General features: G+C 41.8%; 4 protein-coding genes and 1 pseudogene across 11 annotated transcripts; 1 reads left to right on the plus strand and 4 right to left on the minus strand.

Moving 5' to 3' along the window:
* Positions 1 to 3282: 3282 nt before the first annotated feature.
* Positions 3283 to 13540, minus strand: LOC100691845 (mortality factor 4-like protein 1). Its single transcript, XM_003456750.5, has 12 exons — positions 13343 to 13540; positions 12944 to 12990; positions 12780 to 12847; positions 12576 to 12662; positions 11097 to 11177; positions 10876 to 10901; positions 10570 to 10658; positions 10158 to 10259; positions 9535 to 9623; positions 8599 to 8771; positions 5938 to 6022; positions 3283 to 4015 (listed from the first exon to the last, which is right to left on the minus strand). Exons 1-12 carry the CDS (start codon positions 13380 to 13382, stop codon positions 3931 to 3933), a joined length of 972 nt encoding a protein of 323 aa, XP_003456798.1. The 5' UTR covers positions 13383 to 13540; the 3' UTR covers positions 3283 to 3930.
* Positions 13541 to 20173: 6633 nt separating this feature from the next.
* Positions 20174 to 22690, minus strand: rxfp3.3a1 (relaxin family peptide receptor 3.3a1). The gene has a single exon (XM_005461558.4). It carries the CDS (start codon positions 22533 to 22535, stop codon positions 21549 to 21551), a length of 987 nt encoding a protein of 328 aa, XP_005461615.1. The 5' UTR covers positions 22536 to 22690; the 3' UTR covers positions 20174 to 21548.
* Positions 22691 to 24881: 2191 nt separating this feature from the next.
* LOC100692112 (E3 SUMO-protein ligase PIAS1) lies at positions 24882 to 83487 on the minus strand. Of its 2 annotated transcripts, none has more exons than XM_005461559.4 (13): positions 83392 to 83487; positions 56840 to 57335; positions 39066 to 39150; positions 38814 to 38952; positions 38591 to 38725; positions 37206 to 37311; positions 36812 to 36885; positions 36375 to 36535; positions 35321 to 35457; positions 34902 to 35133; positions 34178 to 34317; positions 32676 to 32716; positions 24882 to 30170 (listed from the first exon to the last, which is right to left on the minus strand). In XM_005461559.4, exons 1-13 carry the CDS (start codon positions 83413 to 83415, stop codon positions 29811 to 29813), a joined length of 2130 nt encoding a protein of 709 aa, XP_005461616.1. In that variant the 5' UTR covers positions 83416 to 83487; the 3' UTR covers positions 24882 to 29810. The 2 variants fall into 2 exon arrangements, with proteins under 2 accessions (XP_005461616.1, XP_025759522.1); XM_025903737.1 differs by lacking the exon at positions 83392 to 83487 and adding an exon at positions 59989 to 60012.
* LOC102081080 (uncharacterized) lies at positions 83455 to 86976 on the plus strand (annotated as a pseudogene).
* A 15682-nt stretch (positions 86977 to 102658) lies between these two features.
* Positions 102659 to 110667, minus strand: LOC100696486 (SKI family transcriptional corepressor 1 homolog-B). 7 transcript variants are annotated; one of them, XM_013265061.3, is made up of 9 exons: positions 110384 to 110667; positions 107641 to 109516; positions 107012 to 107102; positions 106855 to 106926; positions 106630 to 106692; positions 105755 to 105829; positions 105445 to 105519; positions 104697 to 104762; positions 102659 to 103551 (listed from the first exon to the last, which is right to left on the minus strand). In XM_013265061.3, the coding sequence occupies exons 2-9, from the start codon at positions 109402 to 109404 to the stop codon at positions 103454 to 103456; spliced, it is 2304 nt and encodes a 767-aa protein (XP_013120515.1). In that variant the 5' UTR covers positions 109405 to 109516; positions 110384 to 110667; the 3' UTR covers positions 102659 to 103453. The 7 variants fall into 7 exon arrangements, with proteins under 7 accessions (XP_013120515.1, XP_025759363.1, XP_019211820.1 ...); XM_025903578.1 differs by having other exon boundaries at positions 102659 to 103548; positions 107641 to 109414; positions 110384 to 110666; XM_019356275.2 differs by having other exon boundaries at positions 107641 to 109414; positions 110384 to 110666.
* Positions 110668 to 113765: the final 3098 nt, after the last annotated feature.

Raw genomic sequence — 113765 nt, forward strand, 5'->3', positions numbered from 1 at the left:
GCTTCTTGAAGAACATTCAAAGGATGTTGGCTGCCTTTTGTTCTGTTCTCTGTCAGGATGATCCCACACTGCTTTAATAATGTTGAGGTCCGGGCTCTGAGGAGGCCACCGTGTGTTTTTTCTATCTAGGTATGGTTTTACAGCACTGGCAGTGTGTTTGGAATCATTGTCATGATGAAAAGTTTAAGCTGATGGCAATCACCTCAAACTTTTCTTATATTTTTAATCTTAGCCTCTGGAGCAGTGACATTTCTAATACGGAAATCTGAAAATCTGCCTATGTTGTCCCTTTCAAGATTCAAGATTCAAGATTCTTTATTTGCCACGTGTCTAGTTATCCAAGTACAACAAACAATGAAATGTGACCTGATACGCTCCTTGACTGTGCATAAAAGAGAAAGAGAACTTTATATACAGTGAATGAGTATATACAAAGAGGACATTATGTGCAAGTGGGTGAGTTATATATATATTGTATAAATAAAGATAAAATAGAACAATGTGGAAATTTACAGCTAGTGGACATTGCGTGGGTAGTGTATTGTGCCGTAGTGAAGCCAGAAGGATCAGGATGATATGAGAATGTGGTAATGAGTCCTGTCTCAGACACTTATGGATGATTGGTGGGGGGGGGCATGTCCTGATTCAGCACACTGATGGCCTGAGGATAAAAGCTCCTCTTGAGCCTCTCTGTTTTTGCCTGGATGGTGCGGAAACTTCTGCCTGATTACAGAAGCTGGAACAGTTTATTGCTGGGATACTGGGATTTCCCCCAGTATCCCAAGGAGTTCCTCAGGGCTCCATACTAGGACCATTGTGTTTTTTTTCTCACTTCATAAAAACCTTTGTGATAATTTACCAAATGCTGCATTCATTCTTTATGCAGATGATGCAATTATATTGTTCATCTCCTTCAGCAGCATAAACCCTTAAATTTCTCCCGTCTACCTTTGATGTTGTTCCGTCCCATTTAACTCAACTTAAGTTTGTGTTAAATCTAGAGAAATCCAAGTTCATGTTATTCTCAAATGGGAAAGAGTTGTTTTCTACATTTCTTAAACCTAAAACCATTCAAGGAACTGAAATTGAAATGGTCACATAATACAAGTATCATAATAGATCAAAATTTGTCATTTAAAACTCACATTCAAAGAATTGTGTCCAAGTTGAAACTAAAACTAAGTTACTTTTTTAGAAATCAACATCATTTCTCTCTCAAAGTGAGAATACATTTGATTTATGCACCTTTTTTTATCTTTATTGGATTACGGTGATCTGGTTTTTATAAATGCACCTGCCTAGTACCTAAAGAGGCTAGATACTGTCTGCCATCGTGCTTTGTCTTTTATTCTTTTATTGTTGGCTGTGGAAATCATGTACATCAGTGTTCTCTGTATGCTGCTGCTAAATGTCCATCTCTGTACAGTACATCCAGAGACTTTCCCATTGGTTGGTTTTTCTCTATAAATCTCTCCTTGGCTGGTTCTCTCTTATTTGTGTGTTTATATGTGTTTAAACCACAACCTATATTGCCTTCACTGTCACAACATCATGCAATTGATTGTCTCGAAATCTTGTCACGGAATATTGTATTTGTTTTTAATTGTTGTGTTGTCATGTGTCTTGACTTTTGCTGCCATGATGCCAGGTCTCTCTTGGAAATGAGTTTTGGATCTCAATGAGACTTTTACCTGGATAAATAAAGGATTAATAAAACAATAAATAAATCAGATGGCCCAGAATCTGATGTTACTTATTGCACTTTTCTGCATTCATTGTTTCATCAGTTTTCACCACTGACTAAAATGCAGCTGGAAACCATGACAGAGCCTCCATGTTTTACAGATGGCTGTAGACATTCACTGTTGTTTCTCTCGACCTCCTCTGTGCATATTTATGACAACCAAAAATCTCAAATTTGGATTCATAACTACACAAGACCTGTTGTCACTGGTATTTAGTACTGTTCATGTGTAATTTGGCATACCTCAGCCTTTTCCCTTACTTAAGAATGACTTCTTGACAGCCACCCTTCCACTGAGACCATTTCTGATGAGGTTTCAGCAAATATTTTAAAGACACACTGCAGAGACTGCCAAGTGTTGGGCTGATAGCTCTTTGGGAATCACCTTGCTGATGCAAAAATCCAATTTTGTGTCTGCCAAACTGTGCATTCTTTGGACTTCATAAAATCAACAAAATAAATGAGACAAAATCATGTGTTTTTGCGACAGACTATTGGCAAATGTGGGACTCATTGAATGGTGGGACACAGAAGAATGTCTTTAATAGATACTGGGCATCATTTCATTTTATTGGGTTACTTAATGTTAGCATTTATTTACATCTTCATTATTTTATTTTGGACATATGTTTTAGTAGGTGAAGTACGATTCCTTTGAGCAAAGCTTGCATAGGCAAGGGTTGGGGCAGCTTGGGGGTCCTTAGAGTTGGTCACAGATGCCCTGTCTCGTTTAGTGTAGTTACTGCACTGACAGCCTGCAGAGCGCAGCCCCGCTGACCTGAAGTGCTTGTGTTTCTGTGTTTGCAGTCAAGCAAAAGCAACTTATAAACTCTTACTTGGAAGTTCACCCAAGTGTGCAACATAAAGTATCTAACGATACTTTAAAACAGGTTCTTTGTCTGTAGAACAACACTGGTTCACCCCTGACACTGAGTGACTCTATGCTTAAAGAAACAAACATAACTCTTAGAATGGCCCCTCTCTTAGAAGCAGCCACTGCCTGAAAAAAAGACCTCCAAGAACCCTGAAGAGCTATTGATCAAAATCACTTCAAAAAATAATTTAAAAAAAAGAATCAAAATATAAAGAAACGAGGGGTGGCTCAAGACATTTGCACAGCACTGGTTATGATATGTATATTTCTCTAAGTCTCATACAACATTTTTCAGGGCACATTCTTTAGTCCACAGAACTCCATTTACTGACCTGTTAAAATGATTTCAAATTCCAAACACACGCCAACATATATAGCCTTCTGTTAACTAGGAATCAGACTCATGCAGTGCAGCTGACTGCAGCATGTTTAATAATTTCTTAGTAATTTTCCCATACTGATGTGGGGATATGTATTTCGTAGTCTGTCACATAGTGTCAAAACCTGGTTGGAGGCATTTTGGATGTTTTACAGCTGCAGGATTAACACTGAAAACTGATTTGTACTTAAACAGTCAACACATGTGAATGAAAGATTGATAACTTGACCCCGTGTCTCGTCAGATGAATACTAAACCAAAACTCAGCAGGATGATGGCTCTCTATTTTCAATTTCATTTCCTGCTCCCGATTTTAATTATTAGTGACATTTACAGCAAGATATGTCTTGACAGGAGAGCGATAAAACCAAATAATTTACTTGATGTGAAGAAGAACGCACAGTAAACAAGGTGGACACTGTGTATAAACATATATATATTTTTTTCTTTTTACAAACTGATACAAATACACAAGATACAGATACAAAAACATTAACAGCTGAACGCCGACTGTGGACCAGCAATAAACTGCACCTCATTTGACCGAAGAAACACCAATAAATACCCACATGCAACAAATATCTATCAGCTGGAATGCACAAAAACACAGAAGAGCTGCTCTGTGGTAATGGACGATGAAGAACCACACTTGTATATGACCTTTCCAAAAAAAAAAAAAAAAAAAAGGGGGACATGAAAAGGAAAAGGGGAAAGAATATAAAGAAAAGAAAGTGACTCAGTTAAAAAGGTTTCACAATTTTTTTTTCTTCTTAACCGTGACGAGCTCCTGAGACCCTGGCGGGGGAAGCAAATCAGTTCAAGTGAAAAATATCGCCAAAGACTGCGATCCAAAGGGTAGTCACGGATATTTCAGTCGTGGTCTGGGAGAGTGGGATGAGGTGTCTCAATAGGAGAGAGGTTTGCTGAGAGCTCTCACACAGCTTTGCGGTGGTACTCTGGGGGTGCGACCTCATAGTCGCTGGCACTGAAAAGGGTGGATGAATTCTTTACCAGGTACCTGAAGGAAATAAACAACTGATTGTCAGCAAGGAGGGAAGCAGGAACGCCTGGTGCAGAGTGTGTCGTTCAGCAGTCGTCACACTCATGCATTTACAAAATGACTGTTACAGTAAGATTAGATTATGGCGGCTGCTTGGCTTTCAAATTACCGCTCTGAATAAAAGTCGTGTTTAGTAGGATTTTAAATAAAATGTATGTATGTCTGTAAACAAACTGACAGGAAAAAAAACCTTTATGGGAAAGTCATACTGAGAAATCAGTGAGAACTGAGTGTTTATGTTTTCTTATTCTCATAAAAGAAAAACAAAACCTTTCCAAGCATCAAGGAAATGACTACGCTTTGGATCAGTGATGAGGGCTCAAAGCTAAATCACTAGTGTTTTACAATAAATCCACAAGTTACACAGGAAATGACAACAGTGTCTGGATTTTTGTCTTCCCTTCTTCTTCTCTATGCAAAACGGTCAGGATAAGAAACTGCAGTAAGATGGTGTATTCATGAAATGAAAACCTCTTTATGTACTTGTGAAGGGGTGAGATTTGTGGCTCAGCAGCAGGGGAGGGGTGGAGTAGTGGGTTCAGGGTGTGGTGTAAGGGTGGGGTTTCGGTTGGTTCACCAATGCTCCCACTGGCCCCAGCGGTGTCCCTCCATATCACTGGGGGAGGGAAATGACCCCCAGGCCTTACTGGAGATCTTTCAGGCCAAAACAAAGGCATTTCGCTGGCCCGAGGAAGAGTGGGCACCTGTAATAACCTGTTGAGGCAGCGTGTGGGGATGCATACACGACCTTTAGGAGTGTGTAGTGTCTGTGGGTTGCCCGATGCTGCCGTCTGGCAGAGCCCTCATGAGAAGGCCCTGTAATTCACTCTATAAGAGATTTCCCATTAGATCAGTGTCTTGATGACACCCTATTCTATGCCATTGACCAAGTGATAAGAATTGATGGTAACATGGTGCGCAGCGCCGACCTACAGGCGTTTTGTATTGATTTCGTATTGACTAAGTATAAGCATTATCGAGTGAGTCACACAGAGGAGGAACACACCCAGTTGCTGGCGCCCAAAAACAACCAGGAAATGATTTTCATGGCAGGGCAATTGGGATATGACAAAACTCTGGAGCAAATAATGGCGCGATTTTATTGGCTGGGCATTCGGTTGGATGTGCACCCAATTTTCAGATGAGTTGGGGCCGGAGGTGCCAAATTCCACCATTCCTGCTTCCCTCCATTGTCCTAACCATCCCACACACGCCCAGAGAGTGCATGTTGCTGCACTACAACAGCGGTTTGCATGTTGCTGCCGGGCCGTACTTCACTGTTAGAGCACCATTCTGAAACACGCCCTGGTATGAAGTCATGGCCCTACAGGTTAGGTGTGCTTGGGTGCTTTATCCTGTCACAGTTCTGGTTCTTCAGCTGAAAAGACTTCTATATATAAAAGAGGAGCGTCTCAGCACTGCAGGTCTTTTTTTGTTCATGAGGGGTTTTGATCAGAGTTACTTTCTCTCAATCATGTCTCTCACACTGCCCTAGGCCAACCATATAGACCGTACCATACCTGCACGTCATGTTATGTCACCACTGAATCAGTCAGTGTAGATGTGTCCGCAGTGCTGTTCACACATCAAAACAACTAAACATCACGCACGAGTGACCTAAGAGACCATTTTAAATTTGCATTCAGTCCCAAAGAATAGCACGGTACCTCAGTCTGTCATAACGTGCTGCAACGTGTACGGTTAGTCTCAAGAAAAATATTTTCCAGAGCAGAAAATCGATTTCATGGCTTATGTTTTGAGGAACTGCAACAAGCCTGGCTGCACTAATGTGAATGTGAATGTGAATGCAACATGACATTTGAGAATCGGCCAAACATGACATGGAGTGACTGGTGGTGTGCTGGGAGTTAAAAGCTTACTTGAGGAAATCTTGGAGGTAACTGAGCAACAGAGCCAAACTCTTCTCATCCAGGGGCGTGTAGGCCAGCATGGCTCCAATACGAACTGTTGGTGGAGGACAACATACAGCGTATGAGCAGCAATGCCGACGGTAAAGTTGGAGATTGAGTTAAGATTTCTTTAACACCACCACAATCGAAAAATGTGACATAAAGAGGGGAGAAGCCTACTTTTCAAATAGACTGACTGGTGCTACAGACATCTAAATAAATAAATAATACTTTAAATAAACTGCTTTTGATCTGGTTAGCTCAGTAGCAGAGGGGGTTGTTTGGTGCTGGTGTGAATAAAATTATCAACATGTGAACTAGAGGGACAACAATGAGACAACCCCCAAAATAGGAATGGTTTTACAGGTGGAGGCCTCTGACATTTTTCCAGACTGTTAGGAAAAAGTACCACTCGGAGTTGCTGCAATGACATTTCAGCTAATTTCCATCATGTCTAACAATCCAGATGAGTCATCTTAGTTGAAGCAGCCATAAAGCTATTTTGTGTACAATAACTAACACTTCAATCCTTTTACACTGGGACTTCTCTTAGAGAGTAAGCCTATTCAGCATTTTCATCCATGAATTTACAAAACTGCTTAAAGGGTGAGCTTGAAATATTGAATTAACTGAACTGAAAGGATCAGATATAAGTTCTACTTTGACTTGTAAAAAGAAGCAAGATGATTAGAAACAGTAATTCTTTTACTGGGCCTATTTTGCATGCTTCTAGTAGTATTTGATATTTATACGAGGCGAAATTAAACCTTCTATGCCTCTGCCCGTGAAAAGCAAAAAAATCATTCCAGCTTCTGATTTTGCTACTAACCGTGTTAAGGTCAGCCTTGTACTGCACTCCTACTATTTTTCTATCTGACTTTGGAAGTTCCCTTCTGACTTGCAACTGCAATTTAAACTTGTACTGAGAGCAAAATCAACTTCTTTGAAGCAACAGGAGCATCACTGCTAATGAGATCTGAGTCTCCAGCTAAGACATGGAGACCAAACATAGGTCTTCAGTAGACTGAGACCACTTTTTTCTCTCTCTTTAGCTCAGCATTTATAGAGTTGAGCACCGCCTCCCCAGGTTTTTGTCATCCAAGATTAAAATTCAATGAGGAGTATAACTGCATCATCCTCTGGCTTTCAGTGTAATTGAAATTAATAGTGGGACGTGCCTTGTTACAACAACACAATCTTGCTCTCACTTACTCTACCTAGCACATTTTTTAGGCTCTCTGTGACTTTGTCTTTCTAAAATGAAACTGAAGAGTTATCACTTCATCACTGAGTAGGACTTTCAAACACAAACAGCCTGAGATGCAAACAGCCATCTGTGAAGGGAACAATTACCAAATTTATTTACGTTTTTTTTCTCCTTTCTGTTTACTGTGCAAAGTGAGAACTTGATTACGCCTCATATAGTTTACAGTGCATCCGGAAAGTATTCACAGTGCTTCACTTGTTCCACATGTTGTCATGTTACATCCTTATTCCAAAATGGATTACATTTTTGTTCACTTCAAAATTCTACACACAATACCGAATAATGAAAAAGTAAAAAAAAAAAAAGTCTGCAAACTTGCATGGCACTCAAAACTGAGCTCAGGCACATCCTGTTTGCACTGATCATCTCTCAAATGTTTCTACAACTTGATTTGAGTCCATCTGTGGTAAATTCAGTTCAGTGGACATGATTTGGAAAGAAACACAGCTGTCTATATAAGGTCTCATACAAACAGGTCACGGCAGAGCACAAGCTAAGTCATGAAGTCCAAGTAAGTGTCTGTAGACCTTGTAGACAGGATTGTATTGAGGCACATATCTGGAGAAAGATACCGAAAAACTTCTGCAGCATTGAAGCTTCCACTGAGCAAAGTGGCCTCCCTCATCTCTAGAACTGGCCCCATGACTAATCTGAGCAATCAGGAAAGAAGAGCCTTAGTCATGGAGGTGACTGAGAACAGCTCCAGCATTGCTCTGTGGTGGACCACTTGGTTCAAGCCTGTAATCAAGCCTGTATGGGCAGCAGGAAGTTGGGGACTAGTCAGAGTTGAAGGAAAGATGAATGCTTGATGACAACCTGCTACAGAGAGCTTCTGATCTCAGACTGGGGCTAAAATTCATCTTTCAACAGGACAATGACTATAAGCACCAAGCCAAGATATCAAAAGAGTGGCTTTATTCTGGGATTTCCTTGAATGGCCCAGCCAGAGCCTAGACTTTCACACTGTTGAACACCCCTAGAGATCTGAAAATGGCTGTGGAGTGATGCTCCCCATCCAACCTGATGGAGCTTGAGAGGTTCAGCAAAGAAAAATGGGAGAAGGTGCTCAAGTTTATAGCAATATACTCAAAAGGTTTGAGGCTACAATTGCTGCCAAAGGTGCTTCAAAAAAGTATTGAGCAAATATGTAAAAACACATGTAAATGTTATATTTTCAATAAATATGCAAGAATTTTAAAGCAAACTCTTTTCACTTTGTCAATATGGGATACTGTGTGTAGAATTGTGAGGTGAAAATAAATGTAATCTATTTAGGAAAAAGGCTGTAACATCACAACATGTGCAACAATTGATGTGCTGTGAAAACTTCACGAATACACTGTATATGTTTCACGTGTTCCTACCAAACAGACGCAGCAGGTGCGGTGCTCCATACACCTGAGACATCGGCACATCCGCGTGTTCAGCCAGGATCTCGGCGTACTGCGGCCTCTCAAACTTGTAAAGCAGCTGAGTGCCCAGCATGACGTTGAAGTACTCCCGGATCCCTGCCACCACTTCACTCACAGCGTATTCCCTAAGCAGACAGAGAAGAGAAAAGTCACGTATTTGGAGAGATTACTGGAGACAGCGGAGGTCACCCGTCCATAGAACAGTCAATAGTACAGATCTGAACAGTTGCATGAGAGAAATCACTGGGCTTACTTTTTCTCAAAGTTGTTTTTGTTGTGCTGTGATGCAGCAAATGTGAGAAAGCACACAAGTACTATTATAAGAAGACTGGTAACAGCAACTGTCACTCCAGTAACTGGCTACAGACTATTAAAAAAAGAAAAAAAAAGACTACAAACTCACTTATTCTGGTGTATTTTTATTTTGAAGCAAAAAAGGCAGCATGCTGTGATATTTAAATAAGTACTCAGATAAAGGATGCCTAAAAGAAGGTTTTTAAAAAAGACCTTAAAAATTGAGTTAGCTCCCAGTTTCTGCAATTCTGAGAGAGGGAAAAAAATTGAGTCGTTATTTTGGAGTGTATCCAAAAAATTTTAAAAAATCCTGTGGTTTAAAGGCGCTGTTTGACTTGCTGTGAAGGCTAAAATGCACGACTTACAGTTTTAGTGAGATCAGTTGTGTTGTGCCCTTAAAAATATAGTTCAGCTAATGGTTTATGTGTTAGTAAGTGTTTGCAAGTATCTTCATTTAAGGCAAATTTGTAAAGTGGAAGGAATTTAAGCATTATGTGGTTGACAGATGCTGTGCCGCTGAACGTTTTCATCACAGGATATCAGTGCTTCCTCACGCCTCCATTATTCTGAGAACATCAGGATGTTTACTCTTACTTATTGTCCGAGTTTCCTTTTGATTTCTTGTAGTTTGCATAGTCCTCCAAGATGGTCTCTACATTCTTCTTAGCGGGCAGATGAAATAACTGTAAGCAACAGAAATGTTACACAAACATTTCCATCAATAAAAACATCCAGACATCAACTCAATTTCAAACTCAACTGTAACATTTACTCTCAGTCCTACATTGCAGAGCATCCTGTGCATGTTCTGACTTTGAAATGAGAAGAAGAAATGAGCATGCTCCTGATAGTGATTCTGGCTGAAGAGTTCTCTTCAGACTTGTCCATTAGAAACTGCCGTTTAGTATGTGAGTGGTAGCCAGAGGTCCAGCTGTCATTAGCAGTGTTGCTCCACTATATGACGTATTGGGTGGGTCAGTTTGACCAAAGATTTGGAATCCATTGTGAAATCAGAGACAAACGAGCACAAGTGGTCAGAAAAGGAATTCCAGGGATCCTAGTGTAGTTGAAGTTATGGTTTGCTCACAGCAGAGAAGAACTTGAGTAAAATAATTCTTTTGGATATCATCGAGCTGCAGAACCTGACATCACATTTCCATAAATATATGGATAAATATGAAAAAAACAAGCGAAGTCTGCTGTGATTTTATTTTCACCTGTTTCTGTCGGGTAATGAGGTCCCAGTCATCCACCAGCCAGGGTTTCAACTCCTCGGGGATCTTCACCTTCACTTCCACACGGTTGGTGAACATCTCCTCCTGGATACACACACACACACTATATGACCTTGCTGCTTTTAAAAGTTTTTGTGAATTTGTGATAGCAGGTGTGGGTTTTACGCCCACGAGGTAGACTGGTTCACTCATGCAGGAATAACTGACTCTTTGAACAATTTCACAAGCTTATTGAAGAAATGAGACAGAACCAGGATGTTTTGTACTGCCTTGGAGTGTGGACCTTTTTCCCCCCCAACATCTCAGTATTTTCCTCATTCTGCTCACACCTCAAGAAAGAAGCTCAGTTGTTATTCTTATTAAAAGTCCAGTTCCAATAAGTGATGATACATACACTCTCCACTGTGGGATCAACCCGAGCCCTCTTCTTTCGTGGCCCCTGGGGCATCTCGCCGCTGCTGGTACCTTCACCCGGCCCTGGGGCTAAAAAACGACAACCATCACAGCTTAAATAATACATAGAAATAAAAGGTGAATATGTTCATTAAGAAGTCTCAGATCGTATCAGACTCCGTAAATACGACAGTACTTGAACCTCACAAGGCCACAACATTAAAGATCTTTACTACAAGAACAAAAAATATTCTGGAAGAAAGTTACAAAATTCAATAAACATATTTTGTACAAATATTTGACTTACTCTTCTGTTTTGCCTTTTTCACTTTCCTACGATACAAAAAAAGGACATCAAGATTGTTTTTATGATGTGACACATATACCTCAAGTTGTCTTAATGCAATTCATTGCTTTCACTATATGCATGCATACTTCACTTTAATAAATAATATCACCAAGGTTGCATCACAAGAACTGAGTTATTAAATGAATTATTAGAGGAGGGAAAAGAAGCTGGACACTCACAGATCAACATTTTTCTGCTGCACAGCAGCAATCTTCTTACTTGGCGCTAAACCCCTCATCTTTCCCTCAACATAATGATCCCTGCAGAAAAAAAAATCAAGAGAGAGAGCACAATTATAGAAATGTATCTAAATTACTTTTACTGACCATAGTTGAGTTGTACTGATGTATCACACCGTGGATGCGCAGACACAGTATGGCTGTACCGGTGGACAGACTTGCTGTCTGATGTGATTTTTTGGGGGGGTATTTTAGAAATACACTGTCTGCAGCAGCTTAACTGTTTACAAAGTGGCCCCACAGTGTAGCGGTTTACATACAAGCTAAAGATCCCTGGGTCGATTCTGGGAGGAGACACAAATCACCAAGGGCATCTGGCATAAAAAAAAAAAAAAAAAACTACTAACATGCGTAGCTACCTGCTGTGTAGTCTGTTTACAAAACACTCTGTTCTATTTGCAGACAGTGGTGTGTGGTGTGGAGTCAGACAGTGTTCTCGTGGCACGTTGCTTAATAAGATGTAAAATCTCTTTTGGAAAAGTAAAAATCCCTCCACCGTTTTCCCCTTTCAGCATAACTTTATGTGTTAGATATGTCTAATATTATGTATCATGTATATCATATGGCAGAACTGACAATAAAGTTCATGTTAATCACAAAAACACATATCTAATGATATCTGAGATTTCTGAAAATATCTGAATGATATCTGGAAAACAAAATAAAGAACATTCAGCCCTTACTTAAAGGACTTTTCTGCTGCTCTGACTGGTGCTACCCACACATTCAGTCTCACACTGACGTTTCCTCATTTGCACCGTAACATATACAGACTAGAATAATCCATATAAGCTTCATAAGAATCCATGTACACATTATATTTATATACACTGACAGCAACAACTGAACAACTGTATGTAGGCTTTTATATGGCTTGTGTAATTCATATTTATACTTTGATACTTCATACTTATCTTCACGTATGCATCTCACATTCCTATAGCTCTCCATTTTATCTTATTTTTGATTAATTCTTCTTCACAGAAAACAAAAATTCACTGTACATACCCACGTGTGGGACTAATAAAGGTTATCTTATCTTATCTTAAAGCTGATTTTGACATTGAGATATCACAAAAACAGTGTAGTGAAAATTTGATTATATATGTATGTATCTAAACAAAAATACTGATCAATATATTAATATAGTAGTTATTTATTTATTTATTTATTTTTTTTACTTCCCAAGAGTCTGTATTTGGATGTGATTGGCAGAAGACCGCATTGTGTAATGTCAACTCTAAAAGCTGCAAATTCTAAATTTATCCAGCCATGCCCAAAACCAAGCACAAACTGCACCCTACTGTTCTTATTGCTACTTTCCTTTGAGAGAAAGTCTAAAAGGCTGACTGGACATTAGGAAGAACAAGACTCACAAAAACTTCTTGGTCATGCTTGTGTGCAAAGAGGTTAACTCACTGATTGGCCTTTTGAAGCTCTTTTTGTTTGGCAAGGTTGCTGTCCACATATTTGAGAACTCTGCTTTCAGGAACCCATTCATCCCAGCTGCAAAGAAAGAAAAAAACAATCACAGATTCTGCAACGTCATCACAGTGTTATAATTCCTATTCAAATAGACGCACAGAGAGAAATGTCAGCCTATATTCAACTCAAGCTGCTCACTTTTTGTTCCATCCGCTGTAATGAATGAAGTATTTAATCTGCTTATCCTTTACGTTGATCTTGACACACTGTGAAAGCGAGAAAACACACAGGCCTTGGATCAGTTTATTTTTTTAACTGGGAATAAATGAATAATAAGACCCTCATAAAGTATCGGGACAAACCTTTGCTTCATAGAGCAATGGCCCGTGAAAGCACAGGACTCTTTCACCTACGAGGAGGGAAAACTAATGTCAAAAGCACGTTATGATGTTCAATACACCCACAACTAATGCAATCAAACGAGCCGCTAATGCATAGTACGAATAGCAAAGCTAGCTAACAGTTAGCCTTCCGTTAGCGTCTGTAAAGACTCCAGTTTGAGCTAGCTTTACTGGATGCGCTTCATTGTGATGTTACGTCAACATAAGCTATGTTTTTATTGATATATGGGCTTTATAAAGCCTCTTTCTCCTTCCCTAGGGATCACTATCGTCGAGCTACAGCTGCAAGAACAACAACAACAAACCCGCCCCCTTCCAGCCGCTAACTGGGCACCATCGGTGTTTTTCCCCCCTACCGACCTTCTTGAAATTTAGGCTTAGGGTCCTGTTTTGGCGCCATTCACGGAGTCAACTGTTCGGACCTCTGAATGATTAAATTCTTGCATTGCCAGAGTCCATTTCTTCCAGGCACAAACACCTCCGACATTGGAGCCAAAGCCAGGGGAAGCCGAGAATGGCCTGCCTGCTGCGGGTCACCTGACCACCGTGAAGCCCCCGGGGGCGTGCTGCGTTCAAATGCTCCTCGTCAAACTCGTACAGACAATGATTTTTCTTTCTTTTTTTTTTCTTTCAGGCAGACTCAAGATTTTACATAAATATGCAAATATCGACTACACACACACACACACACACACATAAATATATATAAAGTTTTAAACACCACTAAGACCCAGGAGGTGATTTTGGCTGCAGGAAAAACCCAGCCCCTTCAGTATTAGTAGTATTTAAATTTCTCAAGGTGTCATTAGGGGAGACTGCTCCTTTCTTTCTATGGTGCTGGAGTTGAATCATTTCTAATGCTTACCAGTGTGGTATGCAGGCTGTATGCCATGTAAGGAGTGGTAAAAATAGAGGAAATGATTATTGGCTGCCAGTTGCTATCCCTGGAGGACATTGGCACCTCAGGCTACCTCAAACGAGCACAAAACATCATCAGGGGCAGCGCTCACCCAGTCACATGCTGGCTTCAACCAGCTGTAGGTATTCACGTTTTAGTTTTTTTGGTCTTATATAGCCACAAACCAACAGATTCTAAACATAGTAAATGTAGTTATATTCCTGTCAAGCAACAGACAGAAGAAGGATGAGATTTTTGTGGCGTCAGCGCACCAGGAGTTTTTAGCCTTTTCTGGCTGGCAAACAATTTTTGGGCCACATATTTCTCATGAACTCTGAGTTGTCACACTGTAATCACAACATCATTTGAGATATATGTATTTTTAATTGCAAGGATAAAATGTGCCAAATTCAAAGTGTTTTCATTTGCAGGTCAGGGAAGTTCATGCAATACAATAGTGTGCCAAAGTCTTGAGCCACTCTCATTTCAGTGTACTAGTAAAATAGCAAATAGGTGCTATTATTTGTTGAAACATGGACATGTAAATATAGTATATAAGGCAAAGTCAATAGTTGGTAAGACCACCTGTATTCTTTATCAAAGCCTGAACTTTCTTAGTCAAGCTTTATTGTAGTTTCTTTAAATAGTTTTCAGGAATAGTTCTCCAGGCTTCTTGAAGCACATTCAAAGCTCTTCTATCAGTGCTGGCTGCCTTTTGTTCTGTTCTCTGATGATTTAAGATCAGCCCACACTGCTTCAATAATGTTGAGGTCCGAGCTCTGGGGAGGCCAATCCATGACTGAACTGGATTGGCATACCTATCCAGGTATGCTTTGACTGCACTGGCAGTGTTTTGGGGATCATTGCCATGCTGAACAATGAAGCTGTTGCCAATCACACCATCTCCAAGTAGTAGATGGAAATCTCATGGTACTTTTCTGTGTTCATTATTCCATAATTTTGGCAAGCTTCCTCAACACTGCTGGTTGAAATGCAGGCCTAAACCACGACACAGCCTCCACCGTGCTTTGCAGATGGCTGTAGACACTCACTGTTGTACCTCTCTCCAGAACTCCTGCGTACATATTGATGATGAAAAAAGTTCCAAATCTGGATTCATCACTCCATAATACCTGTTGCTACTGACTTTCCAGTCCCAAGTAGCTTAACAAACAAAACTTTCCTCTGAAAATAGTCCAGTACAAGGACTGGACTGAAAATGAGTGAAAAACAGTCCAAAGAAAAACTTTGAAAGACCTTCAGAAATCCTGAGAGACTGTTGTGCAAGAACACTTTAAAAATGACAACCACTCTGGATCTTTGGAAGCAAAATATCTTCCTGAGAACCAGCCTATTCATTTATGTCCTATATTTTTTGACTTATTTGAGGAACCCTAATAAGTCCTGTTGTGCTCAGTAGAGGACATTCTGGCCTTTCCAATGATATCTTGTGTGTTTGGGCAGCCTCTTTTAGTTTCAAAGAGGCAGGACATCACAAAACAAGTTAAAGTGAAGGATACTTGTTTCCTCAGTTCTCAGGAGGATATAAAGAAAAGAGGAGTGGCTCGAGACTTTTGCACAGCACTGTAAACTACAGACCCCGCCAGCTGCAACTGTTCACCAATATCCTGCAAAGGAACAGAAGAAACATTACCTTCTAAACTTACCCTTCCAAGACCAATAAATATCTTTGGAAACTTTTAATGGTGTTTATCCATTGGTGTGGTGGTAAAGTGAGTTCATATGTAAATATTTATACTTGAGAGAAACAACAGAAAATTATAACACAGTGTTAAAAAAAAAAAGACTCAAAGAAGACAGAAGATTTTTTTTAAAATGTTTAAACCTATAAGCCTTTTCTGATCACTTATATATATTTTTTAGTGCAAAATCTTGGAGTCTTATTGTCTTTTCAAGTAATTACTCATTCTCTGTCTTTAAAAAGCAACCTAACAAACAAATAAAGAATAAAAAAATCCTAAATTTCAGTCCATTGCATCAAATTCACCAAGAGCAGCCATAAATGCAGCAAAGCCCACATAAATTACCAAAGGACTGGCCTTCACCTTTATGTTAAAGAGCTTCCAGTGTGAAATGCTATTATAAAGGTCTAATTTGACAGTAATGGCATTTCTGAGTCTAAGCTGCAGATAAGTGAAATCTGTTAATAGCAGCATTAAAAATCTAACAAAAGCAAAAAAAGCCTTAACTGGACTGCATTCAAACGGTTCTTTCTACCCCTCAGTTTGCTGTTTGGGTGTATATGTTGGTGAACTGGTTAGCACTGATGAACAGCAACAATCACTTCTCGTGGGGTCTTGTATTTGCAGTTTGCACCAAGTCAAACATGGCGGTGTTGTGTGATGGTCTGGGGCTGCTTGCTTTTGTTGATGAAGCCATGAATTCTGCTGTCTGCACGACAATGACCCACAAACAGCAAGTCCACCTCCGAATGGCTAAAAAACACTGCCAAACAGGCCATTCATGATCAAAAACCCTCCAGTGTGGATGAGTTAAAATAATTCTGCAAAGATGAGTGGGTCAAAATTCCTCCAAAAGACTAATTGGCAGTTATCTCAAATACTTAATTGCAGTTCTCGCGACCAAGGGTAGCACGCCCAGTTATTAGGTTTAGTGGGCAGTTACTTTTTCAGACAGGGCCAGGTAGGATTGTGTAACTATTTTTACCTGAATAAATGAATTCATCATTTAATAAAAGCTGCGTTTTGTATTTACTCAGGTTATCTTTGTCTAATATCTCAATTTGCTTGATGATCTGAAACGTGTGGGACAAAAATGCAAAAACAAAAAATTAAAAAAACAAATCAGGACGAGGGCAAATACTTTTTCAGTGCACCATATTATATTACAATACTGTGCATATGCCTTTTGCTACATCTCATGCCGTTATATTTTGTTTCCAAGGAGCCAGAATTACTTGTAATGTTTTAAAGAGCTCTTAAGAAAAAGCTCTCCGGGTTTTCTGAAGGTCTTTCCAAGTGTTTCTTTGGACATCGGCTGCTTTATCACTCATTTTCAGTCCAGTCCTGTTACCTGGCCATTTATGGATGAATGTTTTTGTTTGTTAAGCCACTGAACAGTGACCTATGACTCACCAATTTTAAATTATATTTTTAGGCAATTTATTACTAGCAACTTGTTGCAACAGTCATGGTCCTGAGTCTGACGACTCAGTGTTTTGTTTCTTTATAATATTTTATGTTCTTGTTTATTATGGTTATGATTTTCGTTAAGATTTGCCATTTGTTAGGCTTCTGTTCTGTGCCTGCCCTGGTCCCACTTCTCTGTGTTCCCTCTGTCTGTCCCCGATGTTATAATGTCTGCTCATGTGTATCTGTAAAGTTCAGTGTCTAGTCTGGATCTCTGTGTCTGTCGTGCACTTCCTGTTTCACTTTGAAGGTCTGTGTCTTATGTCAGTGCGTTCAATTTGTGTCAGGCGTGTTGCCCAGCTGTTTCCCCTCAGTCCTATTCACCTCCTGTATTTAGTGTCTGCGTCTTCCCCTGCTCGTCGTCGTGCCGTCCCTCATTCCCCACTGTGTGTTCGTCTACCTGTTTAGTTTAGTTACTTTCCCAGTTTTGCCAGTTTTCTGTTTTGCCCGCTGTCCAGCAATAAAGCTGAGTTGTTTAAGTTCACTTTTGCCTCCGCGAGTCCTGCTCTTGGGTCCACCATTCCTGCCTGCCTGTACACAGTCATGACAGAAACAATATGTAATTCGTTCCAATTTCTTTAAATGAATCTATGAAAAATGTTAAAGATGACACAGTTTGACAAGCATAAAGTAGAATTATTTTACCAACACCATTATTCCAAAAGAGCAGTTAGCTGAATACTTGGCATATCTCAGCATGGTGTGAAATTTGAAAAAACTGGACAAGTGGAAGATAGAAGAGAGGAGGTCAGGAGGGGACATCAGTGAGTACAGCCATCTGTAAAACACGGTGGATGCTCTGTCATGGACTGAGTCAGCCAATGGTGTTGGAGATCACACTGAAAATGGAGTAAAAGCATAAATGGATAGAAAATCACATAATGTAACACTGCCAGTCGTGGATTGGTCTCCCCAGAGCCCAGACCTCAACATTACTGAAACAATCTGGTATCATCTTGACATAAAACAGAACGAAAGGCAGCCAAGACCCAAAGAAGAGCTTTGAATGTCCTTCAAGAAGGCTGGAGAACTTTTCCTGAAGACTACTTAAAGAAATTAGAAGAAAGCTGAACAAGAGAGTTCAGGCTGTGTTGAAGAATAAAGGTGGTCAAACCAAATATTGACCTTCAAGTTCATTACAATCATACATTCCCTGTTTTATGTTCACATATTTATATATCCATATACTTATATACTGTATTTTCATGTACGCTTGCACATGTTTCAATAAGACTTTCACACAGTACTGCATATTTCAGCTCTAATTGTTATCAACCGACTAACAGCACTTTGAACGGAAGGAATTATTATCTGTGTCCTTACAGCATGTCAAATAAAAGAGAGGAGAACAAGACGAGAGCAAAACTAAGGTGACATATTCACTGTCTAAAATTCACAAAGAAACCGGTGGAAGGAATTTTAATACCGTTGTTATGGCTACCTTTTTTCACTCTACCTTGGTCCTCATCTGTTTCCCTGGTTAAGGCCCATTATGGCAGGGACATTATTATTCAGCAAGAGGACATAATGGCAAGAAACATTTACACATCTCTTTATATGTGTGAAACTTTGAGAAATGGTTGGGATTTATTAGCAGCCCTGGAGATTTTTCTCACTTTCATTCTCTCAGGTACACAGAAGACAGCTTCTGCGACCTGGGCACTGATTAGTGCTATAAATAACTGTGTTTTCCTCCCAAATGTCAGTGCTGTGAAAACTCCTCTAAGTGGTAGGAGATGACCTTTGCAAGACCTGCGGAACCTCTTCATGATTAAAGTACCAACAAAGACCGATGGCACTTTTGTGACTTATGTAAAAGTGAAAAGATTTCTCGTTCCAAGGCTTGATGGATGAATGAAAGAAAGAGAGAAAGAAATGAAAGAAAGAGCTTTCTTTTCAGTCTCTGCATAATTACCTTGAGGTGTTCAGACTTTTAGAGTACCCCCCCCCGCAACCCTGATAAGGACAAGCTAAAGAGAATGGATGGATGTTCAGACTTCATAAAGAAACACTGTTCATTATTCAGTTGGGTTATGCACTTTACCCTCTTCACTCATTTGACACAATCTTCTAGTGGAGGAGTCATCAAGTAGTGGCAAATCAAACTGTTTGGGTGATTCTGTGTAGAGAGAATGCTTATTTTAATATAATAGTGATATTTGGTGACAGCGTATTGATCATCATCAGTCATCTTATCATAAGATATCACTCATTTGAACGTCCAGTAAAACTTCTTTTTTACAGTAATCTCAGGTTGTTCACGGCTCTGCTTGCCTCATGTTTCCATCCCTGCCTCTGACTTCCTGATATAATTCAGAGTACAAGAAAGACATTTTTTAATCGCCCAGCAGTCATTCATTCGACTAACAATGCCGCTGCTCTCCATGCTGCCACACTTTGTAACAGGTGGTGGGAAACTCGGTTATTTATGACCATTAAATTCCCACTGAGCCTATGTTGTGGTGACTCAGAGTTCACCTGCAGTGCACCTGTATGCCAGCTCAGGTGGCAGCTCGTAAAGGATATAGAGCTTTGTGTTTCTGTCGCTTCAGAATGCATTAAGCCAACAATTTACATTCATTTTCTGCTGACTTTAATCTAAATAATACTATTTATTAACTAAAACTTAAATTATGGTGACATATTTATGATATGTCCTCACAACATGAGTAATGCCAACTAAGAAACAACTGTTACCTGTTTTAATGATATTAGTGTAACTGTAATGGTGGTGGAGGGGTGGTAAGGAAAACATGTAGAACTTCCTGTTTAAACTTTAGGAAAAAGATGCTTTGAATGATACATTTAAACCTTTTGCCATTTACATCATGTGATAAATCTAAACGAGTTATTTTGTCTTTTAAAAATACTTTGTTGAAGTTTATTGAATTTATTGGTAGTCAAAGATCTTTGCCCATAAAAGCAAACGTCACCAGATGCAGAAAATGGGCTCTTTCACAATTTTATCTTTGTACCTGTAGCTTATATAAGCAGTAATGTAGATAACTGTTTCAAATACTGGAATTAAGGGCAAGGGCAAAGGTACAGCCCCCCCCCCCCCACACACACACACAAAGGAAAAAAAAAACTCCAAAAAAGAAACATGCACTGTGCTGTTGGGATCTGGGTTGTTTATGAAAACAATTATTTATTTGATCCCCTCCTGATTTTGTTGAAGTTTGCTCACTTACAAAGAAATGAACAGTTTCTAATTTTTAAGGTAGTTTCATTTGTATGTATGCATATATTACTTTAAAAAACATTTCTGCACTTTAAAGGATGAATAATGCATACAGTAACGAGCTCGCTTTCTTAAAAGCACAGTGAGTGACAAATATTTCTATTTAGAGGATCACGTGTTGCATTTCTGGCTTTTTAATAGAACAGAAATATCTAGGAAAGCTTAGCTACTGTTTAAAAAAAAAAAAAAAAAAAGTATATACGCAAACTTGTCTCCCTCTTTTTAATTCGACATTTTACATTTAGTTCAATTCAGTCAACAGCTGACCAGTGTTCATCCAAAAACAGACCCTAATCTCTGATACGAATGTGTTACTTGTATTTACCTGACACCTACTCAATGAGTGGCCCTTCTTTTCATCTGATGAGTAAGTGAGGACGGAAAGCCATTACAGAGTCGCTTAATTTGAGATCACCAGCTTCCGTCTGCATCTCATTAAGCAGTGAGGAGACGGGCGGCAGTTCTGTTTTCATGTTCTGTTCACCGTCACATCAGCTGCTCATGAGTCAAACCGGTAAACACCTGCTAATCAGATCACCCGTTTCATTAGTTGTGAGGACAACCGACTCACGTGACAACTGGAGAACAGTTTTATTATCACACACACACACAGAGTAGATACATTTTTGTCGGTATTTACAACAATCATATTTCAGTTTGTCTTTTGTCTCTTTGCACCTGTAAATGATTGATGTCTAAAAAAAGAAAAGAAAACACGTGACCTGCAACTTTCATCTCTTTGCTTCAAGCCGGTGAAGCCTTTAAGTGCGGTTGTGTGTACGCTGTTAACAGTATTTGCCAAGACATTCACCGAAGGATGTAAAAGGCGTTCAGCCACTCACTGTGCAGTAACAGCACCAGCACACCTAAGCGTATTGTCATGCGCAATTACGCGCGGACTTTGAACTACAGACACTCACAAACATCATAGATGATTTTGGTGAACAGCTGTTGTGCCACAATGTTCATATTTGGACTAGTTTTTACACAAAATAGGTGATTCTACAAAGCCCAGCCCTACAAGCTAAATGATTCAGCCACATTACGCAAACTTTAAAATCAAGAAGCACTCATCAAAATTAAAAGTTTCTTTTTTTTTCTTCATGTGCTGAACTGTGTCTTGACACGATGTTGCTCGGCCTGATTGCTCATTCTGGGTGTTTTGGCTCGTTTTCTGCCTGCGCATTACGCGCGTCATTGTCTGCCAACACCTTTCGCGCTGCGTAAATTCATCGGCAGGACTCGACAAAACACCCACTATCCTCTGTGTATCAGACCTCTCAGTTTGGTCCTAAACTCCTTTCTCATTAGGCAGTAAATAATTGGGTTGAGGCAGCTGTTGGTGTGCGCCAGACACACGGTCAGTGGGAACACATAAGTATGAACCGTGTAGTACGCATTGTCCCAGTTTGCAGCGTTCAGTTTGACCAGTACGCTCCACAAGGTCATGGCATGATTTGGCATCCAACAAAGAAAGAAGCACAGCACGACGATGGTGATAGATTTTGTAACTTGGGATCTGCGTTTGGGGTTGCTGGTTTTCATACTCCGTTTGCGGATGAAGCGCAGCAGCATGATGTAGCTGATGGACACGATTGACATGGGCAAAACAAAGCCTACGACGATTTTTTGTATGTGGTAGAGTGCCAACCAGTACTGTCCACCTGGAAACCTCAGCAGACACAGTTTTTCTCCAGTTACGCTGGTGACAGTTGAGAAAATCGACGTGGGCGCAGTCGCCAGAGTCGCCAGTGTCCAAATAATTGCGCAGACCCATTTGGCGGAGCACGACCTCTGCGCGGTTCTGTTCTTCAGGGCAGAAGCGACCGACCAGTAGCGGGTCACGCTCATGGCGGTGAGGAAAAACACGCTGGCGTACATGTTCATCACGGTGACGGACAGGATGATTTTGCACATGGCGTATCCAAAAGGCCAGCTGAAGTCCAGCGCGGTGTCCACAGCCCAGAAGGGCAGGGTGAGAACAAACTGCAGGTCCGTAACGGCCAAATTGAACACGAAAAAGTTTACTCTGGACTTCTTCCTGTCTTGTTTGACCCTGATGAAGAAGAGGACCAGCAGGTTGCCGACCAGACCCGCAGCGCAAACGACCGAATACACCAGACAAATAAAGAATCTCAGAAGCGGGGTCCGGTCTGCAGTCACGTCTATGTCCACCAGGTTCTGGAAGAGCTCCATATCGGTCAGTGACTTGTTCAAATAAACGCTCTCATTTTCTTCAGTCATAATGTCAGCCAGCAGCTCAGAGACACTTCTGGATGAACTAAATGCAGGTGTGCACTTTCAAGTCTTTTTTCTTAAGCTAGATCCAAACACGGCTGCATCTCAAGAGTGCCACAAACTCATCTGTCTCTATCACCTCCCCTCCCTCCGTCCCTCCCTCCCTCCTCCAAGGTGCATCATCATCCTGCATCTCCGCTCTCAGCTCTCCACAGCTCGACAGGACCACTCACCCCACCCCTCTCCGCCTCTCATATTCAGGTCGGAAGGTGGAGTTGAAGTGTTTATTGGCGAGCTCAAGGTTCGACCATCAGAGCGCGCTCCTTCATCAAACCCCGGAAGGTGCGTCCAGTTAATAATTTCATAATTATGTTAATTATTCAAATGTTCCTGTCTGGTTGAGCTTTTGGCGGAACCGAGTCTGTCCAAGCCGTGACTGTCATTTGCAAGCAAGCGAAAAGTTGATCAAGACAACTCTCTACCGCCACCCAGTGTTCAGATAAAATGTTGCACCATGATCCAGCAGAGAAAACAAGATCTCCCTCCGTACGGAGGAGTTTTAGGGCCACATTAAGAAAAACATATATATTATTGATCATTTTTGAATAAAGTCGAAATGTGCAGATTACAGTTGCTGTTTTTTTTTTGTTTTTTTTTTCCTTTCCCTCTTTCTTTCTCCCCTTTCTTTCCACCAGTCAAGTCTGTCCCGTATTCAGCAAGTGAAAATAAAATAAACAATAAAAGGTGAATCAAATGGACCATTACGGCAAGGCTGGGATGGTCCATTTGGTAAAGTAAATCCGTTGGGCATCTTTCTTCGCCTTTAGACAATAATTCTGATGGCAAAAGAACCAAACGGGACAGGTAAAAAAAAAAGAGAAAAAAAAAAAAAAAAAAAAAGATTACAGTTGCTGTCACGGCTGCTGTACTTTACATACAGTATATACTCTACAAAATGCTTTGTGTAAACGGGTTTGTGAAACAAGTTGATCAACATACATGCTCTTTATTACGCGAGGGTGGAACCATCGATAAACTCGCATCTGTCCATGACAGGACATTTTATTTTGTACAAAGTTTTGACCAACTCTTCCAAGTTTGTGTTTTTTTCCCCTTCTTTTCCATCTTTTTAGCGTCCTTATACTCATCACACACTGTGTTTATGAGCTAAAAGAGAAATCATTTCCTTCCTTGTTACGAAAACCGATTCTGAAGTACGATTTCACGAACTTTCACGATACAGCAACCGTGGAAGCTTGTCTTGAAACAACTGTAATCTCCATATTTCGACTTTTTTTTCTTGAAATGGTCAGTACATCATTTCAAGTAGTACTTATATATATGTATATAAAAAATAAAATATATATAATAATATAAAACTCATCTGTCTCTATCACCTCCCCTCCCTTCCTATACATACATATATATATGTATATATAAATATATCTATATATATATATATAGATATATATATGTGTGTGTGTGTGTATGGGAGAAAGGGAGGGGAGGTGATAGAGACAGATGAGTTTTATATTATTATATATATTTTATTTTTTATATATATACATTTTAATGTGGCAACTAATACTCCACCCCATTGATATGTCAAAAGCTATACTACATCTTTGGTGTTTTATGCTGACGTCAGCAGTCATATAATGCTGTATTTTTTTTTAAAAAAATGAGCCAAAGACAGTGTTTGTCTCCCAGTGACTACTATATTGCTTTAAAGTTTCAGATCATCCAATGGATCTTAACCTTTTTCATAATTGTGTGACCCTGACCTTTGACCTTAAATTGTTTTATTATCTTTGCCCATATGACTGGAGCAGAACTGACTGAAATCTTTGTAAATCTTTGAAATATTTGTAAGCTGTAAAAACATAAGACTTTCAGATATATTCATTCAGTGTGTGACTCTGTAAAACTTTATGGCATTGTGACGTATTGAAAAAAAAAAGTGTTGCACAGCTCTCTCCGTGCCCTTTCATATGATATATTACTCAATATGATTTGTTGAAATTTTTTTTAAGATGAACTTTGACCTCAGGTGCTAACAGTGAAGGTCAAGGTCAAACACTTAGCCAACTTAGGTATTCATTTACCCCAGGCCTAGTAAATTATTGTAAACTTTGAAGATGATTAAACTGTGAGTAATCTAAAGTTTTTAACTTATTCTTTGGTATCGATATTGAGCTGTTACTGGTATCTACCGTCACACAGAATCTGAAAATGAAATGAAAACTGTGGAGGCTAGACTGCTTCCAAACAGACAAGCGATTACATACGCCCTCCCTTCGGGGGGAGAACTAAAAGAATTAAAAGAAGAAAGACGAAACACACCAAGAGAAATAGCAGAATGCATTTTATTACATCTAAACTTTTCTACATAAACAAGTAACATTCAATAAGTAAACAATTTCTTCCAATGCAGGTAATAAATATTTTTTTTCCCCCACTTGGTATATTTGTACAAACTGACACGGGTCTAACTGTACACCGTCTTCTCCTTTCCCTCCTTTATTGTTTGTTTTCCAGATTGGAGCCACGAAACAGAACCTGTGAATGTTTTAAGGCAGTGAGTGCAGATGTCGTCTCGAGTCTGACTTTGATATCGTTTTCATAGCGTGGAACTCGTTATTGGCCACGGTCGTATTTTTTTTTTTTTCTTTTCCTTGTTTTTTTGTTGGTTTTTGTTTTTTAAATAATAGTACAGCTTCCATTTTCTAAAAAATATATAAATTATTTTATTCTCTCGCTCTGAATCGACGCACAAAAGCATACAAACGGACATCAAACACCCACGTCTGGATCTGAATCTTTCAGTTTTCAGGGTTCCACACGAACATAATATACACGTCGCTGATTTTTCCCTTTTGTTTAAGGTCATGACAACCAAAGAGTTGAGCTGCTTGTCGAGGCTGACTGTGGAGTTCTTTTGAAAACATACTTAAGAGTAACTACTGCTTTAAAAAAAAAAGGTGGCCTTATTCCATATGTTCTCTGTTCACACGTGTGTGTGTGATGCTGAGGAGGGACTCAGAAAGCCGCGACCTTGTGCTTATCCATCCTGTTTGTTAGAGTGAAATAAACCCAGCTCAATAAAGACTGCTTCGCCCTAAACATTTCCCGCTAATGAAACCACAGGAGGAGGGAGCAGCGGACACATGACGGAGGGGGAGGAGGATCGGACCTTTCCCCACCTTCAACACAAACACATTCAACCCGGTCTGTTTTCCCACTTCATGTTGCCATCGTGACCTGCTGCCAACGAGTGCCACGAAGGACGTTTCAATAAATTAAGACGGTGATGGGGATTCATTCAGTTACTGTGACCACCTCATCAAGTATCCAAACACTGCTGCTTAGTTATAAAACAGACGTGAGAGAAAGTGAAAGACCGAAGGTTTTACCAGCAAAGCAAGCCAGGGGAGCTGAGATAAAGGCACAAACGCACAGGCTCACGTAGTTCCTGCTGCTCAGAAACGATCAACTCACTGAGACTGAGCCGCAAGCGAACGGCAACAGTTCACTTTGGGAGTGAAATCCACACGATTTCCACAACGAATGCTTTCGCATGCAGCGTCCTGCCTACGTGACATGGTTCTCATGGGTGACAACCATCAAAAGAACAAAACAAAAAAACCCAACAAAGTTAAATATTGACATAATGGTAACAATATCATAAATAATGTGGTTCCTCTTTGCCTACAGTTATGGTTGGAGACTCTCTGCTATCTGAAGATCCTGGCACAAAACACACAAACAGATCTACAGATTAATCTGATCGGCAGCAGCTTTTCACCTGATTTTCTGCGAATATAACAATAAAATCGCCATCAATCGTGAAGTGGAAATCTGGTATAATGACAAGCCTGTATGCACATGACCAGGTGTTTTTAGGCTGGTTCCAGGTATCAGAGACGTGCATCGATTGGAACATTTAGAAAATCTGTCTTCTCTGACAAACTGCCTGAGGAAGATCCCACGCATCGAAGAATTAAATTAGCACTTGGAGCCAAACACTGTGCAGACTCCCCACCCAACAGTTTAAAGATGGAGGAGGTGTTTTTGTTTTTTAATTTATACTCATTAAAAACACAAGGAGAATTTGAAATAAGATTAGCAACTCTGACAGAATACAAAGTGGTTCAACTTAAACAGCTATTCAAGTGAGGATCACTAAATCCAAAATACTAATTTTTATTCCTGCAATCATTTATCTTTGCTGCTGTGGCTCTGTGCTGAGACCTTCCTCGCTTACACATGGATGGAGAGCTGGAGATGTGGGATTACGTCACGCGCTGGTTTAAAGATGGAGCTGGGATTAAGGTGGGTTGCAAAGCGGCTTGCAGGTGCTTCAGGTGACTGGGCCTGGCTTTGAGATCAGCTGATCTGCTGGGGTTGGGGTGATCTTAACTCTGTGGTCTATCTGAACCTTTTTCTTTTTTTTCATTATAGCTTCTTGTTGTTATTGAAGGGGGATTAATGTTTCACTGAGATGAGCTAAAGCTTGACGGCAGCTGTGGGAACACAGCGAAAGGCTTTAAATCTTTTGACACTAAAGGCTCTGAAAGGTTTTGCTTCCGCCTGGCCAAAGCAGCAAACATTCCTAAACCTGCACGTGACCGCCACTTGAATAGAAACACTTTTAAATTCCCGACAGAACAAAGCAGCGTTTCAACGAATGTCTACAGTAACTCTTCATTAAACTGTTCACTGATGACCCATCGGGTGTTCACTCACACCGACTCGGTCATTCTTAGCGGTAAGCAGCAGGAACCCGAAGCACATTAAATCAAGTGCGTAATAATAACGCATGTGTTTTGTGCCAAGTCAGCTCCAGAGAAAACACACACACGCACGCACACACACGCGTCATTTCTATTTATGAGCGACTACACAACACCTTTCTGAGAAGTTGTGCTGCTGGCAGGAAAAAAAAAAAAGAAGTGAAACGCACATGAAATAAAGTCATATAACATCAGTTCCCGGAGACTCACACGCTCTCAGTCATGGAATTCAAACATTATGTAAAAATATAATGTACAGAAATACGAATACAAAATAAATAAAATACTGCACGACATACACGACACAGACGAGACTTGTTCCGGCAAACGACTGAGTCAGTCTGAGAGGTGGGGGGCGGGTTCCCATGAGAAGACCGGGGAAAAGATTTACAAATGCCAAGAGAGAGCCGCAGAGGCCGAGACAGGGAAGGCGGGGTGTGGGATGTATCTGGTCTGTCGAGAGTGGAGGGACGGGGCAGAGGATCTGATGTGATGGGTTTTGCTGTCAGAAGCGATTATCTCACGGTGGCGGGGATAATTAGCCTCTGACGGGAGGTGCCCGTGTCCGACCTCTGGAAGAAGAGCGTCTAAGAGAGACAGATAACCGGGGACTCTGGGAAAGTTTCAAGGACACAGAGAAGGGGGGAGGTGGGGTGTGCTGCACGGGCACCGGGATTAACGGTGTCACCAGTAATGTGACCAGATTACAGAGGATCTCTGCAACATGGATCTGTTAATAACCTGAGGGGAGCAGAGAGCGCAAGCGTGTCCAGTCTTAAAACTGCAAACCTTTCACTTTTTTAAGCTGAACGTTAACGACGTCCTAAAACCGCTGCGCTGCTCTGACACTTCCACATCACGCTCTGAACATCGCAGAGGTTTTTTTCTTTTAAGAAGCAGACAGGCAATGTATTTTTAAACCATCTGGCTCGGTGCCCGGTCTAAAAAGGGACAAGCTGAGATTGCCTTCTTCAACCGTGTCCCACTATTATCTGCTTTTCCCAAAGAAATCTCCTGAGATGATATCAGTCACAGGTCCGATCTTCAGAAGATGCTTTAAAAGGAAAGTGGGGCAGGGGTTGTGGGTAAACTTTTAAGACGTTAATCTGAGCAAAAAACAACAACAACCCCCCCCCCAAAACAAAAAAAAAACAGGCACTACTTTAAGCTTGGTCACGTGCTATGGACGCCTGTATCTTTAAAAAGGCCTGACGCTGCTACAACATCAATTTGACCTTCACCATCAACAGAGAAGACGAGTAACGAGGGGGCAGAGGATTAAGTGGCTGAAAGTGAAGACAGCAGACTGAAAAGACTGTGACGCACAGATCAAACTACCCTCTTGATTATTTTGATCATATTCAGGTACCATGTGTGTGTGTGGGGTTTTTTTTTTTGGCATTGTGCAAATGAGATAAACAACTGAAACTGTTCCATCGAAAAACTCTAAACTGGCAGGTATAAATAGTTTCACTTCTAAATGCTGTCTGCAGGTAGTCTCTCTAAAAGGAGGCGGGAATTGAGGAGAGGAAATGAAAAAAATTAAAATAAAATGGAAATGGCTAATTCCACACTCCCCACAGCATCAACCTGAAGGTCAAAGGGAATGCATATATATTCATATATATATCTATATATTTATATTTCTAAAGGCTTAAATATCATACATAACTTAAAAGCATAATAAAATTATTAGCACATGAATAAACTGTATATTCAGCGTCTGAAAAGCTCCCGTCGTTGGAGAGAGACACAAAATGCCGTGAGTTTGAACGAGAGAAAAAGAGAACAGCACGCAGAGAGAAGTGAAGTTTAGATCGGAGAAATGCAAATCCGACATCTGGAAACGGCGTATAGCTAAAAGAGAGGAAACCACATGGCAACAGGCATATGAATGAGCTCGTGTTTGTGTGAGAACACACACAAAAAAATAAAATCCGACTCAGTCCTCCACTTACAAACAGCGACTGAAGTAGCTCACTAGACTGAAATTGTCCCGATTTAACATACAAAAGTAAAAGAGGAAAATAGATTCTGTTCTCTGTACACGGTGCCGCTCCTTTGTTTTTATTAAAAAAAAAGAAAAAAAGAGAAAAGAGCTTTTTGTTCCCCCCTCCTTTGTGTTTTTGCTCAGGTAGCATCTTTGCTCGTTGTGCCGGGTTGGTACCAGTATAGCAGTAACGTGGGTTCACATGCTGGACAGGTTTCTGATCTGAAGTCAGCACACCAACACAATGTCCACACCTTTAAGCGATGACTCGGGAGTGGACTCGGGTCAGTTGTCCGCTCATATTATTAGTGCTCTTCTTGAGACCGACTCGTCGTCACGGCTCCTCGAACGTTCAGAGTTTGATGACTCAGGGGAGGGTGGGGTTGGGGTGGGGCAGAGTCTAGTTTCTTAAAAGTCACCCCTCGCGGTTGAGTTTGTGATCGGGTTTTGTTACTGGATTCCAGCTGTGCCCGCGCCGTCGTCTCCACTCATCCAGGGTCAGTCCAACGATATAACATCGGGTATCCCGCCGTAAATAGCCGCCACCGCTGCTTCAGTGCTGCTCCTGGCCACCACCCCGGGATGCGTGTGTGAGGAGTGTGAGCTCGAATGTGAGGACGAGTGTGTCGAGTGAGTGTCACGGAGGCTGCTGGACGAGACCAGGCTGCTGGTGCTGCCCGAATTGCTCGCCCCGTTGGTCGGCGCTGTCAGCGAAGGCGCAGAGGAGGCTGCCGATTGGTCGAGGAACAGGTGGGAGGCGGAGGAGGAGGTGGTGTAGGGCATGAAGCGGTTGAGAAGCAGCTCGTGGTCTTCTGAGGCCGAGGCAGCCGCCGCCGCTGCCATAACCATGTTGTAATGCTGAAAGGAGGCAGAAACAGAAGCAGGAGGGGGTGTTAGTGAAGCACAAAGTCCTGAAAGACCCAGATGTGGGTCAGTTTAAGTCTGAGAGTAGTTCAGCTATCATTCACCCATCTGCATATCCTGCTTTCATGTTTCTCATTCACTAACAACACATTCAAACAGCAAGAACATAAGAGATTACTAAACTATCCCAGACAAACAGACAGGACTCTAACAGACAATCATTGTGCACTTCAGGCAGGTGAGCCGTTCTGCTAAGATACAGTTTAAGAACAGACACTGTAGCGCTCTGTCATGGCGAAAAGAGAGGTGAGTGTAAAAGGAAAGCTGTCCCTACGCTCAAATATGGTCACAAGCTCTGGGTAGCGACCGAAAGAATGAGATCATGGATACAAGCGGTGGAAAAGAGATTTCTCAGAAGACCTCGCTTAGAGACAGGGTGAGTAGTTTAGCCATTTGGGCGGGGCTCACAGTAGAGCCACTGTTCCTCCACATCAAAAGCAGCCAGCTGAGGTGGCTCAGGCATCTGACAAGGATGCCTCCTGGGCGTGGTGTTCCAGGCATGTCCCAGTGGGACGAGGCCTCAGGGTTGCCCCAAGACACGTCAGAGAGATTCCATCTCTTGGCAGGCCTGCGCTGGCCTTGCTGTTTCCTCAGATAAGCTGGAGGAGGTTTAGAGGGAGGATGCTGGCTCCGTGACCAAGCCCCGGATCAGCAGAAGACAATAGACGGATGGCGTTCCACTTTACTAAAGTGTGTATAGGTGTGATCCTGTTAGTTTCACTTCACAACAACAGTCATCTATCTCAAGGTTCTTTGCAAGGTAAGATAATACCTAGGTATGGTAAGGTAAGACTTAGGTATACCTAAGTCTTTGTTTATATGGGACAGAGATATCCCATATAAACGATGGCTTAGCGAGAGCGGGGAAATAGAACTCCCATTAAACAGGAAGCGACTTTTGCCTGAACCACAGAGAGTGTGAAAGGTGGAAATAGTCATCCACCGTTTCTAAAGTCATGACTTGTTCCATTATAGAACACATTATGACCAGGAATCAAAAAATAGCCAAGCCAACTTTATTTATAAAGCACTTTAAAACAGCAACCTTCAGTCTATTTATCTGCTGATAGGCAGATAAATAGACTGAATATGACCCAAAATGAGTGACTGAGCCCATAAACTCAGCAGGAGAGAGTCAAGACAAAGACGTTTCCCTTCAGACGTCTACATGACCCAAAGTCTGGAAAAACAGATATCGCCATCTGGTGGTCTTCGCAGAGAATGCAGGTTTAAGGAACTCATTCTTCATACCCATAAGCTATGTTAGTGTTTTCTACAATGACCCAGAACAGCAGGGGGGCCGGGTCAGCCATCTGCTGCCACATACGGCGTGCTCTCCAAAAAACTTTAACCTCACGTATTATACTGCATGTACGGTCGCTGTCACAGGTATGAACGTGAAGTTGTGAGGAATGTGTAAAACTGACCTACGCCTGTATGATAGAATCCAGTCACTGTAAGTCATTACAGGTGACCACTCGAGCACAGAAGCCTAGCCTAACCCTGCGTTTATGGGGACAAGGAAAATGTTGCCCCCAGGCGGCGGACTTCAAATAAGTAACAACACAAATGCCTACTCATCCGTGGTGCTGCCAGCTGTCTGTGTCCATGTCTGCAAAAGGGTATAATCAAGGCACGAGACCTCAGAGCGTTAACAGTGTGATGAAGCCGGAAAAAAAATCCAGATAAACTAAATGAATCAACTATCGCTTCCTGGTTTCAAAGTGTTCTAATTAAATGATAGCATCAAACAACAGAATAAGAAGAGTTCAGTACTTTATTTAAAAGGTTCGTTTCCCTAAATCACAAAAATATGTGAACACTGAACAACCTGCAGTGGTGTCCAGGTTTAGTTTCTGGTGCACAGAAAATGATCTCCAACAAAAACTCCTTACAGTGAAGTCTGTGGATTCATGCAAAGCAATACTGACTCTTGATGTGCAGTTGCTGTTGAATTTTAATACTATTTTAGACGCATATGGCATCCCATTCATCCTCACTGGCAGAACAAATCCCAGATGCAGATAACAGCTGGATATCGCACTACTGAAGCTATGCAAGACACTCTCATTTGGCAAACCTTCATCTCTCCTTAAATAACCAGTACAGACTACAGCCCAGAGGCAGAAGAAATAAGAACACTCGGTAACAGCCACATTTTATGGGAAATAACACAAAATCTCAGGTTTCAGATACATTTCTTTAAATCTTTCTACGTGGTTAACTCTGCATGAAGATTGTTTACTTTTCTGCTTATGGAAAAGAGGGCAGCTTGTTTCTGAGGAGGGCTAAAAACAAAGCTTGTGCTTTCTTTTTTTCCATAAGCACGTTTTGAACATTTTGTTCTCACAGGCTTCCAGGATTTTACTGAAAACAACAAAGTGTTTCAGCTGTTAAATTCAGCCACGTTTACACAATATCAAACACTGCTGTACGTACCGGATGATTGTCCCCTTGAAGAAAAGAGAAAAAATTCAACTCTGGAAATAAAGTAGAGGAAGAGTCAGTGATGAATATCACAAATGCAAATACATATTGTATGTTTTTTTTTTTTAAAGTTAAGAGAAGTCAGAAGCACGGAGGGGCACAAATCTGTGAAATAGGCAAGGTTGATTCATTAAAAGTTAAAGAGTAAAGTTCAGTTGCAATTTTAAGTTTTTTGCCTTTTCCAATGTCTTTTCTTTCAGAATTTACTGTGCAAAAGTTTTGAGCCACCTCCTTGTCAGAAAAATGGGAAATAGGCACAACAATATATTGAAACACCTGCAATCATACATGGAAATACAGTGCTGTGGGTGTGAGAGGTTACGACCACAGCACCCTGCGCATGCCCAGTCTCGGCTGAAGTCAGGAGCTAAGCAGGGTAGGGGATGGTTAGCACTTGGATGGAAGACCGTCTGGGAATACCAGCTGCTGTAAGCTTTGGGGAGGCTGTAGCTCAGGAAGTAGAGCAGGTTATCTACTATTCTGTTGGTGGTTTGAGCCCTGGCTGCTCCAGTCTGCATGCTAAATAACACTGGGCAAGACAGGCTGACCCAAGTTGCTCTCCGAACATCCATCGCAGTATGAAAGTGTGCCCTTTTAATGCATTTGTAGTGTTTGGGATCATTTTCAGCATGAAGTTGTTATAAATGAGACGCTTTCCACATGTTATTGCATAATAAATCAACGTCTGATGGAGCTTTTCTGCATTAATCAAAGTGAGGCTACAGTTTGTTTGTTTTTTTAAGCCTGCCATTTTTTTTGTCTTATCACTTCTTCGTTTGTCCTCCGCTTATCCAGTTTCTTCAGTGTTTTTAAGGACACACTGCACACTACCACTGAGATCAGTTGACTAATAGCTTTTAGGAATCACCGTGTTAGTGCAAAAATACTATTTTATATCTGTCAAACTGTGTCAAACTGTGTTAGCTCTGGCATTTTTTCAGCTGATTCAACTAAAGAAAGTACGAAAAACGTAAACTTTTGTGTCAGGCTGCTACTAACAAAATGCCTAAAGATAGAATTTAAAATGCGTTACTAAATTGTCTGTTATGTGTGAACACAACGCTGCTTCATCTCTTGAGTTAGGAGCATTTATTATTAATTATTACTTCTATTGAATGATCCATGATGAGCCAAAGACCTTCAGAAAGCCTGGAGAACTGTTGCTCAAGAGCACTTTGAAAAATGACAAGAAAGTGTGGCTCACTGGAAGATAAACAGGAAGAAATGAGAGGTGACTCAAGACTTTTGCACAATACTTTTGTTATATTAAAACAGTGTGGCTCTTTGGCAGAATTTTAAATAAAGTTAGGACAATTTGAACAAAATTTGGCTACACACTGTGAATGATATAGGATATAGTTAGGTTTACATAAATGCACTGTACACAACAGTATCTTTACTAATGCACATGACTTCATGAATACTTGCAAAGCATCCTGTATGTGTGTCATTACCTGAAAGGTCATTGGGGGTGTGGTAGTAGGGCCTGTAGTCCTGGATGAGCGGGGGGACAGGAGGGATGTAGCTGGTGTCTATCCCGGGCATGCTGGGGGTACGGCTCACAGGAGAGGCCTGATGGTGCAGGTTCAACACGCTAAAGGGAAATACAGAGGAAGAAGATGAAGAGATGAAGAACTAAAGAAGCCACATAACTTCTAATAAGGCTTTTATGATGTGTCACGTGTACTGGGATAAACCACAGGGCCGTCCTGTCTCCTTCAATTAGAAAAGTAACACTCACAGGATTCATTAAAGAGAAATGGGAGCAGCAGATGCACCTAATGAATTTTGGATTGGTAGAAAAGGCAGCTGTTTAAATTTCATAGCCATACTAAAGCTGGATTCAAGACTTCAGTCGGGTCTGTTTGTCGGTTGTTTTGAAATTTTGCGACAAACTATGATTGGCTGAACTTTGATTCCCGTTTGCAAAAAAGGTGAGCGAGGCGAGTTCTGGAAAGTCACTCGGGTCATCAGACGCAAATGTTTCGTCGACACGCTCGGGCATCGACTGCGAGCGCCGACGTGAAATGTCAAGAAGATGCTGTGCTCATGAATCATTTAAACAGAGAGACACAACTGCCCACGCGAGCGGCTAAAACGAGCATCAATTTCACATTTAATCAAATTCAACCTGCCTGCGGAGATTAAATCAGCATCTAGGGTGTGTGCTCGCCTCACCCTTTGTTGATGACAGGTGGCGAGGTCGGGGACATCGAAGGGCACGCTCTTTTGATAGGAGGAGGCAGCGTTGGGGGCGGCGGCGGAGGCGAATCCGGTCCTTCGTCGTCTGAGGAGCTGTCCAGTGTCAAGTCGATCACTTCCACTTTCTTGCCGTTGCTGCTGTCGCTGCCTCCGTGGCTGGACGCCGAGGAGCTCCGCTGATCTGAGCCTGCGGAGGTCCGGCATGAGCCTGTAGAGCGGTGGTGATGTATCAGTTTGTGTTTGTGAAAATCTTTTAGATTTTCAGAGTCTGAACAGTTAAAAAAAACACAACTTCTCCCAACAGATGCCTCGCCTAATTAAAGCTGGGATCACTAAAGGCAGGCTTTCAGGCTAGCACTCCCCTTCCCTCCCTCCTTGTTTATCCCTCATCTCACCATCCAGACCGTTGTTATAGGAAGCAGAGGACACCTCCTGCACTTCCTTCTTAGACCTCATGGGGGCCCAGCTGCCATCCTCCTTAAACTGGATCTCATCACAGTCCGTGCAGCTATTGAGGATCTCCACAAAAAGCCTGAGAACAAACATACATGTGATACACCAACCAAGAGAAAAAGACTTTACATCCACTTTACATTACATAAAAAAGCAAAGACGACAACAAAACAATTTCTCTCTAAAAATCGTTCCACAAAAGGCTCTTTTATATTGAGCAAGTGTTTGGAAGATAAATCCCCCCACTACATTTATTAGAGTAAATCCCTTATGCTCTATCATTTTATTTGTATCCCATCATATATATATGAAGAACAACCACATAGCAAGCGATGACTAACAGAGTAAATAAAGAAAACAATACAACGCTCCACAGAGCAACAACAAACAAACAATAACAAGAAAAGGAGAGAAGAGGTAAATTGTTACAGTGTTCTGGGACTTTAAACATAAAGGCTGTTTTTTGCTGTAAAAAATATAGTATGGCACGTACACTGACCAGCCACTTTATTAGGTACACCTGTTCAACTGATTGTTAACACACATATCTAATCGGCCAATCACATGGGACCAACTCACTGGATTTTAGGAATGTAGACAGGGGCAAGACGACCTGCTGAATTTCAAAGTGACGCATCAGAATGAGGAAGAAAAGTGATTTAAGTGACTTTGAACGTAGCATTGCTGTTAGTGTGAGACAGGCTGGTCTGAGCGTTTCACAAACTGCTGGTCTGCTGGGATTTTCCTCTATAATCATCTCTAAAGTTTACAGAAAATTGCCTGAAAAAAACAAAGAGAGAAAAAATCCAATATCCAGTTCTCTCTGCAAAAACACCCCATTGATGTCAGCGGTCAGAGGAGAAAGGCCGGGCTGCTTTGAGCTGATAGAAAGGCAACAGTAACTGAAATAAGCACTTGTTACAACCACGGTATTTAGAAGAGGACCACTCTTGGCACCATTTGATCGAAGGTCACAGGCAGGCCACAGCGACCTACCCGTCAATGATGAGATGCTCGTACGGCGCCTTCTTGTCGCAGACGGGACACACCCAGGTGGGCTTCTTCTCATTCATCTGGATGTAAAGTGTGGCGTCGAAGCACTGCAGGTGGGAACATGTCAGCGCACGGCACGGGATCATCAGCCGCATCTTCCCCAGCTGCGCACATACGTAGTCAGGCCACGAGGTAAGTATAAGTGACACACAAATGTCACAAACACAACAAACCCACATAGCAAAACAGGATAGGGGCCGAGAAGACAATCGGGCAGGTGGTTCATGTTCACATATATAAGTTATGCACGAGGGCATGTCGAGTCACATACAAAGAAAAATGAGGGGAAAAAGAAAAGTAAAGAATGGAGCAACGTGTTTGGGCATGACTGAACCTCGAAAAAGGGCCTTAAATTCATGAAGAGCAGGGAGCATATTTACCGGGCAGAGGAGTGACACTCGAAGGCTGGTTGTGGCTATTTCGCTGTCTGGGTCGGCTGTTAGCTTCTCTTTTACTGCAGGGTAGAGGAGAAGGACAAACACGTGTGAGTGTCAGAACCAAAGTGCTGACTTCTCCTAACAGATGTGCCTCCTGAATCACTGCCTGACTGCACCTAAATCTTTTTATGCTACTTGCAAAACGGCATGCAAGAAATATATAGACAGCTCCCATCTGAATGGATGAAAACATGTCAAAATAAGAGTTCAGTCTTAAAGCTTTTTGCACTGTACCACACAAAAATTCAGCCTTTGATACATTAAATTACAGTGGAAACAGAAGAACAGCATTAGCTGATACGCTGGATGGGTGCTTCTCTTAAAAAGAGGTCCTTACTGAGTGCTCTGGAGTGGTCTGGGTTTCTGATGCCTTTAGCTCGCAGTCTCTGTAACAGCACTGTGGACGACTGCTGCTTCACCAAGTACACCGCCATCGAGTAACTCTGTGGACACACGGGAAGACACGACAATGTCTAAAAGCATTTATTATATCCTGCAAAGAGTGACAGCACGTCCTTGAACATGTTACTCAGTATAACTTTCAATGTTTGCCTCCACAGTCTCAGTGAAATCGATCCTTCTGCTGTGACACTAATGTAAGTTATGCAACAGTCAGCAAGCTCTTCTGTTCTCAGACCTTTCCTTTACTGCCCTCTACTGTCCGTCTGCGGAATGTCGAGCTCCACCCACCTCGATAAAAGCCAGCAAATATAAAGACAGAATTTTCTTAATCACATTTATGACGCATTTATCCTGAAATCCTTCATCAAACGCCTCTGAATCGATGTATTTTAAAGGGAAATCTTCCCCTGAAGTTGTAGTTTTTATCCAATTTTGGTTTTCTTTTACAACGTTTGGCTGTAAAAAGGGAACACTGTGCCCCTTCCTGGGCTTCGCACCAATTTGAAAGCCTCTTCATATAATCATTCTTTAAGTCTTTTTTTAAATAGGCTGTTCTCGGCTTCTTTTTTTTTGGTCTGTCATCTATGTGAACACAGTAAGTTAAGAACACCGTGTGATGTGATCATACACTGAGGCATGCGTTAGCACCTCGCTGCATAAATGGGGACATACATTAATCAAGATTAATGCAGATTTTCAGGACCTCTATTTAAGACAGACAATAAACATTAATAACACCCGCAGATCAGCTCAAACACCAGATTAATTAACCGTGTTGTATCTGGACAGAGAACACAATAGAATTTAATTTTTTTAATGATCATGATGCCATTAAAAAAAAAAGTCAAATGTTAACTTGTCTCTAGTCCCTTATGTTGTGTTACTAAGAATAAAAAAAACTCTATATTGTGATTCAAGTGCTTGGAAGTACCGCCTCATGGCTCCTACCCAAGTGACTCCTTATACAGGCGAGCAGTATAAGGAGTGAAAAAGTCTGCAGAGGAAGTAAAGGAGCAAGAGTGCAATGCAAGACATTCACACATAATATTTCTATGTCATTTCTTTGTAAAGCCAGAATTAGCTTCGTCTTATTTGTATTAAGCTTGTTTGTCTGATGGAAGAGGCTTAGACGAGGATGGGGGGAGCTGCAGGAAGTCAGATATCTGCTTTCAACTTCAGAACGACACCAAAGCTGAGAAAAGCACAAAGTAAGCCTTCGTATTCGAGCAGCTGTAACCAGCAAATGTTTAAATTCATTCATTAAGCATCTAAAGTGTCCTTCAGTTATTCACACACACTGCAAAAGGCTTTGGCTCCTACCCTTCCGATCTCAGCGGTCCACGACACCACGATGGTATTGGGGACTGTGGTGGACAATCTGACCAGTGAGGTAATGTTGATTGGGCGGCTGGGCCGCTTGGGCTCGACACCGTTTTTGGTTGGAGGAAGATAACCCTAGAAATGAGAAGCGAATATCATTAATGTCGTTTTTCAGGTGGCATTATAACATTCTTTATTAAACGGCTGACTCAGCGCTTCTCACCGGCAGGTTGCACGGCTTCCCGTTTACTTTCACACACAGATTGGGGGGGAAATGGTCTTCCTGAGGACAGCTGGTCTCCGACAGGCAAAACCGCAACTGAACCTGAACTGAGAAGTCACATTTGGTCCCCGAGATGTCCCTTTGAGAGCAGAAACACATTTATCAATGCGCAGCCGCGCAAACCCTGTACATTTCTGAATTATTCATGAACAATTCAGCATCCTGCGTCGACGGAGCGGCGTTAAATTTTACATTGAGCTGCTGATCTGCTGAACTTGCTGCGGCGTTAAAGCGAAGGCGAAACATGTCTCCTGAAACCGCTGGCTGTTGTCTGACGCTGCAGAGAGACAGAGAGAGAGAAAGCGGGAGAGGACATGTTTAATAGCTGAGGACATTACATATAAAGCTCAATTAATCATGCCTGCTTTCTCACATTACATGTATCTACTTTTTAATTGTGGAAAATGTTGGCCAGTTATCATACGTAACCCTCAGACATTAATATAATAAAAAACAATGTCTGCACAAATAACACGCCTCATACATGAAGCAGGTGAGGAAGTATGTGCACAGCCGTGTAGCAGAGGGGCTTCTCTGCATTATCAGTCAGGGCTCGCACGCATGAAATGACTAACTGAGAAACACCTGGACGCCAAAACCAGACCTCACACTAAGGTGAAAACGAAGGAGAAAATGTGTGCGTGCTATTTATAGGCCCACCCACAGGTGCTGGAAATAACTGGTGCTACTAACCCAGCCTCCACCAAGGAGGCAGCGAGCTTGAGAAAAGTTTGAGTTGGATTCGTGTAGGAGGTCAACATGAAACTACGAGTCACGATGGTTCAAACCGAGCCCTGTTTTGCATTTGGACTTTAAGAATGTTTCAGCTTCTCAGGAAACTTGCTTAAATATCTTCTGTCATAAAGTGAAAGACCGACACCGTCACAGTTAGTTTTTCTTGGCACAGATGGGTATCCCATCGAACCAGAGGCAGTTCAGGGGTTGAAAAAAAAAGTTTATATATTATATCAAACCCCTTGAAAAATTCATTAATATGTTTGAACATGTTCGTTTGATGATTTCAGATGGAAATGTAAAAATGGCAAATTATCATTTTAGGGTTATTACGTTTTAAACTGCAACTACACAAAAAATAGCAGCCACAGAGGTCGTAGTGAAACTCCAAACGTGACAGTTTCTCAGGTCAATATTTATACTCTCACATCTTTGTGAGTTCACCTTTGACACTACTTTCAAGTCTTTCGTTTGGCAAGATAAAAGCCCTGTGGGTCATGAAAAATGCGGTATGGGAGTTACAGACATGTAAGTATTATATTCAGTACTGTGCAAAAGTCTCATTTCTTTATGTTGTGCTTCCGAGGTTGGCATCTCTCAGTATGGTGTGCAGTGCGTTCTTATAAGTTTGAGAAAACACATCTGAAAGTCATGTTGTTGTTGTTAAGAAATACAAACATTCAGCAAAGACCTGACACAGGACCTGTGGGATACATCTGCACTTGGTTTAAAGAATGATCATGGATTGGCCTCCCCAGAGTGCGGACCTTGACTTTATTGAAGGTCATCTTAACAGAGAACAGGAAAAAAAAGGCAGCCAACATCCAAAGAAGAGCTTTGAATGTCCTTCAAGAAGCCTGGAGAACTATTCTAGAAGACTACAAGACAGCTTCCGACAGATCAGGCTGTGTTGAACAATAAAGTTATAATAATAATAATAATAGATTGCATTTCATATAGCGCTTTTTGACACCCTCAAAGCGCTTTACAATTCCACTATTCATTCACACACTGGTGGAGGGAAGCTACAGTTGTAGCCACAGCTGCCCTGGGGCAGACTGACAGAAGCGAGGCTGCCATATCGCGCCATCGGCCCCTCTGGCCATCACCAGTAGGCGGTAGGTGAAGTGTCTTGCCCACGGACACAATGACCAAGACAGACAGAGCTGGGGATTGAACCAGCAACCTTCTGCTTACAAGATGAGCTTCCCAACCCCCTGAACCACGGTCGCCCCCTGACTGACAGTGCAAAGTCAGTTTTTATCTATATGCTGCATTCCCGTGTCGCGTCTGCATGTTTCAATAAATCACTTTACCTACTACACCTGTATTCATGTGTTCTGTACACACATGAAATCAAACTACACTTTAAATTGGGTTGAGTTGAACAAAAAGGTAAAAAAACAACAAGAAAAAAAACATATTTAAAAAAAAAATTCCAGCTGAGAGGTAGAACAGGTGATGAACTTCTTAGTCTGAATGAAACTGAAAACTGAAAGCAACTAAAATCTCCACTGAAAAAGATTTTCTTAAAAAAAAAAAATCTTCATTACAAGTTTTCCTTACGCAGACCACTATAATCAGTGTTAAAACACTGTGATGTTTTACTCCCTTTGCGTGGATGTTGTGAAACAGATAAATCTCAGTGGGAATGTTTTGGTCTGCAGGTTGTGTAAGTGAGGAGCGAAGAGGAGTTGTTGCTTTAGCTACATAAAATAATGCTGAACTGTGAGTGTGTGAGTTAAAATGAGTCTCTGCACACACACCAGCTTTAAGAACACAAAAATGCTTTCCATATATGGCGCGTGTGTGTGTGCGATGGGGGGGGGGTGGCAGTACAGTTCCTATGGATGATTACTGGACCAATCATGTACCTCCTCTCAGCATACCAAACAGCCATTAAATTTCCCAGTAATGACCCGTCTCATCACCAGCGTGGTATATAATTTGTTTGACATGTGCAGTGTTTGCTGTATGTTCCTGTGTGTTTTAAGCAGCAGCCTATGCACTGCAGAACAAAATCATACGCGAGTGTGCTTTCGAACAACCATCTCCCTCCTCTCCGGGCACACAGGTTATAAATAGAAAAAGCTCTCTCACTCCCTCACTCTTGCTCTGCCTATCTCCTATCACTCTATAACTCCCTCTCTCTCCCTGGTGCTGGATTTGTTTCTGTTTCAAAGTGAGTGGTTGGGAGAGATATGAAAGAGGTTGAAATGGCCTTTGATTGATGTCTTCCTCACTCTCACTAACACAAGGCTGTATTTTTACCCAAGCACAGTGTTTGACATCAACTTTAACATATTTTTCTTTGTCTTTCTCACAAACTGGTCTAAAGTAGCAAAAAAAAAAAAAAAAAAAATTATATATATATATACATGTATATGTTTATCTGAAACCAGATGCAAGCGCCTCATTAGCCCTTTATCATTAGTCTTCCTTGGGACTTCTGTCCTGCTTATACACAAAATTAAAAGTAGCAGTTTGAAACTAAACTTAGTCTTCTTGCCACAGATCATATTTGTCATTTAAATCTACAACAGTCAACTTTTGGTATTATAGCAGGCACTGCTGCCAAGACACGTGTTGTGCCATATCTCATCACTCTCCTGTTTCCTTGGTAACCTAGCAACTACCATTAACACAGCACAAGGAGCCCAGAGCCGATGAATGGAAGAGTCGAGTCATCTCCGTTCACTCCAATGATCCTGATAATGCGTATCTTTAGCAACATATGCTAGCTGCACCATGGAGATATAGCACAGCACGGAAGTTTGACATGCATTTTTACAAGGTAATAAGTTAAAAAAAACCAAGTCTGTAATGTTATCAGCACACAATCCAACTGCCTACTAAGCACTTGTCAGAACTATTCCAAACTCCCACTGATAGGACTCTGATTTACTCAAGGGCTCTGATGAGCCTAGCATAGCGCTAGCCACAACAGAGTTTCTTTACTTTGTTTTTACTGAAAATCAAAGGCAACAAATCTATGGATGTTACACAGAACAAATACAATTGATTTATTAACAAAAGTTAAAGGAAAAAAATCCAATATTTCTTTAAATATGAAGCTACAGTCATCATCCAGCCAAGTTTAGCTTAGCTTGGCGCAAACACTGGAAACGGGGAAAACGGTTAGCCTGAGTTTCACCAAAAGTACAAAACGCTACCTCCAGGTGGCGCTAAAGCTCGCTAAACTATGCAGACTTCGCTTCATTGTTTACAGAAGAACAAGAATAAGAAGCAAAACAGCAGCTTAAAACAAACTCAGAGATTTGTCACTGTGATGATGCAGCAGTTTGGTCCACTGATATCTGCTGTTGTGATCACTCATGTAAGCAAGGCAAAAGATATAAATAAATAAATCTTTTTTTAAATCATATTTTTACTTCTGATTGCAGCCCAGTTATTGGTAGATATTCTAATAATATACATTTAAGTGGGAAAAAATCTGTTTAGTACTTGGGACAAACTAAATATAACCAATGATTCAATAGCTTGCAAAACCAGCTTTAGCAGCAATATTTCAAAATAATTATTTTCTGTGTGACTTTATCAGTCTCTAACATCACTGTGGAGGAATTTTGGCTTACTATTCAGTTCAGTGAGGTATGTAAACATTTGTTTATGTACAGCTTTCGGTCCCACCACGACATTTCAGCACTAGGTTGAGGATCTGGACTTGGACACCTTGATTCTTTTCTTTTTCAGCCATTCTGTTCTCTGCTGTACTTGAGATCACTGGCCTGTTGCATGACCCAATTTCAGCCAAGCTTTAGCTGTCAAACAGATGGCTTCAGATTTGACTAGAATACTAGAGTGGCACAGTGTTCTGTGGTTAGCGCTTTTGCAAGCAAGAAGGTCCTGAGTTTGCATTCTGCTGTGTTTCTGTGGGTTATGGCTTCCTCCCACAGTCCAAAGACAAGCAATGGGCAATGTTAACTGGTGATTCTAAATGGGCCGTAGGTGTGAATGCGAGTGTGAATGATTGACTTAATGTGTTAGCCATGCGACGGATTGCCCTATGACAGCTGGGACAGTGGACAAACAGTCCCAGCTGTCCCGGCATACAGAGGACTTGACTCAATGACTGTAAAGTGCCCAGGTGGTCCTGTAGCTGAACCCAAATCCTCACCCCTCCACTACCATGCTTTGCAGTTGTTTTTGACGTACTGCTCAGTGCCAAACATCTCCACGCTGTCATGAACTTTAACACTGAAAATGCTAACTGGAGCCTGTAGAGTCTGAAATTCAACTCTTGGGATTTACTGTCAGACCTTGAGATGAAGTTCCTGGGATGTACACTCCAAAGAAACTGTAAAATGCAAAAATAGCTGCTTTTATAGTGGTGCTCACACTTGCTGATGATCAGCTACTGACCCTCTTAATTCCGATGGAGTCAGTAAGGGTGGACTTGGGTTTTCAAAGGACTGCAGTGAAAACTCTCCTTTTCACATGACTGCAAGTCGCTGGCATGGTGGGTCTGTCAATATGTAACCTGGCTGTTAATCAAAACCCTCAACCTTTATTTGTAACTCAGCAGGTCAAAGTTACATGCAATAATGCTAGACTGAGTGAGATTTTCCACTTCAGCAGAGCGAAGACTCTTACTTTATTGCCAGTCAGCCAGCTCCTGTTGGTTCAGATGCTTTTGGTCTTGATAGCAAGATTAGGTGTATGCTGGCTTGACATGGGTGGACAGTGCAACTGCTGGTTTATATTTAAAAGGAGATTTTATATTTGTTTGCAGAGCGGACTCACAGCCTAACAGAATTTAATGCAACAGCATCCTCATTACCCCTTAAAGCGACAGAGGCTGCTGTTCAGCAAAAGTTATAAGCTCATAAAACTGACAACATCATATGCAGTAGAATTTCTATAAACTGAGTTTCTACTTATTTTCACTGAAAGAAGTAACAAAGAGCAATGATCAAGAGCTGGAATTACTGTTCCCGGCATTGCATGAAATCTTATTTCTGACTAATGGTGCTTAATAAACATAAATAAATCACCGGGACATTAATTTTGAGGCGCAAGCATAATCACAATGAATAAATAAAAGCTTCTATTAATACAAATCTCCAACCATGTGTCTCAGAGTACCGGGAGATTGTTCTGACTAAATGCAGAAGAAGAGAAGAGGACAGCTGAGGTGAAATTTCTAAAGGTCTAACAAGGGTATTACAGATAGCACAGGCTAAAGGATTTTTTGCAGTTTGTGATGGACTGTGTGCTTAATGTCAAGCTTTTGAAGGCAAACTTGGTAGAAAAACCTGCAGACTCTCTGTCCTTCATGGTACGCAGTTTGAGACCCTCGCTGTACCTGGCACTGCACTGCATTTTAAACTGTTTCTAAACCGTAAACTGTATGTAAGGCAGATGGTGGGAGGAGTGACAGATGGGAGAATGACCTCCAATAGGTTGATGTTTACAGTACAGAGGAAATAAACCGAGCGGGAACCAAAATATACAGTCAGCTGCAGTTTCTCTGAGTATATAGAATCACTCAGAGATGTATTTCTATTTTTTCCCCATGCATGCCTAATAACAGAAGAGGCTGAAATGACACTAACCTAGCAGTAGACCTAGTTTCTACTGAGCCTGAACTGCAGCGGCTATATTAAGAATTCGCTCTAATATTTTGTTGTCCACTTATTAATATAAATGTGGTGGACAAAAACAGTAAAGGTTAAAGGAAATCCAAAATAACAACTACTTAGCCACTGTGGGAGTGTGCACAATGCCCACAACAATGAATATGCACATACACACTGGTCTCTAAAAATACATAGGTTATCTGATTAATGTGCTCTAAAAGGCGGTTAAAAAGGGATGTGACTGGGTTGGGATTCCCACACGCCAACGAGCCAGCCTTCCCAAAAAGGAAACGACTGTAAACCTTTCGACAAGCACACAACTGTGAAGAAAGAAAAAAAGTTTTGCGGCTGACATATTTATGTTTGAACTAAATTTATGTTCCAGTGTGACCACATGTGTTTTAAACCATGCGATTTAGCTGTTATCAGCCCATTTAATGGCTGTTATCAGTTGTTATCAGTACAACACATATTGCCAGTAGGCGCACTCCCCTCTACCTTCGAGCTGGCTCGGTAAGCCTCTACCATCCATTGTAATGAGAGATAAACAGAGAGAAGCACAGGCGTCTACTGTCCGTGCATAATCTCTGCTCGTAAGTGCTGTGCTAAGCTAGCAAATGTACACTCTTTACATGGTAAAAAGTCGGTTAAACAAAGGAAGCGCCGACGTCTAACCTTTTGTTCCAAAACAAAGCTAAAGACTGAGTAAAACCAAGGTTTTTGGTGGCAAATTTATCTGTTGTGGTTGAGAGCTGACTCGATTATGCGTCAGCCACTTTTGATGCTGTTTTAACCTGTGAAAACACTGTCTATTACTTCCATTCAGAAGGGCAGAATGACTAGCGCTGAATGAGGTGATAACTACCCAGTAGTTGAAAACGGAGGCCACCTACTTGGGATTGATACCAAGAGATAACTGCCATTCAGCAGGCTCATAACAACTGAAATCAACGTCTAAAAAGGTGTTAAAACTGGCAGCTGATAAAATAGAGTGAATTAAAAAAAAATTATATTTCACATTGAAAATAGAGGTGTAACTATTACCAGGCTCTTTACAGCAAGAAAACCTAGAAAACTTAAAATCTGGGTTCGGCTCTGCTTTGAAAAGAAGAAATGTGAGCTAAACATCAGAGAATGTGCTCGAGCTTCATAGCCGCTCTTCAGCACAACAAAGCCCAGCTGGAGTTTATTAACTTGTTAGTGGCCTTGCTACTTTTTCTCTGGTGCACCGCATGCACGCGCGCACACACAGAATCAAAGGCAGTGCCACATGTACGTGCACAAACACAACATACAACAGCGTTCACAGACAGAACAAAGACAAAAATCCTTCCAGCGTCACTCAAACTACAACACCAGAATGATCGGCGACAAAAAGGTCGGCTCGAAATGTCACACCCACATTCACGCACAATGACAACTTTCCAGAAGTGTTTCTTGCCTCCCCTCCACCCGCAGTTATTACCTTTTATTATCCACATGTTGTAAAGTTACATACTGACAGGGCTCATTTAAGCATTCCAGTGTGCACACAGCACTGCTCAGGCTGACATTAAAGTTTCTTTCTGGCCCTGCGATCCTTGTCAGCGTGCACGCTGGAGCACGCGTGTTGCTGTGTTTTCAGAGCTTGGCCTCTTGCCATCACGCACCACGCCCATGTTAGTATAGAATCAAAGACACCCAATGACACGACACTGTTCCTCCTCTCTGAGACCAGCTTAAAAAAAAAAACAGAAGAAGAAGAGGAGAAGAGCAAAACTACAGATGTTTAGGTTTCTTATGAGTCGGGTCTGTCTAATCAGGCAGTTTGTCGAGATGATGATGCACCAACTCAGACAGAAGAGGAAAATAATGCTGCTTTAATAGGCTCTGAGAGATGGAAGCCATTTTCTGCTGCGTGTTTATAGCCGAGCGCAGCCAAGGCTCCTTTTGTTGATGTTCGTTCGCTGTGAGAAGTCTGAGTTGTTTACAGAGAGATAAAGATTTCGCGCGGGATCACACGGAGGTCAGAGTACGAGCTGGCAAATCTCAGGTTGTGTTTTGATGCTGGGCGACGAGGTCGGTCCCCGCTCGTTGGATGTTTTGGAACACTGCCACCATATTCTTCCACGTATAGCTGATAGTGTGTGTGATACAGTATCTTTACTGATTCTTAGAGTTCTTGATTTGCTTAGCAGAAACATTTGATCTGTGGCGATTAAATGTGCTCGAGGACACTCCAGTAAGGTGGATAACTGTGACAAGAACCTGAACGCAGGTCCATTTTTTGATGTGATGACCCGATGTGTAATTTCTGACATCCTGCTGCTGAGAGTCTTTGAAACACAACTTGTATGATTTGCAGACATCAAGTGTTTAATTCAGATTTTATTGAATTCAAGTTTTATAGCTATTTGTGCTTTCAAGTGTTCTTTCGTAGGAACTAAACTCAGCACTTTCTACAGATGTTTCAAAATTAAATCTTTTAACAGACATGAACGCATCTGATTTGAAGGAAGTTTTTCACTTTAAAACAGTACCATCAGTTAATTAAGACATTAAAAAGGAGCCAATCATGGAACATACAAGTCCTGTGTGAAACACAGTAACATGAAGCCATCAAGCTAACAAGAGCCTTCTATTGGATAATCACTGCAGAGAATATTATGTTTGACCTGGCTACAGGTTATTTCCCCCGAACTGATGCAGTGAGCAGCTTTTTCATTTCTTGAACTGTGTTGGAAGAAACATCCTATGGTTTTGGAAAAGATGTTTTTCCCTTTCAGAAGGGACAAATTATTGACCAGCATCAAGCAAAGAAATCAACTAAAGAGACTGCTGATAGTACTAAAACCGGATTAAGGTTAACGGATTATTAAAATCCATAAGGATAGTGGTGAACCATTATCTTCAAGAAGAAATGTGTGAGAAAATGATCGTAATCAGCGATCACTTAAACATTTGGTGAAGTCACATCATATCAGAAAATCCCCTGTGAGCAAGGACTAGGCGACAGTGGGAAAAAGAAACCCTCCCTTTTAACAGGAAGAAACCTCCCCCAGAACAAGGCTCATGGAGAGGCGCTCATTTGCAACAACTGGTTGGTCTTGGGGGGAGGAAGACAGGACAAAAAAACCACACTGTGAAAGAGATGCCGAGATTAATTTTCACAATAATAGTAATAAACAGTAGAACTCACAGCTATGGTTAATATTGAAAGTAAGAGTATTTTCTCATGCACAATGCAAAGAGAACCAAAGGGACTGGGCGTAAACAGTGGTGCTGTCTTAGGAAATCCACTTATCAGTGAAGCTAAACAGAAAAAAAGATTCAGTTTGCAAGGGAGCAAAAAGCTTGGACTCTAGTGCAAGGAAAAAGGTCATGTGGTCTGACGAGCAGAGTGATGGACGTATCAGGGTAAGAAGAGACATGCGGATGAAGTGATGCACCCATCATGCCTAGTGCCTACTATAAAAGTCTGTGAGGGCAAAGTTAAGGTCTGGGGTTGCTTCCAATGGTCACGTCTAGCTTCAGCAAACTTATGTGTCCAAAAATGAGGTCAGCTGACCACCTGAATATACTGAATGACCAGGTTCTTTCCATCAGTAAATGTTAATGGCACAGACTTATTTGAATATGACAATGCCAGGATTCATTCATCAAATTGCGAAAGAGTGGTTCAGGAAGCATGAGACATCATTTTCACACATGGATAGAGTCCAAACCTTAACATCATTCAGAACCTTTGGGACGTGCGGGAGAAGGCTTCACGCAGCACTACAACAACACAAGATCTGGGTGAAAAATTCATGCAGCTGTGGATGAAAATAAATGTTGTGACATTTGAGTCTCTAATGACGTACGCTACCCGGCTGTTTTCTTTTTACTTTTTTGGTTAGTGACTAAATTATAAAATACCACATATCAAACAGCCGCTGTGATAGAGTACTTGTCTTCCCTTGGGGCTTCCCACCAGCTCTTATCAAAATTAAAACTGGGATTTCATAAAACTGCTTTATTCGCAAGGGGTCGCCAAAGCAGATGGATCCATATACTTGGAACACATATGGCACTGGAAAAAAAGGAAAGGACTAAAAGGACTTCAGCACTGGAAAAATTGAAGTGCCTCAAGGCTACAGTCACAATGTAGTGCTATATACTCCTTAACAGCACACTAAACATACTTGCATTAAGAAAAACAAGGAAAAAACACTTAATGTGTCAGGCTAAAACTGAAATATTTTTGGGAGAATCTTATCACAAAAAAGCAGAAATTCAACATTTGAGTAGACGTTTCTAAAGAAACAAGCACTGTGTGAACAATGTGCTGTGCATTACTGGGTGATTGTTGCAGGGATTGCTCAAATACTGTTGCTACTACCTAAGGTAAAAGGTATGACTGCAGCCCCAGAGGTTTGGAGGAATGCGGCATTGCGAGTAAGTCTAGAAATACCAGCAATCCTGCTATGACATACCTATCCATATGCTCAAAAACCTCCACTATATAAAATGCCTCTCTCTTATTTTATGGGAATGCATTCTTATATACATCACAGTCCATTTACTGACAAACTGAGACTCAATATAAAGGGAAAAAAAGCAATAAAACAATGAGCAGCCCTTACTTGCGCACTGAAACCTGAATGCAGGAACAAATCAACTTTTCTGTGGCTGTATTTATGCCACACTACTTTGCGTTATATGTGAAGATTATGATAATCTAAATACAGAAGAAGGAACAAAAATGAATGTAGGTACTGGAATGTAGGAAATGTTTAAAAACTCTGTAAACATGCACAGTGACTTCATTCAATCATTTTGTGGCTTTTAAAAAGCCTCCAAAGCTGCATAATATCAACTATCACCATAAACATGACATACTGAGCAAAGCTAGTTATCTAAATGCCATTACCGTTACTAAAGAACTGATACTGATAAACAACTTTAAAGCAAAGAAACTGTTTTTTCCATTTCCACTACACATACTGTAGGTGGATCTTTACATCTAAAAGCTCTTCTCTAACAGAAAGTTAGAGGATAAGGCATTTTACAGGATGAGTCAGATAAAACCAAGTCATGTGGAAGAAAAATGATTAACTGAATAAGAAAACTACAGTACTGTGCAAAAGCAGTTGCCAATCTAACACTTTCCAGATGGTACTGCATGGTGGATCCAAATCTGATAGACAGCCTTAAACCAGGACAGAGCCTCCACCATATTTTACAGATGGCTATAGACCAGGGGTGTCCAACTCCAGGCCTCGAGGGCCGGTGTCCTGCAGGTTTTAGATATCACCCTGAGTCAACACACCTGAATCAAATGATTAGTTCATTACCAGGCCTCTGCAGAACCTAAAGACATGCTGGGGAGGTAATTTATCCATTTAAATCAGCTGTGTTGGATCAAGGACACATCTAAAACCTGGAGGGTGCTAGCCCTTGAGGCCTGGAGTTCAACACCCCTGCTATAGACACTCACTGTTGTACCTCTCTCCAGACCTCTCCAAAAGTTGATTCTGTTCATCTGGACGCAGCGTTTTCAGTGGGAAACGCTACGTCCAGATGAACAGAATCAGCTTTTGGAGATTTACTTACCTGGATGATTGAGAATGCATCAAGACGTCTCTCCAGACCTCTTCCTTGCATAGAAGAGGTCAGGTAGACTGATTGATTCATCACTTCATAAGACCGGCTGCCACCGATTTTCAGTTCACTTCTTGTGTAATTTGACAATTTGGCATACTTACATACTGTACACCATGCTGACATATACCATGTGAAAATTAGTGAAAAAGCAGCCAATGTCCAAAGAAAAACCTCTAGAAAGCATGAAGCGCTATTACTCAACAACACTTTAAAAAATTACAAGAAAGTCTGGTTGCTTAGAAGCAAAAGGGGTGACTCAAGACTTTTGCACAGCATTGTACAGGCAGATGAATAAACTGTGTAAACATGTATTAGACCCTTCCATCCTTCAAAATGTGCTGAATCGTTTTTGGTAAAGAAGTAACTGTTTAAGTATAGAGTTCATCATCCATCATTATCCACGGTTTAAATTGGTCTCATCAGTATGATGATAGGCGTGATGGGTTGAAGGAAATGTTGAATGCACAATGCAGTGGCTGTAGAATAATGATCAGTTTCACTTTACTGTGCAACCCTGACTGCCGCTGGGCACAAAAACCTTGCCGGAAAATGGGGGCTCAATTGCACAATCAAACCAGGAAGAGAACAGTGATTTTATTTTCCTTAGAATTTGCAGCTTTCCGTAGGTAGCTGAAATGGTGGATTCTGGAAACACTATCCGGCAGTAGAGTTATAAGAAAAACGAAAAAAAAGAAAAAGTCCTGTTGCTGGAGGAAGCAAAGAAGGTGATGAGGAGGAGAAAAAGAGGGAATGTTGGACGGGCATTCACTCGAAGGAGAGAGCTCTGGGGAGTTGTCTATTGCCACTTTAATTGACAGGCAGATGGCACCATGCAGACGTGATTCATGTCCTGGCACCTGGAGTCCTGCTGAACTGTGTGCAATGCTGAAGGTTGAATTTTTTCCCCCTTCCCCTTGTGACCTTAGAAAATGTACTGAAGTGACAGTGACCTCCTAACAGATAATAAAAAATAATCTTAACAATAAAACAAGTTTTCCAAAGGGGGTTTCAGGATTCAGCATGCAAAGATATAATCATGGGCTGACTCATTTCTAAAGGAAGCCATCCAAAAGAAAAAAAAAAACAACAAAAAAACCTTATTAGATATTTTTTTCCACATGCTTTTCCTCTACAGCAATCTTCTCATGTAACAAACCATTATGCACAAAGTCCTCAACAAACGCGGAATAGACTTGCATCCCTTTTTTCCCGAAGATATGGTAATTAAATCATGCATAATGCATGTGCAACACTATGATATCCATAATGAGCGGTGATGTATAGTTCTGCGCGCAGCACGGACAATGATGGAGCACAACCAGTGGGGTAAGATGGGAGATGCTGGTGCAAGCCTCAGTGTTGACCAGTAGGCTGTCAGGCCTACACTGTGGGCCAACCAACCTTTATTCTCCACGCTGATAAGAGTCAGCAGAGAGCTGAAGGCTGCACAGAAGGGAGGGTGGGGGCTCCGGGTGAAACGATAAGGAGAGAGGCCGAAGGAGGGGAGAGGATGGCGAGAGCGTGATAATAACTACATTTACATGCGCACAAGAAACCCAGTTACTGAAAGAAATCAGGTTAAGGCCGGAAATCGGAGAAGACGTCGACACGCACCACAGTTCCTCGGATACTGTAGAGCCGAACGTAGTTATGCAGCTGATCGGCTGCCATATTCCTCACCAGTCTCTCTCCCGTGAACCACGGCTGTCATATTTTAATCTTATTAGGGATAGTTTTTAGCTTTTGGACTGATTTTGCAAAGAGAGATTTAGTTATGGAACATAAGGCAGCACCGTCTCCATCTCGCTACGCATATAAACTGTTTCTGAAATCAAGCTTCATCAGAAACATGACGTTTATGGTGTTATATACTTCCATATAGGATGTGATGAGTGCTGCAAATGTGTAATTCCTTAAATCCAGTTTTAAACTTCAAAAGAAAGCCAGAAGAATTCGAAACGAACCCCACTGCCTGCTAAAACTTACAGACTTAAATCTGAAAATAGCACACATCCCATGGAAAGTCAAAAATAAATTGCTGCCTTAAAGCGTCCAAAAGTTGTTAAAAATGAAGGGAAGCCAACAAGTTTAATTAATTCTAGTGGAAGAGGTGACTTTATTGGAGCAGTCGCAGATGGAGACAGAGAAAGAGCAGCATCAATTTTTTTAAATTAATTTTTTTTTTTTAAAGAAATGCTTTTAAAGAATTGAGATCTGCGAGTTATTTAATCAGTCTGCTGCATATTAACACCAAAAAACAGCTGCCACATGGTCTGGAGGCAGTTTGAAGAAAAACATAATCGGGGAAATTTATCGAGGCACTTTGATAAATAGTGACAAGATTTTTATCGGTTATTTGTGTACATGGACATGATTTGTGGTGCTTCCAGCACATCAGCTAGGACACAGGAGGTTGTGGTGGTACTCAATTGGTCATATCTCTGGTATTATTTTTAGACATTTGTTGTGCTTTTCCTTCCCCATTTACTCTTCTATTTGACTATTTGGTTTCCCCATAAGAACTAGCTCATCATTTTCTGTCATTTTTAGTGCATTATTGCAATTTTGTGCAATTTAATCTTGGTTTCTTTCATGGTTATTATGTACAGGTAAAAAAAATATATATAAACTGTGTCTGAACTTCCTAAAAACCTCAACCCTGGCTATGAAAATAGACTCATTCGAACTTTAGATACAAGTACATAGCAAATTAGTAAAAATCCTGCCTTTCACTCCACTGTCTTAAGTCTGTCTGCACATGTGGTCTTGTAAAAAACAAAAACAAAAAACAAAAAACTGTCAGAATCCTGGTTGAGCACGTACATGGCCAAAAAAAACCAAATCTGGCAAAGCAGAAGAAGCAAGCAAACAAGTGGGGGAAGGGAGGAAAAAAATGAGAGGGGAACGGGAGGCGAGGCAAGAGGAGACGCAGCAACAATAGGAAGGAGAGAGGGAGCGAGGGAGCGAGCAGTAATCAGCAGATCAGAGAGGAGTACACAAGCGGAGAGGAGAGAGATTATGTGGAAGAGTGTGATCAGTGAGTGAGGAGGGAAAGGCCGTCTCAAGGCACGAGGGGGGAAAAAAAATTAAAGAAATTCTCCCAGCAAGAATCAGAGATCCTCCAGTGAGAGGGCAATTAAAATGAATCAATCGGTTTCCTTTCTGCCTCCAATTATTACAAAGAGGGTCGTCACCTCAAAGCTGCAGCTTAGTTTCACTTTCGGAGGCAAATTCAAATCTTCAGCTTCACCTAACGATGCCGGACACCTTCCTCCGGGTTTCTCCTCCTATCACTCAGGCTTTTGACTCTCTCCGTTTCCCCCAGAACAATGAGCGACTGAGCATTTATTATTTATTGGAAAAGATGTTTGTGTTCTTTCGAAAGCAGTCGGTGCGCGAGAGCGATGCGAACGTACAATTCGGAATCGAATGGAGGGAGGGTGTGTGGCACAGGTGTAGGCCTGTGCGATTTCATCACTCCGCATGCAAATTTTGACCGAGGACGGCAGCGGCGACAGAAGACGGAGAGGGACACAGAGCGGGAGGAGAGGGATGAGGCGTGTGCAGGAAATGGATCGAGTGAGGAAGCGAGAGGGAAGAAGAGCGCGAGTGAGATGATAGAGCTGCAGGCTCTCTGTTTGTGCATGCATCTGCAGGCAAATTAATCACGAGATGGTCTTCTACTCCATTAAAATGCTAATGTAGGAAAATCTAGACATTTCCATATATTTGCAATATATCCCAGAGCCCAAAGAGTCTTATTATGCTAAGTGCAGACTGGGTGCTGGATGTAGATGTAATGCAACGACAAATCTAAGCGAGATAAAGGCGAGATTAAAAGTTGTAGAGAATTAAAGGGACGACTGGGCACATAACACTGGGCATTATGAATGTTGGGCCTTCAAGAGAACATCCTGGACATTTGAACCTGAAGGGCTTAAAAAAGCTGTTTTATTTTCTGTCACAGTTGAAATAAATATTATTTTACATAAGTGACTAATGAACTTGTACTTTACTTACTAATCTAAGAGATGCATCTTATAATGTCACACAGACACACAAACACACATCACAATTTAGCCAAATCTGATTCAAATTCTGACAGTTGGCGGGTTTGTTATCGCAGCCAGTGTCAACAAAGAAGTGATCAAGTGACACCAGCACAGCCCCGATGAAGCCGAATAGGGATGTTGCTGTCCGCTACATCTGTAAATAATCCTTCACAATGATTCATTTCCAAGCTTGCATACTTATTCCACTACTGTGATCTCCTCTGTGCACAGAATTAGCTGCTATGCAAACTAAGAACAAAAAGATTTGATTCGAAGCTTTTTTACACGTTAAGGATCCTCAGCGCTCAGGAGAGCTGCGTGCCGCCACATGGCAAACAAGCTGAGTTTTGTTAGGAAGCCCGAGATGTGACGGTGTGAAGCGCGCCGAGTGCAGGACGGTTTTCACAGCAGTGCAACAGAGCGACGGCTCGGCTGAGCAAACACAGCGCGGCCGACATACAGCGCTGCGGTGTTGGTATTGATTGTTTTTCGCGCTGTGATTCATTTATATCCACATTAGTGCTACAGTTAGAAATATAAATGTACAAAATGAATAAAAGCGCATTTCATAATGTGGCAGCGTCGCTCGAGCCACCTGATGCAAATTCCAACAGAGTGGCCTATATGACAATATATATAATAATAAAGAGAAATGGACTGACATTTATACAGCTGCACACATTCAACACATATTTTATCATTAGGTATACCCGTTTAAATGCTTGTAAACTCAAATATCCCACCAGCCGATCACATGGCAGTAATTCTATGCATTGAGGCAGTTCTGAAGGCAAAAGGAGCTCCAACCCTGTACTGGTCAGGTGGCCAGTGGATGTGTGTGCATCTGTTTTTCTTTTTTCTCGTGTTAGTCACCAGTCACAGTGTTTTCAACAATATATATATATATATACACACACATATATAGTATCATCAACATTTAAGACTCCATGGAAAACCTCTCAGCAAATAGGTGCTTTACTTGTGGTCTCTATTATGGATTGTATATCAAAGATGGGCGTGGCCTCCAGGTCTAAAACGGTAAAGTGTGAGGAAGTGCATTAAACCTGTGTTCTTTGTTTGCTCCACGTGGTTTACAAAGTGTCTTATTTTCCTTGACATCAAGTGTGATTGGATCATTTCTAAACTGGTCCCGCCTTTCCAAACAACTTGCCCCCAGAGGAGAAGTTGTTTTTCTTTGTTGACAAAGGCATCAATACATTTTAGCGTATTTTTTATCCTCGTGCTTAGTTTTATCTAGTTATCTTGTTTTTGTCACAAAAAAGAAAGTTGTCGATGAAAACTGATGAAAATTACTGATCAATGAAATTAACACTGCTTAATCTTGCTGTACGCCATCTATGAACTCTGGAGCCTGATGAGTTCATCGTCAGTCGCTGGTTTTTAAGTCTTAATTCAGCAGGAAGCTCACTTTGTAAATCTGATAAAGCAGGGTATGATTTTCACTATTGTATGGTCGTGCTTTAACCGCGATTTGTCAGCTGGATCCACCCACAAATGATGATTTCAGCCAAAATGCTGAACTCATGACCCCATAAACTAATGACGTAAATAGTGGCTATGTTCATCTTCCATAAGCTCTTTGTGGTCTCTACCAGCTACTGAGAGTAGTAACTGGTTCACTGGGCTGCTGAATGCTTTACCATCTCCCCAGCTAGTTACCAGTTTGGTTTGCCTGTTATTTAGAGCTGAACCGCCTGTGTACAGTGGATTTATAGGGCTTTGTTTGTTGAAAACAGATGCCTGAGTGTTTGAGCCAAAACAGTAAAGCGGAGGGCCAGAAAGCTAAACTGCTCCTGTAGATTCTAAAAGGTTTGCTTTCTTATTGTCAGCTGATACAAAAATAAAAACATATACAAAATTAATACAAAACGTATTATTTGGTTCATGTTGCATTCACGTGTCACACAAAAACCACACGTACACATGTCCTCACCTAGACTCGTGGGCTTGATGAGTTCGTCCAGCATGTCATAGAAGGGCAGCCTCTGGAGCTTAACATCTGGATGCACCGGATGCAGCGTCGCCGAGGTGGGCAGGTGGTGCGTCAGCCCGGTCAGCTCGTGTTTCCCGGGGCCGAGTAGCGAGAGCGGCAGTAACGCAGCAGGCGATGGGGCTCCACCGTGACCGGCGTGACCCTCGTAAGCCAGCTGCGTCAGGCCAGCAGGCAGCGCCGCGCCCCCTCCCCCGACCACTCCAGCTGTGGCCGGGTGGTGCGGCCCAGGCAAGGCCAGCTCTGAGTGGGAGACCATTTTGGCCGGGAAACGTCTTCGGTAGAGCTCTTTGATCTTCATGTGCACGGCGGGGCTGCAGCCGGCTTTCAGCAGATGCAGCGCCTTGGTCAGCAGCTCGTGCTTGCGTCCGTGCTTGTTGCGCCCGGCGTAGCCCAGCAGCACCTGCAGCTCCGACACCCGCAGGCTCATCACCATTTGCTGTGGTGGAGGAAGAGGTGAGAAAGACAATGAGAAATCAACTTTCAAGTTTCAATACCAAATATCTAAGGATAGAATATCTAACGTAAGTAGTTAAAGCATGTTGTCATTTTTCGCCTGTGGCTTTACAAAAAGTGACAAAAACTGAGCCGCTGCGCAGCATTTAGCGTCAAATGCTCCATCGACCCTTTGAATTCAGCTTAACTGACCGGACTTTAGCTAACACGGTCGCCTTAAATACAAAAGATCCCTGGTTTGAGGCTGTGAGGAGACACAAACCCAGCCTCAAAGGGTCACAAGCCGGTCCAATCCTTGTGCTCGACCCAAGCCAGGATAAATGGATGGATTGTGTCGGGAAGGGCAACTGCCAAATCAAATATCTGGATCTATCCGCTGAGGCGACCCCTTGGGAAATAAGGGAGAAGCCCAAACTTAAATTGAATTGCCTAGATCACAGTTTGTTGTCTCATGATTACTTGACTTAAAAACAAAACAAAAAAATCTCCAAAGAGAAGAGGATATCTAAATAAACCCTCTGCCAGCTGATGTAAGTCAAAGCTAAAGTTTAACACTGACCCATTCCCACAGGAGCAGAGTTGTTACTGTGTCCGGTGCTGGAGTTGAGGGATCGCTTCCAGCTGAGAGTCAGGGCCACAGTCCGGCCGACATTTTGGTTCGAGAAAGGTTTATCAACGCATATACTATTGTATAAGAGAAAATAAACGCTATTTTGTGTCAAAGATTAAAAAAACAAACAAAACAACATCACTGCAAAGGTCCTTGTGTTGAACGGTGGTTTGGTCGAAAGACAAGTATCCACTTGGAGCAGAGTATGTAAATTACACGCTCGATGCAACGCACCTGACAGAGCCACAGATTTATGAGAGGCCCGGGACTGTTTTTAACATGAGAGCAGTGTTACTCTCATTTTGCCTTGGATCGCTCGGGGACTGCACACGGAGAGAGGCGGACGAAGAAGCTGCTGCGGACGAAGACTTCTGGCTGATTTACATTTCTACATCTTTACGTGTTTTTTTGTTTGTTTTTTTTAAAAACCTAAAGAGTCAAATTTACATGCATAATTGGATGATTTCAATTAATATTCTGTTTTTAACTGATTAGATGCTGGGCTGCCATCAACAACAAAATAAAAATAAAATGGCTCAGCATGCAGCTGAGTCTGCACGCTGATATACTGTAGCTTAGCACAGCTGACACTTTGCCTCACAGATGTGTAGAAAGAACACACACACACGCACACATAAACACACCATACAGTTTCCCTCCTGGCATTGAGGTGCATACAATAAGTCAGAGCCGCTTAATTTCTAACCTGTGCATGAGAACAGCACCTGTCCAAGCGCTGCAGAAAACACTCACCCTGGGAAACAGTGCACTGTACTGTCCAATTTTTTTTCTGATAAAAGAGAAATATAAGCATTAACCAACAAAGGAGTCTTTTACTAGCTCACAATGTGAGACTGAGGCTGTACCTCCCGGGGGGTAGTGGGATGGAGTAGGTGCAGGAAAGCATGGGGGGAAAAGTGGCATTCGGTTTAGCTTCAGAGCCGGTCCAAAGCGCAGTAGCACTAGCAGTTCTTCATCTAGCAAAACCGCCTGTGCAAATACTGAAGAGGATTCTCACTGTCTTATAAATCCTTGGGCTTTAACTTAAACTCTCAGCGAGTGTAACCAGTACTTCCAGAACCTGACATCAATCCATCTTAAGTATCTGCAACTAGCAACAACTTCCTTGATGTGACAACCAGCGAGGTTGGAGGAACCTCAGTCTCTTCAGTCTTTGTGTGTTTGAGGCTTCGGGTACTTCACACGAAACTCGAAGACACAAAGCAAGACTTTCATGCTTTTGTCAGATTGTTAAGAGCAAACAATGATCGGGGCAAAAGAGCTGAGCGTGTGCTCTTTAATCTAAAGATAAGGAGTGGGCGGATGAAGACGTTTAAATGAAACATCAGCTCATTAAGCAGCATCCATTATACATGAGGAAAGCATATAGCAAATCGTAGCACAATCCTTAAAGACACGCACACCTACAGGGTACACTAAGAGTGCCTTGGATAAACTTCCTCCCTTCATCTCTTTTAATGACAGAGGAGCTAAAAATGCACAAACACACACCCCTTAAATGACAAAGCGCACAGATCTGCTGGTGCCCAGTCTGTCGGCTTTGATTAGAGTAATCCACGCAACACACACGCACAAACACATGAATACACACAGAGTAATTTTTAGTTTTATGTACAGAATCTGCATGTGTCTGCAAAGGTTTTAAGACTTAAATATACAAGATTTAAATTTGCTTTCTATACTGATGCATATATATCGATGCAACCTTACCACATGGTTCCACATTTAATTGACATTTAAAACTTCATACATGATCGCTTTAGGCTACTTTTTAAAACCTAACCACAGAGGGGACTTTTTACACATGAAAAACAAACAACGAACCTCAATTTGTACTGCGGAAATAGATTTTCTGTCCTTCCACCTAACCCACACAATCTAATTTATCTCCTCCACAGTAGTCCATCAGGAGGATTCAGAGACATGTTTCAACAACAAAGTAAATGCCATTAATAAAATCTGCTAATCGCATTTCGCAGTCATCAGGAGGGGAACTGCCCCGTACCTCAAACATTTTTTGTTTCGCTTCCTCGGAGCAATCCTTCCCGACTTCTTTGACCAGAACGCTGCCAAAGTCGTGTCGTGAATGTTGAAGGTGAAAGAAGTGAAATCGGATTGCACTTGAATATTGTGTACATGTTAATCTCACTTCGTTTTTAGCACGGGGTGGCCCAGGTGTGAAAGCAACCTCTCGCTCTCATTCGACCACAGGACTATAGTGCGTAATTAAAACAGACGCGCTATATTAACGGGAGCTTTGAACGGAACTGAAACCCCTGAAGTGTTACAGTTTACAGTAAACCTTCTTCCACTATTGCACACGAAGGTTTCAGAGCCTGCGAAAGGCAGCAAATCTAATTTCTACTTCAAACAGCAGGATGACACTATTTGAAACCAAACAAACATTTTCTGATAAAATGAGAGGCAAAACAAGTCAGGGGTTGTGTTGTGCAAAATCTTCATCTAAATCAAATCCTTTCTAGTATAAAAAAACGTCAAATCGTCTTCCCACATTGACGATCAGCAGCTGATGAGAGCTGGACTTCAACCTATGACCCACCAAGTCCAAGCCCTCAAGGTAGACATCAGTTCAGGTCCTTTGTTAATTTGTCCCTCAGTATCAGGAATTGAAGGCTGCAGTTCTGCTGTAATGTCCATAGATGTCTGAGGGACAGTATCTACTTGAGGCGACTGCTGTTGTGATCTGGCACTATATGAATAAAAGTGAATTGAATCTGCTGCAAATGATCTCAGTGGTGGCACAGTTTTGTTGCCCAAAACAATGCAATCTCTGCTCACCATCTGCCCTGCTCGCCAGATTTGCTTTTTGCTTTTGTCCTCTTTCCGAAAGTAAAAATTGAAGTTGATTTCCACGAAACTGGGCAGCAGCACTTCCAGGAAGCTAAAAATCTAAAAATAGCAAAAGAACTAGAAGTGGAGCAGAGACTAATGACAAATCGGATATGGTTTGCTTTTTTCCCCTTCAGGTGTGCAGAACTTTTTGAATAAGCACTATGCCGTATATATATATGAACAACTACATCAGTATTTATACTGCTCGATAATGTATTTGGCCTGCAATATGTCAGTTAGTATATTAAAAAAAATGCACCAGTATGGCAATGTCATTTAATGTTGTTTGTAATTTAAACAAACACATATCCAGCCACTTTATTAGGTATACTGCTCAACTGCTCTTTAATCTCAATGTCTAATCAGCGAGTCACATGCAAGCAACTCAGTGCATTTAGGCATGTAGACAGGGGCAAGACCCCTTGCTGGATTTCAAACTGGGCATCAGAATGGGGAAGAAAGGTGATTTAAGTGACTTTGAACATGGTATCAGATCAGGTCTGAGTTTTCCAGAAACTGCTGATCTACTGGGATTTTCCCACACAGCCATCTCAGAGAGTAGCGTGAAAAAGAGAAAATATCCTGTGAGCGGAAGTTCTCTGTGTGGAAATGCCTCGCTGATGTAAGAGGAGAATGACCAGACTGCTTCAAACTGACAGGAAGGCGACAGTGACTCAAATAACCACTCCTTAGAATCAAAGGTTATGCAGAAGAGCATCTCCGGATGCACATTAAGCCCTGAAGCAGATGGGCTACAGCAGCAGAAGACCACACTGGGTGCAACTCTAGTCAGCTAAGAACAGGAAACTGAGGGTATAATTCACATGGGTGCATTAAAATTACACAACAGAAGACTGCAAAAACGTCGCCTAGTCTGACAAGTCTGAGACTGCTGCTGCGACATCCAGATGGTGGGGTCAGAGTTTGGCATAAACGCCATCCTGCCTTGCGTCACTTGAGCATTTTTTTAAAGACCACAGCCTACCTGAGTATTGTTCCTGAGCATAGCCATCACTTTATGACCACAGTGTACCCATCTTCTGATGGCTGCTTCCAGCAGGACAACGCACCATGTCATAAAGCTCAAATTATCTCAAACTGGTTTCTTGAACATGACAGTGGTCTCCACAGTCACCAAATCTCAATCCAATGGAGCACATGTGGGATGCGGTGGAATGGGAGATGCACATGAGGGATGTGCAGCTGGCAAATCTGCAGCAACTGTGTGATGCTGTCATCTCAATAGGGAGCAAAACCTCTGTTTCCAGCACCTTGTTGATCCTGGTACAAGGAAGGTGTACTTAATGAAGTGGTTGGTTAGTGCATTTTATGTACTGCCAGAAGTCACCAAATATTCAGATTTAAAACTACAGAATTAGAACTTTGAGTCAATCCTGATTAAGAATTTACTGAAACAACAAACTGATTATCAGTTTTGTTACAAGTGAATTTTCTGGAAGTTGACTGTCACGAGGTTCTTAAAAGTTAGTGTTTTGCGATGACCCAGTTTATGGGGGTTGTTTAGTGCCTGCAGGAAAGGGAAACCATTTTACACAACCTGGGCTCCAACCAAGCTTCACAGCGCTCAAAGTGACAGAGCACAGGCTGCTGTTTACAGACCAAACACTGCATCTTGTGTACAGCTGCCACATATGCATAACCATGCACATCCGCGTTCATTTGTGTTTCGCGAGCACTGATTTACATTCATTTCTTTCTTCCCTTAACTCTAACCACTGCTTGCCTAACGCTAACCACACAGCAGGTCTGCACCCTAAATCGGATGATTTACGTTACAGGGACTTTCTTTTTGTTCCCCACAATAAAAGGTGAGTCCCCACCGTGTAAATAAGGCATGCAAACAAATTTTACCAGTCAGAATATAGATCTGTCCTTTGTCGCTGCACAGAGTCAAGGCAGAAAACAGAAGGCAGACGACCATATGTGAATGTAATTCTAATGCCTCTGGTCTGAAGTGCACTGCAGTTATAAAAACACATCAGTCAAACACAGACGGCTCCTACAGCAGAAAGCTCAATCACAGGTGCAGCACACAGCCAGCAGCTGTCTCTTGATGGATTTTTTCAAAATCTAGATGTCTTTTTAAAAAAAAACAAAAAAAACCCCACACAAAAACCAGAACAACAATTTGGATCTGAATCCAGTATCATTTCTTTCAGTTTCCTGAGACTGACAGATATCGAGAGACCCACAGTTTATTGGTTCGATCCAGCGGCTCTCCTGCTGGCGACACAAACCACCACTTCAATGAAATATGCATGTGCACGACAAGTGGGGGGGAGGGGGGTGAAAAAAAAAAAATGACACTGGCCGCCCACTATTTCATACACACATGCTAAGCCCCCCACCGCCACCAAGCCCCGCCTCCACCCTCTCTCGCTTCAAAGCAAACACACACAAAAGACAGGCAAATACGGACAAGAACAAACATCACCTTACATAAACTGACACACACACACACAAACTTCCACCACACTGCGGATGTGTAGCATTCCTCTAGCTCCCAAAAGAGAGAGAGGGAGGGACAGAGAGAAGGAGAACAAACAGAGGAGAGAAAACACTGGCTATGGAGGTGTTGGAGGAGCGACAGATGAACAGATCACAGCTCTCACTCTCTTCCCTCTGTCAATCACTCTTCTTCCTGGACAGGTGGCCTCCATCGGGCTCCATCTCTTTGGGTCAACAACAGCTGATCGGCATTTGCGAGTGATTTATAAGACACTTTTTTTCTTTTTTACCTGCAAATCTACTAAATTTTAAAAAAAAACTAAATCTACTGCACCAGCTTATGGCTCTAACCTGAAGGAGCCTTATGTTCTTCTCACACAAGCAAAGCTAAACCAAGCAGAGTTTCAAGCAGCAGGAGAACAGCTCAAAGCGTAACATCAAAAAATATCTGTGTCTGTGGGTTTTCTTCAGGTGAAACTCTAGTTTTGTGAATCTTACAGATAGTGCCGTGCAATACTGCAAAATTTGGTGCTGAATTGATACCAATAAATACAGGGCCAGTACTGCCGATACCAATACTTTTAACATTTAATGGGCACTAAATCACTCAGATTTTCAACAATAATTTGTTAATATGATAAAACACACCTTTCAGCTGTTCATGTATTTTGAAACATTTTCTTTTTTTGGAGATGTTGAATGTAAACGTGCCTGTCTCTAAAGCAGCGGTCCCCAACCCCTGGGCTATGGACCGGTATCGGACCATGAGTCGTTTGGTACCGGACCACAGTTGAGGTTCGGGTGTGAAATTTATGGTTTTCGGGGTTATTATCGTTAACTCGGTTTCCCTGGGTCTTTTCCAATGTTGCAGTTGTGTGTCTTATTTTGAAAGAAATATTTACATGTTACCATAGCGACCAGAGAGCATTAAAAGGGCAGAGAGGAGGATGTTACTCTCAGCATTGTTGGTGCATTTCAGGAAGACGCTGCTAATAAAGTTTCACAATTACACAGTGAATTTGCAATAATTATTATATTTACGAAATGCCACAGTTTTTGTCGTGGTCGTATCATTTTATTTTGTTGTATTTATCCACGACACCTTGAAGGCCAGTTCGTGAAAATATTGACTGAGGTTAAACGGGTCCATGCACAAAAAAGGTTGTGGACTGCTGCTCTAAAGGACTTTGGGTCAACTTCTGTTGTTTAAATGTGATGTATATGGATCGATTTGTCCACCTTTACTCCTAGAATAGGTTCACAGTGCTGAGCTGGACTTTTAGAGTATTTCAAAGGTTGGAATCATCTAATGTTGGGTGCTTTGCTGGAAAAATGCCTCAGAATAGTTGAAGATTTGTATTCGACAGCTGATGGATGAAAATAGATTAATCCTTCGAGGACTACCCTGTTAGGATATTACGGACAGCTATAAACAAAGCATTATTTGCCTGTTAATTTGTGAAAAACTAATGCATGCATGCACGCACACACTTACACACTTCACAGAGAAGCAGTGGCCTGACGAAACAGCTAACCTGTGCCTGCTTTATTCACGACCCAGATCAAAGCCTCTGAAAAACAATGTACTGCTTTAAAGTGATATCAAAGAGGTATTTTGACATTTAGTGTCACAACATTAACAACCAGTGTGACATATGTTGCTTGCTGCTCTCCTGATGACATGAAAGAGGAAAAACATTCTCACTTTATTAGTCAGAATAAGTCTGAAACGCAGCATTCAGCCGTGCGTCTTCGCTGATTCGGCTGCGGCGAAAAGCCGCCGGTTAAACAAAGCTCGTTTGTGGGAGAATGTGCTCCATTGTCTTGTTTCGGTGAAACAACTTGACATGTAGGTGCAAAAGGAAGCTGCAACAAAGAAAGGAGAGCAAAAGACGGAGAGAGGATACAACACAAAGAGAGTAGCTAGTGGTGACAGGGGAGTTCTTACACACACAAAAACACACACACACACACACACACACACACACACACAGGTGACCAGAGCGGAGATGTTTCATTTACCAGTCTGTGACATTTTCAGCAAAGCATGCTGGAAGTGAAGTGCACAGTTTTGAACTGAAGTAAAGAAAGAAGATTTTGATTGTTTTATTAAATTTGCTAATCTTGAGCTCGTTCATAATTGGTTACATAATCAGACTCCCTGGGTCCTCGGTGAACTCATGTTTCCACTTTGCACTGAACAACAACATGCAGCATCCAGTGGGAGCTGTAAGATGTGTATACTTAAGTTCTTAAATTTGGAAAGCCAGATTTTACCTATGTGGATGATCTTTACCTGCAGAGCTCGAACTGGATCCTGATCGGGGTCCTTTAAATGTAAACAATGCCGTGTAGTCATGAATGGTCTGCTGCTTCTCGTCTAAGTCTCCAGCAAAACAAGCCCAGTTTTCCTCAACCATTTAGCAACCAGCTGTGAGTTAGTGGGGGAAATTGGTCGCAAAGAGGTACATGGTGGTGCACTGAAAACCTTCGTGAGATTGCTCTGGTCACAAGCAGACTGGCAGGGTTACCTGCAGTTTGCACAGAAGACACCAATGTGAATGCAAACACTGGCTGAAGGGTAGTGAAACTGCAAGAAATCTGACGCAGAGCGGAAACGAATATAGTTGCCTTCAAAAAAAGATGTGCCTTTTGAAACATGCTGATTTACTTTGAAGGCAAACACTCTTCCGGTTTGTGAAGCCCTTTTCAGATTTTACTCGGTGAGATGTAGCAAGTGTTTGCAAAGAAGTCAACATCTTCCAAGCAAGCCACAGGCGACTGTGGCAGTCTGCTGGTGACTGAAGCAAATCTCATAGAGGGTTGTGGTCCAGCCCCCTCTTTGTGACTTTTGGTTAGCAATAGCCAGCAACCTCATGCAACCACTTGCCAAATGGTTGGGAAACACATGGAGGTCGCCAGGAGGTTGTTAACCAGTCAACCTTGTACTGCTTTGTGATTTTAGTCTATGTATTTATTGTGACCATTTTTGTGACTCCTGTTACTGGGTTTTATGTATTTTAATATCTATTTATGGATGGACCTTGCAGATGAACTCGGGTTTAGCGTACTGTGGTGTGTTGTTACTGCAACAACCTCTTGCTTATATGAACAAACAATACAATAAAAATCAAACAGAAAAGCCTCTAAATCTGTCGGCTCAAAACATGGTGTTAAAACTGAAGCTCACAATAACCTAGGATGATGAAATTCCTTCAGGTGAGTTGGCAAGAAACAGCATTAAGAATCTTTTCAGAGACCGCTGACCATCACTCGTACAATTCAACTCATAATCTTTCAAAGAGAATCAATAGAGACATGGTGCAAACCACTGAAGAACCCACAGAGGCAGCTAAGATTAAATTTGCAGCTTTTGGAGATGTGTTATTTTTGGATACATCTAACTTCAGCCTCCATGGATCTGTCGGTTCATGTGCAGAAATCAAACCAAACTGGACTGAGGCAAAGTAAAGCATGAAGGTAGGAAAACAAAGTCAGGCTCTTTTTCTTACAATTGTGCGCGTGTACTATAAACCTTTAAATGTACAGAATGAATTTCTAAGTTAGCATGATTACAGCAGTTTCTAAATGAGCTATTATCAAGAGATAATGGAGCAGCTTTTATATGGATAATGATCCAAAGCATAAATGGTAAATGGACTGGTTCTTACATAGTGGTTTTCTACTCTACTTGACCAATCAAAGCACTCACTTCATTCACCCTGTTCATACAAGCACTTCTTTCTACAGCTGAGTGCTGTCTATCCAACATTCACATGTTCATACTCTGATGAAGGCACTGAAGACCAACTTGGGGTTTAGTATGTTGCCCAAGAAGACTTAGCCATGCAGACTGGAGAACCTCCAACTTTTTGATCAGTAGATGACCTGCTCTACCTCCTGAGGTAGCCACCAGTATCTGTTATAATTAAAGTCTTAGAATCCTGACCTCAGTGCCATAGAGTCCCCTACTTAAATTCAAAGTCTGCAGCTCCAGAGGACGTTAAGAGGTTCTGCCAGTGAAAACATTGTGAACATGATCCTCACTGCTTGGTTTCCACACACTTCTTTGCCTTCATTAGAGCTGTCTATCTATTGTTTTACCTACAGAAGAAACAACGTCACAGTCAGCAAAGGAACCTCAAACATGTTGCTTTTCCACCAAAAGTCAACACAGTCGAAGATTCCACGAATTTTAAGAACAGATGGAACCACGCGAAAATTAATCTGCCTGTTTAACTCCACTGGCAGAGAACAAACGCTGAAACATCAAAGTTCGGCTCGCAGACTCATTTTTCAGGTGCAGAACAGAGACGTGCTGAGCAACAGGTCTCACAGACCAGTGTGAGATCTGTTCCCAGGACTTGAGAAAACAACTGGACAAAGAGTTCAATTAGATCTACACCTCCTTTCAACCTCTTTTATCACAGAACGCACAGATGAAGGCAAACTTTCTGACTCACCAATGACCAACTAATCTCTATAAACTACGTATATAAACATGCGGATTCGAGGCCAAATCAAGGACAAAATTTTAAGTAGACTTTTCTGTCAGTGGTCTGCTTCCAATCTGACTGTTCTTGACCAATCAATCAAGGTTTTTTTGTTGTTGTTTTTTTAAGATATCCAAAGTCATAACCAATGAGCAAAGCACAGTAAGGTTTGTCCAGGATATCCACTGGCTATACAGAGATGCCTGAAAGATGGAGGCCAGTATTCCAAAAGGCTGACAGGATCCTGATGACTAGTCAAATCAATTGCCAATCATCAGACTAGGGAGGCTTCCCGCATTAAATAGAAAAAAAAATAGAACGTATAACCTAACAACCGAAAAAAACAACAAAAAAAGAGATAAGAATAAATTGAGAGTCTCTGTGTTTTTGGAGACAATACCAGTGATCACAGAGAATAGGAGGGAGGTTTAATGAGCTGAGACTCAGCAGAATAACTGAGCTGATGTTCCCTGTGATGTACAGTTTTGTTTTTGTTGACCAAAGGGGAGCAAGATGGCATTCAGCCATATCCCACTGTTTCATCACTTCAGTGTGGATGATGAGCTGTGCAAATTGGGCACCGATAAATGGCTTTTAATAGGATTTGTTTTTGCGGACACCTCTTTAGTGTTCACTTTGAGCTTGACTTAAAACATAAAAAAGAGAACACACTGATATCATCTCTCCCAATATGTGTTCAGGGTTTGGGGGAACCAAAACTTCATGACCTTTACAGGGTTTACACACAATGAAATTTAATTCTGGTTTTGCTTTCTTAGCTGCCAAAATGTTAAAGTATGGCTAAAAATCCAGCAGCGATGTTATGTCCAACAATTATTTACCATTATATCATATATAAGTATTTTTCTATCATACTGCAGTCCCAACTTCTGCGTAATTTAATAAAAGCAACATGAAATGGATGTTCTTACAAATTAAAAATGCTTCGTTTCATTTTGATGAAACTGGTCCATTATGAGCCAATGAACTTATTTGATGTAGTAGCAACACTTGTAAAAGATCTAATGGGCAGACTAATACTCTGCAAAAAGGATTTAACCGCCTCCTGCAGCACAGTCCCACATTTAATTTATATAATGTCTCCTGACAGTCAGCAATCACATACAAAAACACTTTACAAATAACGTTACTGCCAATGCCTGTGAGAGAAAATACTCACGACTTTTGCTAATTTAATTGCAGACTTTTTAATACCATCAGAAGCCTTTCTGAGGACACTGTGTTCAAAGCTTTTTTAGACTTTTCATACCTGCAGACACCCAGCAGATTCCTGTCAGACTGGAAAGCGGTGTGTGCGGGGTAATAATTTGCTGTGTCCAGAGCTGTGGAGAATGATGGATAGAGGGATGATGGGGGATGGGGAAGAGAAAGCAGCTGAGCCTCCAAACCGAATGAAATTCTCCACAGCTCCAGTAAAAACACAGCGGGGAGGGGCGGGAGGGAGGAGGGTGGCAATGCTGGAGGTACATGGACACATTAGCTGAACAGATTCACATTTACTGGTCACCATGCTGACATTGCACTGCTGAAACCCCAGCTGAGCTCTTTTGTTGGGGGCATGGAAACATGTTCAAACGTTTTTTGGTGATTTTTAGAATATGGGTTTATTTTGCAATATTGGTAACAGATTTCAGGATGCAGCTTCTACCTTTTGGTATGGGTAGTAACATTCTTTGGGTTTAAGCAGTAAAGTAAAACTCATTTTATTTCTTCTCATTAATCTTCATCTTTTTGTGCCTTACCTAAACCTCTACAGTGAAAAATGTTAAAATCGAGCCCCTGACTGGAGACAGCCCCCTGATTCTTTTCATCACGCCTGTCCCTCAAGAACTCTAGGTGATCAAAGTTGGAGGTGTGGTCATGCACATGACTTATGAACCATACACCTAATTTTCTAAAACAAGTAATTTATCGAGTTAAGCCAAGTTCAAAGCGCCTCGTCATGCAACTTTCTGCCATATTAGGTTATTTTAAAACCTTTTCACAAGAAAGAAATTTACTCCACCAATGCAAAATTGCTCTAGATGGTCTCCAGAACACACTTCACAAAAATGACCAACTGAATTCACGACTTCCAAAAGTATTTGTTGAAATCTTGCAGACATGAGTACATTTAAAAAAATAAAACCCAAAAGGTTTTACAATGATCACGATAATAATAATTAGTTCAAATACTCCACTGAAAAAAGATTTTTCTCTTCGCACTATTCAGTCATTTCATGTAACCATTGTTAACTGTTGCACTTTTGGAGTAATTTAGTCATTTTTTTCATTAATATGCACCTGGGAGGTTGTAGTTACCATCCCTCAAGCTTTATGTCCACACAGCGCTCCCCACAGATATACTCAAGGTTACTCAGATTATGAAGTGATGATTCAACTATGAAAACTTCATCAACTATGAAAACTTCATGCCTTTCAAGCCTTGAAATAGATCCAAATGCCAGTCATCTTACACTAAAAACCACCAGGACTTTAACATCCAGGACACCTGAAATAACACCTTTTGCTTTTTAACTCCACTGCAGCATCATTTTAAAAACACAGCTCTAAACTGAAAATAGCATATTCGAATGCCTGCATACAGCATACATGCTGCACGCTGCGCTCACACACCTGTTGGTGCTGCTGAGCTGCAGTAAATGCAGCGGAGCTATTATGAAAGGAAACAGGCAGCACGGGGATCTGTCTAATGAGGTGTTGGAAAGTGGTCAGTGCCCGAGCTGCCCTAAATAGGCTGTTCTATCTGTCAGGAGAGCCACTGGCCTCCAAAACTGCCAACTTTGACCGGCAGTGAGTTCTGGTTACTGAGAAACACCTAATCGGTACTAGTTATCAGCTCCACGTACGTTTGAATTTGCTATTTTGGTGATAGTACTGACGTCAACTGCGTTTTCACATCATCTTGATAAAAGCTCGCTTGCCTTTTGTCTTGCTCTGTCGTCTGCGCTTTTATTTTTCTATCCAAGGTGAGAGCAAAGCAGAGGTTCTGAGTCAGAATGATTACTCAAAAACTACAGATTGAAGGAAGCATGATGGTGAAGTAGAGTGCTGGCAATCAATAAATAAGATTTTTAAAGAAACAATATATTCAACTGTTTCTAGATTCGCTCCTACTTCAGACTGCTAAAAAGTGGGCAAGCAGGGCTGTCAGACTAAAACTCATTAAAATCACCATTTTCTTTTATACAAAAAGGTACACCTACTGAGACCTGAGCTCCTGTCTAGGATGCAATTTTAATTTCGCCCAGCTATCTGGGATTATTTAGATCTGAAAAGGATGCAAACTAAGAATCAAAGTAATTTTTTAAATGATGTGCTGTATTTCAATGTGGAGACGATTGGTTTATTTTACAGGACAGTAGAATAAAATCGCCATTGCCCATTAAAGTAGAGAACACAATGACAAAAATCCACAATGTAATGTCTCCATATGATTATGTAAGAGGTTTTTTTAAAAAATAAAAAAAAAAGCTTCAGGAGATGCGCCATTCTTACTGGAAACGTTGACATCATTGAGGCTTGTCTCGACCAGTGTGTAACATTTGTTCTGTTTTTCCAAAACAATGTTATTATCTTTTTGGCACTTAAAAGCCTAAGGCTCATTAATGTTTCTTCATCTTTATTTGAACTATAATAATCTTCTTTTGGATATAAGCCCAACAGAACCAGCTTTGGGACTAGCTGAAGTCAACTCTTCCCCGAATTTTTCAATCATTCGGGACTGCCACACACAATTTTAGCGCTCATATTTATGGCTCCCATTAGGTATAAATTGCATCACAGTAAAGCTCAGCATTTAAATGTACAGTTACATATTTTCATCCTATTCAGATGTCCCCGGTGTCATGAAAGTGTAACAATGAGCACGCATATGCAACACCAGAACCCTCGAGCTGAGGCAACAAAGTGTAATTCAGCCATCATAACTTCAAATTTTCACCTGCAGCTGTGGTTTTCCTCCTGTGAAACATCTACGTGTAATTGTCTTTTTTTCTCAGCGTGCTTTTATCTTAATTTTAATCACACAATACTAAAAGAGAAAGTAACAACAGGTGCAAACAGGAAATTAGAAAACGAACACACACACGCTCATTTCAGTTGTCATGCAAAGTACTTCAGTTAAATTGAGCACACACGCAAAGGGCAACCACAAAGACGGGAAAAACACAGAACTGGCACACAAAGAGTTAGCATGTGATGTGATGAGAAATAATGCATGGGAACTCAAACACACACTCACATACACACAACATCAGGAGCTATGCACAGCATGCTGATGCAAACCTCAAATGCACTCTTCAGCTGCATGACCGTCATATGACATGCACACACCGACACTTTGCTCATGTGTACTAGACCAAACCTACAGAGCAGCTGAAAAGCCACAACCGGCTCAAAAACCAACATTTCCCAGGAGCTGATCAAAGACTCAGAGATTTGTGATACCGCTGATTAACTCCACTTGCGCTTAAGAAAAGACTGGGTGTGAGATTGAAATAGCCTGCTACAAATTTAGCCTGCACAGGAGGACAAATTTAGGCTCGCTTTTTTTCCATTGCCTGAGGTGACACAGAACACCATAAATATTTTCCTTCCCGCATGACGACACCGAGACTCAAGTCGCCAGACCACACCTTGATACAGAGTTAAAGTTGAAGCTTGCAGCATTGGCATTAATCACTTCACACTTTGAAGCCTCAGATTAAATGTTTTATGGAAAAACTGCGTCCCAACTCAAGACGAGCTGATGTACAAGAGAAAATCTTAAATCTGCCAAATTAATATTCAAATCAGACACATTTGATGCAAGCTTGCACATTTTGATAAGCAGCAAAAATCCCAAGCGCAACTCATAGGTTTCCTCAGGCTCTGCATTACACACAGGTGAGTTCCCCATGAATGCACCAAATAAAATCATTGAGAAGAATAAACTGTAACGCCCACACGTCCCCTTCTTTCTCTCTTCCCCTCTCATTGCTGTGCGTTTGGTTAAATAACATTTAAATGTCAATATGATCAAATTAAATTTCCATCCCCCAAGAAAGGTGCCGTGTTCACCGAAGACGAGCGATGCCCGACAAAAATTCAACCCAGAGTCACGACCAAAGGTCAGCTGACAGCCACAGACCCATTCAGGCTGCCTTAAACCTCTCTGTGCAGGGTTGACTGGGGATAACAGCTTCTTTTTAAAGAAAATTGAACATAGAAACAAACAGAAACAGTACAGTGAAACAGCAAAGTGCATAAGGTGGGTTGTATTTACCACTCATGATAGGCAGTCTTAGCATGTGATTTGTTCTAATTGCATGTTGGGTAGGATAAGAAGAACTGACTCTCTCTTTTTAAAAAAACAAAACAAAAACCTGTCACTTTGTTGTTTAATACTGAAGTCAATTTCTCTAAATCTGCATGATCTGTTAGCAAACTGAGTCATTTATTTATTGATGACTCATTTTGTTCTGTCTTTCCAGTTAGGTCACATTGTTTTTTCCTTGGGTTTTTTGGGCAGCGGCTATTAAGTTTGGTTCAATGCCTTGTTTTTACATCCAAATCTTAATTATCAGTGAAAAAGTGCATGAAGTAATCTCGATAAATGTAGAGAAAAAAAAAAGAATATGCAGACAATCAATCACTGATTTATTAGGTCCACAGTGTGTGAATGTGTGTGTGAATGGGTGGATGACTGGTTGTGTAAAGCGCTTTGGGGTCCTTAGGGACTAGTAAAGCGCTATACAAATACAGGCCATTTACCATTTACAGGGGTTTGTACATTTGCCTCTCAAGTGAAAGATCCCTGGTTCGATCTCAGGAGGAGATTCAAAAATCTCTATGGTGTTGCTTCAAGAAGGGCATCCAGTGTTTAAAAAAAAGAAAGAAAAATCAAACATGTGGATCTACCTGCTGTGGTTGCCCCATGTGAATAAGGAAGCAGCCAAAAGTAGCTGCTGCTTCTTCACTATCGCAGCATATAATCACCCACAACACAGACTGCATTCATATGTGGCTTTCAAAATAAAAGAGACCACCAGATTAAGCCGAAGCTGCTAATGATCAAACTGACCACTTTAAGCTTTTCTCATTCAGATCTTGGTAAGAATGATTTCAGTGTGTGCATCACTGTACGCCGTTTCATCTCTAGCCTTTATACGACACCAGACCGGCGTTAGAAGCCTTGAGCAGCCAAAATTGTTTCCCTTTGAGCTCTGTGTTTGCTGGCGGAGCTAAAAAATTCACTGCAATATACTTGGTTTTGAGGAGGTGAACAGTAATGCAGTTCTTTGGAGTCCCTGGAGACTGGGAGATGGTGAGGCTAATAATGTTGTGCCAAGCAGTTTCTGCAAAGGTTTCTGCAGGATGTGTGTGTTCGCGAGTGGTTGTGTGGAGGCTGTGTAGGTGGATTTGGTGGTGGGGTGGGGTGGGGAGCGAAGGATTGGGGTGGGTGGGGGGGCAACTTGCACACTACCTGGCCATTATATAAAGCTCCCACTCTCGGCATGAGGGCTCTGTACTGAGTGCCAGCTCCCTCCCCATCCTCCACGCCTCTTTGTCCTCCCATCCCCCCACCTCTTAGCCTTCCAGCTTCTCTGACTCAGGCTTTAACTCTGAAATACCTCCGCCCTTTGTTTTCTCTCCCTCCTGCCTCTGTAGTATCAAAACCACTGTGTGCTATGTGGATCAAACAAAAGATGGTATTTGGGTCAAAAATATGGATGAGGCTATTCCTTTACCCCCGTAGCAGGATCAGATGAAGCCGCCCAGCTGGACCGACTTTAGAAATGCTTCTCTTCTAATCATTAACACATTAAACGCTTTGCCACCATACCTGAGGCTACTGAGGTCTAGTCCCAGCATGCCATGGGCAGATAGCAGATCTAAATACCAGTCCCCTTCCACGCTCAATGGCACAAGTTGTAATGGGAGGCCGTTTGTGATCTGCTGCCAGAACGTTGCAGGTACATGGTGCTGGTAGCAACCAAAGCACACAGTTAAACTGTAGTTGTAGGTGGACGCAGACAGCTGGCACGAAAAAACTGAAAAAGACGAGGGACGGCAAAGCGATCCAAACAGCTGAGCGGGAGGGAAACGCCTGTTGGATTTATTGCTGGCCTCACTTCTGTGTTAAAGAAATAAGGACGCAACTAACACTGTAAGGCTGAGAACAACAGCACCGAAATCCCGATGTGTTGCTCTGGTGAGAAAATGAAGAGCAGAGCTACGAGGAGTTTGCTCTGGCCCTCTAGTTCACCGTTTTAATCCTGTGGAGTTGGCAGAAGTCGGCGCGCATCGAGATGAAGGGGAATAGTAGAAACGGTAGCAGGAGACAGCAGGCTGTGCAGAAAACATGTTGCTGGCAAAGAGCACAGATGTCTTTTTCTTATTACGGTGGCTTAGCCAGTGTTGGGAGTCCAATCCCGAGATTCATTCAGAGAAACCCCGCAGCTTTAACGGGTGCAAGGGCCACGTCTGCACCGAATGAAGCCTTTAATTTCTCCACCGCCTTACATCTCAAAGATACATCGCACCGATGATTTTAAACGAACTGTCAGTTCAAAATTACAAAGACAACACACATCAAACCTGAGCTCGCTTTAATCCCTACACGTGCGCTCCTATTGTTCCAGCCTGTCTTCTAATTTAATTTGCTTATTCACACTTGATAGTGCGGCGCGTCCCAAAAGCCCAATTCCTAAGTAACATGTTTTTGAAATTACGGTGGTGGTGTCATGAGTAACAACCTGTTTGACAAATGAAGCCGCTGCAGAGCTCGCAACGGTCCCGCCAGCCTCACTGAAAACTGTAAAAGCAATTTCTGTAAATACTTTGCCTCTGAGGTAATACTGAGCCACACTTTTACCACCATGATGCAGGACTGCGACGCGAGACAACTGAAGGAGCACCGGACATTGAGTGGCCGTGAGTATGTGCCATTTTCCTACCTTTAGGTGACTGCATGATAAAGTACTGTGGAACTCCCTTGTGGAACTTTCCAAAATAACTGCCACTACATCCTCACATTTTCAGTCTTTACAGAAGAACGAGGTGTTTATTCTAAGTCTAAGTGCATCACCTAGAAAAAAGAAAATCATCTTTCACTCTATTCACTGCACCTTCACGATGGACGTGAGTAAAACTAGCAGCTAGCTACTCGTCAGCTGTGAGATCCCTCTCTGTTGCCCCCGGGCCATTTTGCATAAAGTGCACACTTTGCCGTTTTAAAAATAACTGTGCGAGAGGATAACATATCTTTTGTCCAGTACGTTCTATTTCGTATGCTTTTTGTTCTCACCGTCTTTAGTAGACACACAAATGCGTTGGTGATTCCAAGACGTCACTGTGAGCTGCTAAGCTAGGCCTGGCAGTTAGAAATGACAGCTGGGCAACTCAGGTGAGATGAAAAAGTGAGAAGCAGAGACAGAAAAGTTAGTATATGCACAACTCAGCATCCATCCTCTAACTGCCCTGAAGCTAGTTAGAAAAGATGCTAACAAAGGAAAACGTCAAAGCACCGACTGCTTTTCTCGACCAACAACTGCATCCGTCTGTCCGTCTCTAACATTAAATATCAGAGATAGAGTAAACAAGAAGAAGACTGTAAGAGTATCACACCAGCTGATATAGAGTTACAACTTCACTTCAACATTAGAGGCTGTTTGTGTATTCTAGCAGGAGTTTCTGAGCACAGGGAGCCTCAAGTCATGTAGAGAGAGGGGGAGGGAGTGCACCAGGTGCTATCCAGGTTGGGTGTATGTTTACCTTCCAGTGCAGAGCTTCTAGACAGCTGTTCTGCACTGGGCCAAATCATTAAATCGTTGTGCTGCATGTGAGAATTTGCAGAAATCTATTCCTTTATGGGTAATAACTGTAATCCCAACCCAGAAATCCCAGCCCTCATCTAGAGGTAAGAGGTGATCCACTGGATCATCACTGCAAGTTCACTGATTCGGTCCTTCAAGCAATTAATGCAAATCTCTTTTCATTTACAAAAAAAAAAAAATAATAATTTAAAATGGAAAAGGGCATTTTTTTCCCCACTCGCAGCAGGCTACTGTCTAAAGAACCATAAGCAATATTTGGTGAATCTGTGTCATAAGCTGCCGTCACTCAGGTTAAAGGTCACTTAAGAGGCTAAACCCTGCACTAACCTCTATTATTAATCTTTATCCCTTCAAGCTACAACCGACTGTTTAGGACTCAGAGACATTGTCTGCAGTTGTTTTCATTCTCCCAGTGATCACACAGGTGTCATTATATATCACTAAACATACATGAAGGGAAACACGCAGGATTTCTTTCTAGCTGATGACACAATTATATTAAATGGTCTCTTTCTAAAGCTTACTTATGCATACAGGTATATAGCATGAAAATTTAATTATCTGGCCAATTATGGTCAAGATACAATTGCAAAAGAAAATGTCAAACAACTCTTTAGTTACTCTGCCATGAGCCACATGAGCAGATTAGTATCTAGCCATGCTCACCCATGACGTCACATGTAATTAAGCACTGATCAAAATACGGTTCCATACATTGTGTGGTTACAGCAACTACAAATATGAATTCCCATGTGTGAATTTGGAGTAATTTTCAGGAAGGTTTTTTTTCTTTCAATAACTGTTTGTGTAATCTGTGTTGGAGCCTAACAAACTGCACCAAGACTCATGATTGATTGGGAGAATGACAGCTAACCCTGATGAATATTATAAAACCCCAGAATTATTCCCGCCTGGAGGTTATGCGCCTCTGGCAATGAAGGGATTTAATAGGAAGGCACCGCAGATTAATGTTACCAATTCTGAATATCTGGAATATCTGAAATATGTCAGCAATAAAGGCCACAAAAAAACAAGACCAACAAAAAAAAAAAACATGCATTAATTAGACAAAAAACTTCTTGTTTTTAAGGTCACAGTGTCCTTAGACCAAGAACAAATCTCAAACATTATGCCTCCAGCCATGTTGAGCGCTGGCACAGATGAATTAAAAACTTATGCCACACTGCAGCAAATCATGGGTGAATTACGAGTCACAAACTGCAAAGTGACAGTATAACAAACTCGGCGCACAAGTTGCACAAAGCTGCGGCTGGAGAGATTTATTAACTCCAAGGCGTGCGTCTAAAAAGCACACATGACTCCAAAAAGCCTGCAGTGGGATAACAAAAAAATTCTAGCCAGAGACAAAATTCATTCATCCTCTTGATTCACACCAAAACATCTCTAATATTCAAAGATATTCCAAACAAAGAGAGCGATGTCTGCCTCTGTCTCTCTTCCAGTTGGAAACACACAATCGAGCTCCAAACTGCTGCCTACCCATGTCCATCTCAAATGTGACATGTTTCCACGGCAACAGGACTATGTAACAGATCACCAGAGGAGTAATGAAAAGCTCAGTCTCGGCAGAGCAGCACAAAAATAAAAAATAATAAGAAAAAAAAACAGGGGGGAAAAAAAAAATATCGATAACCGCATGACGGTGTGTGCTCATTGGTGGCAAAATATCAGACAATAATTGAGCTTAATCTCAGGTTTGACTGGACTGAACGATCAGTCCGCGCCTCACGACAAAGTATGCTTGTTATCTGGGAGTAAAAACACCTAAACTTTGCCGAATTCAGAGAAGCAGCAAAAAAAATAAATAAATAAGTAAAATAATTGTCCTTCTGCAGCCGTCTGTTCCTGCTGGTTCACTGCAAAGCACCTCTGACATCTCTGTAAAAGATGAGACGTGCAACATCTGGCTCACGTTTCACATTGTGAGATTTACGCCATCTGCTCTGAGCTTTCGTGCGTCTTCACCTATCACAGCTTTTGTTCTTTTTTACATTTTTGTGCCTGGGATGATGCTATAAAAAGTTTTCTGGCGTAAGAACGCAACTGCGAATACCCGAGCACGCGAGAGCAGTCATCATTCACACTTAGCCCCTTCCACGTTTACGTCTGCTCCTCTTTAAACTGGAAATCAGCTGCAGTGATAATGACAGTGACAATGAGAGAAATAGGCAGGTGCTGAAAGGATGTAAGGGAGCAGAGAAGAGTGCCTGTATCATTAGGGATTAACCTAGCCACAGGCTCTACAAATAGACTGTCTCCACCTATAAGCCGCCAGCGCACAGACAGTTATTTGTATTGCCAGGTTGCTGCTGCTGCTGCTGCTGCAGCTCCTGAGAAGAGAGAAGACAGTTCAAAGAAGCCGAGGCGGATCGGGACTCCTGTGAAACAAAATGCAAGGCAACAGGACACGTTTCTTTTTTTTCTTTTTGGTGAAGCGGGGGGGGGTCTGGCAACATCAGAGGCTTTCACAAGCGTGGATTGTGTTTGAGAGATGGATGCGTTGCAGATTCGTGCGGCAGTTCGCCACACAAAGTATGATAATAAACAGCCTGAGGCCTCCTGAAGGTAACGCGCAGCAGTGCAAACCAATATACAGTGACGTGCCAGAACAGCATGTCCCACCTCTAATGCTGTTGGTCTTTTGCCAAGGCTTGGACAAGACCTCTGAAGGTGGCTGTGATATCTGGCACTCAGACGTCAGCTGCGGATCCTTTCGGGTCCAAAACAATCGCACGGCAATAACGAGCTGGCCCTCGGGTCTTTGCACCTGCCCATTTCTCCCATACACAACACATCCACTCGAAGATGTTCACTGCATGTGCCTGATAACTATAGCATGCACTTCATCTGTAGATTGGCTGTAATACTGCGGCTTACGGGTGTGTAGCAGAACTAAAATGACAGTTCTGGGGGGGGGGGTTCTTAGTGCAACCCAAAACAAATGCATTTCTTCAGCACACTGAATCTGAGTGGGTTTTCATCTGAAGAAGTCACCTTGACATTTAGGAACACTGCAATAGATATTTTTCATTATTTTGTGACATTCAAAACAATCCAGCAGACACGTCCAAACTGTGGCTGTCGTTACAGCTCGGTCCACTACCTCATTAAGGAGGAAAAATAACCAACGACTCATTTGGAAATAAATTAACAACTTTTAATCTTTTTGTTTGGTCATTTTTTTTCACAGGAAAAAAGCCAATTACTTTCTTTTTCAAGTTCCCTCATAAAAGAATTTGATTATTTCCCTTCTTTTGTGAACCAGCTCAATTTGTCCTCATTCAAAGACACTGTGACAGTTATTCATTAATAATGAATATTTGTCTCCCTGGCATAAAAAATAAAAGACAATAAATAGCCACAAACACTGTTAGAGCACTGGCTATCAACCAGATTCTTATTTTAAACATCAGAAAGTTCACATTTGGTGCTCGACTGCGATGATGAAAAACCATTTGCTGCAGCGGTACGTCTCGTACAGCAGAGAGCTGTGCTTAAAGATTGCCAGAGCACTGATTTTAACACGCTTTCCTTTTCATTAATGCCGTTCGCTTCTTTCACACACTGTGACAGTTCCACACTTGCACAAAAAGCTCAGAAGTAGGACCAGCCAACCCAGTGCACAACATCTCAGCTATCTGATGCCACCCAAAGTGACAAAACCACAACGTGGTGTATAAGAACAGAGAAGAGACACTCATTTGTTAAAATAACACTTAAAAAAAAAATCTCAGGTGTGAAGGAGCTGCTGGAATTAAAATGGTTTTGTCCTGGAGCTCGTCTGATCTGCTCACATCCCCGTGAGCAACTGGAACTTTCTGACATAAACACTAAAAATCCCTCAATGAAACATAAAACAAATCACAGCACATCATCCTGCAAAAATGAGAGTATAAGTGAAACCTCAAAATGCTGAAAAGCGTATAAGCTTAATTTAAAAAAAAACTTCAAATCCAGAAAATGAAACATAGATGCCTGTCTGTTAGAAAAGCAGCCTATTTGTGCTTTGCAACTTTTCAATTAAAGATTTGAAACGTCATCAAATCTGAATCGCAGCTTGGCCTAAACAGAAAAATTAATAAACAAATAAATAAATAAAGATAAAATTAGTTTGGTTTTATTTTTAGCTGTGTTAAAATTATCATGGGTGCACTGTGAATCATCCCCAACTGTGAGCTGACTCTATTTTCACACCCATCTTGTAAGGTGTTTTTCAGTGTCTATGTCACTTGTTTAAGGCAGGGGTAGGCTATGATTTTGGCTCCGTAACCTTTCAGCAAACTGTAATTCCTGAAAAGGAGCTGAACCTGCACCTCCTCTGGGCTTTGTTGGCCAATTACAGGTCTATGATGCATGCCCACGCTCTGCAGAGAGCTGTGTGGGAGCTCCAGGAGCAGAGATGCCTGCTTTATTATTGTTTTTGTTTTCCCTTTGCCCAATTTCTGCCTAATTGCATTCATTTTTGATGGGTGCTGACATCTTACAGCATTAATGCAGCTGTTAAAAAGTTGCCACAGGTCTGAGATGTGATATTAGGGCTTCACTTTTTTTAATTGTTTTTCATTTTTTGGACATACTTTGGATTAATAGCAAATTCCAAAACTGCAGAATCTACGCTGCTCAGCAAGAAAGTGCGTCTTTCGGAAAACTCTTTGGTCGCGAGCCATTTGATTAAAATGCTTCATAAGGAATGCACTCTGAAATTTGCACTAGAATGATTCACTCTTACCTCGGCATGTTCTAAGAAAGACGCAATTAAAGCCCCTCAAAGTGATCAAACGCTTCATTTCACGCAAGAGGTTTGGCAAGCAACTACTCGTTTAACAGGTGAAGTGCACCCATTTTTTTAACATTTTTGTAACAGCATACTGGACTGTTACACTGAGCTCAGGTCGAGCATTTCAAACAAGTTCACTGCCTTACTTGTTTGGGCAGAGCTCTAGAAACACACACTTACTTAGGACAAAAAGCAACCATACAGTTCAAGAAGTAAGGGGGAAAAAAAATGTTTTTTTTAAACGCCACTGCTGCATAAACACTTTCTCCCATTTTAATTGAATTTCTGAATACCACAGATCAGCTGGGTTGTCACCGATCTGACGCTATCCACGGGAAATCGAAAGTGTTTGACCACCATAAGTTTAACACTTTCAAAGACGTGAAACTGTAACCAGTAAATCACTTTCTCAGATCCTCCTCAGCACCTTTTATGGCTCCTGTATGATGCTGCAAATCTATAAATACTCGGTGTGAAGTTTCATCAGCATTTCATCATTACTGAACAGTCAGCAGCGATCAATGCAAGAAATCCTCACCATTCTTTTCGTGCATATCAGCAGGTGCAGCATTGCACAAATCTGTTATCCCGTTCCAAACATGATGCTCAACGCGGTCATCACATCGTGCTAGAGCTCAAATTTTATTTGAAGTACAATCCAAAAAAACCCACAAGGAGGGCTAGAGCCATGTTTATGGGCTGACAGGTAATCATAAAGGCAAATCTAAAGAAAAAAAGCTGTTCATCAGTTCACTGACTGGGTCTCTGTTTTAGACAGTCTGTTTGCAGGTGATTTCTTGGATTAGGCTTTCGCACTCTTTCCCACTGGGAGAGCTAGAAAACTATTTGCTGATTAAATGACAATGAAAATAAACAGCAGCTGCTGCCCTACTGCAAGCACTTAAGAAAATAAAAATGTGGAGAAAACGTGTCTCAAAAAAAGAACTGCACACACACGTTCATTTATATCTGAAATATGAACTGCAAAGCTATATATTAAGACCACACGTGTGTTTTCAATAGAGGCAGAGGATGTATCTACAAACCTGTTCATTACAGTGAGTGCAGCTGAGCAGCAGCTGGCACAAAGGAGCATGTATAGATCCACAGATCCCGGACAGGCAGTGGAAACACACCGGAGGGGGGAGGGATCTAAAAATAGCCCAAGACTCTGATCAATAACTGTTAGATATGTTCAAACTGGGCTCTGCCAAGGCAATACGGCGCATAAGGTGCGCGTCGGATGCCCTGGCGAGGAAGCCGCACCTGGTGCTGATATAACGGGCAACCAGCTGCCGGAGCACCGTTAGGCGAAGCGGTGCGTCTTATTGTGCGTGTATCAACAGGTACGGAGGAGTCGCTGGTATTACTGAGCAGGCGGGATAGTGTTACTCCGCCCGCGGCCACACTCGGCCTCTGCCCGGACACCACGCACGACAGTTTCTAATTATTAATAAGTGCTCATTAATCCGGAGGGGACTTATTTCAAACGTAAACCAACAGGCGTGCCGCCGCTGTCATGTCCACGCACACTGACAGTCTGGAGGCTGTCGGCACGTCAAAGCCTGCAAACCGACGTTATATTCTACGAATTTACGAGCCGAGAGGCGGCACGGAGACAGCTGCCCCTGCCGCGAGGAGAAGAACCGTCTCTTTCGGGGTTAAAGAGGAGGCAGAGACTGGTTGTGAAGTGAATGCCGCCCTGCCAGCAGCTGGTGTGCCGAAGAAAACGGTCCGTTCAGCCAAACCAGCGCGTCTCAATATCAACATAAACATGCTCGTGCGAGCTTTGGCGCTCGCGGGTTCAATAAAGTTCCGGCAGTTTTTGCCCAATAAACACCAAATCTGACAGGATCTCTGCCCCCTGAGACTTAAACCCCTGAAGAACTGTGTGACCCAACAATCGATCGCTTCGCAACCGAGTAAATTTATAATGATTTCAGGCTGCGCCTTACCTTCAGTTCCGCACTCTCCGCCATCTTGTATTTCTTTGCGCAGGCGTGGTGAGGTGTTGTCACATGACTGGGACGCGCAGAGAACCCGCAGGAGCGCGCACAGCGGTGCGTTCAGGTGCACAAATTTAAAAAAAGGAAAAACGGCAGCAAAATGAAGAAAAGTCTATAGAATAGACTAGAATAGTCTACAAAAGAATCGAATAGGGCAGAAATCAAGTTAGCAAATTTAAAAACAACACAGGTTGACCAAAGTGCTGTACAAACTGAGAAAAAAAAAGAGAAAAATAATATATATAGAAGACAAGACACAAAATCAAAAATAACTCAATCATAAGCTGGGGAGTAAGATGTGTCTTCAGATGGGTTTTAAAAATGTCGAGTGTTGCAGAGGTCCTAGTGTGAAAAGGCAGACTGTTTCAAAGTTTAGGTAACTGCAAAGGCCCGTCTCCTCTGTGTTTTAGTCTGCTTCTAGGAACAACCAGAATCAATTGATCAGCTGACCTTAGACTGGAGTATGTTAAGCTTAAGTTAAAGACGAGAGAGCAGAGCAGAATTGTATCTTTTTCAAAACATTGCAATCAGTAATAAAACTGCTGACAGTCTTTTTTTAAGTTAAAGATTTCAACAAAACTCACTGCAATGGAAATGACAAATGACACTTGGCAATGGACATATGAGTAAAATCTTGGTCCCTGTCAAGCCCTGATTAACCCATCTGCACCAGAGCAGGAATTTGATGGGGAGGAGTACCTTACAAAGTTTATAAGAACTGTCTGAGGCTACTGACTAGTGATTTGGAGGAGGGGCAAGGTTAGGGTGACCATATTTTGATTTCCAAAAAAGAGGACACTTGGCCCAGTAATGAAGAAGTTTAATAATACTGTTTGCTTAAAGAAAATTTTAACATATTTAAACGATGCCTTCACTGTGCGGCTAATGAATGGTGAAACAAAAATGTCATATAGACTTTTACAAGTCAACAAGGGCAAAAAAATAACTTAAAAACCTCTGGAATTAAATAATGGTACAGAAATAAGGCCTCATCTGTACAAGAAAAATTACCAGTACCGGGACAGTACGAGGGAAATTTCTTTTGCAGTTCGTCTGAAAGCTGCAGTTGTGCTTTGGCTGGTTTTAAACATCACCAGGCGCGCTGCTGCGGGCTGTCTGTCGCGTCTGTGAGCGCAGAACAACCACTGACAAAGCCGCAGCTCGGGGATGATGTCTCACACATGGGTCCTCTGTAGGAAAACCCGGACATTTTCATCAATCTCGAAAACCCCCCCGGATGCCCCGGACAGAACGTGAAAAGTGGACATGTCCGGCGAAAAGAGGACGGTTGGTCACCCTAGGCAAGGTAGCAAAACAGTAGAGACAAGCGGAGGGGGTGTGGATCCCAAAGGAGGATAAGTCCAAAAACATCGATCAGTTCCGAACCATCTCATTGCTGAGTGTTGAAGGAAAGATTTTCTTTAGCATCGTCGCTAAGCGACTGACAGAATAACTTCTGAAGAACTCCTTCATCGATAACTCAGTCCAGAAAGGAGGGACCCCGAAGGTTCCAGGGTGCCTGGAGCATACAGGCGTGGTCACACAGCTCATTAGGGAACCCAGGGAGAAGAACAGAGGGGACCTGGCAGTACTATGGCTTGACCTCGCAAATGCCTATGGATCTATACTACATAAGCTGGTAGAACAGGCACTGAACCGGTACTACATCCCAGAAAAGTTCAGGAACCTTATCCTGGACTACTAAGCCGACTTCCACCTGAGAGTTTCTTCCGGAAAAACATCTTCTGACTGGGATAAGCATGAAAAGGGGATTATCACTGGATGCACGATCTCGCCCATCCTTTTCACTCTTGCCATGAACATGTTGGTTAAATCTGCAGAAGTCCAGTGTAGAAGGCCACTCACTTAGTCTGGAGTCAGACAGCCACCCATCAGAGTTTTCATGGACGACCTGACGGTGACAACTACATCTGTTCCAGGGTGCAGGTGGATACTGAAGAGTCTTGAGGCACGGATGAGGTTCAAGCCCACCAAGTCGAGGTCTCTTGTGCTGAAGAAAGGAAAGGTTACTGATAAATATTTGTTTTCACTAGGCACCATCAAGATACCATCACTTACTGAGGCGCCCATGAAGAGCCTAGGTAAGGTATTTAACTGTAGTCTGAAAGATGCAGCCTCCATACAAGCGACCAACGAAGACCTGGAGACCTGGCTCGCTGCAGTGGATAAATTTAGCCTTCCCAGCAAGTTTAAGGCCTGGATTTATCAGCATGGAATATGTGCCCTGGATTTTATGGCCCCTCTTAGTCTACAAAGTTCCCATCTCAACAGTGGAAGGCTTGGAGATGAGGATCAGCAGGTTTCTGCACAGGTGGTTGGGACTGCCACAAATCCTGAGCAGCATCGCTCTGTATGGTCATAACAACAAGCTGAAGCTCCCCTTTAGCAGCCTAAGCGAGAAGTTCATGGTGAGTCGGTCCAGGGAACTGCTTCAATATCGGGAGTCCAGTGACCCCCGGGTTGCCCTGGCTGGAATAGAGGTTAGGATGGGACGGAAGTGGAGAGCTGCTGAGGCTGTAGGCATTGCAGTGTCAAGGCTAGAGCAAAGGATGCTGGTGGGTACAGTGGCCCAGAGAAGAGCGGGCTTGGGTAGCAGTAGAACACCTAGCTATGACAAGGCACAGGGGAAAGAGAGGCAGTCGCTGATCCTTGAGGAGGTGCGAGCAGGAGTTGAGGAGAAGCGAGCCAGCCAAATGGTGCAATTGAGGCAGCAGGGGGCTTGGACAAGATGGGAGCAACCTGTAGGACGCAAGGTCACATGGAATGAGCTGTGGAAAGCTGAACCCCATCGGATAAAATTCCTGATCCAGGCAATATATGATGTGCTACAAAGTCCATCGAATCTCTTCACTTGGGGGAAGGTGGAGACACCAGGTTGTCTTCTCTGTCAGAAGAGAGGAACCCTGGAGCACATTTTAAGGTGCTGCCTAAAAGATCTGGGCGAAGGGCGATATCGCTGGTGACACGATCGAGTCCTGAAGGCCATAGCGGATTCCATCTGCAGCGGGATCAGTCATGATAAGAGCGTCTGCCCAGTTAAGAACAAAGTCATGTTTATAAAAGCTGGGGAGAAACCAGCAGCACCAGTCCGAAACACCTCCCCTGGCCTGTTGGCAACAGCGCACGACCGGGAGCTGAGAGTTGACTTGCAAAGCAGTTAAAGTTCCCTGAAGTGGTAGCCAAGACAGTTGTCTTCAAGTTGTCTCCAAGCAGGTAATCCTTCTGGAGCTTACTGTGCCTTGGGAAGACCGTATGGAGGAAGCTCATGAGAGAAAGAGGGCAAAGTATTCAGAGCTAGTGGAGGAGTGCCGGAGTAATGGCTGGCAGGTAAGATGCCAACCCATCGAGGTGGGATGTCGAGGATTCGCGGGCCAATACCTTTGCAGGGCATAGAAAATCCTAGGCATCGTAGGGGCTAACCAGCAAAGAGCTATCAAGTTGGTCACCAACGCAGCAGAAGCAGCATCAAGGTGGCTGTGGATCAAAAGAGGAGAGGCATGGCATGTAGGGTAGTGCTACCTGGACACAAGTTGGGGCTTGATCAACCCTGGCTGGGTCGCCTGGGAGAGGGGGTCTGACCCGAAACCCCCAATGACCCCAGGTTACATCACTGATGATGTGTCCAGGGGCACCAGATGGTGTATCATCAATTTAAACGCTGAGGCAGTGGCATGTTTACCACTGGGTAGCATTATGTAGTGTGGTAATATAGGGGGACCCTCTCTAGCCTCGACTTTTACTAATAATCTCAGATTTTCGATTAGGCAGATCAGAAGGCAGTTTTTCACTGTCTGTGTAGGTTTTTCATCATGTAGAGAGTTTGAAAAACCAGGTCACTCAGACAAAATCTAATTCATCTTGAGAACAAAACTTCCAAACACAAGCCAAACAACATGCTGTGCAGTGCAGTGAGGAGTGCTCGCACGTCTACATAGAGCCACTCCACAAACTCATGGCACAACACAGTCAATACACCTCAACACGACAAGACTCAGCTGTTGACCTGCATTGAAAGGAGAAAGGATGCACTTTCAAGGACGGTGCAGTCTTGAGATCCATTCCCGGGTGCTTCAACGACCACTCACATCTCGCCTCAGGTGACCTCGATAGCTCATGTGACGTGGGGTGGGGCAAGGTCTCACAGAGGTTTCAGCTGTCAACCCAGAGACTAGAATGACCCACACCTTTTTTTTTAACACCTTGGCTCATGTGACACCTGCCTTGGCTAACAGCAGGTTAATGACCCTCAGGACCAGCTGCAAAGAACACAGCCCCACCACTTTACTTCTTTTCAAGCTATCAAGACCACTGGCCACACTCCAGCTTAAATGAGCTTGGACCCAGAACAGGCAGTCAGCATGCACTTTCCCACTCTTTTCTTTCAATTCAATTCAATTCAATTCAATTCAATTCAATTTTATTTATATAGCGCCAAATCACAACAAAAGTCGCCTCAAGGCGCTTTATATTGTACAATAGATCGCACAATAATAAATACAGAGAAAACCCCAACAATCATATCATATGACCCCCTATGAGCAAGCACTTTGGCGACAGTGGGAAGGAAAAACTCCCTTTTAACAGGAAGAAACCTCCGGCAGAACCAGGCTCAGGGAGGGGCGGGGCCATCTGCTGCGACTGGTTGGGGTGAAGAAGGAAAACAGGATGAAAGACATGCTGTGGAAGAGAGACAGAGATTAATAACAGATATGATTCGATGCAGAGAGGTCTATTAACACATAGTGAGTGGCTGGAAAGGAAAAACTCAATGCATCATGGGAATCCCCGGCAGCCTACGTCTATTGCAGCATAACTAAGGGAGGATTCAGGGTCACCTGGTCCAGCCCTAACTATATGCTTTAGCAAAAAGGAAAGTTTTAAGCCTAATCTTGAAAGTAGAGATAGTGTCTCTCTCCCGAATCCAAACTGGAAGCTGGTTCCACAGAAGAGGGGCCTGAAAACTGAAGGCTCTGCCTCCCATTCTACTTTTAAATACTCTAGGAACAACAAGTAAGCCTGCAGAGCGAGAGCGAAGTGCTCTAATAGGGTGATATGGTACTACAAGGTCATTAAGATAAGATGGGGCCTGATTATTTAAGACCTTGTATGTGAGGAGCAGGATTTTGAATTCAATTCTGGATTTAACAGGAAGCCAGTGAAGGGAAGCCAAAACAGGAGAAATATGTTCTCTCTTCCTAGTCCCTGTCAGGACTCTTGCTGCAGCATTTTGGATTAGCTGAAGACTTTTCAGCGAGTTTTTAGGACATCCTGATAATAAAGAATTACAGTAGTCCAGCCTGGAAGTAATAAATGCATGAACTAGTTTTTCAGCGTCACTCTGAGACAGGATATTTCTAATTTTAGAGATGTTGCGCAAATGGAAGAAAGCAGTCTTACATATTTGTTTAATATGTGCGTTGAAGGACATGTCCTGGTCAAAAATGACTCCAAGGTTCCTCACAGTGTTACTGGAGGCCAAGGTAATGCCATCCAGAGTAAGAATCTGCTTAGATACCATATTTCTAAGATTTTCAGGGCCGAGTACAATAACCTCAGTTTTATCTGAATTAAGAAGCAGAAAGTTAGCGGCCATCCAGGTCTTTATGTCTTTAAGACATTCCTGCAGTTTAACTAATTGGTGTGTGTTACCTGGCTTCATGGATAGATAGAGCTGCGTGTCATCTGCATAGCAGTGAAAATTTATGCTATGTCTTCTAATGATGCTGCCCAGGGGAAGCATGTATAATGTAAATAGAATTGGTCCTAGCACTGAACCCTGTGGAACACCATAATTGACCTTAGTGTGTGAAGAGGACTCTCCATTTACTTGAACAAATTGGAGTCTATTAGATAGATATGATACAAACCACTGCAGTGCAGTACCTGTAATACCTACAGTATGTTCTAATCGCTCTAATAGGATATTATGGTCAACAGTATCGAACGCAGCACTGAGGTCTAGCAGGACAAGCACAGAGATGAGTCCACTGTCAGAGGCCATAAGAAGATCATTTGTAACCTTCACTAAAGCTGTTTCTGTGCTGTGATGAGCTCTGAAACCTGACTGAAACTCTTCAAATAAGCCATTCCTCTGCAGATGATCTGTTAGCTGTTTGACAACTACTCTTTCAAGGATTTTTGATATAAAAGGAAGGTTGGAAATTGGCCTGTAATTAGCTAAGACAGCTGGGTCTAGGGATGGCTTTTTGAGTAAAGGTTTAACTACAGCCAGCTTGAAGGCCTGTGGTACATAGCCGATTATTAGAGATAGGTTGATCATATTTAAGATTGAAGAATTAATTAATGGCAGGACTTCTTTGAGCAGTTTTGTAGGAATGGGGTCTAAAAGACACGTTGATGGTTTGGAGGAATTAATTATTGAAGTTAACTCAGAAAGATCAATTGGAGAAAAAGAGTCTAACTTAACATCGATGGTATTAAAAGTAGCTGTAGATAATATTACATCTGTGGGATGATTATTGGTAATTTTTTCTCTAATGATAAAAATTTTATTTGTGAAGAAGTTCATGAAGTCATTACTAGTTAACGTTAAAGGGATGGTTGGCTCAGTAGAGCTCTGACTTTTTGTCAGCCTGGCTACAGTGCTGAAGAGAAACCTGGGGTTGTTCTTATTTTCTTCAATCAGTGACGAATAGTAAGACGTTCTGGCTTTGCGGAGGGCTTTCTTATAAAGCAGCAAACTATTTCTCCAGGCTAAATGATGATCCTCTAAATTTGTGACACGCCATTTCCTCTCCAGCTTACGGGTTATCTGCTTTAGGCTACGTGTTTGAGAATTATACCACGGAGTCAGGGACTTTGGATTTGAGGCCTTAGTTTTCACAGGAGCTACAGTATCCAGAGTCGTACGTAGTGAGGAGGTAAAATTATTAACAAGATAATCGACCTCTGTTGGAGTAGCGTTCAGATAGCTGCTCTGCTCTATGTTGGTACAGGGCATTGAAGATGATAACAGTGGGTGGATTATATTCTTAAACTTAGTTACAGCACTTTCAGAAAGACATCTACTGTGATAAAGTCTACTCTCCACTGCTGTGTAATCAATTATTGTAAATGTAAATGTTATCAGGAAATGATCAGACAGGAGGTGGTTTTCAGGAAACACTGTTAAATGTTCAGTTTCTATGCCATACGTTAAAACAAGATCTAGAGTGTGATTAAAGTGGTGGGTGGGTTCTTTTACATTTTGAGAGAAGCCAATTGAGTCTAATAACAGATTAAATGCCATGTTGAGGCTGTCATTTTTAGCATCTACATGGATGTTAAAATCACCCACAATAATTATTTTATCTGAGCTGAGCACTAAATCAGATAAAAAGTCTGAGAAATCAGACAGAAACTCTGTGTAAGGCCCAGGTGGACGATAGATGATAACAAGTAAGACTGGTTTCTGAGTTTTACAGCTGGGGTGGACGAGGCTAAGCATCAGGCTTTCAAATGAATTAAAAGTCTGTCTTGGTCTTTCGTTAATTAATAGGCTGGTGTGAAAAATTGCTGCCACACCGCCCCCTCGGCCTGTGCTTCGGGATTTCTGGTAGTTAGAATGACTCGGGGGTGTTGATTCATTTAAACTAACATAATCATCCTGCTGCAACCAGGTTTCTGTAAGGCAGAGTAAATCGATTTGTTGATCAATTATTAAGTCATGTACTAACAGAGACTTGGAGGAGAGAGACCTAATATTTAATAATCCACATTTCACTGTTTTACTCTTTGGTTCAGATGTGGATACTGTATTGTTCTTTCTTTGTGATTTTTTATGTTTAAGTTGTTTATTGCTGGTTTTTAGTTTGTTTTTTGTCTGTTTGGGAGCTGACACAGTCTCAATGGAGATGGGTTTTTGGGGGGGTAGCAGGAGGAGAGAAGCTGCAGAGAGGCGTGTAAGACTGCAACTCTGCTTCCTGGTCCCAACTCTGGATAGTCATATTTTGGGGAGTTTAATAAATTTGTCCATATTTCTAGAAATGAGAGCTGCTCCATCCAAAGTGGGATGGATGCCGTCTCTCCTAACAAGACCAGGTTTCCTCCAGAAGGTTTGCCAATTATCTATGAAGCCCACATCGTTTCTGGGACACCACTCAGACAGCCAGCAATTTAAGGAGAACATGCGGCTAAACATGTTACTCCTGGTCTGATTGGGGAGGGGACCAGAGAAAACTACAGAGTCCGACATTGTCTTTCCTGTTTCTTTTAAGATGGAAACAATTTCCGGCAACCTGAATGGGCTACATTTACTAGCTTGTTGCTACCACCATTGACATGGACACTAGAAAAGAAAAAATATGGAAAAAATGGTCAGGAGGGTCAAGGAGAGAACAATGGTCAGTTGCCATAACTTTTGTGATGGTTGTCTTGTTGCCTCTGCAGTGCACAGTGGTTTTAAGAAGTGTTCCTGAGCTCATGAGGTTATATCCACTAGACATTTGTGTCTATTTTAAATGCTGGGACGCCTGAATTCCCAAATTTTACACAGCACAACACAAATTTGTCATGTTTAGGCATGTCAGCAGCACTGTCGCCTCACAGCAAGAAGGTGCTTTGGTTCCTTTCTGCGTGCTCTCCCCGTGTCTGTGTGGGTTCTCTCCAGGTACTTCCTCTTCTTTCCACAATCGAAAAACATGCATGTGAATCTCCCCCTATGACAGCTGGGATTGGCTCCAGTCCCCGCCACGACCCCAATATATATAAGCAGGAAAAAATAGGATGGATGAATAAATTATTTTGAAACCAACATCTGTTCATATAGAGTTTTACAGAGACCTCTCCACCTTTACTTCAAAAAGACTTTTATACCTGTTGATGTTACTAAAGTCCGCGAAAGTTGATTCAGTTCATCTGGAACCAACATTTTCAGTCGGGGGAACGTTCAAGCGACCTCATCTGACTGAACAATGGATGAGGGGAAGAGTAATGAAACGTTTCTCCTACACAAAATGTTGCTTCCGGATGACCTGAATCAGCCTTCTGGGATTTCCTCACCTGGATTATTGAGCTTGAATCAAGACATGTGACACCAGTGTTGCTAATTAATTCAATTATTAAGTAAATGCTCCATCTGGAACCAGAACCAGCACTGGTGTTTTTTCCTGTCCCAGTGTTTTTGAAACATCCTGCTAGCATCAAATTCAAAATGAAGATATAGTTTTCCAGATTCTGTTGTTGTTGTTGTTGTTTTTGTTTGTTTGTTAAATTTTACACAGCATCCTGACTGTGTTGGGAACAAATGTCAAAGAGATTGACTTTAAATTCAACCTAAATTCAACATAGTTTATTCATATGTGCTTAGTATTCAAGTCAAATCAAGTGTAAATCAAATTAGTATAAAGGATGAGAAATGTAGCTTGAATAATGAGAATAACCCTAATGTCTGGATTTGTGTGCGTTGGTGTGAGTCACCTTCGACCTTGGCAGATTAGCGTCTGTGTGTGTCAGACTGGCTGCAGGAATGTGGAAGATAAGAAATGTGTCTCCGGTCCATCATTGATATGATGCATGTTGTAATTGATAAACACAGAATCATAATTTACATGTGATTTTGCTGATAGTTATATATCACACTCATATGTCATACTCTACACTAATCAGAATATAACCAAGTATAAGTTTAATCAATATAAAGAATAAGATCTGAGTAATGAAGTGATTCTAATAACAGGCCTCTCACTGAGATTAGGTATGGAGTGGCTTGCTTGTGCTAAAGATGACCTTGGACTCTGAGCGGGTGTTCGCGAGAAGGATGGGAGGGGGGAGTGAGTGAGACACTAAGGAGACGCTCATCTCAGAGAATCTCTGACTTAGTAAAACAACATGTAAACTGAATCAGACATAAAGGAAACTATATTCATGTGATGGAGTTAATGACAGATCATGGAGAGAGAGAGAGAGAAGCAACAGGGTGTGATTTAAAATAGGGCGATGTAGATGTAGAAATCTTATGATCATGGACATCAAGGAGGGGATGAGAGAGAGGAGGAGGTGCATATGGAAAAATCAGTACAAAACAGGGCTCCTATGAACACTCAGGGTTGATCTTCCTCCAGATCTTTTCATGAGTAAGAGGTCATCATCCAAAGATCGGGCCCTGGGAGTTCACAGTTGGAAAATACAGCAAGAAACCCCAGAGGAGCAACCACCCCTCAAACACTAGAATTCTCATGTTTGGCTTTTTCGCTGCCACGTTGGAATACAACTTCCAAATATTAGGCTCCCTTTCTAAGGGAGTACATCAACACGAAACAGAGATAAGTGCATCTTCAGGCCTGGATGTGCCCATTTTCTCCTCTAACCTCTCTTCTCAGGATCAGAAGAGGAAGATTGGAAACCAGCATTAGTTCAGAGTACATTAATCAGATAAGTATAATTCAAGTGATTTGATTATGTGATTATTATTATTTGATTTGGCTTTTGCTTTGCTCTAAAATGCTTTAATAAAATATCCTGCATTCAAAAAGTCTAAATTCCCCTTTTGACCCTTTGTAAAACAGTAAAGGTAAAAACTGTGTATGATTATAACATCACCCAGAAGGTTCATCCAGGTTACTCTAGCCTTAAAAATCAACTAATTTTAACCCAGTTAGTTACTAAAGGCACAAATTTAGAGGTGAGCTGCTAATAACAGGTGTGACTGATTCATGTTTAACCGCAAGGCCACCCTGGCAAACACGCCTTCAGAGGGAGCAGGATGAGGATGAGGACCAGAAATCAGTTAGAGCTGGGTGAATCTCCTCCCCGGCTCCTCCCAAGCGCCGTTTGTCTACTGCGTAATGTAATGCTCATAGGAGCCACCCCTCTCTGTATCAGGGTTGCCCTGGTTGTGATTTATCAGACTGTTACCAATTCCCAAAACTGGTCACATTAAAAATGTAAAGATTTTACACTTAAAAAGCTTTTAAAACGTGATAGAAATATAGATGACGTAGAACCACACATTGCCGAGTACATTATTGAAAAACTGTTTCTTCTCTGAGAATAAAACATGCCTTTAATCATCCAGAGTATCTTTTATATTTTTTTGCACATTGTTACAAAAGTAATTACTGGCAGCTCATTTTGAGGAAATCATATCCGTGTCTTCATTTGGAAGGCAATTCTTAAAATTTTTATTCATACAGGCTCAGATGGTACAGCGATGAGGAAGAAGTGAGTTTGCTGCATGTATAAAACCATAAAACTCTATGCAATGAAAAAGCTTTGTTTTACTGGTAAAGCGTGGGTTTTCCACTGGGGTTTTAATGTCAGCATTAGTTCTCAAAACAGGTCACCTCTTGATAGAAAAGGTGGTCCAAAAAATCAGGTCTCATCTCATATGTAGAAACCTGTATCTTGTTTTCCATCTGTAAAACTGTGCTATCAGTGCCAGTGAACTAGCGCTGATTAAATTCCAGCAGAAGCAACTTGATTACAGATCTGGTCCAAACTGGTCTGCTATGTGGGTTAAATGATTGCTTGCCAAAAATGAATTCAATCTATTATTCCACCCAGCATGTAATCAATTTCCTGGTAATCTAAAATCATTACTGTCTGGGAAATTTGAATAAGTCTCAAACTCGACAATGGAATCACTCTTTTGTACTTCTACAAAAAAGTGTCTTATATTATAAGACATATATACATGATATATATGGATTTTATAAGGCTTATATATATGATGTATTATAAGACTTATAATAAATCATATATATAAGCCTTTATTTACAGGCCTTTATTTCGAGACAAAACTTTGTCTTGTCTCGAAATAAAGGCCTGTAAAATAAAAGTATTAAATTTTAAGTTAAAGTGTGTTGAATTAAAAATACTGAGTCTATATTTATAGCATATTGAGTTTCATGCAGTGGTGTGTCTATTAGAAAATAAGCTGGGTCAGGTTTTAGTTTAACTCCAAAAGGCACCAAAGGTGAACATTTTCTAAAAGGAAGTTATTTTTTTTTAAAAAACCCAAAATCTCAGGGCTGCTGGTTTGGCAACAAGCCGACTATAAAATAATCCCACATCTGCCCAATACGTCCCAAGTATGACCTTTGTTTACTTCATTTATTCCCTTCAGGGGGAAAAACCCCATACGACTCACCTTTATCTTTATCTTAAACTGTACTGCAGTGTTTATGTTAGACGTAAACACCAACCCCAGCTTTGACTCATGTTAAACTTGTGCTGCTCAGAGTCATGACAAGCCCTCAAAGCAACTTTTACAGAGAGAAATTAGGAAAACTATTAGCATGCTGCATTTTGCACATGGCCTCATTAACACACTGAAAACAAGTTTAAAACACACTGAAAGACGAATTATCTAAATACATGAACTACAAAAGAAGACCAGGCAACCAGAAGACAAGTTATAATAGGGCAGTTTGCTCGTCTCATTGAGTGACACACACACATATATTTTAACGACACAGGACAAATATGCCGCTGGTAAACTATTTATAAGGCTGATTCTTAATTTCCTCCTGTGAACATTTTAGTGTCACATGTAAGTAATGAAAAACCCACACAGGTACTCAAAGATTATGAGGAGAATAAGAAGGCAGATCACAGTTAATAGAAATATTTTTACAAATATCTTTAACAAATGTACATAACAAAACACAAAGGTGTCGTTTATGGCAGCAACTTTTTTTTTAACATAAAAATATAATTTTTGTGCACACTTCTTCTGTATGCCAGCACATAAACACTGCTTGCTTAATTAAGTCATCAGTAGTAATAAATGTAATATATAATATGAAATATATAATATAAAATGTGTACACACATTCACGATTTAGACTATTCTTACTTATTTCGATCACGTTTACCAAGAGCATTATATCTTATTCACAGTTTTTGTTCCTTTCTTCTCTAATTTCATAGTTTAAGTAAGTCCAGGATCCAGTCTGAGCACATGTGGACATGTGATCCCATATTTTGTCTAACTTTTTCTTTTGCTTCCATAACTTCCAATGACCTGCATGCAACGCTACAAAATAACTTGGGTTACAGTGTTCCTGAATCGGACCTGCGTTTTATATGATTCAGTTTAAGAACAAACCCAAATGCACACCAGGACAAGGAGTAGCAAAACAAAAACTGAGCTTTATTGTAAAATACAGCTAAATCACCGGGGGTACGTAAAACTTACAGCAAGGCCCGACAGTCAACTAACTTTCAAAGTAAAACAGGAAATGAGAAAATGATAAAAACTGAAGGGAGGAAGTATGAAACCACTGAGAGAACTCCATAAAACACTAAACGGCAACTAAGTCTCAAATATGACAAGAGCCAGAGCTCAAGATGGAAATGAAACAGGTATTAAAGGCTCACTTAATGTTCACTGTGGTGGTCGCATCTCCATCACAATCAGCTCTGTGATTTATTGCAGCGGTCCCCAACCCCCGGGCCACGGACCGGTGGCTTGGGCCACAAAAACAAGAGCTGTGAAATGACTGAGCAGTGGTCCTTTAACCCTTTAAGTGCGACTTCACAAAACACAACTCTCGTGGGCCGCGAGAGTTGAGGCTCGGGTGTGAAATTCATGGTTTTCAGGGTCTTTTCCCGTGTTGTAGTTGTGTGTCTTATTTTGAAAGATATATTTACGCGTTACCATAGCAACCATGAGCATTACGGGGCAGAGAGGAGGATGGTACTCTCAATGTTGTTGGCGCATTTCAGGATGACGCTGCTGATAAAGTTACACAATTACACAGTGAATTCGCTTATTATTAATAGATTTACAAAATACCACAGTTTTTGTCTTGGTCGTATCATTTTATTTTGTTGTATTTGTCCGCGACACCTTAAAGACCTGTCCGTGAAAATATTGTCTTGCGTTAAACCGGTCCGTGGCGCAAAAAAGGTTGGGGACCGCTGATTTATTGCCCAATTTTAGATGAAAACTGCACAGCAACAAAGACCTGTGAGAAGGGCTAAAATGAAGAAAGGCCAGTTTCTTAAAGCTGAAGTGAATTTAGTCTGCATTTATTGCAGTGCTGTCATGTTTAAAAAGACTCAGTGTGATTTCAAATATTTCGTCACCGTTTCAAATACAGATGGTTCCAGCTCGTGTCTGTCACAGACCTTCCTCCTGAACTGAGTTCTCCTTTTTTAACAGAAACTCTCAGCAGACCGGAATTTTCTTGAAGAAACATCAGACAGTACTGGATTGCTCCATGGAGTCTAAAAATTCCCCTGCAAAATAGTCGAGTTCAAGGGACATGATTCACAGCCCTCCAAGGTGAGCAGTCAAATGTTAACATTTATATACTTTTATGTACAAATCTGCAGTATTATGAGAAGTGTGCTATCATATGAGCAGCAGCAGTTTGAGGGTAAGTTGAGGGAAGGATGTTGGTAAAAGCAATGGAGAAAAAACAAGGATCAAGGATCAGGAAGAAGCCAAGGAAACAGCGTGTTATACCCAAAGGGTGCTGTTTTTCTGAAAATGTAAGAAATGTAAGAGGTCTGTGGATAAAAAATTGCAATACCAAGGCAAGATTTTTTTCTAAATATGTACAGGTTTTTGAGGATCAGGAAAGTGGCACAGGACAAAAGTCTGAAATTAGTTTCTATTTACTGACTGTGTGTGTAACAAATACTTAAGATATTGTACTTAAAATACCTAAAGTACAAGTACCAGATGATAAGTATTAATTACTATATATGTGTCTCCAATGATGCATGCAGCCACCGTGCAACAGAGACAACTCATCTCACAAAGTTTCACTCAGGAATGCCATGCTTCTTGTTAGACTTTTGGAGGATGCACTGTGTGTGTGTGTGTGTTTTTTTATCACTGTGTTTTAGCTTATTGGAGATTTTCATACTTTTTTTGTGTGGTTGATGTGTGGAGTAACTGTGCGTTACTTCCTGCTTCCATGGCCCAAACGGTCTATACCCGAGAGACTTCATGAACCAGCGCCTCCCAAGATTCGTGGTTTAAAGAGAGAAACCACTACTGCAAAGTGGAAACAGTAAACTCAAGGAAAGAAACAGAGGAAAGGTTTAAAGAAATGGCTGAGAGGTGTGAAAAAAACAAAGTGAAAAGGAAGGGGAGAAAAAGTATAAAGAACTGGGAAAAATAAGGACTCTGATGAGGTAAAAGAATAAATCTGGAAAGAAAATAAACAAAGTTTCAAGAGCTCTGTCTGAAAAAGAAACAAAGGTAGATGAAAGCTGTTTGAGACAAAAAGAGAAAAAAAGAGAAGAAAAAATAGTATAGTAATAGAGTTTCTGTAGCTGGGTGCGCCGGCGGAATAGGAAGTGTGCCGGTGACATGAGGGTGGGGGCGGCTGCTGGGTGCTCAGCTACACCTTTCCTCTCACCCCCTTCACTCTGTTCCCTGTAATATTGCTCTGCCTTTCATCTTTCTCCCCCACCCTCTCCCAATTCCCTCCCATCCCTCTCTATATCATGTTCCTCTTTCTTCCTTCACCCTCACCTTCTTTCTCGCCACTCCCCTCAGACATTGCTCTACTTTTCCTCTTTCCTCTTCCTCAGATAAAAACAACCAGTCGTATCATAAAAATCAGGCACCACATGGACAGCAGAAAGAGCAAAAATACAAGTGCACGTTCTTAAGGGTTCCTACTTCCTTGTCTTGGTCGTACTTCTGCCGTCCATTATAAGCAACCTGGACACACCACCACTTCTCTGTCAGTCTGATCCTCTCACAGAGACCCTGCAGGATGTAAACAACAGGTCTTCTGCCATTGTCTCCACATAGTATTCTCACTAAGGCCAAGTTCAGCCCATTTTTGTGTTACCCTGTGAATTGAACTTGAGCCTCTCACACATTTACCAACTTTAGCAAGTGCATTATTGAAGTGGACATTAAACTTTCTGAAACTGACAGCAAAAGGCACATTAATCCACATTTACCAGTGAGAAAATCAAGCTGTATATGCAAGTATTTATTTCAAGCAGGGGTGTCAAACTCATTTTACATTGTGGGTCACACTTTGATCTTATTGGGCCGATCTAGCAAAACTATCCTCTCTGTCAGCTTGAAGATGTTTAACTACACGTATAATCCCATTTAATGTAGAAGGAAGTGCAACTTCAACAGTACATCAAAGTTTTTCTACATGATAAAGAAATGCTGCTGTAGTAAATGCAAGAAATCTGTCAGTACAAATAAATAAACGTGTAAAATTACAGAAAAAAATCAGGAAGTTCACTGCCCAGAAAATGTCCTTTTCCCCCACCCCTTTTTTAACACTTCTTTATTGATAGCTAATAGAATAGAAGCTTTTTGGTGACTTAACTGTTTGTGTGAATGGCACTGGTGGATTTCTTTATCAGCAGGAAATGCTATGGAAACACAGTTAAATGTCCTCCTTCACATCTTACAAAGCCATCCAGAGGCCCAGATTGGGGTCTTTGACAGGCCGATTCTGGCCCCCAGGCCTTGTGTTTGACACCCTTCATTTACTTCATTTAAAGCCCTCCCCTCCCCCAAAATACTAAAAACTCTTCTCCAAAAATCATAATTTACCATTTTTAAACTAAAATTATTTTTTCTACTTTTTGGTTGGTGGATGCAGAAATTATAATTTGAACTTTATCGAAAGAACTTTAATATTTATACCCTGAAACAACCAAAACTTTTATCACTGATGAGAAAGCCAGTAGGTGGCGCCCTATCATTTCAAATGAAGGTGAAACTGAAACAACCTGATCTAAATAGTGAACCTGCCTCGTGGCCCTCCTGTGTGATCTATAATGGTTCTGTATTTCCGTCATGAACAAAACAAGAAAACAATCAGTATTACATCAAACACATTAAGCTTTGAGCCCAAATCCATTATCACAAATGGCTCTTTTCCACATACAAAGAATCTATTGACCAAACTAGTTCCGCTGCTTGTTTCATACAGAAGAGAATAAGCAGAGGTTTCATTATATTGCTATGGATCGCTGCCATCTGTTGCATTGTTTCCAGCTGGTGATGGGACAGGTGTCCCCTGACCACACATGTTTATACAGGCAAATGATTAATAAGCAGACCAGACTGCAAATACTGCGAGACAACCGTCCCACAGGAGGATAACACGTCAATCTCCTTTTAAAGTCTTTGACTGGATGGATCTAAAGTGGAGCCTCGTGGGCACATGACAGTGACATCCTGTATGACGGTACCAGGTATGAAACATATCAGCAGTCTCCACTCACCAAAATCAACGTGCTTCTCTATGAGAAATCAGGTGGATAAAAATGTATACATATTATACTTTTCACCCTCCTGCATTAAATGTTACAACTTACTTTTCAGACTAAAGGTTAAAATGTTACAGATTAAATTGTCCGAATGTAGCTATAACACTGAAATGCTGATTACATAATGTAACACGCACACCTTTCACATTTTAAGTGCATTCACATACCAGTAGTTTTCATTTTCTGCTTTATGCATGTGTTTATCTTCCACTGATGACCATTGCAGTTAATTAAATGTACAGCAAATACTTAATTACTTTGATGCAAAAGTCATATAAGCAGTCACTACAGCCACACATGGCTCCTGCTTGTTAGCTGTCATGGCGTGAGTGGGAGGGATGCCTTTTGTTTGCCTTTTTATTTTAGTTAATTTTCCATGAAATAATCTCTCAGATTCAATCGTTGTCATATTATTTTATCATTTACGGTATTAGCCTACGATTTATAATTTAAGCTGTGTGAAAGTGCCGTGTTTTTTTCCCATTTTATTTGAATGTGATTTATTTTCAAATATAACACGCATCAGAAACAATGAAGTTCTCCAATAAATTTTACAGCTGAATAATTATGACTTTTTCTGAAATAATTGATCATTTCTGCAACAACTCGGTCTTCACAATCACAGCAAGTGCAGTTTACAGTTTAGAAATATCCTTGGTAGTAGGATATGTTAGTAGGATTTTCCCAACCTGTTATCGTGGATGAGGTCCCGATGAATCCGACTACACTGCACAAGCCAGAGAGGTCAGGAAGAGAGCGATGGCAGAAAACAGATGCAAAAACTCCCCAAAGAAACACAAAACAACCACAAAGGGATGCACAAGGACTCCACAGAGATACAAACCAACAATAAAGAGGCACAAAAAGACCACAAGGAGATGAAAAACACCCAATGAGACAAAATGACCATGACGAGACATAAAATGACCAAAAACAGATGCAACATAATGGCCGAGAGGAACAAATCCATGGCAAAGAGATGTAAAATGCCTTAAAAAATGATACAAAATAACAATAAAGAGACAGAAGAAATGGAAACCTTCAACAAAGAGCTACAAAATGACCACGCGGACATGAAAAATAACTAGACGGAGCAAAACGTGGATAAATAGATGCCGCACGTTAACAGAGAGGAGAAAAGAAAACATGCTGCTGTGTCATTTGTAGTTATTTTGTGCCCAGGTTCCCGCTGTCGCATAATCCATCCATTCATATCAGACTCAATGAGCTTTTGCTTAATATTACAGCGGCTGGATAAAACTACAGTAAAGCAGCCAATCGTTTCCGCCGTAGTTGTGCTCAGCTCTGCGGGCCTCGTTAGTATTCAGAGGGAATGAGCTTTGCCACGCAGGGCAATTACGTTCACAGAAAATTAACATTCATTGTGTCTCAGTGACATTATGTGAGTATCTCTCTCAGCATCCAGGGACCGAGAGCTGTGTAATCAATATCTATTAGTCCTCCCATCAGAAGAATTAGATTTCACTATTAGATCAGCCTGCTCCCCTGACTCGACGTCAAACATTATAAGTTGACTGGACATGTCATGCACCGATGTAGCTGCCTAATGAAAGAGATCATGTTGAACTCAAATACAATAAGGCGAAATATGAGCCACCTCACGAGGAGCTATTCTGCACGGAGGCCAGCAGGTGTCAGGCTCGCACCGGTGAAAGAAACCAATGGAGTAAAAGGCTACAGAGCAGAAAGTGGCTTCACATTTTATTCATATGGACATGAGTGCATACAGAAACTGGTAAATTGCGAGTAAATCAAGTCAGAAACTGGCATTTGTTTCTATTTCCCACAGTATCTTCTCCATATAAAAAGACAGTCACGTGGACAAAGAAAGGAGTTTTTGGTTGTGTCTCACAGACGAATGTCACCATGGAAAACCCTGGCACAGAGAAAGTGATGGATTTGTGTCTCAAATGTACATGAGATTAAAAAAAAAGACTTCAGAGCTTGCGTGACGCGACACTTGTGAAAGAAAAGTCTTTTATTGTTTGATGTGAAACCTGAAGGGCTGCTGAGTTAAGTGCTCGTAATAACAATAATAATGTGCTTTATTCAAACCATAAACATACTCGTAAATCTGATGAGAGAATTTGGTCAAATTCATGACTTGTGCCCATTTAAAGTGCTTAACCACATACAGTGTTACAAATCATCTAAACAATAAGTTAAATCGAGTACAGATAAATAACAAACATATGTAAAAATCCAACATATTCAAACAAGCAACAAAATCTAAACAATGAGATACATTTTGAACTTAATATCACAAATGTACATTGCACATCGTCACATGATATATATACTGTATGTATATAGTGTTGGGTTCTTTTTCTTCTTCTTCTTCTTTTCAGAATAGCTAAAGAGCCGACAGCTTTGACTCGGGGACACTCCTTGGTTTGAGCTTTGCAGCTTCACGTCTACAATCCTGTGATTCCCAACATAAACTCTGTGTGTGAGCAAACCCTGATCTCTCTAATAGAAGAGTTCAGTTTTATTCATTTTCTTTCATTATTTTGAGGAGGCGTCAAATCCCTCTCCTCTGAGTCTCGAAGGGTTTGCTCAAGTCAAGTGCTAAAAATCAGCAGTGCATCTGTACAGCAGGTTGGTGCTCCTTGGTGGGAGGTGAGAGCTCTTGAGGCGGGCCTTTGTGTTCATATCTATGTATGTGTGTGTGTGTGTGTATATGTGTTGCTTTTTTTTATTTTTATTTTTTTATTTTTTTTGGGCTGTGCTGGGGTCAGGTGCTGTGTCGTGCCAGGCACTAGGGTGGCAGCAGCGGGGGTTTGAAGGTGCAGGCTCCGGTGCACTGACGGGGGGTGAGCATCTTGCAGGAGAAATGGTGAAGGGCGTCGTGAGCTTCTGGGGAGGAACGAGTCCATCAGTGAGAACATGCAGCGGAAATGCAGACAATGCAACCTCACAAATTACCGATGACATAATGAAGTGTGAGTTGGATCTATGCCTCCTCTGATCTTGTAAAGAGTAACAATACTCACATATTCAACCCTTATTTTCTTTCTACTTGTTGTAAATGTTCCTTGTGTCCTAACATGACTTCAGTGTAAGTGATAGGGGACAAAAATCCCTTCGTCCCCGCCTCCCAAGTCCTATTTACTCTTTGTTTCCACGAATTTGAGCTTTCCCACCAAATGTTGTTCAAATTCGAAGAGAATTAATTAACATTTCTGTTAATTAAATGAAACAGTTGGTGGAGCTAACTCCCCATTCGCCGCCATTAAACCACTGCAGAAGAAGAGGAAGCAGCAAGAAGACGTAATCAGAAAATCAGCAGTAAAACCTCAAAACGTTGGACAAAGATGTGAAAAGGAATAGAAAGAAGACGGGAAATAAAGGGCATTTCCACTCATTTTTTTGGGTTTGCTTGAATTTGGCCATATTCTCCTTATTGCTTTTTGCAAATTGGGCCATAATTTTCATTCTCTTCACTGGGTGTTAAAGTCATATGACTTACAAATGCTCTTTCCATCTCACCTTTATTAATAAGCATTTTCCATTTAGGACAAATTTATGCAAAATGCATTTGCAGCTGGGTTTGTTTTTGTTCGCACAGATTAAATATACAGAAAATCAGGTGGATGCAAAGGTCGTAAAAACACAATGTTTCTGTGCTGAGCTGTGGTGGAGGGCCAGTTACAAAAAGAGGGAAAATAAGCTGTAAATAAGTGCCAGTTTGGAAGATGGGCACTTTATTTGAGTGCTGCCTGCTGTGGCTTTTTGGTCACTTACACTGAAATCGCTTGAAGAGCCACCAGGAGGAACACAGCGGTGCTTTCAGTGTTTTAATGTGTGCATGTGAGCACTGCCTTGAGACTGTTTTGAAAATTGTAAGCCTACCCCTTATTGCTTTTTTTGTTGTTGTTGGTAATTTAAATATTGTGTACTGATCACTGATCACAGGAGATGTTTAATAAAAAGTTACACTTGCATATTTAGAATTGAAGGCAAAGATCACACGTATTCCTTCTTGGACCAGATAAAATTACCTTTTAGCTTCTGCTGTATTGCATAACGAGCCTTTCTCTCTTGGTCCAACTCGCTGCACAAAGTGTCTATCGAAAAAAAATGAAATGAATAAAAAAAATAAATAAATAAAATAAGTGGTCAAATAGGAATTTTAAAAAATGGATTTATAAAAATGTAAACTGCTGTTGGAGGATGTGAGGTGGAGGAGTGTAATGTATGTTGTTTGCCCCTGTGGTATTTAGAGTGACCCCTCTGTGTACTTGAACCCTGTATTTAAACTACTGTAACACTAAACCAATCCTTTAACGGGTGGCATTAGTTGCTGTCTACTGCATGTAACCGATACAGCACTACATAATGGTCTGTCTATTCAATTTTCCAGAGCATGATTTAGGAGAAAATAACCTTTGGAAACAAAACAATGTGGTTTCAATTTCACCTTTTCATATCTAATAATTTACTGAACTGCTGGAGACAAAAAAAAGTATGAAATTTACAGGAAAAAGCCTGGACACAGATTGCCAATATTTCAATATGCAAGTGTCACTTTTCCTTTCTTTTTCTTTTTTCCTGTTTAGTTCAGTGCATAGTTTTTTTTTTCAGATGGATTACAATGCTTTATGATATTTAAACGTTTTTGTGGCTCCATTTTTCCCCCTCATAAACTTAAAGAGCATTGATCTACATCTGCTTTACAGTCAGAGTCTATGGAGGCGCACAATATATGTGTGTATATACAGAGAGAGAGAGAAGGAGAGAGAGACAAACCTCGAACAATCTGCAGCTGCTGGACCATTTCCTCTCTGTAGGACAGCTCACGCTTCATTTGATCCTGAAAATTATCTGAAGAGTACCGAAGGCCACATCAGATGGAAACTCTCTGACTTTGTGGGGATACATTTAAAGACACAATCCACGATTCAAAGGAGAAAAAAAGCATAAAAACTCCCTCTCCTGCAAATAGTTTGGCTGTGAAGCACGGCCTCTTTTTAAAAATCCAGACAGGGATGTAAAATGCGTGTCTCTCTCTCTGTCTGTGTCACTTTAACTCACACAAACACACTCGTGATGCTCCCACCTTTTAAATGCTGGAATTCTCTCTCCAACTTCTTCCTCAGCTCCACTTGTTCCACGAGCTGCTTCTGCAATTCCTCTGCACACAAACAAAAAAGCATCACCAATCACCACAAATCAGCAGCTTTTCCTAAAGAAATAGCACACACACACACACACACACACACACTTCCACTTACTATGATATATTCTTGAATTTTCAGCACATAAAGATTTATGTGAGCCGCACTCTCAGGTGCGTTCACAGCCTCGATAACAACCATTTTCACTGTTTTCCTTTCTCGCTGCCACAGTAATTGCCATGCATTGCCTGGAGGTGGAGACGATAATAATGGAGTCCCAGGGTTTTTCCAAGCGTTGTAAAATAATTAGCTGCCGTGCCTCGGGGTTATGGCTCTGTTCGTTAAAATATTAATAGCCTCTAAACGATTTCCTCTTATAATAATAAGTCAAAACTCCTACATCTTGTGATTAAGTGGTTAACAACTATGGAAACACTTTAGGCCTTAAAAAAATTTAAATAAATAAAAATGGAAATGCACATTTGGATTCTGGCACGCCATCTTTAACAGGCTGGGGGTATTTAGCTCTGTTTAAAATTGGGTGGAACTCAATATTTAATGTTCATTTAATAAAAATACTATATTTGAAAATGTTTGCGGTCTTGTTAGATTTAATACAATCCAACCTGCTTAAGCAAACTCGTTAACATTTGAAATAACACAAATTTAGTCCTGATTAGATGCAGTGACCAGCACAGCTTTTAACACACCCTGTGTGTACTCAAATTTAAAAAAAATTGCAGTAACAATTACTGGCACTTTATATCACCTCCTTCTCTATTCTAATCCATATCTGGGCTTGAAAAGGGCCTCCTACCTTTAGCCATGTTCTGCAGGTCTCTTTCGTGCACGCTGATGTCGATGCGTAAAGCTCCATCGGCTGCGCACAAATAAAAAAGACTAACAATAAAAACCTGAATAACTGTAACACTGTAAAAAGCTGCTGAATAAAAGCATCAAACCAGCCCAAAGCGGTCAGATGTGGCGATATTAAAAAGTAAAGATGATTTTTAAAACACCAGATAACAGAATGATTAACGACCTTGTCTGTCCTTCTGCTCCTGGTAGGACGTTGCAGTGCGCTGGGTCTGTATTTCCGACACGTGGTGAACACCTAGAAGTGAACAAGCCACAAACATTTTCAGTTAAAGGACGAGGAGACGCTCCCGCTCGCATTAATAACCCGGATCGGTAATTACCGTTTGATCTGCGGGGACTGCTCGATTGTTTGGACCCAAACGTGGAAGGCTCGTTCAGAAGCACGTGGACGTCCTTTTCATGAGCGTACACCTGTAAAAGGAACAATCGTGTTTAATAGCGGCACAGCAATTATTGGTCATTTGGCGCACGCAATTTAGGCTCTTTTATTTTTTAAGAAAATAAAAGGAGTGGCTTGATGTGAAGATTGCGAAAGAAGCGGGGTTATTAAAGTATTTTGATTTGAATTAATATTTCTACAGATCTGTGCAAATTGGGATACAGTGGTTTAATTAACATTGAAAACAGAAAAAACAGTGTGTGTGTGTGTGTGTGTGTGTGTCTATTAAAAAATGTTGCTGTAACTGAATTTAGAGAGAATCGTGGGCCTCGACAGTTTGCTCAGGCAGTTTCACTGCAGGTGGTCCAAACACTCCCCACTAACCACTCTTCCTACTAATATCTATAATAAATAATAATCACATATCTACATCTGGAATTTCCTTTCTCAAAGTCTGAATGAGGCTAATATGTTTATGCACTCTCTAATTCTCTAATCTTATTTTCGACAACTGTGACAATTCAACTCGCCCCGAGGGGATCATTAAAGTTTCATTTAATCTAATCTTACTTCATGAAGAGGGGAGCCATTACGCATCTGTCTGTCCTCATCCGATGACCCAGTGTGAGCGGAGTCCTCCGGTGATGCTGCGACCGCCCCGGGGCTTGAGGCTGCATCGGCCTGGTCCTGACTCTCCTCAGCAGCCGAGCACACCCGCTCCGGTACAGGGGAGTCGCGGTGGTCTCCTCCCGGTGATATCCGGATCGGCTCCTCTTCGTCTTGTCCCCGGTTGGACTCCACGTCCACGTCCGGGTCGTCGTCGTCGTCCACCACGCTGTCTCTGTCCGGTGATATCGATCTGTAGCTGGAGCTCTCGCTGATAAAATCCGGGGACAGGTAGCCGGGGCGCATCCCGTAGGAGTCCCGGTTGCCGTACAGTTTGGCAATGGTCTCTGCGTCTTTGACGACGGGTCTGAAGGCGGAGATGTAGCTGATTTTCCTCTGAGAGGTTTCGTCCCCGGACTTGTCCTCGTCGTTCCGGGTGGAGGAGGACTGGGAGCTGGAGCAGCGCTCTCCACCGTCCTGCTGGTGGTGAGGGTGGTGGTTGGTGTCTTTTGGTGTGTTTGCGCCCCTCTCGCTCTGGTCCGACAGGTCGAGTTCGGCCTGCCGGACGCTTAGCAGCTCCGGGGGAGGTTTGGGTGGGGAGCCCGGGTAGGGCGGCATCGGTAGGCCTCCAGCTCCAGGCCAAAACATGGGGAAGGCCGGGTAGATCGGATCCTTTGTGCCGGGCCAAAACACACCGGGGACGTTGTTTTTGTTCGCGTCAGGCACCCCGTCGCTCTTTTTCTGACACAGCCCATAACTGGGGAAGCCGTAGGGGTGGTGAGGGAACAGAGGTGGGGGGATTTTCTGGAGCATGCCAAAGCTCTTGCTGGGCACCGGGATGACCGGGTAACTCCGTTCGCCCCTCGCCAGACTCAGGTTGTTGCTCCCCTGATCCTCGTCGCAGCGCAATGTTTTGTGGGGGATCTCCGGGGAGCTGCTTTGAACCAGGCTGGACGAAGCCTGTGATTTCATGGCCGAGGACATCCCCGAGCCGCTCATGGGCAGAGTCCTCTTTCTGCTCCCCCCGTTGAACATGGCCTTCACGTCCTCCCACGCGTGGCAAATATCCTCATTGGGTTTTTTTTCCGTCAGTTTCAAGTGGCGTCTCCACGAATTGAAGTTGGCCGCGTCCGGCTGCAGATACTTGGACTCTGGGGTGCGGTGGGAGTGGAAAATGAATTTATTGGGAGAGAAATACATGTTGCAAAAGCTGCACTTTATGCACTTCGCTCTGGAGCTGTTGTATCTGGCTGGTATAAAGCTGCCCCTGCAGCCCCACGCGCACTCGTGAGACACGTCAAATGCAAAATTTTCTGGTAGCTTTGGCGGGCTGTGCGCTCCCAGGAAGGACTTGCAGAGCCTCTCGGCCTCCCTTTTGGTGATCATGCCGCAGCGCCTGGAGGAAATGGGCATAGCCCCGGCCCGGCGCAGGAGCTCCAGCTGCACCGGCGTGCACTGCACACAGGTGATGCCCAGAGCCACCCGGCGGTTGTGTATCTCGTTGTAGCTGTAGTTTTTCAGCAAGGTGTTGGAAATCTGCGCCAGACACAGTCTCTCCTTGCCGTCTATGACCAGAGACACGATGGGCACCCCGTACAGGGACGTCTCACTCACTTGGTTCGGTTTGAGGGAGCCGGGGCTGGAAAAGCTCTGCGCGTCCTGCTTTAAACTCGGGGAAGAGCTGGCGTCTCGTCCCGCGTCTCGAAGCTGTCCGGGCATCGACTCCATCCCTGGAAGCCTGTGAGTCAAAGAGCCACAAGACGGTGAACCGGAGGCCCGTGGGTTTGTTTACGCACGCACAATACGTTTACCGTGTTCTGAATCTTCGCATGACTCAAGTCTGCGAGAAAAAAACATGACAGAAAACGAATAAAAAATACTTTAAAACGCCTAAATAATAACCATTTAAAAAAGCAAATATTAAATATATATTTCCGTATTATTATAATCGGCATTGACAAAAAATTATATATATATAAAAGTAATTATTACTATTGTGTCATAATTAAAATGAAGCAATAGCAGAGGGCCTTTTAACTGTTGGAATAATAATAATAATAATAATAATAATACTTTTTTAAGTGAAATGAATTAGACGTATTAATTATTTCAGCATGATTTCCGTGCTCTCGGCCTCCTCTCCTCTCCTCTCCTGTCCTGCAGGCTCCTGCGCGTTGGTGGATCTACTTCTACCTCTACTCTTTATCCTGAAATCGGCTCAGCAGTTAAGGGGGAACTACTTAAGGGTCACATAAGAATCTTATAGGTGGATAAGGACAGAAGGAAAATGCAGCCTGAGCTGCGCCAATGCGCTTAGCGGAGAGGAAAAGAACAACTATAAGCCGCTTTCCCGGGAGCTAATTACACAGGTCCAAGCGTGCGTCTTTGCATTGTTAATAAAAGACCAGGCCCATATATAATTAAAGCTTCTGCGCAGATTAGCCGCAGACGGCTGCTCGAAATTAGGTTGAAGCGGGCCTATCTCACGTTCCCCTGCGCGTACTTAACTTTCTGCGTCTCTTGTGCCAAAACGCACGCAAACCCCTGCTTTTATTTTGTTACTATTTTGAAGTATTACGAAGCCACTTATACAGCCGAGTTACGGTCAAATCGCGAGAAATTAAATTAAATTAAATGAACTGTTGTAAATTGTTGTTTTAATTTTAGGCTGAATTTGGTGATAAGGAAAAAAAAAACAGATACATACCTTTCTCTCCTGTAAAAGCAACACACCGTAGGGGAAGTCAGGCTGGGAAATCAATATTAACAAAAAATAAAATGAAAATAAACAGATAAAAATTGAGAGAGTCCAGAGAGAGAGAGAGGATGGAGAAAAGAAGGCGCACTGGCAGTGAAAGCGCTGAGGAGGAGCCTTTATTTCAGTGCATTTCAGGGCAGGCAGCAGCACGCGGGACCTCCATCCTGTCGGAGCACGGGGAGGTGACTGGCGTGCAGACAGGAAACACATGGAACCTCTCTCTCTCCCCCCTCTCTCTCTCTGTGTCTTGTCATGCTGGTGTGTAATAGCTCTCTCTCTCTCTGCAATTCTCTCTCTCTGAGTCTCACCCTCTCTCTCTCTCTGCAGCTCAAACATGATCAGAAACAAAAATATCAATTAGGCCCCTGCTGACCCCAGATGGAAAATCATTTTGGCCCTCAGACTTGTGATTATATATTTATATATTTATTTATTTGCTATTATATATAAATTAACAAGGAAACGTGACATCATCGGAGATATCTGCACAAAGACACCAAAATAAATTAAAAGTATAACGCCGCAGTCGTGACCCTTTTCTGAACCCAGTCAAGGACCCTCTAGGGGGCCTCCACCCGGATCCCATAATGTTGTCGGGGAGGTAATCACCGCTGGTCTTAACAGATCAGGCTCGGTGTGTATTAATGATAAGCTCCGATCTAATCACGCAGATCTTGTATTATTTCCACCGAAGTTGGAGCTCACCGACAAACCAGAGTGGCACAGTGGAGGGCACCAGGAATGAGTAAAGGCCCGGGCTCATCTATCAAGTTACACGGCCATCTGTTCGGCTTCCACGCCGGCCACACAAATCAATCCGAGGCTTTGGCGATTAAAAAAAAGAAGCAGAAAGGGGGGAAAAGTCAGAAAGGAGGAAATGAAAGACAAAGCATGCAGTGAAAGACGCTTGGACCTGGAAGTGACTGTTTAGAGTCTTTGCGTGTAATCTGGAGTGAGCTCATGATGATGATGATGACGCCTCAGGCTGTCACACACACACACACACACACACACACACACACACACACACGGATCCACAGAATACTTGATTTAGTCCTGTAATAACCGGATCGATGGATAATAGTGTCACTGAGATAATACCACGCCGTTTTAGAGCAATATTTGGAAATCAAGTAAATGATACAAAGTCAGATTTGCTTTCCTACATCATCACACTGATGATCAGCCACACCTTTGTCTCAGGACTACATCCTTTCAGAGGCTAAATTAAAGTAAACAAAACAAAACAAAACACATCTCCTACATCCAGCACTGTGATGTCACATAAAGACGGCCTTTTCATTGCGCTTACCTGACAGCGCGATATTACACGGCCATAAAACATCTCACTCAATGCACCTTTAGTCCCAGTTCCAGTCACACAGAGAGAGACATGCTGATGCACTATTTCTCATGTTTATTGTTCTCACTAATCAGCATCGGGACTCCATTATTTACACTGTCTAAAAAACAGAAGTTCATCTAAAAGTTCACTTGTGGAAGATGAAACATTAACTTCTAATCAACAATCAGAGAGGAGTCAGATTTGACTCATTACGTTCGATACAAATAAATTCTCTGATGCGGTTTGAGGAACATTCGCAGAAAAAAGACAGAAAGGTCTCACAGCTCCTGCGTGACCTGCTCCTCAGATCAACTCAGATGTTTCCTCTGTAAATGATGACGTGTTAAAAGCCGGGCTGAAGCCGGTGCTTTGGCTCATTTCACAGACAAACCAGCTGCAGAACATCCCCAGAGTGCCCCGCGCATGACAACTTTACTGGGCACTTATTGCGGGGCGGAGGGTGAGCAAAGCTCGGCTCTGCCGTCGCACCGACCGCTGCACAAACACGCACTGAGAGCAGCCAGGAAGCGGAGCAGCTCGTGGCGAATAAAACCGGGACATGCTTCACACTCTCGAGCTGAGTGCCTGCGCGTGGAGAGTGCATGAAGTGTGGCTTGAAGTGCAGAGCGAGTGACGAGCGTGTATGAAGTATCATCAGCCCGCGTGCAGCCTGAGCTCCCCAGCTTTACCTCCCTGCAATATTGATGCTGAACCTGATCCTAAGCGCATCCTCTCCTCTTTCACCATCAAGAGCCCCCCCCTCCACACACACACACACACACACCCGCCCCACCCCAGCAGCCCCCCGCCAATAATTACAATTTTATACTGTAATTATTCCTCTCTTTTAATTATTTAGACCGCCGACTTGAATGCAGCTATTGTCGCCGCGTATTCCGGGGGAAACGTGAGCTGACGTGGCTGGCTCAGCAGCGAGGGGGGTTTTTAATTAGACATTTCAGCGGTAATTTTAGGCGAGCTCTTACTGCTGGATGGCCTACAAATTAGCGGGCCTCATTGATATGCGCCCAATTGTTTAAACAAACCTTTAACCTAAAATATTAATGCGCCTCAGCTCACCACAGGTGAACTGCTGGGACTATTTGGCCTAAACACAACAGCGTTTTGTTATTTATTTTTGTATTTATCGACTGGTTGATTTATTGATTGTTCTGTCTAATCATCTTTTGGTTCTCACTTTGTACTCTTTCCTTTTCTCTTTTTTTTTCTTTTTGCTCATTTATAACCGGAACACTGGAGACTTTGGCGCAAAAGTCCAGGGGGACAAAACACCACACCACGTGGGCAAATCCTGGTCCTCGGCTCTCTCCCCTTTCTCTTTACTGTCTTCTGTCTTTCTCACTCTTATTATCTGCTCCAGTTTATTCAGAATTTAAAGTGGTGACGAAGAATGTAACCTTTCCCACTCTGCACTGGGAAAGTTTCCATCCTCTTTGTTTTGGCTCATTATGATTTTTTTTTGTATTTAGGCGCTTAAAAAGCGTCTCTCTGTGTTCTGTCGAGCACTTTGAAATAAAATAATTTACACAGACAAAAACCTCGCTTCATCATCCTCCTTTAAACTCTGTGCTGAAGAAATGTGACAGTGATTTCTATCATATTCAGCTGGGACACAATTTATGTCTGTTTTTTTTTTTTTTCTTTTAAGCTCGATTAATTTTATTGATTTATTGCCTTATTAACACCCTCCCATTTAATCGTCTGTTTTTTACCACTTTTTGTAATGTCCAGTGCAAAAAAAAAAAAAAAGTAAATAAAATGTCTGAAGGCTCTTGTCAAAAACCCCCACTGTGGGGAAACAAATGTGTCTAAAAAGAAAAAAGAAAAAAAGTGCATTAGAAAAAACTGCAGTGTTCAAACACTGCGTTTTTTTTCTGCCTTTGTGGGACTGAAGCTAAAGCATATTCATACTTTTATGCTTTTATGCTTGAATCCTGTCACGTGACTGACAGAGATAAATCAAGC

This window comes from Oreochromis niloticus, linkage group LG1 (assembly GCF_001858045.2).
Source record: "Oreochromis niloticus isolate F11D_XX linkage group LG1, O_niloticus_UMD_NMBU, whole genome shotgun sequence".
Classification (NCBI taxonomy): domain Eukaryota; kingdom Metazoa; phylum Chordata; class Actinopteri; order Cichliformes; family Cichlidae; genus Oreochromis; species Oreochromis niloticus.

Excerpts from the sequence above, each read along its gene's own strand:
- rxfp3.3a1 (XM_005461558.4), bottom strand. The coding sequence starts at position 22,535 with ATGACTGAAGAAAATGAGAGCGTTTATTTGAACAAGTCACTGACCGAT.
- LOC100696486 (XM_013265061.3), bottom strand. The coding sequence starts at position 109,404 with ATGGAGTCGATGCCCGGACAGCTTCGAGACGCGGGACGAGACGCCAGC. Across the intron at positions 105,830-106,629 it reads CCTGCAGAACATGGCTAAAG|AGGAATTGCAGAAGCAGCTC; the intron begins GTAGGAGGCCCT and ends GTTTGTGTGCAG. Across the intron at positions 105,520-105,754 it reads AGAATTCCAGCATTTAAAAG|ATAATTTTCAGGATCAAATG; the intron begins GTGGGAGCATCA and ends GGTACTCTTCAG.
- LOC100691845 (XM_003456750.5), bottom strand. The coding sequence starts at position 13,382 with ATGGCGCCAAAACAGGACCCTAAGCCTAAATTTCAAGAAG. Across the intron at positions 10,260-10,569 it reads TTGATCCCACAGTGGAGAGT|GAGGAGATGTTCACCAACCG; the intron begins GTATGTATCATC and ends GTGTGTATCCAG. Across the intron at positions 6,023-8,598 it reads GCACCTGCTGCGTCTGTTTG|TTCGTATTGGAGCCATGCTG; the intron begins GTAGGAACACGT and ends CTCCACCAACAG.
- LOC100692112 (XM_005461559.4), bottom strand. The coding sequence starts at position 83,415 with ATGGCGGAGAGTGCGGAACTGAAG. Across the intron at positions 38,953-39,065 it reads CAGCAGATCAGCAGCTCAAT|GGACATCTCGGGGACCAAAT; the intron begins GTAAAATTTAAC and ends CTGCTCTCAAAG. Across the intron at positions 36,536-36,811 it reads GAGTGTCACTCCTCTGCCCG|CTGGGGAAGATGCGGCTGAT; the intron begins GTAAATATGCTC and ends GTATGTGCGCAG.